Source organism: Anas platyrhynchos, chromosome Z (assembly GCF_047663525.1).
Source record: "Anas platyrhynchos isolate ZD024472 breed Pekin duck chromosome Z, IASCAAS_PekinDuck_T2T, whole genome shotgun sequence".
Taxonomy (NCBI): Eukaryota; Metazoa; Chordata; class Aves; order Anseriformes; family Anatidae; genus Anas; species Anas platyrhynchos.
The window spans coordinates 8,631,472-8,772,179 of record NC_092621.1 but is presented as its reverse complement, the minus strand read 5'-3'; the positions used below and the strand labels follow the sequence as shown (position 1 = coordinate 8,772,179).

The following is a 140,708-nucleotide window of genomic DNA, read 5'->3' as shown; positions in this document are numbered from 1 at the left end:
GAGGAGATTCCCGTCGTGCAGCCGTGTTGGCTGTGAGCAGTGAGTGTGTCGTGCCCGCGAGCGTGCCGTGCGCCTGGCCAGGCGCGAAGGCCACGTTGCTCCCTGGCCGTGTGGGTCGGGGTAGGAGAGCGGGCAGCGGGCTGTGGAGGGGCTTGTTGTCTGAGGAGCGGAGCGCTGGGTTTTGGGTGGTGTTGGTGAGGGCGTCAGTGGCGTGGCGGAGGGAGAGGTTTGCGGTGGCTGAAGCTGTGGAGGTTGTAGGAGAGGAGGAGAGCGAGAGCGAGCTGTGCCTGCTGTGCTGACGGAGGCTGGGAGAAGGAAAGGAGAGAGGTGCTGAGTGTGTGGGGGTGGTGGCTGCGAGGGCGTGGGGGGAGAGAGAGAGGGAGAGGGACTGTTGGCAGAGGTGTCCCGGGCTGGGCCGGGCCGGGAGAGGAGTGAGCGAGACGAGTGTGGTTGCTGGGGTTCTCCCGAGATGGTTGAGTGGAAGTGCCTGAGCACTTGAGGGCTAAGCAGAAGCGTAAGGCTGGAGCTGAGGGCATTGTCCAGATGCCCCCGGGCCAGAGAGAGGGCTGCCGTAGGACTGGGCAGGTTCTTAGAAAAGGTCTTTATTTGTTTTGCATAAATAGTTACTAATAAATAGATGAGAGGCATGGTTGAAATAAATAGTTAAATAAGGAGGGGGTGGGTGGTGGTGGCCACTGGGCTCCGGTCAGTTCTTGTCAGCGTCCCTGTGTGGTGGGCGAAGGGAGGCATGAGGGCAGAGGTGCGCGTGTGGGGCTCCTCTTAGCGCATGGTGCGGGTGAGGCGGTGGATGCGCTGGAAGCAGGCGTGAGCCTCGAGGCGGACGTGGTCCCATGCGCAGGGGCTGTAGGTGTGGTTCTGGAGGAAGTGTTGGATGCAGCCGAAGTACTTGTTGATGCTGAGGTGAAGGTTGCGGGGCCCTCGCCTGTGGAGGCGCGCGGCGTCGGCTGGGAAGCAGCGCTCGAGGTGGTGGATGTGGTGCTGAAGCTGGTTGAGGAGGTCGTGGCGTGCGGTGTGGAGCCAGTGCGCGGGGGTGCTGGGGCTGCTGAGGGTGTCGAAGAGGTGTTGGAGGAGGTGGAGGGCGGTGTGTGCGGCTTGCTGCGTGTCGTTGGTGTCCAGGAGGGTGTCCGGGAAGGAGCAAGGCGCGTGTTGCTGCGGGCAGGGCTGTGTGGGGCTGGGAGCCATGTTGCGGAGGAGCTGGAGGCTGTCCCAGGCGAAGGCGCTGTCGTGGAGGCGCAGGGGGCTGCAGGAGAAGGCGTTGGCGGGAGGCGTGAGGAGGAGCAGGAGGGCCAGGGCGCTGTAGATGGCTGGTGGTGGTGGGGCTGATGGCCCAGGCATGGTGGCTCTTGGGTTGTGCTGGGCAAGAGCCTGTTGGGGCTGGGTGGTGTTGGTGCTCGGGGTGCTGGCGTGTGTCGAGCTTTATGCAGTGCGGCATCTTCCTTTCCCTTCGTCGCTTTCAGGTCATGGAGGTGCTTTCGGCTGTGGTTTTCAGTTTGGGGTGGTTGCGGTTTGAGGGGAAGTGTGTTGTTGGGGTTGCCCCGAGCACGGTGTGCGAGCTGTAGGTCCTTGGCTCGTGTTGTGATGGATATTTTTTGGCATATTTGGAGGCGGGGGAGTGAAAGTGGTTTTGAGAACGTTTGGTGTGTATGGAAGTGTGTTGGTGAGTTTCCCCCGAGCCTGGGACAGGTTTTGGAGGTCCTTGGCTTAGTTTTGGTGTTTTTTTTTTTTTTTTTTTTTTTGACGAGGAGGTTATGGTTAATCTGTCCTTAGTGTTTGTGTGGGGGATGTGAAAGTGGTGGGGAGAGGTTGATCAGGGAGCTTTGTCTGAGAACTTTTTATGGCTTCCTTTTTTTTTTTTCCTGTGTGTTAGGTCTTTTTTCCGGTAAAGTTTCCCAACCATATCAAGTGTTTATTTTTTTCGTTTTTGAAATTGTGGTAGTTTTCGTGGTTTTTCTTTGAGTTTCATTTTTTGGCTCTTTTTTTGGTAGTAATTCATCATTGCGTTTTACATTTTGAAATATTTTGAAAATGATACTGGCAGCTTGCCTAGGCAGCCAGGAAGACCAATGGCATCCTGGCTTTTGTCAGGAATAGGATGGCCAGCATGACTAGGGAGGTGATCATCACCCTGTACTCGAGGTGCAGTCTCAACAGAACAGAGTACTTTGTTTAGCTTTGGGGCCCTCACTATAAGAAAGATATCAAGGCCCTGGAGCATGCCCAGAGAAGGGCTGCGAAGCTGGTGAAGGGCCTGGACCACAAGTGTTAATGAGGAGTGACTGAGGGAACTGGGGGTGTTTCTTCTCGAGAAGAGGAGGCTCAGGGCAGAGCTTATGGCTCTCTATAGCTACCTGAAAGGAAGTTGTGGGGAGCTGCAGGTTTGCCTCGTCCCATAGACAACTAGTGTTGGAAGAGGGAATAGCCTCAAGTTGTGCCAGGAAAGGTTTAGGTTGGAAATTCTGAGACTTTTCCTCTCTGAAATAGGTGTTGAACCGGGTTTCCCAGGGAGGTGGCATCATCACTGTCCCTGGGGGTGTTTAAGGAAAGGTTGGACGTGATGCTTAGGGTCAGGGTTTAGTGGGTGACATTGGGGACAGGGGGTTGGTTAGAGAGATGATCTTGGAGATCTCTTCTAGCCTTAATGATTCTGTGAATCTGTGGAGCTCTCGAACATGGCTTGTCCTGAAGGTAGTGGCTTTTGTTTGTAGGTTTGAATGAGTTTGACTGATGGAGTGCTTGCAGTGTTTTGTTTTGCCTTTCTTCTCTTTGAACGCTTTTAAACTTCCTGAGGAGTCTCTTTTGAGGTCTTTCATGTTCAGTGATGGAGTGTCAGACAAGAATATTTTAGTATAGTTTTGCTGCTTTTGTCAGTTGAGCAAATTTTCAGTAAAAGTGTCTCAGTGTGCTATGTGAAAGAAAGGTCTTATCATTAGCAATTGCATTTTTTCAATTTTAGGTTTTCTTGCCTGGTAAATACGTTTTCTTTGTAATCATCTTGTACTGTAGGAACTTCTCTGTTTCTCTGTTTCCGTGTTTTTTAATGACTCAGTGCATCATTTCATGTTTTGAAATTCTTGTATGATGTATTTTGGAATAAGTCTTTTCAGATGCTGAGGGTAGTTTCCCTCAGTTTCCCGAGGGAGTTATTGAACGAAACTTTTGAGCATCTCTAGGGATGGACATTCTGTGACCTCTCTGATCACTTTTTTGGTGTTTTATCACATTAATGATAAAGATAATACTTATCTTTCAGTTTTGGAAGTTTGAAATTCATTTGTGAATTTCCTGCGTTTCTCTCATGTTTTGTTCTTAAGAGGAGGGTTGCTCTCTGCAGCTACCTCACAAGACAGAGTCAGTCAGGCCCTCCTTTGTGGGATCGCAGGATTAGGAGTAACATGAGGAGGATTATGGTATGACCAGGAGCTGGAGGCTGCTGTGGGAGGGCTTGTGTTGTGTGCCTGAGTACATTTGTTCCTTCACTTCTCAGTTGCAAGCGACATCTGTTTCCTTTTGCCCAGAGCAGTATCTTTGCAGTAGTGATACATTGGAGGTGGTGTGACAGCATTGAGAACGGCCTCTTTCCCCTCTCCAGGAGGAGCTTGGAGGTACTGGGCATTGTTGTTTTCTTGCCCTAGCTTACTTGTTGGGGTAAAGCAGCTGGGGCAGTGTTTTTGGGATGGTGGTCAAGGTAAAGGAGCAGCTGGTGGTGTGTGGGATGCTGTGCTGTTCTGTGCTGACTGGGTTGGACTGTCACGGGTGGTGGTGTTGGAGGATTCTGCTGTTTGCTTACTAAGGTTGTGTTGGGATGAAGAAGTGCGAGACCGTGGTGGCTGTAGGAGAACAACGAGTAGTTCCTGAGCATCTGGTGTTTTTTTTTGTGTGTGTCTTTTTGATATTCCTGTGTGTTGTTGGTTAGCGCTGAGGTGCAGCTTTTTGCCCAGACCTCCACAGGTCTTGCTTGGTCCCCCCTCTCCTCTGTGACGTACGCTTTGTCCCTGCCTCCCTCTTTAGCCCCAAGCAGCCCCGTGGCATCGCCAGAAGGTTGGTCATGATGGGGTGTTGGTCTTGGGGTGCACATGAAGGTGGCTTTCACACCGTGGCAGTGGCAGAGGACTTGGAAGGGAGCAGGTGGGCGGTGGCAGACAAGGAGTGTGTGATGCAGGCGCCATGTTTCCAGGGCAGGCATGCACCATTAGGTCTGGTGTTGGTGGGAGATTGCCCATGGGCTTGGTGGGTTTGGGAGAGGCACTGCTCCCCGACAGCCCTGTGGTAGCAGTTAGCAGCCCAGAGCCCTCAACCAGTGACAGAGGCTGTCAGTGAGACAGGCTGCAGGAAGCAAGGCTCTGCTGGCCTCAGGGAGCCCGACTCTGCCTGTGGCGCCTGTGAGAGATGACCACCACTTCTTGTCTTTTTTATAAAATATAAAATCTTTATTTCCAGAAAAAGAGTGAATAAATACTAAGTGCAAATAAATAAGGATGAATAAATAAAAAAGGGGAATAAATAAACAAAGGCATGATAAATAAAGTTCTGCAATAAATAGTCATTGACACGTCCAAGTCCGCAAAAAGTGCCCATTGATGCCTTCCCCTTCCGTCAGGAGAGGCTGCAGTCCAGATAGGCAACACAGCCCCACAGGTAATAAATTCATGTATCCCCATCGCCTCACAGCCATCCCCTGGGTATGCAACATAGCTGTGTCTTCCCCCTCCCCTAGCAGTGAAGTGTCCATGGTGCACGCCACATGGCTGGATACACTGTCCCGCAGCCAGGACCAGGCCTGGCCTCAGCGCAGTCACGGCTGTTTCCCTCACGCCGTGGGCTTGTGGCTGGAGGAGGGCTGAGCAGTGCTGAGCCGACCCTGTCTGTGCTGCAGCTGGTGCCTCTTGCTCGGCATCCACTGGCGTTGGCTGGGGGCAGTCATAAGGTGCAGATGGCTTCCGAAGTGGCTGGGAGATGCTTGGCTCTTCATCCGCCGTATCAGCGTGTCCAGGCGCTGGAAGCAGGCATGAGCCTCGAGGCGGACGTGGTCCCACGCGCAGGGGCTGTAGTTGTGTTTCTGGAGGAAGTGTTGGATGCTCCTGAAGTACTTGTTGATGCTGAGGTGAAGGTTGCGGGGCCCTCGCCTGTGGAGGCGCGTGGCGTCGGCTGGGAAGCAGCGCTCGAGGTGGTAGATGTAGTGGTTGAGCTGGTTGAGGAGGTCGTGGCGTGCAGCGTCGAGCCAGTGCACAGGGATGCTTGGACTGCTGAGGATGTTGAAGAGGTGTTGGAGGAGGCGGAGGGCGGTGTGTGCGGCTTGCTCTGTGTTGTCGGTGTCCAAAAGGATGTCCGGGAAGGGAAAAAGTGCGCGTTGATGCAGGCAAGGCTCTGTAGAGCTGGGAGCCATCTTGCGGAGGAGCTGGAGGCTGTCCCAGACGAAGGCGTTGTCGTGGAGGCGCAGGGGGCTGCAGGAGAAGGCGTTGGCGGGAGGCGTGAGGAGGAGCAGGAGGGCCAGGAGGGCACTGTAGATGGCTGGTGGTGGTGGGGCTGATGGCCCAGGCATGGTGGCTCTTGGGTTGTGCTGAGCAGGAGCCTGTAGGGGCTATGTGGTGGTGCAGGTGTTTGTAATGGTCAGGGTGCTGCTGTGCGTCGAGCTTTATGCAGCACTGCATCTTTCCTTTCATCATCATCATCCAAAGAGAATTCCCCTGTTTCCGTTTTCAGTTTTGCTTTCTGTTTGCCCTTTTCCTTGTCTTCTGTGGAGCCAGGCGAGGTGTGCCCTCGTTCAGCAGGCAGGAGACAGCACACATCTTTCCCATCGCTTCTCTAGGGGTGTTGGGGTGCCCTGGTTGCAGGTCAGCCTGGCTGTGGGCCAGTGTGGCTGTGTGGGAGATATGAAAGTGCTGTTGCAGAGGCCGTTGAGGCAGCCGTGCTGCAGAAGTGTTTTAGGGTTCCCTTTTGTTGTTTTCATGGACTGTTTTGCTTGGGTTTTATTTTCAGGTTTCCTTGCCTACCCAAATCAATTTTGCTTATATAATGCTCTGATACTCTTTGTATTTCTGTTTATGTACATTTCCCTTTATTTGCATTGTGTTGTTTATGTTTTGTTTTTTTTTTTTTTTAAGGATTTCAAGAAGTCTTTTTTCCTGCTTTTTCTGTAACATCTTTGTTGATACAGAAGCTTTGTTGGTAAAACAGGTTTTCCTTTTGCAAAAATCTTGTTGAATATCCATGCTTGTGACCATCCTATGCCCCCCAGTGTTTGTTCTCAGTGTGTCAAACTTTCTGGATAAATGCCTGAGTATCACAAAGGTTTTGCTGTTGGTTGTTCATTTGTTCATTCCGGTTCTTCCATCTTTTTTGTATGTTGTGTTTTGAATTTGACACAGGATTTTGTACTAAGAATTTTATCAGAGTAGGTGGGAATGATGGTGTTTGAGGTGCCAGTCTGCCCACATCTAGAAAGTGAAAGTGGGCAGAAGTCCAGGAGCAGTTGTCGTCATGGTCTGGCAGCTTCTGGTAGCAAGAGGCACTGATCCTATGAGAATTGGGGTTTCCTTTTTTTTTTTTCTTTTTTTTCTTTTTGGGCATACTTTTAAAAATTTAAGTTCATTTCTTCATGTGTATGTTGGTACTGTAAATTCTGACTTCGTGTTATTTGGGTACGTCACCTTGTCTGCTGCTGCCTTGTAGCTTGCATGTGTGGTAGCGGTCTTGAGTGGTGGTGGGACTTGATCCTCAGCTGCTGCCTGTGTTGCCTTGTGTGCTGCTTGGTGAAGCTTAAACCTGTAACGCCAGGTCACTTCTTATTCTTCAGTCCTTTCACACCGTTTGAGTCTATTCCTGATATTTCCATTTTGATTTTGAGCGTGTTGTCCCATGCGCCTTCTGTAGGGCAGGAGATACTTATGTTTGAAGAACAGAGTATCTTTTCTGATTTTTTTTTTTGGGGGTAGGCATGAATTTCAAATGTAACCAGATTTTACTCCCATTTTTCTATGACTTCTGTGTATGTCTGCATGCATGGGTGGGATAGGCATTTGTGGCCCTGACAGGATGACTGCTGCGCTTCCCCCCATCAATGGGGCAGTGGGAATAAGTGCAACCCTTAGACCGTCGTCTTGTGTGAATTTGATTATACTTTGTGCAATGTATATAGGGAAAAATGCTAGCATGTCTGTTATTTGTGGCATTTTCCTTGGCAGGAGATGGAAGTGCTATTGATCTGCTAAGATTTCCAACAGGGAAGTGATTGTGTTTTGTTAAGAGACTCCTGCTGGAGTTGATGAGACAAAATTACTTGAGAAAGAAAGGGTCACACACAGAATTTCTAGGTTGGAAGAGACCTCAAGATCATCGAGTCCAACCTCTGACCTAACACTAACAGTCCCCACTAAACCATATCCCTAAGCTCTACATCTAAACGTCTTTTAAAGACTTCCAGGGATGGTGACTCCACCACTTCCCTGGGCAGCCTGTTCCAATGCCTAACAACTCTTTCGGTAAAGAAGTTCTTCCTAAGATCCAACCTAAACCTCCCCTGGCGCAACTTTAGCCCATTCCCCCTCGTCCTGTCACGAGGCACGTGGGAGAACAGACCAACCCCCACCTCACTACAGCCTCCTTTAAGGTACCTGTAGAGAGTGATAAGGTCGCCCCTGAGCCTCCTCTTCTCAAGGCTGAACAAGCCCAGCTCCTTCAGCCGCTCCTTGTAGGACTTGTTCTCCAGGCCCCTCACCAGCTTCGTTGCCCTTCTCTGGACCCGCTCAAGCACCTCGATGTCCTTCTTGTAGCGAGGGGCTCAAAACTGAACACAGTACTCAAGGTGCGGCCTCACCAGAGCCGAGTCCAGGGGGACGATCACCTCCCTAGCCCTGCTGGTCACACTGTTTCTGATACAAGCCAGGATGCCGTTGGCCTTCTTGGCCACCTGAGCACACTGCTGGCTCATATTCAGCCAACTATCAACCATCACTCCCAGGTCCTTCTCTGCCTGGCAGCTCTCCATGATGAAATGATGGAGATGGATGATGAAATACGGCGCGGTTTCGAGTTACACAAAGTCCCCACAATCTTAAGTCTTTGCCAGGTTATTTCATGTTGGGTGATGGAGGATGATGTGTAAAAAACAGGGCAGTGAGATGCAGAATTGCAGCAGGGTGGAAGGTGCAATTAAATCAGAGAAAGCATTTGAGGTGTCAGGGAATTTGCAGAGATGAGTGTGGAGGAGGAGGATACTTTTCAAGTGTTGGAGCATGTATGGAAATGTAGAAAGGAGTGGTGAAGGCATTAACTAGCTCTGGATAGTGAGGAGTAAGTGAACATCAGGAGAAAAACTGCTTGGTGGAATACCAGCCCCACAGGTGGAGCTCACCCAGAGAGGGAAGGGCAACTTCTTCACCCCAACAGAAAATGAAACGTTGCTTTGTTTTTGCTGGTGTGTTCTGTTACCTCAGAGTGCAAGGCTGCCAGGGTAAGGACCATCTTTCTGTAGAAGACCTAGAAGAACATAGTCTAAGGCAGTGTTCTCCACCTCTTTTGATCATGTACCCCTATCACTTTGGGAAGGGGGTGAGGGGTTGATCACCCAGCCCCTTCATTTTTTTATTTCATGTTATTAATGGTACCAAAAAAAATCTTCGTGCACCCCACTGGATTGTCTTGGGCACCACACTTTGCAGTCCACTGATCTATATGGTCTTCTGTGACATAGCTTAAATAATCTTCTCTGTCATCAGGTAGCAACTCTTTTGCCCCAGTTTTCTTTCAAGTTTGTTCCGTTTTTCTAGGTAATGTTTTTTATTTTAGAGAACAGGGCATGGTACAAGACCTTTAGACTACATCCACGTTATTTTCATGGCCCTGTCCTGACTCCAAGTCTCTGGCACCCTGCAGGGTCTGTTGTTCTTCCAGGTGCAGTCTTGCTGGAAGATGACAGCTCTAAGCTGAGGGTTGGGTGAGAAGAGCTTTTAGTCATATCCTTTGAGCAGAGTGGGAACTGACCTTCTTCTACACCCTTAGATGTATCAGCAGGCGAGGCAGAAGCTGCCATTACAACATAAAGTGATTGCAGACGATATTAAGGGTCCATAAAGTAGGTTTATTTTGAAATTGAGGATCCTGGTAAATCTTGAGCTCTGTTGGAAGCTTGGGCAGAAGCTGACCTTACTAGCTTCCCTTGTTCCTTACTTTTAAAATTCTTGTTTTTATAATTCAGGTATAAGAGCTGTTCAGCTCTGTTATGGTTACAACTGTTAATAAATGATGTCATCTATGTTTAAGGATTACTACGGAATTACATTCCCTGCTCCTGCAACCTTGACAGGCAGAGATGGGAGCCTTGCTAACAACCCATACTCAGGTGAGTGCTATTTAAAGACAAGGACAATAAGTGAGATGTGTTGGTTTCTAAAGGCAGGTCATCCTGCTGTTGCTGATAGAGAGAGCAGTCTTTTTTGCCCTTCTTTAGGCAATTTAAATCCACCAATCTGAAAATAAGTAAATAAAAACAAGCTTCTCCCTATCAACTTTTACATGAATTTTTATTCATGGTTTTGATTGGGAATTTATATATGACCTCTTCTGGGATAAAGCTGGATAGTCTTTGAGAACAAGCGTAAAATTGTTCAAAATGTAAATCTTAGTGTCATCTAGTGCTTTTCCCAAGCACATACAGGTGCTTAGAAAATAGCTGATAGTTTAATTGGTCTTTTCCTTGAAATTCACCTGGCTGGCTTTCCTTTTTGGCACTGGAATAAACCCTTTTAAGATCCTTTTAGAGCCCCTTCAGCAGCAACCCATGCTTGGTTACTGCTATTTTAGCACTTGTATGTTCCCACCAGGAGCTGCCTCTAGCAGGTTTTCCCCTGCCCTCCTCAGGTCTAATGGACTTCGCTCCCAAAAGCACGTGGTCTAAGAAACTCTTCCTCATTTTTGTTCTTCAGTTATCAATGTGCAAAGATGACAGTAATGCCATACAACATATTCAACAAAAGCTTTTCTTCCACTGCCATCTGATTACAGCTTAAAACTGTAGCCATAAATTATGATCCCTATAATGCAGTTACTGAATGTTGTCACTCCTCTTGGCAACCGACAAAGAGGAGAAGTACTGGTCAGGAATGAGATAGATGTGATGTGTTACCTCCTTTAAAATAAAGAAAAAAAAATCACATACGAACAAGCTGCTCTGTAGGCTGTCAGAAAAATGCAAGTGTTTTGGAGTTTTCTGCTTCATAGTCACTTCTCTTGGGAGGCTGATTTTGGGTTAATAACCAATTTCCCTTCCTACTTCTTCAATAAGGTGGTCCACGATGCAAGCCTTGCTTTCCTGGCCTTCAGCTACTGTCTCCAGAACTTTGGTGGTGTGAGGAACCGGACATCTAACTAGTCATGCTTCACAAATAAACAGACATTGACAAAAATATGCCCATCACCGCCTGTAAATCTTAACTTGCTCTCAGCCCATGAAGCTTGGCTAATCAGTTTAACCTCCAGGAGAGTCACATTTTAACCCAACAACCATTTGCACTTTGGCTAATTACCATAGTTCTGCTTTTAGCATATTTTATTGAAATGGTTTGATAGTAATCAATCTGCTTGGTGTGCATGAGATGGGTAAGTATCGGCGTCTCCATTCTGTCAATGGATTAGCCGTGGCACAGAGCTCTGTGCCATGAGCAATATCCCTGTGGCCGTCAAGAATAGAGACCAGGAGAGTTGTCACAAAAACCCGCAGCCTTCCAAGTGTAGGGTGTGCTCTTTGTTAGTTTACGTGTACTCAGGATCTTTATGGAGAAGCTTGGATCCCTTTCTGATCAGTCTTTTCCTTCCCAGGTGACGTCACAAAATTTGGCCGTGGGGATTCCGCCTCCCCTGCTCCTGCTACCACGCTCGCCCAACCGCAGCAGAACCAGACGCAGACTCACCACACGACTCAGCAGCCCTTCCTCAACCCGACCCTGCCGCCGGGATACAGCTACACCGGGCTCCCTTACTACGCCGGGGTGCCAGGCGTACCCAGCGCATTCCAGTACGGGCCAACCATGTTTGTAAGTGTGACAGCTTCAACTGTAACCCTTGCTTCATGCTCCTCTGATTTTGCTCTCTCCACAAAACCTGGCCTACTTCTTCCCCATCCTGCAGAGGATCTCATTGTGCAAGCCTGAGAAAATACCTCTGCTGTCCCTTCTGCAAGAGGGAAATGTGAAAGGCCAGAACTCATGGGCACAGGTTACTGTAAATGGACTGCAGCTCATGGATTTGTAGTGTTCCTGAAAACCCTTAGGAGCTTCTGCAGAGTCAAAGGGAGACCCAAAGCTGAGTTGGCAAGGTGACCCCAAGAAGCTGTAGAGCAGCACTGGTAGTCTCAGGAGGAAGTTATTTGGGAACAGGTGATGCTCCAGGCCAGAAGGGTAGATAAGTCTGTTTTAGGGCACTGTAGGGACTACGTTTTATGAAACAGCCTCAGGCAGGAGCTGATTTTGTTTGATTCTGGAGAGCACTGGGATTGCTTGGTTTTGGTTTAAGGCAAAGAACTTGCTTTCTGCAGTCAGTATGAAAGAAAAAGGCAGCCTGAGATGCGATTGCATTGCAGTGGAAAGAAAGGCCACATGAAAGGGCAGCTCGAGCAGGAAACCTGTGGCTTGCACAGAGCTGCTCCAGCAGTGAGTGCCACCTGCCCTGTGATCCCAGTGCTCCCAGCTCCCAGTTATTTCCCGTGTGAGCTGGAGGTGCCTTCCCCACTAGATGGCAGAGGGACCTTGCTTTTTGTGCGCTGCTCCCTGGCTAACAGTGGCTTTTGTTATCCATCCTCCTTTGTCCAGGTACCTCCGGCATCTGCTAAGCAGCACGGAGTCAATCTGAACACCGCGTCCACTCCTTTCCAGCAGGCGAGTGGCTACGGGCAGCACGGCTATGGAGCAGGTACGCTCGTCACTGTGCTTTTCACTGGAGTGCCTGCAGAGCTGCTTGCACACTGTAACACCTTGTCTTGTACACACCGGCAGGCTATGATGACTTAACGCAGGGAACGGCAGCTGGAGATTACAGCAAAGGAGGCTACAGTGGGTCATCTCAAGCACAAAACAAATCTGCTGGCACTGGACCTGGGAAAGGTAACACATGAGACTTGAGGTTTATTCCTGAGAGGGATTCAGCAGGGCAAACTCCCAGCATTGCCAGTGCTGTGCAGTCAACACAGCAGCCAGCTGTAAACAGGGTCAAGATCCAAGCTGTTTCTCCATCTCCCGTATACAAAATGCTTTTTTTAATGGCCCAAGTGTTCCCTCTAAACCTAACAGCTGAACATCGTGTAAGGGTTTGTGTGGCTGATGTGCAGTTTTGTCCTTGATTACACGTGGGAGAAGTAGTGAGCTGTTTTCCCTGCCAGAGTTGGCTTGGGTGAAGAGTAAGTGGGTCTTGAAGCAGTGGGACGCTACTGCCGAAATGGTCCTCTGCCAAACGCTGACTGGATTTTGAGTGGTAGGCCCCTGAGATAGCCGTGCATTCAGAGCGAGCAGGGCAGTTCGTGTGTCTCAGGGCTGTTGTTGCAGCTGCTGTCCCCACGCTCTGTAACTCGTGTTGGTTTGTGCCTGGAAATGTTTCCTCTGTGACTGTGAAGGCTAAGGAATGTACACGGCTCATGTGAAAGCTTTATTCTGCACATGCTGGTTAGACCTGAGAAATGTGTACCAAACTGCTTAGCACTAACTAGCTCATCCTTGGGCTTAAGCAAATACCAAGCATTTGTTGTGTGTTTGAAACGCCCCCTGGACAAGTCAGGATGTTAGTCTTCAACCAGGAGCTTATCATGCTCTCCTCTGTGGCCTGCAAAAAGGAGAGATCTCCTAGGAAGGATAAAATCGACTAGGAAGGGTACAGCCTTAGAGCAGTGCAAACCCAGTGAGTCCAGGCACCTGATTCAGTGGCCAAAGGAACCACTGCTTTTAACCTGATCCAAGTGTTCAGATCCAGTCCTTGTAAACCTACAAATGAGTGGCTAATTGAGAGTGCCTTTGCTGGTAAGTGGCTGTTCCTGGGCCTTTTGTGGCACCAGCTGATCCAGGTGGAAGCCAGCCTGAGCCAGCGATACCAATTCTGCAGGGGCGGAGGAGCAGTGCAGGCCTCACCCTGCTGCATGATGTGAAAGGACAAGGGCACAAGCATGTAGCAGCTGCTGAGGCTCATTGCTCAGCACACTACTGGAAAGCTCTTGAATGCTGTGATAAAGCCAAATGCATCCCTAATCCTGGGGGAAAGCTGGCTTTCTGCAAGCCTAAAGTGTTCAGCGCAGCCAGCTGCTGCCCAATGAGGTGCATTTGAATCCCAGCCGTAATCTGTGCAGAGTGGACATGGGTGATTTATCCCAGTGGGCTGGTTGCCTGCTCTGCAGCAGGAGCAGGGAGCTGAGCCCTTCTTCCTGCTCCTGGCTGGAGTGCTGTGGGTCTGAGAGCACCGAGCAGGAGGGCACATGGGACAGTGGCTGCAGGTGCCTCCACTGAGGCACCAGGAGCAAAGCAAGTGCAGGGTTCGATCTGGGTGCTGCTTGGCTTTCTCATTGTCAGTACTTTTTTGTTTTCCAGGTGTTTCTGTGACCTCAAGTAACACAGGTGTGCCTGATATCAGTGGCTCAGTCTATAACAAGACTCAGGTGAGGAACGCTGGACCCTCCTCCCTGGTGGCTCCCTGCTTATGGGTGGCTTGGTGGGACCCTGCCAGAGCCCTGGCAGCTGGGGACAGTTCCCAGGCAGCTTGGTCTCGGGGTCGGCAGGCTTTGGCATTTCTTACGCTGGCTCTGCTTGCTGGAGAGGACTCTCGCCCTCTGTCCTGCTGCCTCTGCCATGTCCACGCCTGGCCAAAGCTGCTGGCACAGACGCAGAGCTCCCTGCACTGTCACACGCTGCCTCACATGTGCTGTGGGTGCAAGTAAAACAGGATAGCACAGTCAAAATTGCCACCAAAGCAGACGAGTGAAGAGGATGTTAGCTTTTCTCAGAGACGTCAGCCAGCAGTGCCCACCCCTGTACCTGAGGGTCTCTCCCGTGGGTGCCAGCACCACTCTGCTCCACCTATGGCTCTTGCTCTGTGTACAGGTTCCCAGGGAGGGCAGGAAGCACTCGATGAGCTGTGCAGTGGGGTGACAGCCTGTTCCTTACCCCATCCTTGTATCCTCCCTCTGTCAGGGCAGTCAGACCCAGCGTGTGTCAGGCTGTGCCCCGTGCCCAGGAGTAGGACACCAGCCCTTGAATATGTGCGTAATATTAGGGGCAGAGCTTTGGTCAAGGGGAACAAAACCTTTTAGTGCAGCTTCTTCCTGCATTTTTGTTGGGGTGCCTGGAGTAGGTCAAACAATTCAGCCTGAACCCCTGAGAGGTCTGATGGACTGATTTCAGGCAGCTGCTGCCACCCTATGTCCCACTAAGCAAAAAGAGGTCAGAGGAAGAAAAAAAGAACACAGTAGCCACAGAAATTAAATTAAAAAGTCTCAGGCATTAGTGCAGAAACGAGGGTGAGGAGTTGAACTCAATCTGAAGTGCCTCCAGGTATTTGGTTTGACTTGGCTTGCTCACGGGGCTGATGAGAGAGGTGCAGGGATCTGTGTTCAGGCCACTCTTGTTCTTGTTTGGTCACCGTGGGGCTGCTCCTGCCAGCCTCTGACCCTGTCCCCGTTGCCTCCCGTGCAGACGTTTGACAAGCAGGGATTCCACGCTGGCACACCGCCTCCTTTCAGCCTGCCCTCTGCTCTCGGATCTACTGGGCCCCTGAACCCTGGTGCTGCCCCGGGTTATGCTCCAGCCCCTTTTCTCCACATCCTGCCTGCACATCAGCAGCCTCATTCCCAGATGCTGCATCACCATCTTCAGCAAGATGGGCAGGTGAGTCGGCCCCTGCCAAAACGTTCCCTGGAAAAGCAGCGTTCTGCTTTGGAGTCCAGAAATAGGCAATGACTGCTGCCTCTGAACGCTTGACATCCTTGGCTGCTGCAGTCTCCATTCACCTTGAGAATGCTCCTCCACTTCCCACGGCCCTGCTGTTCTCCTCGCGGCCTCCTGCCTTTGAGGTTTTACAGTGCAGAGACACTGATGCTGAGGGAGAGGAAACATTTTTGGGGGGGGCAGCTGGTGTTGTTGCTTCCCAGCTCTGTCACCTCCTCATGTTCCCACTCCAGCCCTCAGCTATCAGCCTCTGCAGTGAGGGGGTGACAGCATCGGGGTGGTGGCACCTGGCCGGGACTTTGAGGGCTGGGTGGGATGGATGGTGTGTGCCTGCGCTCCTGCTTCGTGTTGTGGTGGCTGTTGGGGTGCGAGCCGTGGAGATGTTGGGGCTCGGAGTTGTTGGGGCACAGCAGAAATGGATCCACTGAGCTGTGTCTGTGGGCTCCCCTCCAGGTGATGTACCCCTGGGGGCACGCGTGCACTGCTGACTGCTGTCTCCTCCTGTTTTGATTTCTAGGGTGGATCTGGTCAGCGCAACCAGCCCAGCACCATGCAGCAAAAGTCTCAGGCTACCAAAACCGCCTATGGCACTTCTCCATACTGGACAAACTAAATCCGAAACCGGGGAGGGGGGAGAGAATGAAAGGAGAGGAGAGAAAAAAAAAAAAGAAAAAGAAATAAAGAAAAACAGAAAAGCCGAAGCCCATTCCTGGAATTATTAGGAGAAGTAACTGCTCAGCCAAACGTCTGTGCGGGGAGAACTGCAGCCAGCCAGCCATCCTCTGTGTGACTCGCCCGCTTCCTCTTTGAGTTGCTGTTGTATGTAATATATTTATGTATGTATTTGTAAATGTAATAGAGCCTAAATGTGGTTTTCTGCATCTTGCAGCCTGTTTTATTTTCTTTGTAGGAAAACTAATTATTCATTTCCCATCTGTACCCGGGCATCCTTCCTTTTTTAAGCTCTATGGGCTTTATAACTCTGTCAAAGACAAACTGCGTCATTTTTTTTCGGAGCTAGAGCCCATTTATTTAACGCAGTTCTGAATTCAGGCAAAGAAGGAGGCCTAGCCCCCCCAGAAAGAATCAAGATGTCCTGATGGTTTGATTTCTGCCCCCACCCCCAGTATAGCTGTTACTTTAAAGGAAAAAAAAAAAAAAAGAAAAAATGTTTTGTGGGCCTTCCCCTTTCTTTCATCTCCCCCTCTCCCTCCTGCTGTGGAAGATGAACTCGTGGGCAGTTTGGTCAGTGTGGCCCTGAGCTGCAGCCTCACCTTTTTATTTTCCAATTTTTAAATAAATAATAAATAAAAAAAAACAGACAGGGTTTTTTTGTTTTGGTTTTGTTTCTCAAGGAAGAGACTGTGGATGGCTCAGTGTGTCCTGGAACCTCCTTTTGCATCATTAGAGGCAAAAAAAAACACAACTGTGTAGCGGTTTAAATAAAAATATAAGCTGTGTCTCGTACCTCTTTTTGTCCTGAGCCACCCTGCCCAGGATCGCCAGAGCTGACGGATGGAAACTTCACCTTTCCCTCCCCCCCTTTTTTTAAAACCAAGACCAGGGCGGCAACTCCTGGTTCTTCTCGTCCTCCACCAGTGCGGTGAATGTTTTAGGAGTTTCATTTCTTTTTAGCCCTTCCTCCACGTAATAAAGGTCTGAGCATATCACTGGTGTTTGTCTGCATTTTCAAAGGCTCCAGGAGCAGTTCTGCTTTTACAGCCTGTCCTTTTCCCCCTGCAGCGAAGGGAGCAAAGCTCACAGCGGGAGGCACTGAATAAGGCAGCGAGGGTGGGTGAGAAGGATCTGCGGCATGGGGTGGGTCAGGAGGGGGCACAGCTTTGCCCCGTGCTTTGCCTGTGAGGCAGAGCTGCTGCCGTGTGCGAGCACTGCAAGGTCAGGGCTGAGGGCTCCCGAGGGACAGCTCCTGCCCCCTGCTCGTCCTTCAGCGCCTGGCACGGTTCCTGGCAGCAGCACAGGCAGTGACTGCGAGGCTGTATTTGGCCACGGAGTGTTTTTGCACTGCTGCCCTGGCGATGGTTGAAGACAAACAAGGAAAAAAAAAACAAAACACTTTTCCTATGATAACCACTTTTCCTTCCTTAGAGCCACACTTTTGCCAGCTGCCAGGCCCTGCAGCAGCCTGTTATATTGGAAGCAGTCAGGTTGCACACCCAGCCCTTCACGTACTGCTAGCAGCGTGCCAAGAACGGCACGGGAAGCCTTCTGCCTGCCCTGGGCTTTACAACAGCGGCTTCCCCCTTGCCGCCTGCTGCTGCAAATGCTCCTGGGGACTGTGGCCTTGCTCTCAGCCTGGGCTCACCCCCACCACCTTCCACCAGTGGCACAGCCTTGCCTCCTTCACCTTACTGCATGGGTGGCACTGGTTTTCCTGTACCTACAGCCCTCCGTGACACTAGAGACCACCACAGAACAGCTCAGGAGCTGTTATTCGTAACTCCAAACAACCCAGGCAAATAAAACAGCTCCATTACCAGGGACATAACACTACAGGGATATTTTCATTTCACATTTTTTTTTTATTAGTAGACAGATGTGCAGAAAAGACAAAATATAACTACTGAAGGGGAAGACAACACAAAAAAAAATGCATCAGTTAATTCTTTCTGGTAAATTATACTGAAGAAAAAAGGAAAACATCTGGGATATTAGCTAAGAAAACTACTAAGAAATCTAGTGTACCCTGCTGGTTTCAGAATGGTTGAAAACTGCATTTGAAGGAGGCTGTAGTTGCAAATGTAAACGCTAATATTGGCTGAGAGAGTGGCGAGGGGGTTAAGAAAAACCAGAATACACAGATCAGGTAAACATTTTTTTTTTTCCTCAATCTCTTAAATAGTTTCAAAAACCTCAAACTTCAGTTTGTATCTCAGAAAAAGGAAACCAGCAAGTCAACAAGCAATGACACTGCAAGGAGCAGTGGGGAAGAGAAATTAGTCTGGTTAATGTAGGAGCTCTCAAAATAGGTCGCCTTTTTTTTTTTTTTTTTTTTTTTTCTTTTTTGTCTTTAGAAAAGGGTAACAGAAGAGTCATGATAACGCATCTTACAACACCAAGCTTGAAAATACAAGTCACTGGAGAGTATACAGTGAAAACGGTCAAAAGTACACGGGAGATCCTGAAAGATGCAGTATCCTCATTTCAAACCAGGTCATCAGCAGGGCCCTGGCCGCACCGCTCCCCATCCCGCACCGCCGGCTGCTTTCCCTGCAAGACGCAAGCAGCCAGGGCCGGGGGCAGCCCCCGGACCACCACGGTGCTGTCGGTGGGATGGGGAGGACGAGCAGTGTCCTCACTAAAGTATCCCCTAGCACGGAGCAGGAGCCACTGCCCCAGTAACACACAAGCAGGACACCCAGGGAGCACTAAGGGATGAGGAGCCACCACTGGGGCTGCATTTTGTCCCCCCAGCGGGGAGGGACGTGGAGCAGAGCCCACCCTGGAGGCACCCAGGTGCTGGTGGCCATCCTCCCCTCCCTGCTCGCTCTCAGCCTGCTCTGGGGCCACATCCCCAAATCCCACAGCCCCCAGGCCTCCGTTTCCTCCCTCCTCCCCCCTCCAGCTGGTGCCGTACCATGAAAACCCCTGAGATACACGAAGTGGGGGCACTATTAGGCGCCCGAGCCAGCAGCTCTCATCAGGGTGACTTCCTCTGTACCGCCGGGAGGGGAGGGCCTCACCCCGCAGGGCCAGCAGCTCCTGGCAGCCCCAGGGCTCAGCGGGCGAAGGCAGGGCTGGCTGCTGCTCGAGATCCCATCCTAAAGGTGAATTCAGGCCACTGCACCACAGCCAAACAAGAAGAGCACATTGCAAAGGGGTCAGGGTGGCGAGGAAGAGAGTTCTGCAGAAGAGAGCATGCAGGATGCCCCTGCCCGCGCGGGAGGGCTGCGAGCTCTGCCAAGAGCTCCCAAGAACATGCAGGTGCACTGGCTGAAGCATGCTGCTGAGAAGCCTGGCAAACCCTGGAGGATTTTTGCTGCACTCCTGGGGCTCCCAGGGAGGCAGGGGGGAGAGCCGTGCATCCCCAATTCCCCTCTGCCCACTGCCACAACCACAGCAGCCTCTGCAGGCACCAGGACAGCTTACCCACACCTGACCTACACAAGCACGAGAAAAAAAGCTCAGGCCAGCACTGGACTGGGGGCACAGGAAGCACAGGCTGCTCGCAAGCACTGGGGCAGGAGGCTATCAGTCTTTCCCCACACCAAAGACAAGTTTGGGATGAGCGCTGGCCGCAGCAGCTGGCCACGGGGGCAGCAGGACAGACGTCCGCCCTCCCTCTGGAGAGGGGCAGCTGTCAGCAGCTCTCAGCAGCACAGCTAACCTGGACTGCTTCAACCCCAACTTAGCCTGAAAAAAAAAAAAATAAATAGCAACCCAGGGCTCAGTTGCACAGACGTGAAGTGTTACGTGTTTATTTTAGGGTTCATATCACAAGCCTTTTTCAGAGACAAAGCTGATTGTGCCCGCTGGGGCTCCAGGGGCCAGCTATTTCCTAACTTGAGCAGGCTGAAAAGGAATACTGTACCTTTCAGTAACATCCCATCAAGCTCAACACACAGTAGCTTTACACTCTCCGCCCCACACCTTAAAAAGGAAAAGCCACCACCACAAGGCTAAACGAATGTACACACGCTATTATTGTAAATGGAGCAGCTAAACCTTGGCAATTTGCTTTGTGTGGATTTTTTTTTCTTCCCAGTAAATGCAGCACTTGAGCTCCCAAAAACCCAGCTTCCAATGGGTTTGTTCCAGCTTTAAATACATTAAACATCTCAATGCAAGACTGTATTGAATTCAAGAACCTAAACGCGAGCAAACCTGTTTCGCTGTGAGCGTTTCGTAGAGAAGTGAAAAGGGGAGTTTCTTTTTTAAAAAGAAATCATAATACAGTGATGAAAGGGTTAAGAATGCAAGAATTCAGACATTCTGTGGAGGGTCTCTAAGAGGTCCATAAAAAAGGAGCAAACAGATCCATACAACAGGAGACAGCAGGAGACAAAAGTTTTTTGATCCCCCCCCCACACTTTTTTTGCTGGACTGCTGCTAGGTTACCGCTGCTCCCTTCTGGCCTGAGTCGGCAGGGCAGTACAGGGGCATAGAGGGAGCAGGTCACGACTCCTCATTGCCAGAATCGTCGTCATCGTAACAGTCGGCGTCCTCCTCCTCCTCGTCTTCGTCGTCAATGTCGTCATCGTACAAGTCGTCATAAAGCAAATCCGAACTGTTGTCATTGGAAGGCACTTTAGTTTTGATGCAGTACTCTGCCAGCGTAGTGGGGACCTTCACGCCATCCTTCTCTGCCTCGGCTTTGGTAGCCAAAACCTGTTTCCTGCAGGAGGACAACAGAGCAGTGTGAGTGGGGCTCTCAGCCTCCCGAACCCCGCTCTCCCGGCAGCCCGGGGAGCTGTTTCAGCCACCGCCCGCGTCTGGCTGAAGCACCAGAAGCAGCACCAGCAACAGATTTAGTTCCCGTAGCCCCAGGTTTGGGAGTACTCCAAGTTTGTTTGTGGCATCCACGCTGCCAGCGACATACGAAGTCGGTTATTGCACCGGGCCCTGCCAGGGCTCAGAGCAGGGTTTGTTACGTGAACTGCACAGGGGCTGTTCAGGGATTTCCTACAGCAACCAAAGACCAGCCCGGCGTGCCCCAGGCTGGCATTGCCCCGAGCATCTGGCACTGCTCAGTGCCCCCAGGGGAGCAGGCAGAGCGGTAACCCCGCTGCTGCCTGGGGCCAAAGGGACATGAGCACTCCCCAGCACCCCAGGGTGGGCTGCAAGCTGCCTCCTGCTCTGCTTTGGAGCAAGGCCAGCTCTGCTGAAGCCAGCCGAGCTGCCAGGGACAGATAACCTCCAGCGAGGCTCTTTGCCCAGCTCAGGTCAGCAACCACCCCGCTCAGCTCCACCCATGGCTCTGCTCCACGTGCCCAGCCAGCCGAGTCAATGCAGATGTAGTTGTGTTTTTTTTTTTTGACAAGCGAGTGTGACGGCAGCCACTCTGAGGTGGAAGCTGCTCATTTGTGGTTCCAAGGCACCCTGGCTCAAGTTCATATCGTCTTCCAACAGTACCTGATGAACCATGAGCTTCTGAGCAAGGGACAGTCAAAACTGAGCAGTGCTCCCAGGTAATCAGACCCCAAGCTTTGCAAACGCTTGCCAAATCCTGCTGATATTCCTTCAAATTGGAGGGACAAGATTATGATTCATGAGTGCATTAAGCACGGAATTAGTAGGATGCAGTCAGTTTGAATCACATCCCAAGCAATGCAAGCAGTGCTCAAAGGCAAGTGGGGACTTCAAGTGGGATTTACTAGCTGCCAATAGGTTTTGTGGAGCATCGTGCCAGATCAGTCTGAGAAAAGAACAATTCAAAGACAGATCAGCCCGGCCCTTCTGCTCCAGAAGTCTGCACCAATTCTGTGCTGAAAAATCTAGAGACCAGAAACATGGACTTGGAATAAATCTGTGGGATTCATTTCTAAAGAAGCAACCAGAGTGAGAGGCTGGTTCCAGCAAGTTCTGCAAGCAGTCTGTTTTGCAGGATTCGGAGCAGGAGGCTGGTAGCACAGCCTCACACAGAACAGAACTTACCTTATGATTTCAGCATATTCCTTGTCTTTTCCTTTACTGTCCCTCCATTTCCTGAACATGACTGATGCATCCACATTGGCAGGAGAGAATGTGTTGGGCTCATTAAGCAGAGAGATTACACTCAGTAAGATAGTCCTGAAAAAGGTAACCACAACAGCAGGGTTAGGGCTAAAGCATTCATGGGTCCTGGATGCTGACAGCTTTTTTTTTTTTTTTTTATTATTAAGGCGAGGCATCAGAAAAGCATCACAGTGCATTGTTTAAAGTCAAAACCTAAGCTAAGCACAACTGACCAACATCTGGAGTGAAAGCAGGTATTTATGAACTTCAGTCCATGGCTGGCAGCGTGGGGAAGGTGATAGAGTACAAACCTCAGGGACCTGACTACAGACAGCAACGTGCTCCAGAAAATCTAGAGGGGAGAAGCTCCCTAGCACAAAGCAAGATATTCAGGTGGTCCCAGCACCTCCCCAGGCTGGGCTGTGGGACACTTCTGGCTTGGAAGTAGTTTTGCACCGATTCAGCACAGCCCAGAGAGTGCGCCAACTGCCTTGCCCAGGGGTTCCTTAGACTGAGCTGCAGAGGCCTTTCCTTTGCTGCCTGACACGTGAGCTTGTGTTCTAGCTAGAAAAGAGAACAAGTGTGGGGAGGGAACACAGAGCCAGCAGCCCTCTGGCACCTGGCCCACCACTGCTGCTCACGTCCCGGTGGCGGCGGTGGCCAGCAGAGCTCAGCTCAGACCGACTCAGCTCATCCACACCTCCTGGGGATGGTGCAGGGTTGGAAACATGCTGGTGAGCCTGCTCCTGCTGGCACGTGGCTCCCCAGCAGAAAGCTGGGCTCTTTGCCTGTCCTGCTGGGGAGCAAAGGGGACTGCAGCGACCCAAGGCCCTCTGATGCCCAGCAAGTGCAGAGGTTGGAGCTGTGGCCAGGTGTCACCTCTCCTCAGCTACCACAACAGCTGCACCCTCCTGGGGTGCAAAATGCTGGCAAAAGCTTTCAATGGGATTGGAAGGAAAGACCAGAGGCGAGTGATAGGTCCTGGAATACAGCCGTACACAGCCACTGCCCTGCAGAACTGATTAAAGGAGCCTACAGCCCCCTCTGCACTCACGTTGATTTAGAGGTGCACTCAGAGCGGTGTGTGCTGAGCACATCTGATCGCTTAACTGGGATACGGTGCCAGGAAATGCTCGGTCATTTGGATGCTTCGCTTCTTGAAAGGCTTTGAAATGAAATGCTTACGTCTGGCCAGCCTGCTCAGCACGGCTATCAGGAGAGCCTCCCACGATTCGTTTTCCAGAGGACATAATTCAGTAGGAAGAGAATGACAGCTCTGGAAAAAACTGCTTGGCCAGACTGGAATGATGGGCAGGAGAGTGCCCGTCTTCCACTTCATCTCAAGGATTTATTCAAAGGCCTTTGATTCTTCCCAGCCAGGCTGCGAAGCCAAAAAGTTAGCTCCAGCAGCGCTGCAGCGGTTTTGCTTAGAGCGAGCAAAACCTGGGGAAGGCCCAGGACAGGAATTAGTGGCTGGATTTAGCATCTGCTCTACCCATCTTACCTCTAACAAAGTGAGAAAAGGCAGATTTCTGCTGGAGCCCGGGACACTGCGAAGTCAGTAAAAAGCCACTTAAGCACACCACCAAGGCCAGCGGCCACGAGCAGTGAGGCAGCGCTGCTCATCCCCAGCTAGGGTGTTACATCAGCTCCGGGAGTTTTGGTACCCGTGGAACTGCACACTGCTTTGATTCAAACCCTGCTATTGGGGGTACACAAGGTGCACTAACAAGACGGGATCCCAGTGCACAGGACCCAACACCACCGGCAAGTGACTCATGGGGACTGAAAGCACCCTCAGCACCAGATGCAAACTGCACCATCCTGGGTACAGACTGACCTTCTGCAGTGTTCTTGGGGATCCGCTTCTCAGTCAGGCCAGGCTATATCCAAGCTGTTTGCATGAAGAGCAGGGATTTAAGCCTGCCTTGTGCTTTTGTGCATCCTTCCCTGCTCATTCTGGGAACAGCTACCTTGTCAGCCACTCCCTAGCAGCTGCCACACTACTTATTTCAGTGTTTACAGTGCCATTGCCTTCACAAAGCAAGACCTTCCAGATCCCTTTATCATCAGAGGAGATAAGCCAACAGGGCTGATTCCTTGAGCTTCTGCTAGGTGCCTTTTTCTCTTCATGAATCAACAGAAGGTTCAGAAACAGGTGAATTGCATCTAAACCCAAGCAGACAGCACACAGACTGGTTGGGAGCCCCAACCAGTGCATCCTGTTACATACCTTACATTGAAAAGATATTTTTTTTGTTCCAGCTGCTATCTACATTGCAGCTTCTCAAAGCCATTGTTAGAGGTAGGTAGAGATTTGTCCTAGCACATTTTTATTCTCCGATATCAAGGAAAAGGTTTACCATCAGTATAGCTGAAGTCAAATGTTAGACCTGAAGAGTTTCTGTCAGCCAACTCAATATACTGCCGGCAGCTGCAAGAGCCAGCAAAAGTCAGCATCCTCAGGAAGAAAAGCAGCAGTGAGGCCAGGCATCACCTCTCCTCACAAGGTATGGATGTAGCAGCACCTCAAACATTGTGCTGAGTGCACCTGCTGAATATCGCACACCTCAAAGGAGCCAGGGGAGATACGGAGAACAGCAGCCAAAATGATCAAAGATCCTCAGCTCCTAAGACCTGCCACCAGTTCCTCAGCTTTATGGCTCTGGGGACACAAGGATAAGCAGCATTCTCTGCCACACAGATCACAGACCATTCCTCCACATCTTGCTGGACGTTTGCCATACTTACTTGTGGCTGACTCATTGTGCTCCGAGTGACAAGAAAGTCCATGTTAAAAAAAATAAAAACAAGGATGCTTGACACCTTTAGAGGTGTAAGCACAGGCACTCTCCAAGCTGAATGATATCCCACCCTGCAGACACTTCAGCCATGGTCAGCTGCAGTGAATTGCCAATACTCAGCAGGAGTTACAAAATTCAGCAGCTGAAGAGGTTACACATGCAGCTCGTTACAACCATGCTCCCCTCATGCACTGTCAGTCCTGCTGCCTCCAATCTGACAAACTCTGGAGCCTTGCAAAGCCAGATGGGACCCCAGCAGGAAGCATTTCTATGAGACACTTAGCCCGATGGGTGGTGCTGGCAGTGGGCTAACATTTAAGGACAAGGTTTGTAGCCATTTGCCAACACATCCGAGGAATGTTTTCTCCCCAGATATCACCCCTAAGCTCAAAATGTTCCAGGAAAGTAAGCACCAAAAACTGCATCGTGGTAAGGAAAAGCAGCAACCATAGTTGGCAAGATGAGTTTCACATCAAGCTTTCAGTGCTGTGTACAATGAAACAGTCAGAATGTGAATGTGATCTAAGTAATTAATGACCTAAGCTGCTTCTAAACTGTTTAACTTGCTTGACATGTAGTCCTAACAACTGGAGGAGAAATATTGTTTTTTCATACATTTGATATGGTTAATAGCCACGTGAGCAGAAGGACAACTCAACACAGTTCAGAAGTACACAGTTTAAAATACTATTTAAGTTAATTAAAAAATTAAAAGCCAGTCTGGACTAGAACTTCAGAGAGCTTCATGCTCACTTCTGCTTGGGACAGATGGATTGGATAACATTTAGCTTAAGCTTTTAAGGTAAAACTCAACTCTCACCTTAACGTCACACAACTTTTATAACTTCACACAACTCAGACTGTTTCTCTTGAGCCTTTTTAACCTTGAAGTAGCATGCTCCAGGAGGGAACTTCAGTTATAATTTGCTGACTGCTACAAATCCTAGTTTGCTGCCACGTTAGTTCTAGTTCAGCACTTTGCAGTGTGTTACAATCCCATTCCAAGGGTCAAGAATCCAATAAAACCCCCTCGCTAGATCTTTGCTTTGACAAAGGCTTTTTGCAAATTAATTTCATGAAGCCAAGTTAGATAAAAGCAGAGTGAAACCATCAGACTACCCTCTTCATATCTCTACATTCCCTCATAGGGATTGAGATCCCTGGCTGGATCCACCCTGAATCTACCAGTGGAAAAGAGATTTAAACTAAGGAACCAGTATCTAATAAATCATTCTGAAAAAAACACATTTTTTATATGATGTGCTAAAAATATAAGATCAGTTATTTTAACTTTGTTTGCATAATGAATCACATTAAGTAGTTAGAACAGAAGTACCTGAGTTCAAGGTCCCTTCCCTATGTCACTCGTGCCGCACAGGTCAGTGATTTGCTATTTGATGTTTGTTTTTTGAGTTCTTTATTGGCAGCGTCTTGAAATTAGAATGAAATCCAGCTGATGTTTCAAAAATGGACATATCAGCCTTGAATGTCTCTGCTACTTAATGATTGTTTGGTTTTGGCAGCAAAAGAACTATGTAGCTAAGTGCTACACACCACACTACAGGGCAGGAGATAGGGACAAGTATTAGAAGGCAAACTGCAGGTAGCACTATGCATAACATTACTCCTATGGGACCTGAATACTCAGAGATATCCTTTTCCAATAGTTGGTATCTTTGAAAAGTTTGCATAACCAAAGTGTGGGGTAACATGGCTTGGGAAAGATTAAAACATCTGAGATTGCTTTAAGAACATGAAAACCTGTGAACACAGCAGAAGGCTCTACATCATTAACCCAGCATCAGGACACACAGCACACCCCAGCATCTTCAGACAGCTTGGTGAGTTCAGTTCCTACCTGACTCAAGCTCTAAAACCCCCTGAGGTCTTTAATTCCCTTCCAAACCTTTTCCCAACACAGGCTTTAGTCTAGGAGAGATGACAGGCCTCTGAGGTCAGCTTTGTACACCACTGGTTCACACTGTTACCTGACGTTTTGGGTAGGATTCCACCTCTCAGATGGCAGCTCTCCACTTTGCGGGTCATCTACAGGTGGGTGAAGAATTGAAATACATACATCTCCGTTCTGAAAGACAGAAAGCAGAGTTGAGAACAGCCCGGCTCAAGGTGAAGGTCTGAAGACTTAATTCCATCTCTGGCTATGTTTGAGCAGTTTTGCCTTGTTGGTATGAACACCCGTAAGTGCCAGTAAAAATGAACAAGAACTGGAAACAGTTCTCAGTCCTTCCTAGGTCTACCATATTAATATGTTCAAAAGGTTCCCTTAGTCTGCAAATTGATATAAAACAATCTCAGGCCAAGATATTTCAGAGAATGTAGCAAAGCAACCAACAATAGTAGTAAAGTCCCATAAAACTAAATCAGTCTCTAGACAGCACATACAGTCATTGTGACAGAGATGAGCTTTAGTCACACAAGACCTAAAGTAGGGTTAATTATTTTCTTCCCCAGTGGTAACTGAGTTAGCTACAAGAATCTCTAAATTCAGGGATTTAGCACTCTATCCTAGCTCAGGTATCAAAACAATGCTTCTCCTGGGATGCGCAGAGGTTGAACAGATGGTGCAAGGCAGGCTGAGGCTGCTCCCCGAAGACGTAGCTGTTTGAAATATCAGGTGAAAGAAGCAGGAGATGCTCCCTGAAGGTTTCACAGGAAGTCCCTTCCAGCATGCAAGGGAAAGAATATTTTGGCAGCATATGGAAGCCATACAGCTACATAATCCTCAAGCTGTGTTTTACTCACCAGCGTTATAGCCTGAATATAGATCCAAAGTTTCATAATGCCTACCATTTCTAAACACTGAGAATTGCTTTTACAGGTTTCTATCAGCAACAATACCCTGACACGATTACCCCATAGGGGTACTGTAGCAATGTTCACCACAGCTGATGTCCTCCAGCAAAGCAGACCCGAGGGGCTTGTGGGGTCCCAGTGCCACCACGCAGGATGGGGTGAATGACAAGGCTGTCACTCGTCACCTTGATCTAAGGTACGGGTTGCTCAGAAGAACAAGACAAACTGAGGATCAGCTTTGTAGGAAGGAGGCTGCAAACAGGCAGCTCCCCAAGCACTAGGTCTCAGCTACGTCCTGAGGACCCTCCAACACTCTCTGCCCCTGGCAGCTGGAGCACAAAGCAGCGCTGCTCTCAGCCACAGCATCCGTGCCTCTGAGCCCCAGGCAGCAATCCCAGCTACAGAGAGCAGCAGCTCACCTGAGGAGCCTCCCAAACGTTTCAGCTCACTTTGATTAACAATGACATTTGTTTTACAGTCAAATGAGATCCTACTTCAACGGTGGAGGCTTGTGATCGGTATCCAGAATTCGGCTATGCACTGAACCTGCCAGGTATGCTAATTTAGCAAGCCGATGTCATTTTGAAGCAGCTTTTTGTAAAGAACATAACTATGAAAAGCAAAGTAGCACCTGGAGCTGCTGAATACCCAGGCATATACTTCTGTTGCTGGAACAGTTTGTCATAACAAGGCAGTTTCTTTTTCAGGACTCCAAGAGACTTGCGCAATCCATAAATATTTTTAATATAATTTTAAGGTGAAATTAACCTTACTAGTGCTAAATTATGTCTATGGCCTATTCTGGATTTATTCACAATTTCCCCTAGCCTACACAGTTTCTCCATTACATGTCTCCCAGGAAAACCTAGTGCTGACCAAAAGAAAGCATTGTGGCACACTGGGGAAGTCCCTGGTGTCACGAAGAAAGCAGCACATAGACCAACAGATATTTTGTAATGTGAAAATGAAGAGGGAAGTGAGGATGTTAGGTTTCCTTTTTGCAACAATTAATGTTACATCATTGATAATTCCAATAGGGCAGCACTGTGTTAGTCTGGAAGAGCACAAGCATCATGGGGCTTAAGATCAGCATGAGATTTTAGGGATCGGTGCAGGCAAGGGGAGAGCTCATCCTACATACATTTTTTGAAAGATAAGAACAAGGAGGATGATGTATTTATCTGCCAGAGGAAGAAAAAGTGCAGGAACTAGCCCATACTTTATTATGACAGAACCAAAACGCCTGTTACCTCAACAATAAAAACCCCAGTACTAAATGCAGTGTTACCAAAATCCAGCCAGGTGACCCAAGCAAACTGGAGACAAGAAACACACAAGCTCCTCGAGTCTCTGCTCAGAACTGGAACGTCAGCCTCAACCTCTCCATCTGGTCTCACCAGCAGATTCTGCAAACTGCTACTTTCTTTCATCTTCATTACACTGAAAGATATTTTTTCCCTCCTGACAAACCCTCAAACCTCAAGCCCTTTGCTGATTTATTCTCAGTTTCATTTGGAGTTATCCCAGTGCCTCATCTTCAATGCTTAAGTGTTGTTTCCAAAACAGCCTGCAAGCTGCTTCAGATTCCCTCAGCTCCAAGAAATACTGCTATGAACACAAAGTACAAAGCTGAGAGCTGGAGTATTTGAACAGTAACCCCAAAATACACCCATCAGGTTTTGGGTTACTTTCTCCTCCTACCTTCAGTTGCTCCTAGAGCCAATTTTTCATCTTTCCACTGGGACTGGGCCTTTCCAAGATTCGGTTTGTACATACCACTTTGATAACCATTTCCCACTCACCTCCTGCATGAGAATTTCTGGATTCAGAAACAACCTCTACAGTGCGGATCTGCAGTAATATGCAGGTCCCGAGATTTTCTTTATTTATAGACCAAGCTCTCATGTAACTGAAAGAGAGCCTTGAAGAGAAACACCATCCTTGGCTACACGTTAGATTTGATGTCAAGTCCAAAACTCAAGCCAGGAGACTGTCAGATGGCTGATTTTAGGAAGTCCCTGGGCATAACAAGGCAATCCTCCCAAGCATCCAGTAATTAGAACAGATTACTACCCTGCTCTGCACTGAAGTTTGGACAGGCTTTTGGCCATTTCTGCCTAAAACATCAGTGCACTTTAGTGTGACACGAAGTGCACTCATTCTGGTTGGACACCCAGCAGCAGCAGCTTGTTAGAAAAGAGGCTGCAGAGCCCAAGGCATCAAGTGAAGCCACTACTTGTTCACAGTGAGGAAGTGACATTCCTGTTTTGAACTGGACCCAAAGGAAGCCTGCAGAAACTCAGAGACCTGTGACAAGGTGACAGAGCTGTACTAACAGGAACACTTGTGAAAAAATTTTTACCCTCTCAAACTACTCCAAGCAGCAGTCCTAGCAGGCTGACACGTAGTTAGAATATTCTGAAGTTTAACAGGAACTTGACCGGCCTCCACTAAAAGCTTAAGTCAAATTTTATTCCAAAACAGGCCTTCAACTTTCAAATACGACTCGTTGAAATTGGGTAGTTTTGAGCTGATTGCACTAAGGTTAGTAGCAACATCGCACCCACGAAACGAAACGCTCCTTCTTGCTGTCTTTGCACTGTTGAAGTCTGTCTCGAGCTGCTGCTCTGTAACACGACAGCTCAGCTCAGCCATGCTGACAAGCTAAAGATCACTTGATGCACAAAAGCCCAACAACAAAACACAGCCTAGCCAATTTGTGGCACACGCAGGGCCATTTTGCTATGCCCAGGCAGTGGCACAGGAGCACAGCTTGGCCCCACCAGCCCCCATGCTCACACAGTGCCAGGATGCACCAGGCGTCCTCAGCACGGCACCTCCCAGTGCTCTGCTCCACGCTGCCTTCACCCTGAGCCTCTCCAAGCAGCCTGTTCTCAGCATCAGAGACGATGTTTTCAAGCTAAGGAGTGCTGCTTTCTGAAGGGCATTTGTATACAAATGTTCCCCTTCAGGAGCTGCTACATACTGGTACCAGGATCCAATTACAGATGCAACAGCCCACAGGTGTTACCCTTTGAACATGACCCACACACACTGAACTAAGGGCTGCTCCAAGCTGGCCTGTGGACATTTAGCCCAGAGCTATCTGTTCAGTCTTCTCTGAAGAGCAACCAGGCTGCACAGGACTCCTGAAGCTGGACTCCAGCCCAGCTCTGGTTCTTCTGCAGTCAGAGTGCCCTGAGACCAAACCCTTTCATTTGCAGAAGATTGTTTCTTGTTTCCCTGTTATATCTTGTTGTATCACACAAAACAGTGGGATAAGCCTTGAACTGTGTACAAACAACCACCAGTTGCTTAAGTATCAGAGGAGGGTAAGACACCAAAGACCAAATCAGCTTTCATCCAAGAAGCCCTTAAAATTGCCAGCACTTGCAGTACTGTGCTTCAGCTGGGGCTGCAGGCTGCAATTGCAGGTAGGAGAAAGGCTCCATCCCTGCTTGCAAGAACAGCTTTTCCTACAGGTTTTAGGATTAACTGTTGCTGAAGCACAAATCTGACATTTAATACAAACAGCTTACCACTTTAGTTATGGCTAGAGATATTTAATACCATCTGTATTCCATAAATTTAAGGACCTAAAAAGCCTTCTCACACATCTAGGAAAACTTCTTTCAAAAGCCTTACCTCATAAATGTTGGGGTGCCACATTTTGGTCAGGAATCTGAAGGTAGGTGGTGAATATGGATAGTCAATAGGAAACTTAATGTGAGCCTGGAAAAAAAAATAAAAAAATTTAATTAGGAGACAGCACAACAGGAGATCAGCAAGCTACCATGACAATGAAAAAGTGGAAAATGCACATTCAAGTAAGGCCATTGAGCATTTCACATACCAGTGCCCATGTGGAGCCACAATATAACCCCACAGTTTCTTATAAGCAGAACAGTAACTAAACAAGAAAACAAAAACCTAAATACCTGAGCCTTTCCAGCCCAGGTCAGTCCTGAGAACAAGCCAAAACTTATTTTCCACATCCTGATTCATGCAGCACTATCCAGCAACTGTTGCTCAACAGGGCAAAACAGATGTGAAAAGACAAAGATATTGTTTGCTTGCTGGGTTCAGAAGGAGGCTAAAACCATTTGCCATGATGAAAAGCCCTGTTTTACGTGCGCCAGTGCAAAAATTTTAATTTAATCTTTCCAGAGGGAAGATTTGTTAAATGCTTGCTTAACTGACACCCAGGGCTTTTTGCCTTTCTTGTGAGAATAAAACTGGTCCATCTACCTGGGTTCTTAACATCACACTTCTTGCCACAACAAACATGCCCGAGTGCATTTTGTGTCTGTTTAATAAATCTGTGCAACCCGATGAACCAAACACCAATAGGACAGGATGGTGAGCGCTGCCCTTCCATACACACGAGATCGGCAGACAGCGGTGGGGCAAGACTGAACCAAATCAGTTGTGCAGAGGCTGCAGAGATCCCAGCGCTGGGTATGGCTGCTGTGCTGCCCTGCCACTTGCAGCAGCTGGAAACGCCAGCCAAGTAGGAAAAAAGGGCTGAAACTGGACAGGTTAAGAAGCACCCAGCCCAGGAGGTGGTCGCTGACCTTGCTCACAGGACGAGGTATGGGAAGGTTTTGTCCCAAGTCCCAGAAACGTAAGCAGGCAGGCAAACAAATTCAATCACGAGCAATTAAGCAGCTGGCTACAGTTTTACTTACAGACTGGCATACGCCTTTGCATTGTAACCCAGCTTTTATTGGGCCAAAGTGCCGGGGAGCCAAGAACAGAAGGTTTTCTGTTCAACTTTATGAAACAAGCTGAGCAGCTCACATGGCTTTACGTGCTGCACGTCTGCTGGTGCCACTGGCGGCACGTGGGTCTATTACGGCAGCATCAAGTCCTTCCACCACAGGAATTTGCCCCAGCATGCTCACAAGCAAACGATTCAGGATTTGCTTAAACAATCCTAGCCCTCGGTTTAAGGTCAGTTACGTGAATGGCACTGCTCCAAGAGAGCAGGCAAACGCCTGTTATCACCACACCACTGCAGAAATAAGCAGCTGCTGCAGTGAGACAATGCCTGGCTCCAAAACGTGCTGCCCAGGACTGGGAGCAGAGCAGCGATTTACCAAGGGCAGGGCAGATTTACTTCACCTCAAGAGCTGCATCTTGTAGCTGCAGACTTCTCGGGACCACTGGGGTTTTCCCAAGCCCATTCCTGTGCTTACATGCAATTTCAGGAGATCTGAGGCTTGAAACAGCCCAAGGACTGAGATTAAAAATACAAGAAACAACAAAACTCAGGATGGGGCTAGCTACAAGATCTCTTGGCAGGAGCTACATGCGTGTCTTCTACACAGGTATAGTAACTAGGCAGCTAAAAACCTTGCCAGCAGCTTATCAGCATCATCTTCACACCCCGTATACGCAGCTGGGGGCTCAGGAAGCAGGTCCCACCCCTCCCCACACAGCCCCTCTGCTCCCACATCCCACATCCTGGGATGAAGCCCTCAGGGCTGGGTGAAGACCACTGGGAAAGCTGAGCCATCCAGCACCCATGGGCTCTCTGCATGACGGCCATGCAGACATCATACGCCCTAGGAGATGGTTTCCAACTTCTAGATCCTGTTCTGTAGCCACAGCTCCGCAATAGACAAGGGCAATCTGCCCGCCTGCAACAGCAAATATTAGAGAACTAATGAAAGTTGGTGTTTTGCCATGGGAAGGATGCCTCCTGAGCTCTGGCACCAGAAAAATGCAACTGGAGAGAAATTAGAGGAGTCTTTTCTGCTCATGCAGAAGCAGCTGAGAGCCAAGCTTGCCTGTAGCCACTCGCATGTTTGGGGGACTCACAGGGGCACGCTGTCAGTGGCAGTAGCTAGCCTGTGTGTTTAGCACGTCAAGATGCTGTGCTGGAGCACAAAGCACACGGAGCCTCTGTACAAAGCCTGATTTCAGAGCCACAAGCCCCTGAACTCGGAAACCCCGCATTACAAGCAGGGATTTTCTAAAAAGCGCCACTTTCAGGTCCCTGCACTGAGATCATTCAGAAGCTGAAAAGTGAAACCAACAGCTTTCCCAGAGCATTATAAATAGGTCCCTGAGGTTTACTCTCCGTCTCTTCTGCAACACAGGCTATCACAGGAAATTACGTAGAGCTACTCCACACTCGCTGAATGCTGTTTGAGTTTCTGGAGGGTTAAGTTAGCCAAGAAATTCCAAAACAAGCTGCAAAACTGCTTGCTCAGACACAACAGCCACACTTACAAGTCAGGTTTCTCTCCCTCCCCCCCCCCCCCCCCCCCACACTAAAAGCCCAACTCTAAGAGGCAAAAAAGGAACTGAAGTAGGCAATAACCATTTTTTTTTTCTTTTTAATAAAGCAGTAGCAGTTTCACCAATCTAAAGCAAGTTCAGCTCCGAGCTGCTTCCCACAGCTGGCAAGCTCAGCCAGGGGCTGCCACACACCCAGTGTCAGAGCTGCAGGGCAGCTTGCTCCCAGCCTGCTTACAGCCAGGTGAATTTAGGACCCCAGATTTGTTGCCATCCACACACACCTTCAAGCACCCAGCCGTGACTGCATTTACCTGTTTGACTCCTCCAGCTGAGCATAAACTAGCCAGCGATAACCCTGATTTCAGCTGCCATCTCACCGTGGCTCTTTGACACCACAAAATGCATTTGATGTGGGGATGGTGGACTGATCACCCAACCCATTCCCCTTTCCCCAACTTATAACTGGTCACATGTATGGTCCCTAAAAAAAAAATAAGTTAGAAACCATTTTCCCAAGCTACCGCAATGAGAACTGCAACCCTCAAGTTGCAGCACACCACATTTTAAGGTTACTGGGACACCACACTCATTTCAGCTGTTTTCCTATTTCACTGCCTTGCTCCTTAGCATTGCCAATGGTGATCACACTTCAAATTTCAGTTTCCTTCAGTCTCCAGCTTTGGTAAGGCACAGCCACAGTGAAATCCATATATGCTGGAAAAATAAAATCCTACTTGATATCCATGTTATCAGCCTGAAAATGGAAACCTAGTGTTTCTGCCAACCACTGGATTAAGCCCTGATAGCCATTATGAATAATTATTGCAGTGATTCTGAGTTTCCAGAGGTCTTGCCACGTACTTGAAGCGACACTTACAAATTAATACCATCTCCCTCTTGGTGGGAAACACTAACACAAGCAGGATTCCTGCCTAAATTCAGCTGTCTAGAAATTCAGTATTTATTCCAGCTTACAAAATACAACATTTTGTAGTCTGACACGACTTATCCTACTCCTCTCATGCTGGAAAAACCCAGACGCCTTGTTTTTAAGGCAGCGATGGTAGGAACAGCGAATCCATCCTATCTGTCCTCTGCAGAAAGGTGACGGGAGGGGGATAAAACAGGGGGAGCACCCATTTCCTGGAAAGCCACCAGCGTCACAACAACTGACCTGATTTGGGGATATCAGGGGAACCAGCAGCTTGTTACAGCAGCCAATGGAAACTGCAGCTGCTCGATGTTTCTGACAGTGCCTGGCAAAGATAGTTTTTATTTTATAACATCGCCAGCTTAGCACAAGCCTTATGAACACACACAGCAGCAACAGAAGCGAGCGTCCACTGAAAAAACAACAAACTGAGATATAAAGGAAAAGTTGGATTTTTTTTTTTTGTGCTTTTTGGTAATGTTTTTGCGATGATCTGCTCCAGCCAGCCCAGAGCCTGCAGGCGGTGTGCAGCTCTCACCTCCTGCAGATCCCCCCCCGTGCCCAGGCAGGAGCTGCAGCCCTTGCAGGCAGCACAAGGTCTCCGTATTGTCCCTTGCCCACAGGCAGAGCCAGGCTCCTCGCTGCACACATCACGGCTTTCCGTAGCTGCACTCCTAATGAACATCTGCTGCCAGCACAGCACTACCCACACCGTGCATTTAACACAGGGGAAAGGCAGCATGAGCAGGAACTACAGACTGCTACTGGGTTAAGTGTTAATATCTAATCCCACAAAACGCCCTTTATTGCTCCTAGCACGTCGAGCGTTTATACAATTCATCTAATGGATTTGCTTCCTCCATATTAAGCCTGGATTACTGCATGCAGTATTAAATACCATGTGCCGGAAAACACGTTTAGTGGAGGTCAGCAGTAAGTCCCACCAGCCTGTTTCAAACATCAGTGAGGTTTCAAGCACCCCGCAATCGGTTCAGCTTCAGAACTGGAAAGGCAGCACTGACGCCAGCTGCATTACATGCTCAGTTATTTGACCAGGGAACAGTGACCGGAGGAGCAATGCTGCTATTTCAGCTCCAGATCCTGTGATTTAGGACCCAAGTAGTTCCCTGTGGTAGAGCCGGGTGCTACCCTGGTGCTTTAGTCCCTGTTGGCATGACTTCCCTGCAGTGCCATATTGCTGTGTTGACATTCATTGTGCTTTTAGAGAATTAGGACCACATCTCTGACCTAAGTTAGGAGGTCATAGACCAGGTGAATTAAGACTTTCAGTCCTGAAAGCTCCCTTGTTGCTGCAATGGCCATATGGACGTTAACAGCAGATACTTTATATTCTGTATTACCTGAACTGTTTCACAGGGAATTTAAAATGCAAAAGACCTGACTGTGAAGAGCGAGCTAGAGCTCACAAAAAGGACATTAAGCTCCTAAACAAACAAACAAACAAACAAAAATTAGAGCCACAAGTCAGTATACCAAAGATGAGTCGAAGTGAGGTTAACTCAGACAGGTTTGACAGGCAGAGGAGCCCATCCTTGTTTCATACAAGTCGTATCTTATATGTAGTTCCTAATGTAGTTATCTAAGGCATTACCAAGAGCTTTCAGTAAACGATTGCTCAGACACAAAACAGATTTCCTTTTACCAAAACTTCTTGTAACAGTAAAATGTTACTGATAAATCTTGTAGTTGCATCCTCATGAAGCTGAGACTGAGTCACACAACTCAGAGCAAAGCAGCCAGCCTGGCCCACGGTCCAAATAACAATCACACCTTTAAATAGGGGCTTTGAGCCACATATTGGTCTTTCACTCCTTGGACCTGAAACCAGAGGACTAACCATAGACATGATGCTGGGGTTGAGCTGAATGGCAGCAGGAGGGCTCCCCGCAGCCCTGTTCAGCTGTTTTACATCCAAGCTCTTGTGATCTCACACATCCACACTCTGCTGTCTGGGGCATCCCAAGGGACCTGAGTAAATAAAACTGCTCTAAACAATGAAGTCAGTCAGAACAAGCAGTGCCTGGAAAACAGACAGTTTTCTTCTAGCGTTACTCAAAAGACATAAAAGCTCCCCCCCCTCTTTTTTTTTTTTTTTTTTTAATGTTGTCTGTTTGATATCCTAGAAATTCAGCCTGGAGATTTTAGCCTCCATGGTGGTAACTCCTCCTGACAGCTGCTACTCATTCAGGGATTGAGTTAGCCTGCACAAGTCAGCTGCACTTAGGATCTCGAGCAGTTCAGAGAATATATTTCCTTCCTGCAGGAGTCAATACTGCAAGGATAGTCCACGATATTGCCCCGCTAATTGAGACAGCCACTTTGGCTCCTGCCAAAAAACACTCCTTGTCCTCCCGGGCTCGGGAACATCCAGCTGCAGACAGGGCAGCTGCTAGCACTCGCGTTCTGGAGAGCTTGCAGGGGGACAGAAAGGCAGGGCCGGGCTGAGAGCTGAATAACAGTTTCCCTTGGCAGCAGGCCACCCGCACGCTTGTGGAGCTGTCCCCCCGGTCACACAGCCTTGCCAGTGAGGGGACAGCAGGCCCACCACTGCCTGCATACAAGTCAGATCTGCCATGCCCCAGCTCTCAGGCAGAGAAGTTTTTCCTGCCCCAGCTCCCAGGCAGAGAAGTTTTTCCTGCCCCAGCTCCATGTCCCAGGAGAGTAATGGCCAAGCCAGTGTCTCAGAGCAAGACAGACTTCTGATCTCCTTGGTACAAGTGCCTAAGACTGTGTTACTTTGACATTTTTTGCCCCAAACTGCTGGCCATTTTCCCCAGAGCTCAGGCAAATGAGCAGGTACCAGCAGCAACCTAACAGCCAGGTGCCCTCCCATTACTGTTCTTGTCCTTTTGATTTCACATGGTGCTACAAAACCCACCAGGCTTTGTAGGTATCATCCAGAAGAGATGCTGAGTTGGAACAGAAGAACCATCAAAGTATTTCTCTAACCTGTCCATTTTCCACTTGGTTTTTGCATTTGTCTGCCAGCTCAGCACAGAAAAGGCAGCTACCAGCAGCTATATAGGACAAAAGCAAACAGAACAGCTCAGTCCTCTTCTGTACTGCTAGCTGCCAGCCCAACAGCTTTGCTGAACTTCCCCCACATAGCTGAGTGCTACAGCAATTTCGTATTCCCACCCGAGAAAGAGAATGCCATAATGAGGTTTCTGTATTTTCCTGGGAATTTCCGTGCTGAAATATTACTTCATTCTGCCTCTAATTCAGCCTTCACGACAGGAGCAGGACTGATTAAGAGTGACAAGACTGAAAAGATCAGAAATTCTGACGGGCCAGATGTGAAAGCTTTTGTGATGGCTGAAGTCCTCACGCTGAGACTCTGCTCCTGGGTCTGATGACTCCGCCACTTTCCCTGCAGACTGAACACAAGCTGCATGGCATGAAGTCAGGTTCACTGGGTGTGCATTATGCGGAGAGGCTGCACTGTGTGACTATTTTCTGGGCAGAAACGGTTGACTCAGTTCTTATTTATATCTGTACAAAAATACTGACTTCCCCATTAGGACAGGATAGGAAGAATAAATCCTAGTGTGTGAAGCTGGAGTCTCTCTCTGGTGTCTACGTCTCACTGAGGGATCTAAAGGTACTCGATGCTGCTGTACCTGTAGGGTGCTTCCTGTTGTACATCTCCACCTAGGTCTCTGCTTTAAAGAGAAGCTGTCCCTTGAAGGAGTCCTGCTGTAGGTGTACCTGGTACCTGACCTGCTCAGGGCTGACACTAGCTGAGCTGTTCTAGAAATGGTTTGTGTCCACTCCAGGGAAAAAGACAAACATCACCACAATTTTGTAACTCTATTAGCAGAAGTAATAGAGTTTTGCTGGAGCAGTGGCAGGAATATTTGAGGCTGCTTATTCAAAGTATCATGCTACGGTGCTGGCATCTCCGGCAGCATGTGTGGAAGCCCTTCAGTTAAGCGTGCATGAGGTTGACATTCTGGGCATCTGCCTCCCCTGGCCAGGCCTCAGGGCCCAGCAGATTGTCTCATTATGAGCTGCATTAGCCTACAACATATTCAGCATCCCGTTCAATCTCACGTTTTGAACTTCCATGATCTGGGTAAATAACTTCCTGTAAGCAGATTTATACACAGACACTCCGTGCACCCATGGAGTGGCTGAACAGGAGGCAGTATGATGTACTTGGGACTTACCCTGGCAACTGCTACAGCTTCGTTTGTTCATATTCAGGCGATCAGGAGCAAACCAGACTGCTCTCACAGCCTTTTGCATCAGGCTTGACAGAGTTTCTATGAGCTCAACTATTTGTTCCATTTTGGCAGCTCGCACGCTCACTAAAACGCAGCAGATTGCTTTATTCTTCCGTGAGGCAGGCCATACAGTTTGCTTCTGCTGAGCAAAAAGATGATGTCCAAACTAGCTTGATACACAAACACCATTTGCTCCAGCCTGTTTAACTATTTTTAGACAGTTCTTTAAACAAACACCAGCCTAACCATTCATGAGTCAGTCAGTGACTAATTGCCTTGATTCTCTTCATATGCAATCCAGGCTGCATGCGAGAGGAGAGCATTCCTCAAGGGAAACCAATCACATGCTCTGCTAAAAACTCAGGGCAGGCCTCGATGCAGTCACCTCTTTCATAAGCAGCAAGGGGAAGGGAATATTTATAGCATTGCAAGTGTAAACCAAAGCACGGTGCTGCAGTGTTACACAACTTCGCATTTCTCATCACGGCAGGCAGGCAGTTCTTCAAGAGGCTTCTCGAGCTGGCACACCAGCTTTTATTTAAACAAGAGAGATGTTTGTAACAACTGAACTAAGGAAATGCAGTCCTCTAAGAAACTTACCTATGCTGGCTGCCACACAGAAGCCAGCTAAGCACTCACGCAGCCATGCCTCTTGCCTTTCAGGTGCTGCACCGCCAGCTGTGAACCCTCCTGCTGGGAGCTGGTGCCAGGCAGCAAGTCCAGGCAGAGGCAGCTCGCTCTTACTCAGCAGCAGCAAGCACGTCTGCTGGGCTCTGCCGCTTCCAACCCAGAGCGCTAAGTACAGCAGCACCGTCTCCTAAAAAGGAGACATGGCCAGGATTGCATTAATGTAGATTTATAAGCCTGTATAAATGTAACTGTATGATGCACCTGCCTGTCAAGCATCCGCAATCTCCTCTGAGCCAGCAAGGTTTGATGCACCCCTGCAAACTGCCCCCTGCCCAGCGCCTCCCAGCTCCCTGCAGGAACTAGCGCCGTGTCAGGAGGCGTTCACCAGTGGGAAGCCTGTGTCCGAGATACGAAGGGGTATTTTCACATTATTGCATAATGATGTGCCTGTCACCTCCATTACCACAGGCTGCTTCAAGCAGATCAAGTTTAAGTTTAAGCTAAAATAAGTGCATTAGCTGATACATACCCGACCTTGCTTCCAGGCTATTGTCTCTAGGGTAACAGCGTGTCTTTTTTGTTAGTGAAGAGTCAAATTCAAGAAGCATTCAGTTTTGTGCCATTCTCTACCTCTTTTCACCCCTGCCTCATGTTTTCAGTGATTCGGAGCTCACAGCATAACAATCAGCGTGGCTTAACTCATTAGCAGCAATGACTTGGGCTTCCAGCAAACAGCACGGCAAGGGATGAGAATTAATGAGATGAACCCTCACATTTAGTCTTTTTTAAAAAAATAATAAAGAAACAAAACTCAAGTCCCAAAACGTTAAAGTGCATGCATCTTGATTTGAGCTTCAGCCTGCTAAGGAAAGGGAGAGCGGCTGGAATCATATTTAATTCATTTCATGATTTCAAAGCAGACACCCACCTTACGTCAATACCAAAACATGACTTGGCAGCTCACCGAGGCCTCACGGCAGAAAGCTGCTACTCCTCACTCTGAGCAGCAGTCCTGCCCCCAGCCCAAAGCACGGGCTGGACAGAAACCACCGTGGTACCAGCTCCTGCAAGCCTACATGCAACAACTGCCTTACAGCAGGCAGAGGACCCCCTTCCCCTCTTACACTGAACAAAAGCAGGTGCTGTGCTCACAACAAAACACTGCTGCTGTAGTCACAAGGACGAGGCATTCACCTGCTCTGGTGACTCTGAAGTACTTCTGTTATCTGAACCACATCTTGAGTGCTTTCTGCTCGGCACCATGCAGACCTCACACTTGCAGCGTGGGCCTAAGGAAATGGTTACCAAAGAGAAATCAGCTCACATGCAGTCCTCACCTTCTGCAGAGCACTGCAAGTCACCTTGCTGTTGTAATGATCACGCCTCATTTAAAATCTAATTACAAGTGGCTAGACAAAAAGGCATCTACAAAATGGTTGTTCTTATTAATAGATGAATGCTTGAAAAGACATCTTTCAGGCCAGATGGATATACAAGAGAACACACAATGAAGTGAGAGCTAGCATTGATACTCATACCTATGTTCCAACAAGTTACTGTGTAAATGACTAATATGACATCTAGATAGAGCCAGAATCCTCACTTCCCTGAAATAACTCCCAAAAGAGCCAGCAAAAAGGTGCAAAGCAGGTTGTTTCCTCTGCAGTGCAGTACAGACATTTAAGATACCCTTTATGCTTCTGACAAAAACAGAACTAGTACAAAGGAGTTGAGTTTGCAGACAGCCTTGAAATTCAGCTTGCGTGTAATCGTAAACATTCACAATAAACTGGAAGGCATACCTGGTAAGAGTAGCAGCCAGGAAGAACCACTTCAGACTACTGCAGGTCAAGAGGTGCTCAAGGTCACAACAGAGAAATGCAGGGGGATAGGCAAGACGAGAACACGGCAGGAGATCCGATCGTTTGGGCAGAGAAAGCTGGACTGCAGCAACAGAGCAAACTTCTGCAGTAGTGCAAGTAACAATGACTCTTAAATAGCTCTAGTAACACTACTGTCTACCAGTGCAGAGAAAGGAACTGGGGTGAAATTAAAAGTTAAACAATTTTTACATATCTAAGCATACGTCGTAGATATGATGCTTGATTTAAAGTGGCAGATTGAATTAACTTTGAAAGATGCTTGAGTGACAGATAAGCAATCATCCAGAAGTGTCATACCAGCATAGGGAAGGGAAGCTCTATCATAGATTGACAGTCTGCACTTGCACTTAGGAGTTTGGATGAAGAAAAGCCTTCAAACACTACCATGGAAAAAAAGAAAGAAAAAAAACCAACAACAACAAAAAAAAAAACAACCAAACAAAACAGAACAATCCAAGTTGAGCAGCAAGATTAAATGGCAGAGGTAGATTCACAGGAAGAGAGTTCTTGCAAGGGATGCTACAGCTATGGCTATGGACATTTGTAGGAACAGCTGATGCCTGAAGAAAAAGATTTTTAGAGAACTTAGAGCACGTTCTCTATTGTGAAATACTGCTTTATGTTTAGAGCCTTCCGGTGAAATCTCCAAGACTTTTTTCAGGTTCACACTTCCTTTAACGTTTTAAAGTTTAAGGACACTGACTGAATGCCAGAAGGACAGATGATAAAACCCAGCCTTCCCAGAAGGGAAGCCTCCCCAGAAACAAGTCACACTGCTTTCCTGCAAAGACTCCTCTGAACACTCTTCCATTGATTAAACACCATGACCAGCACACATAAATACCTGTGACTACATAGACCTCTGCAGCTTACTCCACAAGCGTGCACTCTGTCTTCAACAGCTGCAGTAAAGTGCTCCAGCACACTGCCACACTCAAAAGCTGTGGCATCCACGTGGACTGTTTGGGAATTTTAACACCTCTTCATTCAGAGGAAAGTTATACCTGCACACCTACAAAACCTGAGACCTGAGTGCAGGACTTGCTGGTTTGTACATGGAATAAACTGGGGATGTCAAAAACCAACAAAAGACAGTACAGAAAATTCACCCTTATTTATATGTTAGCCTTGAGTCCATGAGGATATTCTTCTCCAGCTTACAAGAGTATTTTTGTGAAAACATAGTCCCAATGTTGTTCAGCTGTTGGATCCAAGCCTGAACCTCAGCTATGTGGCACCTGAGTTGAGATGCCTGCATCCCACCAAATTACAATGCAGTGACAACCACTTTGCAGCAGAAGCTTAGTGATTTTAAGAACACAAGTATAAATACAGCCCTGTCACAGGAAACCTACCACAGACGTGCATGGAAGTGTCTGAATCCTAAAGTTACTCGTGTGGGTAATAACAGCCTCATCTATACTGGAATAAAATACGTTGATGTTAAATGAAAATTACTTACCCACACTCACATTACATATACTGTCACACTAGTTTCTAGTTAATAGTAAGCACTGCTCCAAGATTCTACTCAACATCACTTTAAAGTTCATGAGCAGTTAATGGTCTGTAAATATTTCAGATTGATGAGTCAGGTTCAGCTATACCATCAGAGTGAATGATTATTTTGATTAAAAATCAATTCATTGCTTGTGAAGAGGTGTTACGCTGACAGATTCAGACATCCGCATCCTACTTAAAGGATGAGGTGCTCCGTCACACAAACAAGTCCAAAGCAAGACTTGGAGGAGCCTCTAGTGGTGATAAAGCAGATGTGATTATGAATTAACAGATACTCGACTGTACGGGAACAACCTCGCTGACATCTGTGCTGGCCCACTGATGCGTTGCTTCTAGTCAGATTACCAGTAATCAGTGTCTGAAAGCCACAAAAACACGTGGTACCGAGCAAGTTGATTTAAATCTTGCTCTGTCTACTGATTTTACATTACCTTGATTACAGTAAGGAGGATTCTTGTCCTCCTTAGGCTGCAGATAGCATTTAGCATACAAACTGAATAAAGAATTCCAAAAGCTTTCTAGAACGCGGAGCGGTGTTCATACCTGATTTATGCAGTCCCACACTGACAGGCCAACTACTGTTTTTAATTAAATTGTGTCTATGCACAGAGAAAGTAAGGATATTTAAAATCTGCACTGCAGAAACAAATCCTCTGAGTGATTTTACACCAACTTTAGGGCAGTATGTTCCTTATGTGCCGAGACCATTCAACGCTTCGCTTTAGAAGACAACTTTTCCAGAGCATGCACTCTGTTGACAGGATCAACTGCAAGCTCTCCTGTTTGCACTCCATTTGGCAAGCCTGAGAACAGATCTCAGCGGCTACACAGCTTCTCAAGTCACAGAATCAGTAAGGATGGTAAAGACCTCCAGGATCACCTGCTCCAACCATCCCTCCCTCCCCAGTATCCCCCACTAGACCCTGTCCCTAAGCACCAAGTCCAATCTTTCCTTAAACACCCCCAGGGACGGTGATGCCACCACCTGCCTGGGCACCCCTTCCAATGCCTGACCACTCTTCTGCTCTTCCTGAGAAGAAACGTCTCCTCATTTCCAACCTGAATCTCTCCTGTCACAACTTGAGGCCATTCCCTCTTGTCCTGTCGCTAGTTATCTGCCAGAAGAGGCTGACCGCCAGCTCCCCATGACTCCTGCAGCCCAAGTGTGAAGGCATACTGATGTGCTGTATAGCAAAAAGTGGAGAGCTAGTTTCACTCCCTCAGGAAGTTTGGAAATGTTACACTTTTTGGTAATCACCAATACTGACATAATGTTTTCTTCAGCCTAGCACAAGAAGCCAAGTCCAAAATAATTTGGAGATCTGCTTGCATCCACCCACATGCCATGTAGTTTCCAGTAAGAGCCCTTAAAGAACTGGAGGACGTGCAGCATCAGCTGGCATCAGGCACTGAGCAAAGCAGCCAGCTTCTGCTAAAAGGTTCAGATGTCGAAAAGGTTAATGCTGTTTCAGCACTTTGCAATGGTAGCTACAAGCTGGGTGCTGTTAAAGTACTTCAGAGAGGTTTGGCTTTCAGCAGCTGAAAGATTTGTTTCACAAGAAGCTATAGATCTCTGTTTCATGACTGCGCTTGATATGCAAACTAAAATTTCTCTAAAAAATCATTAACGGAACTGAAGTTGAATTATTTTTCAGATAGTACCAGAAATTACACAGCTGCACGCAGACCAACTGAAAGCCCACATGATCAGCATGCTTACAGCAATTGCCACTTGACAGGGCTTGCTTTGGAAGACCTGGATATACTAAAACAGAAACTATGGGCCTCAAGGCATTCCCTGCATAATAAATAATATATAAAAAAGCCAAGCATCATCATATATTATTTAAATTATAAATATAATAAACCCTGCTGCTGTGTTAGATTTCTGGATGAGAATTACACTGCAAATTGACTGGAAGTCAAATACAATTTTTTTCCCCTTAAGTAGTCTGCAAAGCTGTAGTTTCAGCTAGTTATAATTATGTTCCTGTAAGAAATCTATTTCCTGAAAAAAAAAAAAACAAAAACACAACAGAATAACTGAGTTGCTACCATGGAGCATGCATGTAACAGCGTGCATTTACAGCTCTGTATGTCTTGGCAGAGTCAGGAGATCAGCACGCTATTTACTGGGATGGGAGAACCATGCAAAGTGACCAACAGTTGTGAACTCCTTTCCTCCAGCTGCTTTATTCTGTGTCTTCCTCAGTTGTGCTTTTGTACAGGAGCAGCCATGTGCTGGAAATTTTGGGCTAGGAAAAGCCTCGTGCTATACATATGGTTTTAGTTTAAGCAGCATCTAGCCATGCAAGGGCAGTCATGGAACACAGTCAGCTCACAAAACCACCTCTGACTATGCACTGCCGTATTGCAAAGAGTTTTGAGGAACAAGTGGTGGAAATACCTGCACTATAACAGCAGTAGCATGGGGGGCAGCTGCAGGAACTGCTTCCAAGCACTTTCCCCATTAGAAAAGCCACACACAATCAGCCTTGCTCCCTTTCTTGACAATTCAGCATTATTGACGATAACCACTGCCCAGTCTCTCCTACCCCACCTCGTCCCAGTTTTCGTGGCCTCCACAGAAAAGCATTTTGAGCCATGCAAAATGACTTCCATCAGAGGCAGCGACAGCAGTAACCTTGGCTGGCACTGAAGGCAGCCTGGGAAGCTGAGGATGAGATCCGAGAGCGCCTGTTCCTGCACCAAAAGGCGTAGCATTTCACAGATCAGCAGTCTGCCTCCACATCCCTCCTGCCCCGAATGGCCCTGTGAAATAAAGACGATGCATGTCCTAGGAACAGCCCCAGCAATACCCAAAGCGTATGCCAAGACAGGATTTTGGGTGACCGGTGCAAAAGATATTTGTGTATACTGCAGAGAAGGATCAAGTGCCAGGGAACCCGGCCATGCCAGCCTTCTCATTGTGCATCAGGCACACAAACAGCCCAACCAAGCATTACTCTGCCCCTAAGAACTGCCGCGTAGCTGATCCTTACAATTATTATCCATCCATGCGTTGTACTGATTCACATTCAGCAATGCTAGCTTTAATGCAATACAGCACATCACGCAGTACCTCCAGAACCTGGCCTTTGATTGTCTCACTGGAAACAAGTTTACACCAACAATCAAAACCTGAAAACACTTTTTTTTTTTAATTATGCCAAACAAATTGAACTCAACAACTCTCAGACTTTAAAGGACAAAGTGCTTCAACAAAATGGCACGTAGTAAGTTACCTCTTCCCCTGTGCACCAGGCTTATCGACAAGGATAGTCACAGAACTGTTAAGGTTGGAAAAGCCCTCCAAGATCATCTGGTCCAAACATCCCGCTACCACCAATGTCACCCACTAAACCATGTCCCTAAGCACCATGTCCACCCGTTCCTTAAGCATAAGAAAGTAAGGTCACTTGCATTGGTTTTAACATTCACACAAACACTGCCATCTTGAACTTGTTAATTTCAGAGACATTGGCACACTGCTGCTATCAATGGATACATTCACTTACCAAAAAAAAAAAAAGTAATTTCTTGGAAGCACAAGAGTAAAAACGCTATCTTCTTTTTTGTTTTTTAAACACCACATTTTGGTGCACCTGAACACACCCAGAGGCAATGCTTATACTTGAATATGAGCATCTCCTTACTACAAGATGCTTTGCAGTAACAGATGAGCTCTCCTCCCCTGCATGGCAATAGCTAAGCAATCACACAGAGATAAGAGAATCCCTTTTAACTCCCACTTTTCACCCACCTATTAGTACAGTCATGAATACTTACTCTAATAGGACTGCCTTCAGAGCTTTTTAGAAAGCTTAATTATCACCTTTGGCATCAATTAGGTCAGCAGAAGCTGGTGCTTTCTGAAAGCTGCTGGAGAGCAAGACAGCTCACTTACCACTGGTATGTGAATTTACGAGGGAATCAAAGCCATTACTATCACAGGAAGCAGTAGAAGTCACATACAGTATTGACAACATCCATTATATATGCTTTTGTTTCAAGTCAAATTTAGAACCTGCCAAAACGAAAAAAGATTTCTCAACAAGGACTTCCCCCTCCCAAACAGGGCACCTGCCTTCTCAGCTACAGATTTCTTGATGCTCAGTCTCCACATCTTGGCCACACTGCTGCTGATATGGACTTTAAAGTTAACAACAGACAGGAGTTAATACACATCACCAACATTCAATATACGTTCAAATCAAGCTAGGTTTTAGCAGTGGGGTAAGGATTAGTCTTTTTTTTTTTTTTTTTTAAAAGAGTCTAATTCAAGACACATCCAGTTTCAGATTAGCATGCTATGCTTTGAAGTTTGGAAAAGTTGTTACTCCCCTCCCCAGCCACCACAAATGGCAAGAGATTTCCCTACACATTCCTGCCTGGTTGCTTACAGCAAGTATCCCAGGTTCACTCTGAAGGTTATTGTGCAGTATCCACTATGTGAGAGGCTACAAAAAAAAAAAAAAAGGTCACTTTTCTTCAAGGGACCTTTTGATATTCCCAACATTTGGGGAAGTCAGGTCAAAGCTTGCTAGAAATCAGGTGTCAGTATTGAAGTAACAACAGCACACAACTCATTTGGATATCAAAAAAAAAAAATCAGAATCCTTGGGTAGTTAGTTACCCTATGTCATGCTAAGAGGGACATTTGCACTAATATCAGGAATTCTTAACCTTCCTCACAGGATACTTGGGGCTTACACAAGCCATAACCCACATCTACCACAGGAAATACAACAGGGGTAGAGATATCTGCCATCACCACATTTTAACCTCAGGTGCTAACAGAGTAAGTGGCACCTTATTGATTTGCCAGTTCTTTCCAAATACTGCACGCTTCAAACAGCCCTGCAATGTAAGTTGATTAGACAATAGTCGATGTGTCCAGCAGCACAAGGGGAACGACATTTCATCTGCTCACGGCTCCTGCTCCAGTATCCCAGGAAACCAGCTGCAGCTGCTTGGTTCGAGTTGTGTACTATGGCAAAAATGCCCGCAATTCAGCTCTAATAACCAGCATTTCTTCAACTGCTAAGCGGTGTTTATAAGGCAGAGCAGCAGCTCCTCCATAGAATCTGGAGCATGAGCTGTGCTGCAAACGCCCGGTATGTCTGTGAAGTCAGGGCACTCCCATCGCAGAAATATTTCAGCTAGGTCATCAGCTGAGTTGCACCAGACACTTATATGGCATTTGCAGGGGCATCGGTACAAAGCCTGATGAAGCATAGGAAGTGTAGGAGCTCGGGATGCCAGGCTGTCAGAAGCTAAACAGCCACCCAGCCTGCTTGCTTGGAATGGCCCCCTGTGACCCCTAACCTCAAGGAAATTTCCTTAACCTCACTGAACACCTTTAGCCCTCCTGCAACACGTAAGCAAAAAGCTCCCACTGGAAGGTTTTCTACCTGGCAACACTTAATCTGAAATTTCTGTGTACTAACAGCTCTGATCTCTTCCCACTGAAGTGCTAGGTCATTCGGTTCTGAAGTATTTTGAATACTCCATAATAGCCTAAAAATTAAAGTGATTCAAAAGTAGCATATGTGCCATTTTGGTCTGCCTCTTTCCAGCCTGTGTTTGCCTTGGATCTGCCCAGTACAGACAGGTAAATACCAGACGATGCACTCCAGAAGTCAGCATTTAGACTTTCAAATCCTTCTTTAGAAGATGCTTTCAGAAAGCCATTTTTAGTCCAGTATTATTTTCAGTGCATTACACAGTTCAAGTAGTGCTTACCAAACAGTTATAATGTGAAGTTAAAAAGCAGGTACACGGAAAAATTCAGATTTACAAGGTTAACAGAGATATTCAATGAATTATCCTTCTGCTAACTTGAAGGAGCAGGACTGGGTTGCGCTGTGCCATTCTCAATCAAAACACTTTGCAGAGAGCCCAAGTGAGCCTCAGGTGTCCATCTCTGGGGGAGAGGCTGCCATTCTACATATAAGCAGCAGATGCAGATGGGACATTTAAAAGTAGCTGCATACACAAATGCCTATAACCATTTACAAAAGGTGACCAAGCCATACTTAAAGCTATTTTTCCCCCCCATAAAAAAAAGTCTCTTTTGTTGCTTTGTTCCTCTTCACCAAAATATGCAACTAAATGCAAGCTTAGCTGCATTACATTTTAATAAACAGATGAGGCAATATCAGCAACAAGACAGTGGACTGAGCAGACATAAGCAATTTTGATTTATTGCATAAATCAGTATCTGGAAGGACAAAAATTAAAATGACGGCTTGATTCTAGTGTCAACTGTTTAGAAGAAACTGCATATTAGTGCCAAAAACAGATCGGGAGATTCTTTCAAGCTTACTTTCCATGCAGTCAGCTTCACTGTTCTGTAGCATGAAGAGCCTGTCAACAGCAAGGAGGCATTTTAAAATAACAGAAAGTGTTACAGTGAACTCATTAAAGCTCTCAGGAAACTCAAGGGGTAGTGGATGGTGAACGCAGATGGAAACTAGTTTTAGAAGGAGATAAATTCACATCTTTAATCTTTTCAGTTAAAGAGATCCCAGTTCTAAGAACGTATAGGAAAGAGAAACCAGTGTGCTTTTATTGTTAAAGCTGTCCAGAAGAAGTGGTGGCAGGAAGTCTACACACTACTATCTGATAATTACCTACTGAAATAAGGTCAAATTTTCTTTAGATGCCTGAACTTCTGTATATGTTTTCCCCATTAGCAACGACAGGTCCTCCTTCCCCATCTATCTTTGGGGAACATCACTACCATCTTGGTACCAAGCTTGCTCATATACCTTCTTTCCACCATGGTGGATGTTTAAAGCAGCTGTATGTGTAAACGTCGTAGTAGCTGCTGTGCTGGTGCACAAACAGCGTGCACACTGCTAGGGGGTAACGGCAGAGCACTGAAGCTACAATACCAAAACAGTCCTTGAACTTGTTTATCTTTACAGCTTTCAAATGAGTGAGGACTAACAGGTACCACAAGAGCAGCTGACCAGCTGGATGCTGAGCAGGACAGCTCAGGATCCCAGTCCAGCAACCAAGCAGCACGTTGTGTGTGGTTTGTCACACCAGGACACAAGCAGCAATCAGAATTACTACACCAAAACAGATTATTAGAAGCTGGATGGATAATGACATAGCATGGGTGGCATTAATTGGTACAGGCATGTGAACCCCCACCCATCCCAAACAGAAAGGCATAAACTGTTGTTTCCTGCTCCTCACACTGAGCTATGTGTTCTTGTAAATCCTCAGTAATATATCTTTAAAAAAATTGTTGTGTCCAAACACTGAGCCCTGAGCAAGAGTACAGTAAGTCAGCACAGGTCACAGCAGAGGTCCTTCCCCCCACCAGCACTGGCACTACTGTTTGTGCAGCCAGGTAACAAACCAGAAAGTCCCTCATTTTAATCTAATTGGTTTCTTTTGGAAAAAAAATGACCACTTACGGCTTTATTTCTCTAGTTAGGTGTCAAGACTTTTGGCAAGAGGACCAAGTGGACATTTTTTCTTTCCAGCAAATGTGGAACTGCACACACAGGAAGAGTCCAGCCTGGACTCTACCTACTATTGAAATCCTGCACAAATATTTGTTCTTTTCCCTGCTAGGAAACTCATGACATGGGACAGTTTTGTAAGCTGTCTTTTTAAAAAAAAGAAGTATTTTAGGCGTTACCAACACTCTGCAAGTTGTATTTGTACATGTATATTCTCTCTATTAGTACTTTTTTGCTCTGGGAAGAACAGGCATAGCCACGGACTTCCTTCTTCCATCCCAATGTACTACACCTACCGTGTACACCTACCTACAGGGGGGTGGCAGCAGGAAGAAGTAATTTACATTAGTGACCAGCTTGCTTATGTAATGCTAGATAGCCGGGCCAGCAATTTCGACCAGCTTCAGTGATCACCTCATTTACAATGTAGATTTTAAAATTATGGCTTCAGCAGCACATGTACCTCTATACAGCATGTCATTAACTTGCCACGTTTAACTTTTTGGAGGAGATGAAGTACTTGCCAGAAGCCAGCTCTTACATCGCCTAGTTATAGCAGAAAAATCACTTGTCACCACCCTTCAGAATAGGCTGGCTTTCAAAGAGCTCTAATTTAATTGTATTTGCATGCCACAAGCTGTGCAGCAACCATCATTTTCGCAGTTCATTACTAGCCACAAAGCCCTTACTGCATTGTGGGCTGGGATATTTAACGTCAGAGATTTGGGAGCACGCTGGACGAGACACAAACAGCAAAGCACATCTCACCCCTAAGATACACCAACTGCAACCACTGCCTCCTGTAACAGGAACAAATTTCAAAACACGCTTTGTTATGCAGAGAAGAGCCTTAGTAGCATGTAGTTTTCTGCTGACTGAAGTGCCAGAGTTACTCTGCAGTATTTTCAATTCAAATAATCCTATTGGGAAGAGGCTAAGTGAGCATCAATAGGTGAAAGCAAAATAAGAAGAATGATGCTGAAACTAACACAGGATCACTAGTTAAAGTCAGCTCCATACTTCTTAAAAAGAATGAAAAACAAAACCCACCAAACCAACAAAAACATAGAGTTAATTTGGGCTTTGTTCCTGAAAAAAATATCACTGGAATAGGACAAAGAGGCAGGAGTGTCAGCACTAACCTCATCGGATTTCTGTTGCACTTTCAGGCTGCAAAAAGAATAGTGCCTCTGGCACACTATCCCTATTTCTGCAATATACCTTTAGCCATGGCACGGTGGTAGCAGTAAGCTGCATGGCTCTTGGTGATAACCCCTGAACTGCAAGGCGTGATGCAATTTTTTCCTCGTAGGAAACTGCTGGCAAGATAGCTCGTGCTAAAGGCAAGTGTACTGGCAGCTTTTTTGCAGATCCAGAGTATTTTATGGCTTCAAAGTGTTTATCTCAAAACAAGTATCTGGAAGACATCTACATAATTAACTATTGTTTAGAGTAGCTCAGTGAAGGCACGTCATCTTCTCACGATAAAAGCCTGCAGAGATACAAAGGGTGAGCACAGTGGCTGTTTACAGCCCACAGTAACAGCAAGTGAAACGGCATTTTTAGGATCAACAGTCCAGATCTTCCTCAAAGGGAAAACCGAGGGGTCAGATGTTGGGGAAGTGACCTCAGGACTATCCAAGCAGTAGCATATGCACAACAAACTCCTTCGTGTTTGCTAGAACACTGCCCAGCCTTTGAGTAGCACATGTGTGGACAGCAGATTGTGGTTTGTGTAGGACCATGTTACTGGGCACAGCCAGCAGGATTAAAATGCTGTCACTCTGCTATCAGCAGAGGACAAAAAAAAATATCAGCAAATCCAAAGCAGGGTAACCCACACTGTTACCTAAGCTGTATGTGCTGTAGAGGTTGTATCTATTGTACATTCACTTCTTTCTGCACTGGACATTGCAGGCTGTATCCTAGGGTTTTTTTGTGCTGCTGTTATAATCTCCAAAATAAACATACAAGGCAGGATATCTAATTATACCTAAGGTAACACATAGCTCATTTGTTTTTTCACTGCAAACAGCTAGCTTTAAACACAGCTAGCACAACATCAGATTAATGATCATGGAAGTCTGCATCACTAGTTCATTGTCCTTACAGTTCAGTTGTTTAACACAGACACAACAACACGATTTTTAATGTGCAAATTAAACACTGACTGATCTGACATTCTTGTACATGTTATCACAGGACATTAAAGTTACTTCCAGTGAGAAAAGATTTCTTTTAAAGTTAGAACTTCAACCAACAGACAACCGACTGCAGCAAGCCAATGAGAAAATTTCATTGAAAAACCTAATGTGCAAAGTAGTCAGCCACAGGGAACATCCATAAGAGATAACAATAAAATTAGAAAAAAAAATCAATGTGTTTGTAAGGATATTTTTAAAGTCATCTTCCTTTTTTACCAGAAGATTTTTCCCCCGTGAATACATGACTAGGCACTGAGCACAGAACAGGAACTGGCTGAGGCTACTGCCTTACTCCATATGTAAGAAGTGCCCTGCAAAAAGATAAACACGGACATTTAAAGAGATAAAAAGGATGCTGTACTCTCCAAAAGAGACTATTAGTTAATAGCTGTTTACAAGTAGTTCATCCTTTGATTTTCTCAGTGTCAGAACAGGAGAGACACAACAAACATTGCAAAGATGAGCACTATGAGTCTGGAGCTTGTGAAGTGCATCTGAGGAGCAAGCACTGACCATACCAGGAAACTTCCTGCCTAAAATCAGGATTCTCTGCATATCCCTCCTCGGTAATGCTCAGTGAACTGCCCAATATCTGCAACAGAAAGGGAAATGCCTTAAAGCATCCTGAAGGCTGAACTCAGTGAACTTAATGCTGAACTCAAGGTTACCAGCAGGTATTTGTGCCGGGCTGACTCAGAGCCTGAAGTCCCGTACATGGCCAGCCTTACCACACATTCGGTTCAGATGATTGGCCTATTTCCTCAAAAAGAAAAAAGCTGCTAAATTGGGACACCTTATTCAGCCAGCTAGCACTGGGGCACCGGCCCAAATGTACTTTAACTTGCATCCTCCACCTTCTGGGTGGATGCCCTGCCCTGGAGGGCACCAAGCACAGTGCTCGCCAGCCTTCCCCTTGGCATCAGGCCACTGGCCAGGCAGGAACGTAGAAGTCCAAGCCAGAAGACAAGAGGAGTCTGCCTGCTCGGAGCACAGAGCTTGGAAAATGCTGTCAGGATTATAAATATTTCACACTGGAAAGTGAGCTGATGAACAGGAGCAATCCCTCCTTCCAGCTGAGCACCTTTGGCTGCAGAGGCACATCTCCTCCGTGCTGGCTTGGCTTCGGTTGCACCCCACTGTGAGCCAGGGCACAGAAGGTGAAGTTTCAACAAGGGGAAAGGGAATGAAGGATTTCATTCCTGCATCAACTAACAGCCTGATGGCTACATTACACATGCAGAAAACAAGAATGGGCTTAGTCTCTTCAAGATGAGGACAAAACTGAACCTCTCCCTAAGCAATAGCCCACTACTTTTGATGGAAAGACACTTACTAAATTCCTTGTGCAAACCAAAGCCATGAGGAGAGCAGGGTTGTCCCCAGACAAGTGATGACAAAACCCTTTCAAGTCCCACTGCAAAGCTGAACACTTAAAAAAGTGGGCTGGCCTTTACCATCATGTTCCAGTACTGAACTTGTTCACACTCCATGCACCTCTGTACAATTTTAGGTCTTTATCCTACTTACCAGAGATTGCTCTAAAAAGTGTGATAGAGTTGCAAGGAATAAAAATATTGCAACAAGCATAGCAGGGATTATGTAAAAGTTATTCCTTATCTTTAAGTAGGACTTTGACCCTGAACAACCCAACTTGCCTAGCAGCAAAAGCATTCATTTGAGAAAGGAAGAAGCAGGAATCAAGACCACAAAATGAAGACCAGTTCAATATCCTAGCAAAACCAAAGATCCTCCAGGTCAGACATACAGAGTGTCCAAATGCCAGCTACTATTCCTTCTTTGTCACAGCCATGAGTAAAAAGCATCCTTTGGCTTAACCTCAAAGTCAAACTGGAAGTAGCAGAACAGGATCCAGCTAGGCAGCTCACAAGTTTGCACAAAAATGGACGCAGATGCTTTGTGTTTCGTGCATCTGAAGCTTCTGCAAAACACTTCCTAGTTTAGGAAGGATGCTATCAAGCACTCCCGTGTCAAGTGGGAACACAACACAACAGCTTTGAAGACAAGCTTAAAGGATCCAAGCACAGGGCTGGCAATCAGGCTGATGTGAGCATCAGTCTGAACGTGTTACCCCTCATTGTTCAGCAGAGATAGTGAAATATTACCAACATAGGTGTAACAGGTCAGGACAAAAAAATTCGAAGCTTTGATCAACTGTTAAACACCACAAAGCACCTGTATTTTGCTAATTATTGCTAAGCAACATTAAGGCCAACAGTTTAGCAGAATTCAAAAGAGATTAGACATTATATGGGCAATAAGAACATCCACAATTACATTAGCTAGGATAAAACAGTTTATAGAAGGATTAAAGGAATACCAAGCTTTGTGGCATGAGTCAGCCACTATATCACTGTTAAATTGTTCTTTCTGATTGTTTTGCTTAGTGTAGAGCAGTAGAGACAGTGTTCATTGTTCTAGGAACTGTTTGTTAATCATACCAAGGATCAGCACACAAAAAACAGAAGCAAACTAGATGTCACTTGCTCAGGTTCAAACTTCTTTAGTGAGCTTTTTCAACTGCTTATCACTTTTGTCTTGGAATAAAAGCAATTCAGGCTAAACTTAACCTGATTTACATTCATGAATACTCGCAACAGAGCAAACTAGAGTTGAGACAGGCATTTAACTCACACAGGCTGACGGACTGACTCAAAGTCAGATCATCAGAAAACACCCAGACCATCACAATGAAACACTCAAGGAAGCAATTCTACGCTCATTTTGGTAACCAGATAATACTTGAATCTAGATGGGGGAAAAAAAAAAAAGATCTCTAAAAATGTTTGCCTTGTCCTGCCTTAAAACATCAGCTCCAGAATAGATGATCCTTCTCCATTCAGAAGGAAACTTATCACCAGCAGAACTACTCATTTCAGAAGAGTTCAAACACTTTGAACCCATACCTCAGGCTCCCAGCTTTCAGCCCAGTACAAGTCTGATGGAATAACTGAAGACATGCAGAAACCAAATATTTTTAGCAGCATGCCTCCCCTTGCATATACAAAGAGCAGCTTAATTTGCTGTTAGCCCCATGAAATGGCAAAGGAATTCTGACAAAGGAGCTATAATTACCAAGTCATCTCCAGCTGAAGTGTCAGCTACCATATGCTCTTTTCAGAAAACCCAGACTACTCATGTGCATAGTTTATCAAGCTCCCTATATCAAGCTTCGTTTTGACAAGAGGGTGGTTTTGATTGTACCAGGCCTTTTTGGAACCTTCAGCTGTTAAAATAGTCAAAGTAGACACAAAAAAGAATAGTGAATCCAAACAGCTGAGCAGCTCACTATTAGCGCAGAATTCAAAGAGTTCACATCAGGTTACCCAGATTTCATCCTGTACTCTGACAGTGATTTTATCCCTTAAATTATTCTTTGCCCACAATAGGGAATTTTTGGCAAATGCAGCACTATTTTCAGGGGTGATTTCTGAACCTTAATCATAGTGCAAGATGAAGTTTCAGACTCCTCAAGTCCTGTATCTGTTATTAGCACTTCTCCAGCGTAAGAACACCTTGAAGGGTCAGAGGAACATGTGAGAGAGGTTAAAAACTTATTCCCCCCCCTGTTTTGGCTTATAAGTGTTTTTGCCATTGCTCCTCAGCAAAAGTTACTCACAATTAAAAATCCTGCCATAATTATTTGCATTATGCCAGGGACTGGAATTTTTACTTTAAAATTTCAGTACTGCAGAAGCTGATGTCACTTGCCAAGGAAAACTTCCCTCTAATTTGGCAAGGATACAGAAGTCCAATCAACTATAAATTGTAACAGTGGCTTACATTGCTAGTAGAGAAAGTTAGAAGAGACTTGGCTACATTTTTAGCACAGTCAAAGCAGCAATAGCTGGTCAAATACTGGAAGCTTTGACTGAATTAACTGAAACACCAAGTGGGTGTGCATTACAGGAACCTGCCTAGTATCCTGAGCACAAATCAGTAGACACAGGTAGCTTTTAGACATATAGATAAAAATGCATATAAATGTGACTGTTCTTATTACTGTAAGCTAGGATTTTTCCCAGTAAAGAAAAAGAAAGGAAAAAAGGTGATAAGGAATTGATCCTACTACTAGTTTCCACCCCTTAGTACCCTTAGCTGTAAGTGTCAACTTCTGAGTTTCCATTTGCATTTGAAAGAAGTTTTTAACCATGACTTTTCACAAGTTACTACACCAAGAAGCTCAGAAAGCAGCTATTAGATGAGGCAGAAAATGTATACTTAGTCTTCTGTAACTTTTCCTAACACCTGGTGTTCTGCTTAAGTTTCAGTGCCTGTAGAAATACCTGTCATAGTTGGCAGTTACAAATACGCTTGTGGCAGCAGGAAACAATTGGCTCAAACCCTGCTCGTTTTATTCAGTCAGCCTTTCTCTGGGGTTTGTTTTTTGTGCCAATATAAAAGAGAATTAAGTGCTCCATAAGGAAAGGAAAAGATTAAAACTCACCAGTTCTACCTCCAGAACCACAAAACAGCATGTGCAATCACGATTAACAAAACATACATAAGATGTCTCAATTTCTCAAGACGATAAGCATTATGAAACCCTAAAACAATCCCTAACAGTTACAGCTTCTGCAATTTAACTCTGATAATAAAATACAATTCATGTCTTTTTTTTTTCCCCACACAGAGTTTGTCTTGCACCAGTTTCTGCTGCAGTATTTGTTCAACTATGTTGAACAGCGGGACTACAGAAAGAAGCACTCCAGTAGCAGCATAATTCCCACCACATCCATCTCCCATTATTATATGGGCATGAACGTATCTAGAGAAGTCTGTGTTCTTCCCCAAGGATCTTGCTTCACGCAGCAAGAGAGTAGCCAGACACACCATGGTTATACAGCAACCATCAGCATGGCATTGCTGTATGATCCCACTACTGAAAACAGCAACTTGCTATTGTAGTCAAGTTTATTCCTTCTGTAAATCTCAAGTTGCTCGTTGCTCTGGGTGCTTCCATCAACCATTGCCATTTCCCAATCTTAAATTTTGCTGGTTATTTTCCTAGAGATATTTAAGTGACTGCAGTTGCCAAGACAACTGCTTTATCAACACCAGCACCTCAGCTCATCTATCTTGGGCTTCCCTTCAGTTCACCATGACTTCTAGGAAATCAGCTGCCAGAAGCAGTTGTTTTGAAGTTTGTCTTTTTCTTTTTTAAGCTTTTATTAGCTTTTAAGATCTTCTGTCCTAAGAAACTCAACTTCCTTTAATAGGAACTTTTCCTCTTCTGTAGAAAGATTTGTTTCAATTACACCCTCAGAAGAAAGGCTTCCTTTAAAGCTCGAAGTCTGATACCTTAAATTCCAGGGCACTGAGGTGATGAAGGAGAAGATATGATCACAGAGGTACACATCCAAACCAAGTTTATGCATGCCTGTGCTGTCACTTCCAATAATTTACTTAAGTCTCATTCTATTTTGTTTTCTGTTACCATGAGAAGCAGAGAGTGACTCAATATTTGTTAGAATACTTATCAAACTCACCTAGGCCTTTGAATCCACACACCCATATATGTATATTTATACATAAACATCACAGAACTTCCACCGTGAAACTAATAAGGGAGTTACAGGCACATTTTAACGAGGAAAGGCCTACACAGTCACTGCCAGCCTCTGGTCCCCAGGTAACCACGGAAGACTTTGGCCAGGTCTGCTGAGCTCAGCCTGCAGCCAAGGCCTCAGGAGACACCGCTCACTTCCTAAAAGCTTCACAAAAGTAAAAGTAGGGAAATAAGACCCTGAAGTGCTCCGCTTCCCCCAGTTCATCTGTGTTAGACATGGGAAAGAAAGTATCACTGGGTCACTTGCAGTATCTTATATCAGAATGCGCATCTTGTAACTCCAAAAGGAGCAGCAGGAGCAGGTTAAGTTCTCCTGACAACAAACCCACCAGCACGTTGGTACCACCACCACTCAGAGCAATACTAGGCAGCCTCTCAGCTCTACAAGGCCATCGTTGCTGCAATTCACGTACAGATTTACAGCTGCAACTGAATGAGCCTCCCACCAGCGAGCCTGGACACCGGTGGCTGTTTAGCCATGGCAACGTGGGATTAGGCACGGGCTGCAAAACCAACTCATAAGCTGGGTCACTTCACAACTGGTATTAAATATCGAGCTGTCGCTACCAGACCACTGCGGTGCTTGAGACGGGTTGAATATGCCGTTGCTGCAATGCAGACGTACTTAAACGCTATAAAATGATCTCAACGGTTTAATACTGCAAGCCTTGGTTATTTGCCATGGTTGAAACAGTGTTAATGGAGAAAGCACCACGCTTTTCCTTTCACCTATTAATATAAAATTAACAAAATTAGAACAGGAAAGTACTTTATACTCTGCCCGAACCTCAAGCTCCACTGCAATCACATTAAGCTACAGTCAAACATTATTTTGGTGAATACGTGTAATAAGACAGCACTTATCAATACATTCAAAATTAAAGTGAAGAAGCCTTTAGCAGTTAGAAACACCAGCTTTCTTTATAAAAGGAAAGGTACCTACAGGTCAGTTGTGCTGTAGTTTTCTATTTAAAGTGCTTACTAAGTGTAGAATTTGGCTTTCTGCCCATGTGTTTTAAGCTCAGTGTTGTGGCATAGCCTGGGTAATTGCACTTTGGGTGACAAGCATAACAGAACTCAGAGGCATGTCAATAATACACTTTAAACCTTGTCTTAACTTACTAGAACCGAATCTTGCTCTGCAAACACACCAGGTCCACAAAGCAAAGCACCAGGCTGCTCCCCTGCCTGTGCTACAGAGCCGTGAGCTGCTTCACACTTCCACACTTGACACAAATCCTGCGTGCCGGTTTCACTATGCTGAGAGGCTTTATTTTGAACCTAATCTTCAAAGCACAGGAGAGAAGACCTGGGGTGCTTGTAGTAGAAGAGCACAGGAGCTGGAACAATTAAGACAGTACAAGACAGAAATCCCAGAGGTGGGAAATGAAAAAGCTGGGTAGCTCTGAAATCAGTGCAGATCCCTCTGACATTTGAAGCGACGAGGCAGCCAAGGCATAGCTGTGTCTCCTCCAACATTCAGAAGTTTACCCAGATTATCTCCCGATACACTGTTTCTGAGAATTATTTGTGAAGCCTGCATAGCATAAGTCTCCCCCAGCAAGCCTACATGCCCAGGCCTTGACGGCTTTCTCTTCAACACCAGGAATGTCCCCCTCCTCCCCCAGGTTAAGTTACACAACCCCAGCTTTATTTTTGCTCTTAGAGAATTGCTACAGCTGCCTCATGGACAAAGTCTGTGCAGAGGAGTGTGACTTGTCAGTACATCAGGATCTGTGCTGGGGCGCTTCAGAAAACTGCTCAGTTTTTTTTTTTTTTTTTTAATTCTTTTTTTAAACCAGGAATAAGTAGAAGTTCTTATTCCAAAAATCCCTTTGCTTTTGTGCTTAAGTAGCCTGAAAGCTATTTACTTGACAATTTCTTCAGCTATTCCAAATTTAAATACTGTACTTGTAAACATACAAGTTGAATTTGTTTTGGAAGAAAGCTTTCCCATGTGCTATTTATAAAAAGCAAAACGCTTTCTACCTACAGATTTAGTCAACTATGCTATTATAAGATATAACCATTTTATATAAAAATGCTAATTTACCCAGGATCATGCATACAAACCCATTACAGATAAGAGACTTGGTCCATATTCTATTCACTAAATTATACTGCCTCTTACTGTTGTCAAGGAACACTTTGGCCCTACCTTACAAAGCTATACAGAACCCCAACACTTCTACATAGCTCTTCCAGTCCTAGCCCCAGCCCCACAGCCTTCAGAAGAGCACTCCTTACAGTCCTCAACAGATCTAAACTAAGCATTGTATTGGCTCTTTCATCCTGTTTGTGCAGTACCCACAGACTGTTCTCGACAAGTGCCATGCTTCACCCACACAAAAGGCCTAACAGAGGATGAATTCTGGACTGTGCATCTCTTTCACCCAGTCCGACACCAGATTGTTGCCATTCACATTCAGAGTTAAGTGTGACACAGCAGTATTTAATAGCTGTACTAAAAAAAGGCTCCACACGACAGGTACTGAAGAAGGCCTGCTGGCTGCTACCTAGCAGAAGACAATGCTTGGATGGCCATAAGAGCATCTAGTAACAGACACAAAGCCTTCCCAAAAGGAAGCAGCTCATCTCCCACAACCTTTTTATTTCAAGTTGGCATCTAGTCATTAATATACCGAATTATGACCTAACCATGGATTAACAGTAGGCTTTAGGCTCCGCCTAAATTTTCTCGTCCTCAGTTTGACTGCATTACCACAGCTGCACAAGCAAGGTATTGCAACCAAGTAGTTTAACATAACTGAAGTCCTTTCCAATCATAGGGATTCTTCTTCCCAGTGCCATATTTATGCTCTTCATATATATATAATTTGTTTATATATATATATATATAAATACATACATATATATGTGTATATTTGTATTGAGAGGTAAGTTAAAATTACAAAAATAGACAAAAATGCTATCTACTCCGAGTTTGATCCAAGAAAGACACAGTTAACTATTGTTCTTTCTAGAGTACAGAAGGCATTGATTTATACTCAAGTAAAGGAAAGGAAGAAAAACTAAAACTTATCAATACTCCCACCTATAAAATAACTCCTGCTGAACAATACAGCTAGATCACAAATAAACCTGTGCATGCAGGAGTCTGAGATATAATCAATGCAGATTCTAACACCTGAAGAGTTTTGTCCTGTCCACCAACCTCCACTCAGAACTCTGCTAGACTTGCTGAAGTATTGCACACAGGTTCCCCCTAACATCACCAGCAAACTTGTTTTTGTTTTAATAGCAGAAATTAGCCACCTTTGAAGTCTTGATTAGAGTAGGCAGGTCAAAAATACTTCACTGCTCTCTTGGAAATAGGTGAAAGTCATCCACGTTCTTAAAGCTGATAGCTGCAGAGGGAAAGATGAAACAGAACAAGGCTAGGACACCAGGAGCTCTAATCAGGTCACACGTGGTGGCCTTATGTCAGCTCTCAGTCATGCCCCGAAGTTCAGCCAGCCCAGTACAGGGAATGAAATGAAGGAGGAGGGAGACAGTTGGGATAGGTCTGGATCCCCAAATACCTCAAGACAGATAAAAACCAGCCTGACAGCACCATAGTGGTAGGTCTTTTTTAGCCAAGCACACCCAGATGCCTCTGCCATTGAGCAGATCTGACATATTAACACAGCATTTCCTACCTGGACAGCAAGGAAGACTTCAAGCATATACCAAAAACTGTTGAGAAAATTATGTGGTGTTTCATTGCATCCCTGTCAGGCCTAAGAACAGACAATGCCATGCTCTGGGATGGTTACAAACAGCCCTGAGCCCAACCTGGCCTGCCCCACCGCTCAGCAACATGCCTGCACCGGCCAGCTTAGCTGCAGCCTCTGCATGGATGTTCCTATTAAGCAGCACAGCTTTGCTGACTGCCAGCATGCTACTGATTTATCCCTTGAAGGCCAAATATGGTCCCCAGTTGAAAAGCCCCAGCAGAAGCATATTGCTCACAACACAGAAATGAACTGAACATCTACATACTTAGTAGGCACCAGATAATTTTACAACTTGGACGAGAAGTTCAGTTTGAACAAGCTGAACATTAAGCAGGCTGCTTCAAATCAGTGAAATCCGAATATTACCTCTAACAGTACTAGAAGCCAGACTTATTCCATAACATCCAGGAGAAAGTGGCCAAGACCAGCAACCTATTGATCTCATCTCTCATCAGCAGTAGCCAATACAACTACAACCTCTTTCCAGCTGGAGAATAGCCATAGGTATACAGGTCCAAGACGCAAACTGTGCTGTTATTGACACTCGAAATGGAGCTCCAGAGTGACTTTCTGCAATGACCCCGAATAGGCTGGTGTTTAGCTCCTGACGAGCTTACCCATAATCCTCTGACAATCAAAACAAACTTTATTAATGAATTTTGAAAAATAATCCAGCCCATTTCATGGTGTAAAAGCCAGATGTTTGGTCTGAAGTCTATCTTACCTATCCAGTTTCCCCTAGTAGTGCCACTATCACCATAATTCAGGCCAAAGGCAGACAAGCTTCTTCCACAGAAATGGGAGGCTGCTCCCAGCAGGAAAAAAAAAAAAAAAAAAATCAGTTAAACTTCACAGAAAGCATATTAGTCAAATTTTGAAGCACATAAGCCTTCAGGTTTCTGGCAGTCATTGAAAAATGGAAATCATTCCATATGTTGGTCTCCAAGCTTTCATTTTTATATGCTTCATACAGCAATATAAAATGCCTAATTTCATTTAGAAGTTCACTAGTCTTTCATAAGGGAAGTGACAACAGGTCCTCTATAGAGGATTGTTTAAACATGACTGGGGTTGACTCAAGAAACAGCTACTTGACACTTACAGAATTATATAGGAGAAGAAATGTTACTGTCATTCACAGAATTTTAACACGTAAGCTTTCAAGAAGAGTTGAGCCTCAATGCCTTTTTTGCTTAGCATTTTGAATAACTTATGGCCACAATATGCATTACTGCCAGAAAGCCATAAAAAGGCAGATCCAACAAAAGTGGTAGAATCACAAAGAACAGACAAGACTTCCTAACTTCACTAAGCACCACCACGCATCTGAAACATTTGGGCATTTTGTTACTGCATGAATGAAAAATTAGAAGGGATTTAGATAATAGCTACAAGACACCTCAAAGGTCCAGAAGAGATGTTAACCTCTCAAGTTATACTGCTTAATGCCCTACTGAAAGGCATTCAGCTACTAAGTGGGGGTACGGTTACTATTCTGCAAGAGAAATAATCAGGAGCACCAGGATGAAATTCAGTTTCCTTCAATACACTCTGAGAAGCTTTTTCTTTTAATAAAAGGTGAGTGCTTTTAGAGATAGTTATTCTAGCCAAGATAAGCAAGCACTCACACACCAGTGTAGTTTACATCCATGAATTAGAAGCATAGGCCAGCGGACTTGACACAAGAACAAATGCATCTGCTCTGAACATGCTACGAGCGGCAGCTATGCCACTGCACGGCTCTGTTTTGACAAGGCCAAAGAGTGTGCTGCAGAAGAGAATCTCACTTCAGCCTCTGCCAGTTCTGATGGTGAAAGGCCTCCAGTTGTAGAAGAATATAAGAATAATTTAAAACCAAGAATCTTTGCATAGTGAGCATCTATCACAACAGAATTGACCCAACAGCCAGCTAAACACCGGTCTTTCCACTATTCCAATACCCTGCTGGCAAAGAGTTTTTCAGCTTAACCTTTCCAAAAATTTTGCTACAGTTACCATGAAAATGCACATTTTAAATTCTTTAACCAGGATATGTATCTTAGCTAGGATAAGAGTCACATGGTATCTCTCCACTGCTATGATTTCAAAGTTGCATCTCTACAGTAAGAGCCCTTCAGTTGAAGCTCTAAATGACCTGCATGATTTTAAGAGAACAAAATAAACCAGTGGGAATATCATGTCATGCTTTCAGTACTAACACCTTAAGGAGTAAGGCAGCCTGCCTGCCAGCTCTCTTTGTTAATCACAATGATATCTGAAAGCATGATTCACTTACAATAGCCCCTCATGATCCCCTTGTTCCCTGTGTGATATCCTCAACTAAAAAAAAAAAAAAAAAGAAGTAAGTTTCAGAAAGTCCTGGTTACATTACAACTCAAGCAGAGATCCCAAAGTATCCTACTCATAACCTAATTCAATAGCTTTACCATTTTCCTCCATTTTGGTCAAATTCAAATGCATTTCAATTATTTCAGAAAAATCATGCTTGTTATTGCTGCTACTGCTGCTTCAGGGGAAGGCACACAAGGCCACTGTTAGTACCACTGAAGTGGTCTGGTTGGACTGGACATTCTCAGTAAGCAGCTACTGCTAAAGCTTAGTGAGATTAACAGCAATTCCTCTGACTGATATTGCTGGACAAAAATGAAGTACTAGAACTGTGGAAGCAACAACCTAATTTTGTGAATACTCTTATGTCTGTGCATGTGTATCTGATCACACACAGCCCAAATTATACATAACAAAGCCTTTAGTCCATCCACAACGCCGTCCATCTGTAACTTGGTTATATTTCCAAGTGTAAGTCAGTCACATTCAAGTTCATCAGCAAGCCTCCACCATTTAGCCCACACCATTCATTATCATGACTACCTGAGGACAGCCAAAAGCCACAGAGCCAAACTGCATGTCAAAAACGCCTGAGCTAGGGTTCAACAAACAGTTTTTTCTGGCATTTCCTACTTTCCAGATAGGAAATGAGCATCATGCAGTAGACTTAAAATGCTACTAAGAAGGAGATAGTGCGAATCTATCTCCCTGTAAGATAGTGGGCAGTGTAAGCGTGACTTAGAAACAGCAAGGTAAGAACATGCTTGAGCTTCGGAGAGTTACAGAAGTTGTCTCACACTCAGACACCCATCACACAGTGCCACTGCATACTGGAGAACTTAAGAGGGTGTTCTTAATTTTTTGTTCAGCTATTAAACCCTTAACACTAAAAAAATCAAGAACTTCCACTAATTCCCAGAATATTAACCAAACCTAGAAGTACCTATATGCTTTTAATTACTCCCTTGAACAGACTGGCAAGAACTTTTCAGAGGCACAGTTCTTTGAACTGCTATCCAAGAAAAAGATCATGTTGTATTTTACCTTGTCTGAGGATCACTCTGTGCAAACTCATGGAAATAGAGCCAAACAATGGAAAAAAATTGCAAGCCAACAGTACTCAATCTTTCCAAGTGGAAAGCTTTCCATTTTCAGTCTAATGGCAGAGGTGGGCTGTGCCACAGCTTTTCCTCTTGCCATACAGCAGTGCCTAATTGCACGTATGCCTGTATTTTCAGGTAGCAACAGATTGGCAAATCATTATCTGCCTTCAGAGCATACACAAGAATCCCACCTGGCTGAGAGAAGCCCTAGGGGAAGAACTAGGAGCTGGCTGCCATCATTACCTTGCCTGCTGCCTCCTGAGGAGAGGCAGCTGCCCTGAAGAAAGTGGTCTGGAGGGGTCTGTGCAGCCCACAGGTGTAGCCTGCCAAAAATCTACATGCAACAGCACAGCAAGAGTCAGTCAGGCATTTCTTAGGCCTTTGAGCCAGAGATCATAACTGTGCTTAGTGTCAGTGAACCAGCATCAGGAGCAGCATCTTCCCTCCCTGTTTGCAGATGGCTTAGCTGTTCTTCCACTTCGGGGACCGCCAGCTCCACACGGGAGCTCTTGAGACCTGCAGCAGCAGTTCCACGTTCTGTTTGTAAGCAGTTCCTTGCCCCTTAGTTGCAAACCTCTGCTTATTAGCATCAATGATACCTAAAGGCAACAAAAATTGAAAATTAAGTACATGGCGAGAAATTCTCTAGGATCTTGCAATTCAGAGGCTTGTCGAAGTCAGCTTTTGTGCAGACAGTACCACACATTTTTTTCTTGGCATCAAGTAGTATTTTTGTGAAGTTAGAATTATGTAACTGGTAGAACATTTAAATGCTCAAGAAATTTCTATTTGCTTAATTCCAAGCTTTCTGGGCACTGGCCTACAGTACCAAATTTTTAAACATGGCACTCATTCTTGCTATCAGACAAGTGGGAGAAAGTTCTGTATTGATCTCCTGCTCTGAAAAAAAATATTTCCACATATTGCAAATTGCTTTGAATTCAAGCAAATCCCTTGGAAGAAGCTGAGATACAACAATACAGAACTCAGCGCATGGTGAAAGACTTACAAAAACCATGGAAAACAATGCCTCAGCCCCCAAATTACTTGCGAAAACTGAGCATAATGCTTGCTTTCCCCCCACACCAGCTTATGTGTCAAGACTTGCTCATTCAAGTAGCAAAAATACCTTCTGAAATAAATTGCCTTAAGAAAAGAACTATCAAACAGCAACTCTAACAATACAGCTAATTTTGCTTGTTTCCTTTCATGTGAGGTATACTCATTTTCATCTACCCAGCCCAAATCACCTCTGAAGGAGCTTTTAATATTGACTCTTGCTCTACATTAAACATGCCTCTCGACACAGCATACTTGGTCAAACTGTGCTTTTAGGCAGTGCTATGTGATTAATAGGAAATTTTACAAACAGAAACTTTGTTACCTGCACATTCACTGAGGGGTTTGCTCACGGCCTAAGCAGAATGCTATTCAACTATGAAATGAGAAAACTTGCATTTCTAAAAGACAAAAGTTGTGCTGCACAGGTACAACTGCAGCAAGTGTACAAAGCTTTAAGTAAGCCACCAGGAAGCATGTCCTAATAGTCCTGCTACTGTCCTGAGAGCATCACTTTATTAAAACACTCAGCAGTTTATCAGTCCCCAGGCTTTGAAGGCTCAAGCATTAAAGTATGACATTGATTTCAAAGCAGACTGAGGGACACACTACCCAGAGACCAACTGGCAACTGATATGGCAAAAGTTTCACCATACAAAAGCCTCAGCCACTGATATCTATCACAACTAGCACCTATCACCACCAGACTGCAGCTAATAGCCTCTGTTGTACTGCTTAAATGCAGCAGATGTGGAAAAAAGTGACTTGAGGTGGCACAAACAAACTGTTTACACTCAGTTCTGCGGACTACAGTGCAATCTGCTCCTCCACTACACAGTTATTGTCTGCAAAGCCAGAGGAACATATTCTCATAATTTCAAGAGCAATTCACATCTAGTGCATAGCTCAAGAGCCTGATACAGAGATCTGTTCCATCACACCACGTTCTCCCCAGCTGAAGAAACAACTCCATCTATGACCTGGCAGGAAACATTTTATTCTGAGAAGTCTTCCCTTTGTCATTCAAAAAAAATATCAACAGCTGAGTCAGCTGTGAGGAAATCATACCTTAAATACCCTAGGTCTACCCACCTCTCTCCTTTAAGCAAGTTCTGAATAAGTCAGGGACCAAAAATTAAGTTCACCTACTGCGATCAAATACCTGTAGCCCAATACAATCGACTTAGGCCAGAATGCTGGCAGATACTTTGGTCAGACAACTGACAGGCAACTCCTTGCTGACAGGAACTGCTGGACAGACATTTGTTCTCATCCTGGGACCTCTTTTTGCAGGACTTAACATCACTATGTGCTACTGTTGTCTCCCCAGCAGGGAACGAGAGGTAACCGGTGCATGAGACAGCTCAACTCCTTCCTCGAGGGTGGTCATCTGGAATTCAAGCAAAGGGTTGCCAAAAATGTTATTCCCAGTCAGTAGCCACAGAAAGTTACTAAATAAGCCAGAGAGTGATGAGGAGAAGATAGCCATGTAGACATGCCTGGATTCATGACAGCCTCTGCTGCAGATGTGCACCTTCAGCAAACTGCATAATGGGGACAAGAGGTTCAGGACTGCTCTGTCCCACCCCAAGCTCCATCTGAAACAGTCGTTTCCAAAAGCTCCTGCCCTATTCCTCCAGCTGAGAGGTCCTGAACTACAAAGATCTGCAGCAGAACCAAGCAGGATAGAGTAGTTGATGATATAAGCTTAGCAAAGATCAGTTGTTAAAGTTTTCAGAAGTCACTGGTTTTATTATGGCCTGCACTAAGGTACTGGTATTTTAAAAGCACTAAGCAGGGCATGTTTTCTGCTCAAATTTATCAAATGATACAGCTGCTGGATTAACAGCTGAAACCAGAGTCGGTTGAAATATTAGACCAGCTTTGAACAGCAGTGGCTTCTCTCAAAGAGGTGCAGAGAGAACACTTCGCTCATTTCAGTGTATTCAGCTAGTCCAACAATCCATCGAGAAAGGTCGTATTTCTCCAAGAATAAATGAGGTGCCAAAAGCTGATGTTACCAGTTCTGAAAGCTTCATAACCATGAATCAAGCATTTGTATTCCCAATCAAGCATCGCTAACACTTCCTTTATTAAAGTCACTTTAAACGCAGGTGTTCCTCAAAATATCTGCACTTAACCAAAATATTTTGTACTTTTCTTCCAGCCCCTGGCCTCGAACTACACCTCAAGCAAGTGGAAGAAAATTGTCAAACCCTCATTGCCATGGAATTCTGCACAATTACACAATGTAAGTTTTTATTTTTACTATTATTTCAAATTCTACTTACCTAATCTAAGAAAACTAAAAATGTAGAACAGGATAAAGTAAGATATTTAATTTATCAAGCCAAGAAGCCTTAAAGATAGATCAGATACTGATTTAAAGTAGCATTCACCTCAAATATATGAGTATGTCATGAAGTTAACCCTACCAAACAAAGTTTCAGACTTACCAGTCATATCTCTAAAATGTTCACTAAGCCAAGCCTAACATACCCTAATGTTTGCCTTAAAGGCTCAATACCAAGAAAAGTCAGGAACTTCACAATCAGGACAACAGGAGTCCTTCTGTCTTGGGAGAAAATTTGGGTCTAAGACTGCTTTTTGAGGAACTGAGAATTTAGGATGTTACCAAAACAAAACAACCAGGCATGGTTCCTCATAGAGAAGACATCAGGAACTGCATTGGACAGGCTCTGGTCACACTGCCTGAAAGGAATTCTCTGCCGCAGAGGGGATGGAGGCATCATGAGACCTCCCACTCTCAAGTAGGAGAATAATTTAGAGGAAGGGCCCTACATACAGATCAGGGACACCAAACAGCAAAAGAGCCATTGCAGTCACAGTTCTGGGGTAAGATAACACCGGCACTCATGCCAAGATCTGCACTTGCTAGAGGCACATCCTCAAGACATTTCACTGGCTGCTTCAGCTTTCTTTCCAAGAACAATTACAAACGCATGGACCAGGCGACTCCTAAACTAAATATTTTGACCCCTTCATGATGTCTCTGAAAAAAATGATGACTAATCCCAGTGCAGGAAGAGGTGGCCAGTCCATTCCGATGTAGAAATGGCCCAGTTACCAGTCCAGGACTGCAGGGACTTCCTGACAAAGTAATAATGGAGGTGAGTCTAAGAATATACATATCACACCTACATGAGTAAGCCAGCCAACTCATTACAAAAGGAAAGCCTCGTGCCAAAACCTTCCCTTCCTTCCAAACAATGAGGCCGAACTGAACGTGACTCAAATCCATTATTCCCCCAGCTACAGGTTATTTTGGTTTTGTGGGACAGAGTGCTTAAACCCTGGTCCAGAGAGGCCAAGAGGCACCGAAGATGCGCGTTAGCCAAGCAAAGAGATCCCCCGAGCTTTTGTTTGGTTTGACAGAAGCCAAAGGGCTGGCGGGCAGGACAGGGAAGATGTTAAAGGTACTGCTAAATCCTGGGAGATAGGACCTGAAGGTGACATGGTTTTGCCAGAGCCCAAGTGGCCACGAAGTGCAGAGGGATGCCCAGCACAACACATCCTCCGCTTCACCAAAGGCTTTTGTTTCTTTTAAGGAAAACGTGCCGGCCTCCTTTAACTCCTGCTCCTCTCGGGCGAGGAGGTGCCAGATTTCTCGCCTTCTGCATTTACAAGAGGGGAAATAACAACCACCAAAGTTTTTTTGGGCTAACAGGAAGGTCGAGAGGAATTGAAAGCGGTTATCTACCTTCACCCACGGAGCGCTGCCGTGGCCCTCCGAGGGCCGGCCTCTGAAGTTTGGGGAGGGAAGGGACAAAACCAGAGGGGACAAAACCTCCCCAAAACCCCAAGGCAGAGCGCTGCAGCCCCACCAAACCCCGACAACACCACCACAGCCCGGCACCCCCAGCCGACCGTGGTGACCATGGTGGTGGTGGTGGGGGGGTGGGGGGGGGGCTTTAAGTAAAAACACAGCGAGTGGGTTAAAAACATGGGGGTGAAAAAAAAAGCAGAAAATAAAGCAAAACAAGGCCGGGAGCTGCGGCTTCGCCCCAAAACCCCCCCCCCGGGGGCGAGGCCCCGGGCCCGGAGGGCTCCAAGCGACCGCCGGGGGGCGCGGCCCGGCGGGGGGAGGCCGGGACCCGCCGGCGGCGACAAAGAGGCCGGGGAGGGGTGGGGAGGGAGGGGAGGGACGGGGACAGGGGAGGGGGGCGGCGGTGCCCGAGGTGGCGGGGTCCGTCCGGGCGGCGTACCTTGAAGTACCCCCCCTCGTAGAGGGTGTTGGGCGGCCCGAAGATCGCCACCTCCCAGTTGTAGAGGTCGGACTCGTCCACCAGGGTGATGCGGAAGCCCTCGACCGGCTCCTCCTGCAGCGACTTCAGCTCCAGCATCAGCGCCTTCTGCGAGCTGCTCATCTGCTGCTGGGCCATGGCGCGGCCCCCGCCGCCTCCTCCTCCTCCTCCTCCTCCTCCTCTTCCTCCTCCTGCTGCTGCTGCTGCTGTTGCTGCTGCTGCTCTGCCTCCTGCTGCTGCTGCTCCTTCTCCTCCTGCTCTTGCTGCTGCCGCCCCTGCCCCCGCCGCCCCAGCCCCTGCCCCCGCCGCCCCAGCCCCTGCCCCCGCTGCTGCTGCTCCTGCCCCGCCGCTGCCGCCCCGCTGCCCCCCGCCCCGCCCCGCGCTGCCGGCCCCCGCCGCCGCCACTTCCTTTTGTGACGGCGCCCGCTCGGCGCTGACCTCAGCGCGCCGGGACACGCCCCCTGCCCCGCGTGGCCACGCCCCCTGCCCCTGTGGCCACGCCCACCCCTCCCCTACAGCCGCGCCGCGCTCCCCTCTAGCCACGCCCACCCCGCTCGCGTGGCCACGCCCACATCGCTTTAGCCACGCCCACTCCCCCGTGTAGCCACGCCCACCCCAGTGAGGCCACGCCCCCTCTCCTTATAGCCGCCCCTTCCCGCGGCGCTCACGCCCGCTCCCCGCGTAGCCCCGCCCCGCTCCTTTAACCACGCCCCCGACCTCGTTCTTAAAGGGATAGCACCTCCCTGCTCCTCTCGCCCCTGCCCCCCCTCTCCCTCCCCCAGCATGGCCGCCATGTTCTCGGTGGTGGCTGCTGGAGGGGGAGGGAGGAGCAGGAGCCGGGGAGGGGAGGGGAGGTGTTTACCTACAGAGGCTGGTGTGCACAGAGGTTGTTTTGGGAAGTGGCCAAGTCTGACCCAGCACCCCACAGCGATCCCCAAACACCCAACAGTGACATCAAAGCCATGCTCCCATAGACATCAGTGCTGTTTACACAAAACTCCACAGGTGCACGAGGTGCCACGGCCAAAAAGTAGCTGTGTTCCTTCCTCCCATCCTCCCCAGGAGCAAAGACACCCCCAGGGCCACAGCAGTGCCCACCACAGCTCCACACACGGTGCTGTGAACTCAAAATCAAGGCGAAGACCTCAGAGAGTGCCTGCAAGCTCGTGTTCCTCAGCAAACCTTTATGGAATCAGAGAACAAAGCGATGATCCAGAAGGAGGACAAGCAGCACAGCACAACTGCAGATGGCACGAGTCTGGGTCTCGCTTTTGGAAGCGTTAATGCACGCACCTGCCTGTCAGCATATGGGGCCACTCAGCTGCTTGCAGCGTGCCTGGCACGGGCGCACGTGTGAGCTGGAAGTCTTTCCCCGGCCAAGATGGGAGAAATAATGAGGAGGTAACACGGCACCGACAGGGAAAAGTTGATGTGTATTACCTGATACGGAATTAAAGTGGTTCTAACGAGGATAATTTTAATAGTCAAATGCTATAATGAGTTCTGAATTACTTGTAACGTCCCCCAAAACATCAGAGTTACTAGAAGGCTATTTCTGCTCTTTGTGTACTTGTGGTTAAATAAAAACTGTGGATGAAGGAACGTAAAAATCATATAATGCTTTGATGTAAATCTGTGGCATTGGATTACATGGAGTCTAGGAATTAAATGGTAAAGGACCTTGAGATGCTGCAATACAGAGAGAGATTGAGGAATGTTTACTTTAGAGATGAGATTAATTAAAAAGATCAAAGCAGTCACAGGAACCAAGAACAACAGGGCACTCAACAGGGACTGTCCAGAAAATGGGAACTGATAACAGGGAATAGTTAACTTCACTGGACTGTGGGACACTGTGCTGCAGGATGTTACTCTGTCCAGGACTCGGTCCTTAATCCATTTCTGCTAGGCATTGCTTTCATCATTCCGCACATGGCAGAGTTTCTTCACCTTGTGGTGGCCAAAGCTCCTTGGACAAACAGCCTGGAGAAGGTGTGCCTGACCACCCCTCCACCCCTGTGTAGCTTCACCCCCTCTGCCTTTCCTCCACCACCACTCGCTGCTATCCCACCCTGCGGACAGCCCTAGGGGTAACCATTAGACCTGTAGTCCACCTTTTCCAGACCCATGGACTTTCCTGAATGTGTGGGACAGCTGTCACGGATCTGGTGGTGATCTGGGGCAGCCTGTGCTGCAGGTGGACTCTGAAGTCCCCTCCTGGCACTGGGAGCTATGTCTCACTCCCCAGACTGTGGCCCTGGGAGAAGGCAGCGTGCTTGCCCCGTACACCAGCTGTTACCAGGACAAATTTGCCATTGTCCCTGTGGCAAGCACAGCTTGCTCCCTTCCCTCCTCCTGCCACTGCTCTCCTTGTACTCCACCACCTCTTCCAGCTCTCCCCAAGGAGGCCCCCATCACCTTCTCCAGAGATGCTCTGTAGCCAGCACTAGTGCCTGGTCCTGAGCCTGTGGCTGTAAAACACTGGCACAGGTTTGCAGAAAGCTGTTTAATTCTGTTCTCACGCCTTCAGCCTGTGGGCTGGACGTCTGGATCACGAACACTTCCACATTGCTTGCGTGGCTGAGAAGCTGTTTGTTGGAGGAACTCTGCAGAGGTCAGGCTGTGTCATGCTGGGAATATTTTTTGCCAGGAGCTCAGTCCCATATTATTTACATCTTGGGTTGATGGAGTTAATGTCTTGACGATACGGGATCAGGCTGACTGGCAGTACATGTGGGCCAGGAGCTGAGTGCTCCCTTGGTGGCAGGTGCTTCCATCACTGCTGGCTTTGGCCACCCTTCTTAGTGCCTCAACATCTGGGCCACATCTGGAAGGGCTGCAGGCACGGTGCTCTCAGCAGTGAGAGAAAGCATTTCAGCTCTGCCTGTCACGTCCCATCCATCTGCAACGAGTCTCTGGCTTCATCCCACTTCTTTCCAACCCAACAGCCCCCTCCCAGCTGCCTCATTACTGTTCCCTGCTCCTCAAACCCTACCAGCCCCATTTATGCCTCCATCCCTACCTCCCAAATGTCCAGGTTTAATGTTATGGACAATATCGTTCCCAAACGACTCAGCACCCATTTCCAGCCACCCCTCCACATGCTCTGCTCTCATTGTGGATGAGTCCAGGGAAGCACCCAACCCGGAGAGCCACACCGTGCCATTTCCCACTGATGTTACAGTGCAAGGATTTTCCTGCACTGCTTCGTTAACACCATGTCCCAGCTTCTGAAGAAATGTGGCTTTGCCCAGAGGACAATATAGGCATGATCTGAACAGCTGGAGCCAAACCCTTTTGGGATAGTGCTTGCCCCTATTTCTGTGGTAATTGAAAGAGATTTCCTTGCAGCCAGCCTCCAATGCAGGCTGAACCAGCCCAATGGTGGGAAGGATGGGAGAAGCAGAGTTTGTCACCATTCAGGACTTATCTCCTCCTGCTGCCTGTCTCGAATGTTAACGAAAGAGGTAATCATGCAAGGCAGAAAGTAAAGAAAACCCTGGTGTATTCAATAGGGCAGGCTGAAAAATTTCCATCAGGCCTGCTTTTAGAGGGAATACTGATTTTTTCCTCCCTTTTTTTTTTTTCTCTTTTACAAAAACATCCACTTATCACAGAAAATAGAACCGATCGAAGAAACGGAGTGTTGGGAAGCCTGGGCACTGCTCTCCCACAGACAGGCACTGCATGCCAGCACATGGGGTTCTCTGTGTGGTATGCTCTGCCTCAAACTTGTTCTCTCTCCATTATTTATTTATTTATTTATTTTTTTTTGAAGGAACAGCTTTGCTTTTTGGCCTCAGAAAAGGTGAAATAGGGTTTGGTATAGGGATATGTGGCTCCAGGAAGGAAGCCTCAGCAGCAGAGGAGAAGGCTACACGTGCCATTAATCCAGCTCCCAGACGAAGAGCTGGTCTCTGTAAACTGGACCTCGGATGCCACTGGTGCCTTAAGTAAATCTGAGATGAAAACTTCTCTTCAAGCCCTTTCTGCTTTGTTCTCATCATCTATATTTAATATCTCTCTTCCTCTTCTCTTTCCTCCTTCCTGAGCACCGCATTCATGAACAACGACAAACTGAGAGTTAACTCCTCTGCTTAGCAACAGCAGAAGTCTGCCACGGGAGCTTTGGGAAGGTGAATGCTGCCTCGGTGTCACACTGGGGGTTACTGCCCTGTGAGCTGGCAGAGAGAGGGCACAAGAGGTGGGAAAAGAGGGCAGGCCCCACCTACGCTGCTCAGATCCCAGGGCTCAATCAACTTGCATGATTTTCTACAGAGCTTTATCCAGTTTATTTCCTGAGTGGCTCTGAGGATGAGACATCTGCGCCTTCCTCCGGGGAACAGGACCAGACTACGCTAAAACACGAAGCCATCTCCTCTCCTGCTGCTTTCTCCCTGCTCTGCTCCTCTGCTCTGGCGAGGCACTGGCAGGGACCCAACTTGGGCTTGAATGCTGTCAGATGGATGCTGTTGTGATAGAGAAGGTCAGGCAGGGGTAGGAGCTCTGCTCAGCTGCCCTAAGAACCATTTGTAGCCCCTTTGTACCTCAAAACAAGGACTTGAGGACTGTGGGACTTGGAAACAGTGCAGGATGCGTGGAGGTCCACCTTGTTGCCTTCCTGCACCACGGCAGTATCCGCTTGTCCTAAGCGGGCCCAGACCAGTGCTTCCAACCTGTGCTTCCTATTTGCTCAACCTGCTCCTGAGGGTCAGCTTGCTTCTAGGCTTGCCTCACCTCCCAGTTAGCTTTCTTGCTTTGTTTCTTGTTGTTTTTAGGTCTCCCTTACCTCAACTCGTACCTTGGTTCTTCCAGGCCACTGTGAGTACAAAGAAGACAGTGTAGGGACTGGTTTATTTCTTCCATCTCTTTCCTGAAGTGCTGTCAGCTGGTGCAGGTCTCCAGCCATGCTTTGCAGACTGGATTCTCTGTCAAGGAGAAATCGGTGATGGAGGAATATGGGCATTTCTTCTGTTGTTTGCACCTGAAGCCTTGGTCCCAGACCAGAGGGCAGTCCAGCACCATGGTACGGAGCTCAGGCCAGGCAGCAAAGCCCCATTGCCAAGAAAATTTTTCCCCATTAACTCCCCAAGCATCTTGTGAGAGGAATCAATGTGCAATCCTCACTTACATATGGCCTGGATTCAGAGAACAGGCCCAAGTGCTCAGGGGAAGCGACTGTGAATCTCTGAGGATAAAAGTCTGTCCACAATTCACCTTTTAGCTCTGTTTCACCTAAAAATGGGGCAAACGCATCCTCAGGCAGAACTCATCACAGAGATGAAGAGATGTTTTCAATAGGCAGTCAGCGGCATCTGGGTTAACAGGAGCCTCATGCATCAAAGTAGCCACCAGCAGAGAAGTGCAAAGTTTGAAAGATTCAGAACAAAGCAAAGGAAAAATGAAGTGAAGAGAAGGTCTTCAGTATTTTTTTTTTATCCTATTTGATTTGCCCTTTCTCCTGCTTGTTTAAATTTGAATGGAATAAAGTTGTCTTTTTTTTTTTTTTTTTTTTTTTTTCTTTTTTTTTTTTTTTTCCCCCCTTTCAGGTCTAGTTTGTTCTTTTAAAATGGATGAAGTCCATCACAGGGGTTTGATAAAAGAGTGCCATGAAAATGCCTGCTGCTGCTCTCATTCAGCTGATGAATAAATTATAAGCACATTACAATGCTATTTCAGCTGTGATTCCCGGGCCCGGGGGTGGGTGCGTGTGTGACGGCTGTGACCTTATGCCTGTCAGACAGTGGTTTGCATTTCCAAAGAGTTTGTGTAACCCACTGTTCGGGTCATCTTACACCTCCTGTTCTGGGCTCGGTGTGCAGAAATAACTGAGTCTGCTGGACCTGCTGGCTGTGGGGACAGTCCTCCAGCTGTGCTGGCAAGTGTTGTGGTCCACAGAGTTCCCTGATATGGTTTCTGCTCTCCCAAGCAGCCATGTGAGGGGTGTGACACTTTGTTGATGGGAATGTAACTGAGGTGTCCATGCGGTTCAGTTTCTGTGCTGGGGGCTGGACTTTTAGGTTCCTTGAGGAAGGACTGACCTTTCCTCCAAGGCGGGTAGCCATCAGACCTGGCTATCCCTGGTCCTGGGGATAAGTGATCTGGGCTGGGAGCGAAGGGAGAGAGGCCCGAGCCCATGGGGTGGCTGCTTGGTGGGCTCCTGAGTCTGTCAGACCCGACTTCCACCTTCAGGACAGCATCAGTCCCATGCCTGTGCTGCAGCACAGCAATGCACCCAGTACCCCACAAGTTACAGTAAGGTGTGGGCAGAATCCACTCTCCGAGCAGAACAGCAGGTCACAGTCCAGTGCTGGACTTCCCTGCAGTTAATGACCTCTGGTTTTCTTTGCATATATTGTAGCTTTTGCTTGGCCATCCACACTTTGTCAGATGGAGAGCTTGAAGCAAATGGCAGCTGCAGAAGCAGGAGGTGAGAGGGGTGGGTGTGAAGGCACAGAGGGGAAGATGGGGTCATCTTCTGCCAATAGCTCCATGAAAATGCAATGCTAGTCAGGCTTAGCTGAGGATGCACAGCTCAGGTCCTGCCCAGGACCTTTTGGCCTTTTCGTGACCGTTGTCACAATAAATATGAACAGATTCAGAAGAAGGAAAGCAAACTGCAGCATAAGCAAGAAGCCCCAGGCACAAGCAGCAGTCTTGGGTGGCCAAATGTCTGAGAGACTCCCTTGGGCAAGAAGGTCCAGAGACTAGTCAGGAGGTGTTCCCTTAGAGACTCCACCTCCTAATTCCTAAAATGAGAGGTTTCTCTAAAAAGTGTTTGCAGGGCTCATATGGCAGATGCAATATCTCACTGGTCTGCACCCATGAGCACACTGTGAGCTCTGGAAAACACTCTGGGGGGTGTGAAGTCCTGCTCAGAAGCATTGGGCTGGACATAGAGGAGGATCATTGCAATGGCCCTGCACGCTGCTCCATGCATCCATGCATGGCTGGGAGGAGGCTGAACATTCCCGCAAGAGCCTGAATCACCACCAAGGTAATTAATGCAAATTTCCCAAACAAGCGAACAAGTCTGGAGAAGCCTTGCTGCCTGGCCTGAACGCGCTGAACGGTGCAGTCATCTTCACCCCAGGGCCTGCAGTCCCTTGCAAATTTGGGAAAAACTTCTAAGGGGTCTGGAAAATAAATCAACCAGAAAAACACTGGTGTGATCTCACGTGGCCTAAACCCTCCAGTGCTGTCCACTTGGGAGAGCAATGCTCATGCAGCCTGATGAGAAGGCCATGAAGGGATAGGGGCCTGATCACAAGCTTGCAAGGACAAGGGCTCAGGAGGCAACAGCTGGAGGTTGAACCCCTGGCCTCACCATCTCCCTTGCACCCCATGTGCCCTACAACCACCTGTCACTGGTGGCTGGGATATGAGGTGTCTGCCCAACTTTCTCCACCAGCACCTTGGGCTCTTGCAGACCTTGGGGACACCCCTGTGATGTCCCTGCCCTGTTTGTCTGGATGTGGCTGGGATGCTGAGTCCTACTAAGGACTGAGGACCTTCCCTAAGAGGGTCCTTGGGGGAGCAGTGTGTGGAGCAGAAGGTGGCTCTGCCCTGTAAGTGCATTGCTACCTCACTCCCCATCTACAGCTACCCCCAGGGGCAGGTAAATCTCCTCCAGACTTTTTTTCCTGCCAGGACATTTCCATGAATTACCACCATGGTTCTCCATCCTGCAGGAAGCTGTTTGGCTGCACCAACTCCAAGCTCTGGGTGCAGAGTGGGTTTTGCACATCCCATGTCCTTGGCCCACCTAGCACCTCTCAGCATCCTCAGGGTCCCCTGCCTGGCCTGCAGGATGAGTTCTTCTCCGTCTCTGAACCTCTGCTGTGGATTCAAGGGCTGGCAGAGTGTGGAAGGAACCAGTGCCAGGATGCATGCCCAATCTGGGTGCTCACCAGGGCCGGTTCCCTCCACGGAAGGCAGAGAAGGCTCCGGTGCTGCCAAAACTATCAGGCTGAGGATTTTATCTCAGACAGCTTTGCTTTTATCTTTGCATGGGTGTCCCAAGGGTGCGGAGGAGGGAGCCAACCCAAGACTTTGCATCCAGACCCTCATTTCCGCAGCCCAGCTGCTGCAAGCCCCAGTGCCCTTGTTCTTGCCTCTGACGGAGGCTGGGAAGCAGGTGAGAGAGGCCGATGTGTTCCCTCACGCCGCAGGGGAGGCGTTCAGCTGGCTGAGCTGGCTGCAGCCCAGCCCTGGCTGGTCCGCGCTGTCCTTGTCTCTGAGAGCATCGAGGGGCCTCTCCTTGCTCTCGCCCTGGGGAAAATAAAACACCTCTGAATGTACTTGCTGGCTGGCGGGAGGGACCCAAAAAAAGGCAAGCAAACCGAGCCGGGGGGGAAACTGCATCAAGCAGGGGCTGCAAAGAGGGAACCGCGCGGAGCAGTGAGCATCCTGCAGGGACCGAATCCCTCCTGTTGAAAAGAAGCAGCAAAAACACTGCAAAGGGCACACAACTCGGATAAAAGCCTTTCTCCTTCTCAAATGTGCTCTTCTCTTGGCATCCATTTTTAATAGAGCTCCCTCTCTCTCTCTCTTTTTTTTTTTTTTTCTTCTTCTTTCTAAGTGCAATGCTGGTGAGCATTGCCAGGGCACTCAGTTCCTTCCCTTGGCAGCACAACACGTGCTCAGCTTCAGAAAAGCAGAGATTTCCCTAGAGTGAGGCATATTTTAATTTACCTGATCAATTATGAGCAACAGAAATTAGAAGGGAGAGTTTGGTAACATCATGCCTCACTTGTCCTTTAATGGGATAAAGCTGTTTCTTCCAGAGCCACCCCCAGCTGGGCTTGACGTGGTTATAAGGCATTTTGCTCTTTTTGTCTTCATATATGTGAAAATATTGTCCCATTCATTCTCCTGTTTGCTTCTGCTGCCTACCCTCCATTTCATTTACCCTCATCAACATCACGTCTTTCCTATAGTATAAAATATGTATACGTACATGCTTCCCTCATATCCACTTGCTGGCTGAAAATTTGTGGTAGCTGTCAAAGCGTCTGATACAAAGGCACAATGAAAATACCTTCCTATTACTCTTAATATTCTAATGATTAATAAATAATAGTAGTAAGAGGCATTTGGATTATACCCTCGTCTCCAGGCTTCGACTTTTGCTTAGCCCTCAAGTGCTTGGGCACCTGCACTCAGCTGCTTTGGTAGGTCCCTGCCAACTGAGCTATTCGATTCGTTTCGATTCATTTCGATTCATTTCGATGTGATTCTATCTTGTTCTGCAGCAGAGGAATGAGAGGGGAGATTTGGAAATTCCCACTGCCAGATCTCGGGCAGGTCTCCTTTTGCTCTCGCCTTATCTCACAGCCTTCAGGCTCGGTGTGTCAGCAGCTGGTGCTCTATCAAGGTCCTGCACCGTGTGAGTTCCCCCCCTTCCCCTATCTCCAGAGCCTGCCCAAGTGGCTCCCACTGGCGCTATCTCCTCTCCCCACCCTTCGGGAGATGCTTGCAGACCTCTGCAGCCAGATCATGTCCTGGGCCACCCTATGGTCCTAGCCCTACTGCTGGGGCTTTGCTGGTGCATGAGAGAGTCCTTCATCCCTCAGCATCACTTTGCTCTTCCAGCTCTTCACCCCTTACAGAGCATCTCTCTGTCCGTGTGCTCTGTCTATTTGGAAAGGCTTCCCTTGGTCATCCCCATGGGCTCTGTGCCCCATCCAGCCATGCTGGGCTAGGCTCCAGGGCCAGATTCATGAAAGTGGATAACAAACTTATCAGGACCGACGTGGTGTTTCAGTATTGGGCAACTGGGACCGCTTCACTGCCTGCGGTTACCTGATCCCAGCTCCTCTTACAGTACAAGGAGGCATTTGCAATGGCAAGCGGGGAGAGATGAGAATCACAACCAGCCCCGAAAAAAATCACCTTCATTTTCTTGGCTATAGAAATGATCCATCAAAACCAGTACCTCTCATCATGTTCACCTTTGGACAACCATGGAAGGATGTCAGAAGGTGCGATACTTCCCCAGAATAGTTCCCTGACCTCCGACAATTTTTGGTGACTCAGAGTCCCTGAGTCAGTGGTGTCTTTGTATGTAATAGTCTTCAGCAGATTTTTCTCCTGTGAATTTATTTGGTTATTTTTGAAGTTGAGTGAATTTTAAGCATTTGCAACATCCTGTGGCACACAGCTTCCCAGTCTAATGGACTGTTTGGGTGCAAAGTCATTTCCTTTGGCTTGCTTTGATCCTGCCTCCTACTAGGTTTTTTGATGCCCTTATCCTCATGTTGGAGGAGGTGATGAGCAATTCTTTCCTACCCAAGTGCTTTCTGCCTTTCATTATTTTGCAGGCTCTACCATAACGTTTCCCATGCACGTTTCTGGGGGACAGGAGAGTCCCATCCTGCACAGCCGTCCCTTCAATGGATGCTGAGACCTTAAGCTATTAGGATCACCTGAAGACGGCTTCCCTTTGGTCTCCATCCCTTTCATGACAAGCACCATGAGTCTCAGGTGCACCTCCACAGATTGTCTAAAAGACAAATCAAAAGAAAATGACCCAAAATGAGATGTCACCACTAAGGTGACTTCAAATTGTCCCCTGTCTGTGCTTTATCCCTTGGGTGCTAGTGCTGTCCTAAACTAGACTGCAGGACTGGGGGAACCCATCTCTGTGTGTTTGCTCACACACACAGGGGGCACAAAAAACCCTTGAGTGATAGCAGAGCACACAGAACAGTGGCACTTGCTGTTCCGGGGGCTTTAGGGTTTCTGTGGGGAACAAGAACCCATGACAAGAGCCTCCACACCCGCAGGACTGCTGCCAGCTGTTTCTGCAGAGGCAGAGCTTTCACGCCTGCTGTCTGCTAGCACCTCCTTGTGTGGACCCTCCAGTGGCTAGTAATGAGTTTGGTCCAACTTAGGTCCTTCTCCCAGCTGAGCTGCCTGATCCCACAGAGCACCTTTGAAAGGCCAGCATCTGGGGGTGAAGCTGTCTCCGTGGGTTCAAAGGAACAAAGAGGGATCTGGCAGGGACAGGCAGCGTGGTTGCATCATCTCTGTTTCCGTGGGAAGCGAGAGCAGAATGGGAACTGCGAAGGAGCTGCCTGACTGCCCGTGGCAGCCCTGGCTCAGCTCTCCTGCGCCCTGGCAAACCCTGCCACTGCTCTGCCTCAGTTTCCCCATGGGGTGAGCGAGGAGGATGGGGCACAGTGGTCTTGAAGGGCCATTGGGAGCTGGGACAAAGACAAAAAGAAATAGACTGGTTCAGTCTGAGCTAGTTACCATCATCATCATCACCCTCACCCTGCCAATGTTTTCCCTTCTTGCCCAGGTGGTCCCTTTGCCCTGGCACTGTTCACTCCAGCTCAGCTCTGTTTGCACTTCCCAGCCCCATGACAGCCAGTGCCACTTGAAATGAGGGAAGGATGGAGGGACAGAGGGGGCACCGAGTGCCTTGGCACTGGGAGGTTTAAGCCATGGGTAAATAAATGCCACATTTGCATGTTCCTGGCTCTCTCCACTACATCCAGTCTCAGGAGCTGCCTTGGAGATTGATTTTTTTTTTTTTAATGGAACAATATTCCACTGAAGGGAGATTGCTGAGGGCTGTTTTTGTGGGATCAAAAAAAAACATCACTGACAACGCATTGCACTAATGTGAGAGGTCTGAGCTTCACGGGTCCTTCCCCTCCCTTGGTGTCCCTGTTGTGATTTTTGGAGGCTGCAGGTTGTTTCTTAGGACCAGAAAAAAAAAAAAAAAAAAAAGGAAAAAAAGAAAAAAAAAAAAAGGAAAGGTTTCTCCTCCCTGTTGCTATGTGTAAAGCCCACAGCAACAGCAGGGAAATCAGGCAGACTTGCTCTCTAGCCTGTCACAGAAAGCAAGCCAAAAGCAAGCAGAAAATAAAAACAAGGACGCAAAACCATCTATGCAAAAAGCAAACAGGCAATTTAAAAGGAGGCAGATGCTGCTAGTATGCTATGAAACATGTGAGCTTGCCATCAGCTCTCTTTGTGCAATTCAGGTCACCCAAGTTTTGCGATAAAGCTGTCGGAGCTGCTGGCTTCGGGCAGTCACCACCAGTACATATGGATTATTTAAGTCACAACCAGTATGTATGGATTATTTAAGTCCTCTCTAATTTTATGACCTTTTGGGTATTTTTTTTTTCTGTTTGTAAGTGGAGCATGTAACACACTCTCTGAGAGCACAACCCACTTGTGAGGGCTCTGGATGTTGTGGGATCCTGAACCCCGGTGCTGGGGACCTCGCACAGCTCCTGCACTGCTGTTGCTGAGATTTGCAGTGTGTGCTCCAGCAGAGCGGGCAGGTGAGGCTTCCCGAAGCAGGTCACCATCCTGCCATGTCATGTGTGACAGGGGTGCTGGTGAGACGCAGCAGGGGACCAACAGCCCGTCCTCCCTATAGAGACCTGAGCCCTTCAGCCTGTCACTGTAGGGGGACTCAGGGCTGGGCACTTGAAATGACTTTAAAAAGGAACTAGAAATGACTTTAGAAAGAAGAGAGGCCTGTTTAATCCCACAGTGAACTGCAGCTTCTGTGGGGAGAAAACAGTCCCCACCTCTCTCAGGAGAGGAAGCAAGGTCCTTGGGTGGCCAGACCATGGCTTTCTGTGGCCATGGTGTGGCCAAAGGGGTCAGGGGCTGGATGCAAAGTTCTGGTAGGGAGTGCTCCGGGCAGGAGATGGCTTTGCCTGTGGGAAGTGTGGGACATCTGTGGGTGATGCTGCGGGACCCCCATGTCCCAGCCCATCTGGTTTTGGTTGGGGGCCCTGTCCCCTTCCTCAGTGTCACCTCTATGTACGTGCATGCTGGTGGCACAAAAAGGTGGGCACATGGGTCCCCTTAAAAAACCAAAACCAAAATCAAAACTAAAACCAAAACCATAAACAACCTTAGGAATGATGGCCACAAATGAGCACCAGGCTTTTTGTTTTGCAAAACATAATGGTATGGTGGGCAACACCAGCCCCCTTTAATCTCCTGCAAATCCCAATTTTTGGACACCAGAGATCCCTGTTGTGGTTTGGTGCTGCCACTGTCCTCTTCACACCCCAGGGGAAAAGACACCTTGAGAGGACAGCCCTGCTCCACCAGCATGGGTGAACCCAGCGAGAAACAGGCACAAACAGAAATAACCCAAATAGGCAGGGGAGGAAACTCAGCCCTAGTTATTGGCCCCACCAGCACTGTTATTTCACGGGAGATATTTCTGGTACCTCCTGCTTATCCTGGCGTGTGGCAGGAGGCTGTGTGCCCCTGTGCAGTTTCTATCTGGGTGGAACAAAGAGATGGGCTGTGGTTGCCCTGGGAAGGGCTGGTGGCCACAGACCTCCTGGGATTTGGGGTAGGACACAGCGTCAGGTATTTGGGTGACTTGGCCGAGAACAGCTGATGATAGCCAGGGGCTGTGTCATGGCTTCTTTAGTGCAATTTAGCTGTTTTTAAGGAAGTATGCATGTTGTTTGGGGGAGTTCTGTCATTTGTAAGATGCCATGCTGACTGCGGTGTCCGGACAGCTGCTGGTGATGAAGGATTTCCCCAGGGGCATGCTGATGCCGGCTCTCCCTCCACCTGCACCTCCTAGGAAAGGATCAGCTCAGGGACACCACACCAAGGAAACTGCTAGGCTCCAGGGGATGGAGCCAGGGGACAGATCCCTCCCATTCCCGGGTGTGGGGCCAGGGCACGGCCAGACAGAAGATCCTGTGGCTTTTTGGGCAAGTGGGAGGTTGTGGTGGAAGGCGAGCAGCGCCTGTGAGGGCGGGCACAGGGAGTGGCATGCTGTGAAGTAATTTTTGATGATGATTATTAGTATTAGCATTTAAGAATGGGGCGTAATTAATGACTCGCCAGGTGCTGAAATACCTTGTTAAATAGCCTCTTGCAGGAAAGGCGTCACCTGCACTGCTGCAGGGCTGGCCGGGCCGCCCCGGGACAGCACGTGTGTATGTATACGTAAGTGTATATGCTCTGTGTGTACGTGTGTGCTACCAAAGGGAGTTTGTTTTGGGGTGGGGGTTACAAGGGAATGCCGTGGCACTTCCACTGGTGACACCAGTGGGCATCCCAGCCACCCACCCAGAGCTGCAGCTCGCTCCCTGGTGGCACAGTCCATCGTCCCCTGTCACTCTCAAGCAGCACAGGGACATGACCTTGTGGGCAATGATGATTAAACGAGTTTTACCAGCCCTCCTAAAAATGCCAAGCAGGGCTGTAATTACCCCCACCCTGAATCAGAGGGGGCCCGACCCCACAGGTATGCCCACAGCAGCCAGAGGTGTCAGGCAGTGAATCGTGGGGTCAGGACACAGGGAAATGGAAATCTGGGAGAGGAGCGGAGCTGAACCATGGGATCCTGGCACATCAGTGATGGGAGGGAAGGGGAGGAAGGAGCACTCCTCCAGATCTGTTTCTTTCAGAAGCACAGAGGATGAATTCCTGCTGAGGTAGGAGCTGACACCGTAATTCACGCTCAGCAGAGTCACGGGGCCAGTCCACAAGAATTACTTGCAAAACTGGCTGGGAGTTAGGCATCCGTGCTAGCTGGAAGTCATTCTTTGCAGGTGATGTCGGGATCCGAGGGAGTGCGGGGGAGCACGTGCACATGGATGCACAAACAATGTTTGTGTACCCACCAGCAGGGCAAACCCAGGGGACCTGACCTGGGCTGATGAGATGGAGGAAGAAGTGATTTGGTGTAATAATAAACAAAAAATGTCTCTGACAATGGGTATGTGAGGGATGCAGCCCTTTTACTAAAAGGAAATGATGCCCTGCTCCAGGCATGGACTCAGCACTGGGGTTTGCTGGGCAGAGATGCCATGTGGTGGTGGCAGGAGGAAGCAGGGCTCAGCAAGGCAAAAAACAGGCACTGGTGGATGCCTGATTCCCAAATCTGTGACCTCCCACTAGGGGACGCATATGGGATGGGCCTTCAAATACCCTGACAACCCAAATCTAGCTGGACCCAAGGTTTGGAGCTGTTTCTGCAAAGGCACCATCTTAAAGGGAATATTTCTCCTGCTCCAGTAACCCACTTGTAGGCTGCAGCCAGCCCAGCCTCGCTGCCCTTGCTTGCCTAGCCTTGCAGGAGTTTCCCCATGCAAGCTGGGCTCTGCAGTTTTGCCTTGTGCTCTCTGCAGATTACATGTGGGATGCCCACCCTGACAAACTGTGAAGTAGTGCACCCCTGGCTGCTCTGAGCTCATCCTTCCCAGGAGTATACTGGCAATGCTGCCTGTGGCCTGACTCCTTTGGGAAACAAAGCTATTTTCTGTGTGTGTGGAAAACTTCAGGTGTAGTATTTTTGCAGTAACTGTTTGGTCAGAAATCCTCGCGCCAGAAGCCACGCTCAGCTCCTGCTGAACTACCTGAGGCACCACTTGGTAGGACAGGGCTGTTACACCCAGCCCGTCCATGTGGTCAGAGCAAAACCACCTCTGCTGTCTGCCAGGCAGATCAGAGCGGGACCTGGGTCACCCCTCGTCCTTGATTTTGGGGTTGTTTGGGGACCAAGCTGCTCAGGTGCAAGTGTTACGGTGCCTCCTGCTCCAGGCTGGGTTGAAAATCACTGTGGGATGATTTTTGTGAGGAAGGGTTGGCTGTTCTGCCTGGAAATTAGGAACCAGCAGAGAGCTGCAAACACCAGCCTGAGCACTTCAACAGGATGAACTAGGAGCAACACACTAATTATGTGAGGAAAAACACCCAAAACCCTGCTCTGGGAGAACTTTGGAGATGGACAAAGCTGAAGGAGACAAACGGAGAGCTGGAGCCAAGCTGAGGGTGCCCCATGGTGCTGGGACTGTGGCAGTGATGCAGCTGTGGGTGGTTTGTTGCAAACTTTATGTAAGTTCATGAAAACTTTAGGGTGCGTAGGGGCATTAAAGGTTTTTATTTAAAGGCTGGATGTGGTGCCTGGGGACTAGTGGGTGACATTGGGGGTCAGGCACGGTTGGAGGACACCATTCTGGGGCCAGCCTTGGTCTTGGGGAACACCTTTAGTGACTCTGTGCCTGTATGGTTTGACGTCTGAGGGGCCAGACCAGACCACAACATCCCCACAGCGCTGCCCTCAGCCCCATCAAACCCCCCAAAAACCCAAAAAACCCCAAACTGCCCCATTTTGCCCCCCCCCCAGCACGACCCGCCGCAAAGCGACGACGAGCCGCCCCTCCCTCTCACACAAACTTAGCGGGGGGGCGGGACGGGAGGAGGAGTCGACCAATCAGAAGCCCGAAACGGTGGGCACGGACCAATGGGAGGGCGGCGGGAGGGCACTAGCGGGGTGCGCTGCGCCACGCGGGGCGCTGAGGGGAAGGAGGCGGCGGCCATGATGGCGGTGAGGGGGCGGCCTGAGGGGGGCTGGGGGCGGCATGAGGGGGGCTGAGGGGGCCGAGGGCGGCCGGCGGGGCCGGGATCAGCGCCCCGAGCCCCGGGACCATGCTGGGTTCTCCCCGCAGGGCTTCAAGGAGCCGGCAGAAGCAGCGGAGGCGGAGCAGGGCTCGCAGCCCCCCGGGAGAGGCGCTGCCCGCGGTAGGAAGAGGCCGGCCCCGGCCCCGGCCCCGGCCCCGTCAGGGCGGCTGAGCAGGGCCGAGCTGTACGAGCCGCCCAGCAGCGAGGAGCTGAACCGCCTGAAGGAGACGGAGGATCTGTTCCACTCCAGCCTGCTGCGCCTGCAGGTGAGATCTGCCTCTCCTGAGGGCTCCGGGGGGGTTTTGAGGGGTTTTGGGGGGATTTTGGAGGGTTTTGGGGGCAGTGCCAGGCTGTGAGCAGGCTGCGGAGCTCTCCTGGCCTGTCCCCTGCAGGAGCTGGGCTGGGGAACAGCGGGCATGGGGCAGGGACAAAGCCTAAGCTTCATGAGACTTCCAACATATTCTTGGGATCTCGGTTCTTGTTGCCACCCCACCCTCGGCTTTTTGCTTCATTTATTGCTTTAAAGCTGAACGTTTCCAGCAGGTGGTTGCAGTGTGTTGGGAGCATGAGTTCCACATCTTGCAGTGCGGTGACTTGTCAGGGAGTAACACTGCCACGTGCACCCGTCTGCTGCAAGACTTTTGAATGGGACAGGAGGGTTTTTTGTGTTCCAGGAAAACAAACAGCTTGTGTGAGGAGGGGGTGTTACATAAATAGTGCCTGGTGGCCCTCACACCTTTGGTTTTTATAAGGGGCACCCCCTATTTCATGATTGCTTGTTAATTTTGGTAGCAGGATCTCTAGGACCTCATTCACGATGTGAACTTGTAGGGTTGCTTCTTGGAGCTGGCACTTTGTCATGCAAAAACTTTTCTGAGAGTAAAGCCCGTGACTGTCATTCCAGCTTTTCATGGCAGGGCCTCACATAGAAGTAGGTGGAATGGAGCTGACTTCCATTTGGCACTTCACAGGAGAGGGCAGGAGCTTCTGCCTGTGAGCTGACTGTTCTCCCAGCTCTGAGATGAGTTTTTGCAGAGACCCAGGCGTTGTCCAGCACAACTTGCTACCTTCTTTGCCTTTTTACCATCAGTGGTGCAGTTCTAGTGTTGCAGCTGCTTTTCACAGTCCCCTTTCCCCTGCAGATTGAAGAACTTCTGAAGGAGGTTACACTGAAGGAGACGAAGAAGAAGAAGATTGATGCCTTCCTCCATGAAATTAACAGCCTGCTGAGTGCCATCCCGGAGACCTCGGAAAGTGATGTAGGTCCCAGGGGGCTGGGGGAGGCAGCGAGGCCCCTGTGTGGAGCAGGCTCTGCTGAGGACAGAACCAGTTCCCCATGAGAAGTTTAGGGACAGAAAAAATACTGCCTTGCTTTACGTTGGCAGGGTCTTCAAGTTCTGGGTGCTGGTGCCTGCCAGCTCAGGGCAGCGCTGTGTGGGAGGAGGGGTCTTGCTCTGTGCCCATCTGCTCTCGGTGATGCTTACAGCCTTTATTTCTCTTGCCTGTCCCCAGCTCACTGACCAGTCGTGGCTCCCCGGGGACGTGAAGGTGCCGTTCCTGCAGGTGCCTTTTGACGTGAAGGGCAAGTTCCGCTTCCTGCCCCCAGCCCAGCTGAGCGTGGTGGGCAGCTACCTGCTGGGCACCTGCATCAAGCCCGAGATCAACGTGGACGTGGCTGTCACCATGCCACGGGTGAGTCTGGCTGTGCCTGAGCTGAGCCCCATCTCCTCCTGTCCCCTGTGGTCCTGTCCTTGTGATTCCTGACACGGACACACAGCTTGGCAGCTTCTGTGAGGATCTGGGGAGTGAGGCTTCAATGCTCACGCTGTTCAGAGTTTCAGTGGCTTTGGATTTAGCTCCTCATGATGATCTTCATGCCCTCTGCCTGGGCTGAACTTCTCCCATGTTGCTGGGGAAGTAGGATATTCTCTGGCTTTCAGTGCCATTGCACTTCTGCCCCTGGTGCCAAGTCTGTGTTAGAGGGAGCCTCTTGTTTGCAGGCTCTTATCGGTCTAGAGCTGCCTCCTCTTGCTGTCCAGTGTGGCTCTGATGGGCTTTGAGAAGATGCAAAGCGCTGTTAGGCTGCACAGCTCCTCTCTGTGATCCTACAGCCTGATGAACCAGCAACAAGGCAGCGTTCCTCACTGACCTGGAGCTCTCTCAGGCCATAGCTGTGTGTCAGAGATATGGGGAGTTGTGGATGTGGTACCTTGGGCTTAATTGGGCTCTGCGTGCAGGAGGGCTGAGATTTTCCTGTCCCTCCCCTTGCAGGAAGTCTTCCAGGACAAAGACAACCTGAACCAGCGCTACCACCGCAAGAGAGCTCTGTACCTGTCCCACATTGCCCACCACTTCTCCAAGGAGAAGCTCTTTGGCAGCGTGAAGTTTGCCTACATGAACAGCAGCCATCTCAAGCCCATCCTGCTCCTCAGGCCCCAAGGTAGAGCCTTCACCTTCCTCCAGCAGAGGGATCCTTGCAGTTGGTGATACATTTCTCAGCTTTGCTCCCAGTTCTCCCTCCTCTCTTCCATCACCCATCCTCATCCTGTGAGGTCTCTTCCCTTCCTATGGTTCCTGAGCCTCTTCCCCAGCCTTGCTGGCTTGCCCACCCTCAGAGAGCAAAGCAGACCCTACATAAACACAGCTCTGTCTGGCACTGTCCTTCCTGTCCGGTTTCCTCACCCCTGCTCCCTGTTACCTTCGCCCTCCTTCGGTGCTTACAGGCAAGGATGAGAAGCTGGTTACTGTGCGACTTCACGCCTGTCCTGCCCTGGGTTTCTTCAAGCTGAGCCGCTTCCACCCTAGCAAGAACAACGTCCGGACAGCCTGGTTCATGGAGCAGAGCGCCCCCAAAGAAGGTAGGACCTGGGCTGGGGGAGCACGAGGCTGCTCGTTGCACCTGGAGCTGGGCTTGCTGCAGCCCTTCTCTGCGAGTAGGAGGCTTTTGGTTGGATCCAACATGTTACCATCTCCTTGCACAGGAGCCCCTGAGCCACCCACCCCACACTACAACAACTCCATCCTCTGCGACACGGTGCTGCTGTCCCACCTGCAGTTCTTGTCCGCCGCCGCCACCGACTTCCCGGGCATGAAGGATGGCATCGCCCTTCTCAAAGTGTGGCTGAACCAGAGGCAGCTCAACAAGGTGAGGGCTGGGCTGGGCTCTGTTCATGTGGCCAACGTGCCCTTGGCCTCTTCTCCCTTCCTGGGGTGGAAGGGGGATGGTTTGGCCCCACTGGGTGGTTTGCTCGGCTTTTAGTGCCTCACTGAGCTCTTGCTGACTTGTTTCCACAGGGCTTGGGATGCTTCAGCGGCTTCCTTGTCTCCATGCTGGTTGGGTACCTGCTGATGAAACGCAAGATTGTCAGGGTGATGAGCGGGTACCAGGTGCTGAGAAACGTCCTGCAGTTTCTGGGTGAGTTTCCAGGGGCCTCTGAGGGCAGGGGCAGCTCGGTGTCAGCAGAGTCTCTGCACGAAGCCTGAGCAGTGGAGGAGGGGAGGGGGTTATAGCTCTTCTCCTTCTGCTGAGCCCCTGTGGGTGGGATGGACAGGAGGGGATGTGACAGGAGGGGATGCAGATGGCAGCGTGACTTGTTCCTTCCCCTTTGCCCACAGCCACCACTGACCTGAGCGTGACGGGGATCAGCCTTGCGAAGGACACAGATGACTCCCTGGTGAGCAACTGGCTGTGCTGCTGGCGCTGCTGGGCAGGGACGTGCCCTGTGTGGGGCTGTGGGATGGCAGTGAGGTGGTGGTTGGTGCTCTGGTGTCTGTGCTGTGGCTCTGAACGCTTTCTCTGCTCTTCCAGCCTGCCCTGGCTGACTTCCACCAGGCGTTTGAAGTGGTCTTTGTGGATCCCTCCGGGCTGGTGAACCTCTGTGCGGATATGACTGCTAGCAAATACCACCAGGTACCTGCAGGTCATCAGGGCATCTTAGGAGAGAGCTGAGGCACACAGAGTGGTTGGGTGTCTCAGAGAGGGCCGTTGGATGCGGGGAGGGCGTTCAGATCTGCATTTCTAGCTTTTAACACCTCTCCTCGGCTCTGAAGCTTAGGAGTGAATTTTAAGATCTGGATTTATTGCTTTTAAGATCTGGATTTATTGCTCCATGTGTGGGCACCTTCAGATGAAGCCAAACAACTGTTCAGCAGGGAAAAATTGTTTTGGAGCAGAAAAACCCACTTTTATGGCAGGGACATCAAGGAGGGGTGTCTAGCCAGCAGCATAGTGTGCAGTCAGGTGAACAGCAGATAAGGATGGAGGCCGTCTAGCCTTGGGGTCTGCTGGGGACCACAGAGCTGGGGAGGCTGTGGCTTACTGGGGGGCACTGGTCACAGCTGTTGGAGGGATTTGGTTTCCTCTTCCCCTCCTATTCACTCCTGCTTTGTCTCCTTGCTCAGGTTCAGCTGGAAGCCAAGCGCTCCATGGAAATTCTGGATGACAGGATGGTGGATGGCTTCCAGGCGCTGCTCATGACCCCAAAGCCCATGCTCAGAACCTTTGACCACGTCTTCCAGTGAGTCTCCTCGTGCTGCTGGGGTGGTGCTGAGGGAGCCTCTTCAGGGAGGAATGGGCTGCTTCTAGTTTCTGACCAGGGTGTGGATTTGGACCTGTCAGGTGGGAGATGGCCCTGGTAGCTCTGGGATAGATGTTGGTGCCTCTTCTGTTTGTTCTTTCCACTTTTATTGCCTAGGTAGCTTCCCAGGAGGAGGGTGGGAATGCTTTGGCCTGAGATGCCAAAGCACAGTGCTTCTTGTAGCCCCTGTCCTGTTCTGGGACCCTCTGCTCCTTCACTTTACCCATCCTTTAGCATCTCTCTCTCTCTCAGAAGGGATTTGGTGGAGGAGGCAGAGGTGTGTGACTGGCTTTTCTCTTCCTCTAGCCTGAAGCACGTCTCCAAGCTGCAAAGTGCCTGCAAGAAGATGGAGCTGCTGAACGAGCTGATGGATCGTGGTGGGAACTACGTGGCCGCAGCCCTTCCCTTCGTCGTCTCACTGCTGGCCCGTGGGCTGGCTGGAAGAGCTCTGCTCGTGGCGCACTCCTTGCCTCAGACCCCTGAGGTAACACAGTGGGCAGTGACACTCAATCCTTTGCTGCTCGTGGGGTCTTGTACATCCCTCGTGGCACTGCTGGGTGCAGGGAGAGGGTTTTTACTCACAGGGGAGGAGGTGGGCCTGTCCCCTTTGTGTGGGAACGTAGGACCTGGGGCACGAGGTGCAGCTGGGATGTTTGGTCTAGGTAGAAGTTGTGGCCCAGCAGTAGGTCAAGGTGAAGGCAGCCGGCTTTCTCACTGGGAAGCCTGTTAAGACCTTCCCTGTCTGTGCCCGTCTGGGCACCTGAGAGCATGTCCTGTGTGGCAGGGGGTTTATCTACCCTGGCAGACACTGCTCCAGCAAGGCCATCTCTCCACGTGCTTCATGTTCCCTGTTTCCTCTCAGTGGCCGATCGATGCTGAACCCCCAAAGCACAAGGATGTCGGGCCCCTGACATTTGGGCTCCTGTTTCTTCCGGAGTTTGCTACCAGCACACTGGAGAAGGGACCGCAAGCTGATCGCCCTGAGGTGAGGGGAGTTCTCCCTGTGTGGGGTGGTGGTGGGTGGGGGGCATTGGTGGTTTTGGGGATGCCATGTGTGATGCTGTGTGCCTGCTATGGACAAACCATTGTGGGTCAAGGATGAGAGCACTGCTGAGCTGCTGGTGCTGGCTGTGAGATGTCAGTGACGTGACATGACGGCCTCTTGGTGTGTGAAGGGTAATGGTCGAGCAGGGATGAGTGGGAAGGGAGTGTGGGATGTCGAAGAAGCAGTGGGAGACCCGAGCTTGTTCCACCCATCCTGGGGCTTCCATTTGGTTAAAGGAAACGAGGAGTGGAGCAGAGCTGGCGCCCTGCTGTGGCTGCAGGTGGTGCTGGCAGTCAGGGCACCACTTGGACCAGTCCCAGCAGTGGCCCATACCCGTGGCCTGCCTTGGCCAATGTCTCCCTTCAGGCCGTGGACTTCCGGACCTTCTGGGGGGAGAAGTCTGAGCTGCGGCGGTTCCAGGATGGCACCATATGCGAGGCAGTGGTGTGGGAGGCCAGCACTGTCTGTCAGAAACGCCTCATCCCTGAGCAGATTGTCAGGCACCTGCTGAAGCTGTAAGTAGCACCGAGTGGTAGCAGGGGCTGGGTGAAGTGTGGCTGTGCGGGGGGCTGCTGCTGTTCTCCCTGTTCTCTGCCGTGACTGTGGTAATCCTGCCGTCATACTTGTGCTTTGGGGAGGCTGTGGGTCACCTCAGCTCAGTGAAATGTGGAAGTCATTTCAGCATTGTGGTCTGGATACTGCTGGCTGCTTCCTAGGAGAAGATGCAAGGAGACATTGATGTCCTGCCTTCGTGTCCCAGCATCCCCCTGACTATTTATTGTTGGCAGAGCTGCAAGGTCTCAATGGCTTCTCCTCCCAGGATATTTCATGGAATTGGCTGACACCTTGTGGTAGTTAACGAGGTTTGCTCTCCCAAGAGCACATGCAGTAGAATTTCAGACCTGCTAAAAACAAGACCTTCTTGCATAGGGGAAAACAAAGGTTGCCTGGTCCTCTTATTCTGACTCAAGTTGGGGTTCTGTGAGGAAAGACTGTGTTAGCAGCATTAGCTTTGAATCCTGTGAGGCTGCGCATGTTGCCGTGCTGCTTTGAGTTGCTAATTTGGGCACAGGAGGAACACAAAAATACAGGTCTCTTCACTGTGGCCTTTCTGTGCGGAGGGATTGGACTGACCCTTACCTGCACAGCCAGCAGTGTCAGGGTGGATGGGGTGAGGAGCCCCGGCTCTAATGCTCTGTTGTCCCTCTTCATACAGGCACGCTGATATTCCTGAGTCGTCCATCTGCTACACAGGAGCACTGCTGGACTCTGTGATCAAGATTGGGAAAGAGGTAGAGTTGCTCCCCAAATGCAGGGAGTGTTTCCTTGTCTCAGGGAAGGGAAGTATGGGAAGAGCTGTAGGGAGGTCATCTCTGCTGCGTGGACCTGAGGTACCTGGGTGCTTCCCAGGGTGCTTGTGTGCACTACATCTGCATCATCTAAGGATACACTGTGGTCCCACTGTGCTCTGGCTGCACCTTTTCACCTCCCGCATCCTTCAGGGCACTGGCCAGGCTCTCCTTTGCCTTCATCCTGCAGATCCACCTGGGAAACCCAGGAGAAAGATCTTTCCTGTCTTGGTGCAAAGTCCTGATCATGCACACCTAGCGCTCCCTAGTGCTGCAGCTGATTGTGCACTTGAAACAAAGAATGTCACTTTGAGACAGAAAAAGATGGGTCATGTAGGCTGGGAAATGTCTCCATCTGTGCGTCTTTCCAGCTTCTGGAAACTTAAAGCCTGGAGATGAGCTGTGGGCAATTTGGCACCACTTTGCTGGTGTTTGGTAAAACCAGGGACTTTTACCTGGTTCTTAAATGGGGGAGGAAACTTTTCTTTCTCCTTAAGAGTTAAGGGGAACAGACATTACCAAAAGAGTTTCTTGCATGGGGACCATTCTGAAGTCCAGCTTGGCCATGTGAATTTAGCCTCAGCTGCAGTCTGGGCAGAGCCACTTGTCAGATTTTGGACAAAATGCTAATTTGTACAGCTTGCTGTGTGGTGAGGCAGCAAAATCTCTGCACCATGTCCCTGCAGGCTAGCCTGGGTTGAGCAGGGGCGATAAATCCGTTGGTGAGAGGATGCACTTTTCAGGTCCTGAGGGCCTTTTAGGAGTCTGATTGTAACCAGTCCTTGTGGAATGAAGTAGAAATCTGCTCTTGCATGCAGGGCTCTGGGCAGGGGCATCTCTGCTCTTCCAGCTGCTCATGTGCAGGCATCCTGGGGTTCTGGGGTGGTGGAGGGATGTGGTGGATGAGGGGAGATGGGTGGTGCAGCTAGCTCTAGGGATAGGCAGCCTCCCCTGGGCCAGAGTTTGTCATTTGTGGTGTGCCCTGCAGAGGGTGCTGCTGCTCTGCTGTAAAGCTTGGGCAGGTCAAATGCACACAACTTGATTCGTCTGTCTGAACTGAGCTGTTCAGCATCAGTGATGTCTCTTCCTCATTTCAAGCTTTTCTCGTGTGATTCAGGGTGGTGGAAGCTGCAAGGGCAGCAGCAGTTCTTCTTTTAGTGCTCCTTAAACATGCTCCCCAGGGTTCCTGAGATGATCTGGATATTTTCTGCCCTTGCTTTTGCCATGCTTTGCATCTCTGCCTTGGCTAAGAGCGTAGTCAGAGCAGCTTTTTGTTAATTGTTGCCTCTGCTGATGCTCCAATAACCAGATGAGATGCAGCAGCAGAGCTCTTGCCTTGTCAATTTGTGATCTCTTTACCCCAAATCACTCCCAGCTTCTCCTTTTCTAGGCAGAAAGTTGGCAGTAGAGGTCTTGTGCAAGACACTAAGGCAGCAACAGGAAATCATTTCACTTCTGTCTTGAAATGCATCTAGGATGCCTGCAGCTGCTGGGGAGCTGCAGACAGATTTGTTTTGGTCTTCCCTCTCTCATTTACCTTCCTGTCTTTCTGAGCACCTCTGTCAGGTGCTGCTCTTGGACAAAAGTCCTAGCTCTTTGACCTCAATGCTAGCTGCAGGTGAGGCAGGGTGGGCACCTGTGCTACAGAATTGGGAGAGGCAACTGCAGAGGTGCTCTCTGTGTGTCCGCAGGATTCGGGGACCGGCGAGGAGGCCATGGTCAGCATCGTCTGCTCCTACGATGACCTGAGCCGCAAGCTGTGGAACCTGGAGGGGCTGCCGCTGACGGTGACGGCTGTGCAGGGTGTCCACCCGGCCCTCCGCTACACTGACGTGAGTGTCCCTGGGCACAGCCCCCGTGGGGGTGGTTTGTAAGGGGTTTGGGGTAGCCTCTGGCCCTGTTTGGGTTTTGGGAAAGAATCAGTGGTTCTTCCGTAGCCACTGAGAGCCCTTGGGGTGGTGCAGTGTCTCCTCTCTGCTGTCCCACCCCTAGGGCTGAGTACACAAGTTTCTAAGCTCTTTGTGTTGGGGGCTGGGGTGTGCAGTGCTGTGGGGTTTCTGCTCCCTGTTCTCAGTGCCCTGGTGGCTGCTGTCTCGCAGGTCTTCCCTCCTATTCCCATGAAGCCGATTTATTCCTTCCATAAGCAAATCAGGACCAAGCGCTTGCTGCTTCCTTCGGAGGAGAAGCCCTGCCCAGCCTACATTGCTCCTATGAAAAGTAAGTGAGGAGATACGTGAGCAGGAGAAGATTTGGGGGGGGGAAGCGGAGGGAAGCAACGATGCTGACACCGTCACCCCTGCATTTGTGTCCTGTAGGCGGGACCAGAGCTCCAGCTCCTCTTGCTCCCCCGCCATAACCTCTAAGTCCCAGCCACCCCCAGCGAGCACCCTGTCCCTGCGTGGGGCTCACTGGCCTCCTGTTGTCCCTTTGCATCCAGTCATCTGTCACATGGAAGGCAGCGGCCGCTGGCCGCAGGACAAGGAAGCCATCAAGCGCATCAAGGCAGCTTTCCACCTCCAGCTGGCCGAGCTCCTCCAGCAGCAGCACCAGCTGATCTGCAGGCCTGCGGTCACCCACACGGACGTGTACAAGGTAGGGGCACGTGGGAGCTTCCTCCAGAGCTGTGGGCTGAGGGTGTTGTGGTACCGGGGGATATGCAGGGGGTTATGGAGGTGATCACAACCAGGATTCAGGTGCAAGGCCCACCAGGAAGAATGGGAAGACTGGACTGATGTGTTCACGGACCACAGCAGCCTGGTTGTATTGCCACCAAGCCTGACCTGTGCTTCCCTCCCCATCCCAGGATGGCTATGTTTTCCGTCTCCAAGTTGCCTACCACCGAGAGCCCCTGATTCTCAAGGAAGTGGTTACCCCAGAAGGGATGGTGAAGTACGAGGACACAGAGGAGTCTCAGCAGCTGGAGCTGGAGACGTTGCATCGGCCCTATCTAACCAGCTCCCTGCACGGGTACGTGAGGCAGAGGGCATGGGGCAGGCAGAAAGGGGCCAGGAGCCCCTGTGGAGATGCCCTTTGATGATGGAGGGTGGTGGTGTGGTGAGGAGCTTGCTGTGGGAAGTAGTTTTTCAGCTTGCCTTGTGAGCTGGTGAGGGAGGAGAGAGGAGAGCTGGTTGTCCCTGTTGTCACATCAAAGGTCACCAACGTGGGGAGACAAACACCAAAGAGCAGTATGATTAGAGGGGAACGTGTAGCAGCATTTCCACTTTGTTCCCTCTAAAATCTCAGCACCCACAGAATGCTCTGTGCTTGTGGTGCTGGACACGTGTTTCCAGCAGGTGTTTATCCTTCTCTTCCCTCCTGCTGAATGCAGAAAGGGTGTTTTGGGTCGTGGGATGTGTCTGTTGAACACTCACAGGTATTTGTCTGCCTTCTTGCAGGCTCCAGCAGCAGCACCCCGTCTTTGGCAGCTCCTGCCGGCTTGCCAAGCGCTGGGTCAGCGCTCAGCTCCTGAGTGACAGCATCTCTGAGGAGTGTGTGGACCTTCTTGTGGCCTCTCTCTTCCTCCATCCAGCCCCTTTCACACCGCCCAGGTGAGGATGAGGAGCATGAGCTGGCCTGGTGGGAACTTGGAGCCTTTTTCTTTACCTGGGATGAAGGAGGCATGGGGTGGCCTCTGGGTGCTGGTGGTACAGCTGCTGTGTTTAATTTTTCTTGAGGATTGGCAGGGCTCTTTATCCCAGGGCTGACAGTGGGGGAATTGGGGTGAGGGCCAGCACGCTGGCCCTCCTGGGTTCCCTGGGAGGGATGTTACAGCAGTGCTGGTGGCTGCAGCTCGTGTTTGTCCTGGAAGGAACTCCCGAGGGAAGGGCAGAAGGTCAGCTACTGAAAGCTGAACGGAGCTGTGTGTTGGTAAATAATCCCTGGGGATCAATTGCTTACTGGCCTCTGGCAGGTGGGCTGGATACAGCTCGGAGGGAGTGAAATGAAGTTAAAGGCTGTCTTTGTGCTCCGTGTGGAGCCAAAAGGTTACGCTAACCTGTGCTCAGGATCCGGCTTCCTTCCCCAAAACAGGAGGAGTAATTGCCTGATGCCTGGAAAGCTTTACTTGTCTCCTAAAATAGCCTGCTAGCAAGAGCCCTACCTTCCCAGATGTCTCGTTTTGCGAGCACGTTGTGCTGCAGCGAGGCAGGCACAGTGCAAGCTTGGCCAGCATCGTACAGAGCTGCCCTGGAGATGGGAGCAGCCCTGCCTCTGGTTCACCCTTGCTCCATTCCCACCTGTCCATGTTTTGGGAGATGCAGGGACAGTGTCTCAACTTCTGATGGTTTCTTCTGTGTGGAGAGGGAGGAACAAAGGGGAAAGACTTTCCTCAGGGCCCTGGAGAAGGGGAAGCACCTCATACTCTCACCTTGAGCATCCCTTCCCGGGCTGCGTATGGCCTGGGCACCACTAAATCACTCCCAAACCCTGTTCCTGCCAAGCTGCCAGGCCGGGGGAGCAAATGCCAGTGTTGAACTGTTTTTTGTCTTGTCTGCAGCTCTCCCCAGGTCGGGTTCCTGCGCTTCCTCAACCTGCTGGTGACCTTTGACTGGAACAACAACCCCCTCATCGTCAACCTGAATGCCGGCCTCACAGGTGAGCAGGCAGCACGTGGGCCGGGGCTGTGGGAGAGCTGTGGTGTGAGGGTGCTGAGCCCTCCTTTGAGCAGCCCCTGGGTTTTTGGATATGTGAGGACTCCCAGGTTTCTGCATGGAACATGGAGATTTTCTATCCATTTCCTCTTCTGCTGGGTTTAACCTGGCTTTGGAGTTGGGTTGTGGCTTTGAGAGCCCCACTGAGCAGCCTACATCACAGGGGCTATATGCTGGTTCCCATTTGTGAGACACACAGGGAAAAAGGGCTACAGTCCTCTACTGTTTGTTATCTCTTGAGCTTTGAGGATTTCCTGGTAAATGTCTCTGGTTTCCAAAGGAACATTCTGGCACATCCAAGTGGACCTATGCCCTACGCTCTTATTATTTTGTCTGTTGATCATCTTTTAGGTACCAGCTGTCTCTTCCTGCGAGCCAGAAGAGACCATGGGATTGCCTTAGCTTTGTTGGGGTGCCAGGGTGGGTGGATAGCAACAGTTAGTGTTTAAAGCTGATTTATAAGAGAAGGAAAAGCTGCTTGGGAGTGTGGGCAGGCTCATGGAGGGAGCAGCTGTTTCTGTGGGTTTCAGCACTCCTCCAGTTTTCTCTTTTTTGGGAGAATGGGTTTTCAAAACTGATATTTTTCTGCACTCCGGCTTCTTTTAATGAACAAAATGGGAAGTGTTTTTGGCCAAAGAGCTGTTTCTTCCATTTAGAAACAAAGCAGAAGACTCTTCAGGTGCAAACTCTCTCATTAGCTTATAACGTGAGCTCCAGCGACTGCAACTTGAGCTGTGTCTGGGCCCACGTGAGAGCGCCTGGGTGAATTCAGAGCTAAGGTCCACCCAGCCATGTGTCCTGTCTCCAAAATTCCTTGTTGGCAGATGCAAAGCGAAGCACAAGATCAGAGCAAGTGCAGAGCTGATGCTCCCCTTGCTTCTCTCCCAGCCGCTGGCAGTGTTTTTTGGTGCTTGTTTCTCTGCTGTGGAGGTCTGTCCTCTGTCCTGGAGGGCTTGGTGAGAGCCACCCACTGCTTTCCATGCAGAACCACTGGTGTGGCTCAGCCCCAGGATCATCTGGCTCTATATGGCAGCAGAGCAGGGCTGAGGCACGGTGGGAAGGGACAGAAGACAGCTGCACTGCTGGGCTCAACACCTTCAAACCTTCCTGGGCTGCAGCCACCCTCATAGCACGCCCTGGTTTTACATGTGGAGGGATTATGTGCCCCACAGCCTCTGGCCAGCAGTGTGCTGAGAGTTGGGATGCACCCAGTTGGGTGTCGGCACACTTTCTGTTTAGCTGATGAGAAAAAAGAGGAAATATCCTGCCCCTAGTTTAAAATGTGCTGGGAAGTACCCAGGCTGGGCTTGCAAGGAAAAAAAGGCTCATTGAAAACTAAAAAAATCTGTCTGGTAGTGGGGCTGTGGGGGAAGAAAGGTGACCTAGAGAATTCTTCTCTTCAGTGGCCTCCTGTCTCTATGTAAATGGCTGTAATTTTTCCCTCGTGCTTCTACACACTCTCCACGGTCAGCAGCACATTCCTCTGCAGCTCGTTTTGCAAAGTCTGCAGGGCACTGAGGTCTGGAGTTCGGATCAGAGGGCAGGAAAAGTTAAAAGCATCTTGCACCACCCTTTTCTGGACTGTGACACATGGGCACAGAGGCTGGTGGAGGGCTGTGGGTGCAGCAGAGCATCTCACCCAGCTGCCTGCCCTCTGCAGATGCTGACTGCACAGAGATCAGGAACAAGTTCATGGCCGCTCGCTCTCGCCTCCCCGTCATGTTCATCGCCACCCCCAAAGACCAGTGGAGCTCGGTGTGGACACGAGAGCAACCCTCAGCACAGGTGAGCTGGGGCTCCAGATCCGTGCCTTGTGGTGTCTGGGGCATGTCCCTACTCCCGGTGTTGGGGGGAGCTCCGACAGCCCTGTGGGTGGCTGGTGTTCCCCCTCCATCCATGTGTTTCACCCTGAAGCTCTTTTTCCTCCCCAGATCCTGCAGCGCCTTCTCGTGCTGGCCGCAGAGTCTCTCCGGACCCTGGAGGAGCAGCTCATGGACCCGCTCGGCAGCCAGGACGTAAAGGTAATCCTTTGGGGCCCCACACGAAGGTTTTTGGGTTCTGGCAAAGCAGATGGGAGAGGAGTTTGACATGGAGAAGCTCCAGCCATCGCCATGTGGGCTGGAGGCTGCCCCCTCCAGTCCTGCCCCTGTGTGCAGGCATGTGTGCATAACCTGAGCTCCCAACCTCTCCCCAACTCCTGCAGTGGGGGAACGGCTCATCCTGGCTCCTAACATGCCCTGGGGCTTTGCAAAACATCATTTGCTTCTTCCCAGCCTTGACCCTTCTGGTTTAACCTTAGCAGAGCTCGGCAGCAGGCACTGTTGCAGGACTTCTTCTGATGGCATTTAGGTTTGGGTGAGCTTGCTGGTGTCTTGACAATGGGAGAGGAGTTGGAATCAAGCTGGTCTGAGCTGTTGGGGTGAAGAATAGGAAGTGCTGGGAGGGAAGAGCTCTGGGAAAATCCACCTTGCAGCATTTCACACTGTCTCAGTGTGGGGTTTTACTGCCATTTGGAAAAGATTAGGGAGTGAAGGGGAGGAAAAGTTAGGCTCCTCTGTGTACCTGGACTGTGGTCCTTCAGCAGCAATGAAATCCAAGTCATTGCATCTTCTCTGCGTAGGGAGCAAGCTGAGATGTGGAAATCGTGTTTTCTTCTACTCCTTTCAGGTGTATTAGTGCCCTCATCTATAAAACAGGAGCCCTTGATTTTTGCCTGTAAAGCTGCAGAGGAGCACAGCTGAGGTGTGAAGGGCTGCTGGGCCAAGTGCTGCTGATTTTGGCAGCGCTGTGCTGTGTTTAAGGGTGGCAGGTGCTGGCCAAGAACCATGAATGGCTTCGCTTGTTTTACCTCCTCCCCTGGCTGCCGGTGCTGTTGCAGTTGGGCCCTTCCCCGTGGTGATGGCAGTGACACGAGGAGGCGGCTGGTCGGAGGAGACCCTTGTGTGGCAGTTAGGGGCAGGGCTCAGAGCTGCATCCTGCTCCTTTCCACATCCTTTTTTGCTGCTGACCCTGCTGGGCATTTGGGATGTTCTGGGAGCCCTTTTCATTGAACCCAACAGGTCAGGAGAGATGATGGCATAAAGGGACAAGGGCAGAAGAGCAGAGGCTTGCTTCAGGGTACAGCTACGTTCCTTGCATCCAAGGGATGCGCTGCTTTCTAGTGATGAGCTGCGCAGAGCCTTTCCACACTCCCTGAGCCACGTAACTGCGCCATCTGCTCTTTTTGGGAGCCCATTGTGGGACGGAGGAAGAGGAAGATGATAACAGGCAGAACAGGCGGTAACTACTCTTCCTTTCCGTGTCAGGGCCAGGCCAAATCCAGCTTGAAAAGGATCCAGGATGTTGTGTGATATGGTGATTATTGCCTGTCCTCAGCGTGAATCCGCAGCTGCCTGCCACTTTGCTCCCGGGTGGGATGGGTGGGACCTCCTGCTCCTACACAGCAGGGACAGGGACCTCGGGATGCTGTCTGTCTGTCTATCCCGGGGGAGACAGCCTGTACCTGAGCTGGAGGCTGAGAAGGGTCAGGGCTGAGGCTGCGGGGTTGGGGTGCAGCCTTAGTGGGGATGTTTCCCGTAGTGATTGAGAGGGGAAGCTGCAGGGCTGGTTTATTTCAGGCTTGTGTTCATCCTTATGCTGCTTTCCACCTAGATTTGCCTGGACTGTCTTGTTGTTCCTCTGTGTTCCCTCTCTGGAATTAGCATTATGGCCAGCTGTGATATTTTGGCAGCCTTTGTGTATCTTTATGGGATCTAATGTCCATTTTGGTCACGTTCCCAGGACAGGGGTGGGTGTCTCTGAGCAGCCCCTTGGGGGGAAGCCCGTGCTAGTAGCTTCTTGTTCCTTGCGTTATTATTTATTACTGAAGGAAACAAACCTGCTGGCTCCCAGTGCCTTTGAAAAGATGGGTTTATCTGCAGCACTCCCTGTACTATGGAAAACGTGGTGTGTGAGTGATGTTAAATGAGGGAAGAAAAGAGGTTTTGGCCTGGCTGGAAAGTGGACTTGTCCAGTGTAGTGTTTCCCGTTCAACAGTGAGTATGATGCCACTGATGATGCTGTGGCCCTTCTCCAGCCACAAGAGTGACACTTTATTTTCTTGCATGTAGGATGTCAGCAGGGTGTCCTGAACCCCCATGTATGTAGGGACTTGCTTTGGGCCCAGGTTGGGTTACCAGCTCCTGAGGAGAGCAGAGGGGCTTGAGGGAAAAGGTTTTTATGGGGGCTGAGAGCTGGAGTGGCTTAAAGTCAGTCCCTGGCTCTGCCACTGGCTTGTGCTTTCACTGTGGCCACATCACTTAATCCCACTATGAGGGGAGGCTGCTCACTCTCTTCTTGAGCTGCAAACTGTCTGTTTGATGTGAATTGAATGACAAACCCCACAAAGCTTCCTCCCTCCTTCACCTGCCAGCTTGGCTGTACGGGAGTGTGCTGGGAAGCACAGGCACATTTATTCCATCTTCCTCCCCCTCCTAGCTGCAGCCCCTGCGTATAGAGTTCCTTATTCCAAACACTGGGCTTTTAACATCAGGCTTTGTGCCTGGTTAAGCTGCTCAGGGTAAAATACGCAGCTTCTCTGAGAGTCAAGTGCTGTTGGGGATGGAGGGAGCTGCAGCCCTTCCAGCTCCCTCTGTAGATCCTCTGTAGCTGCTGGGCCCTCTGTGCCAGGGAAGGGGGCTGGCCTGTGGTGAGCAGAGCTTCAGCCATAGTCTGTGAAGAAGGAAATAAACTTGCTATTTAAAAAAAAAAAAAAAGGCAGAAATTCCTGGTCTTCCAGTGACATCCAGCAGCACCTCTAGGAGGCTTTGGCTTCTACACTTGAGTCTGACTGACCCCAGGGTGGTGAAGATTTTGGTAGGACACCAGCAGCTGCTTCAGGAAGGCTTTGTTTTAATTTGAGTGGAGGAGAAAGGCCATACACTTCTTATCCTGCTTCATTTTCTGTGTTTTTGCTTGTTAGGTTAAAACATCATTTACTTAAATGGATGAGGGGGGATCCAGGCACACTTACCTGCCCTTTTAAGGGAGGTATGTCGGCCTCTGAGGGGAGCTTGTTTTGGCGTGCCAAGTCCTAGCTTAGGCAGCTGAAGCAGAGAGGACTTGAAAAGCCAAGCCGTGGTTAGTTATGACAGAGTCACATTCTGGAGGGGCTTTTTTTTCATGTTCAGGCAGTGAAAAAGACTTTTTGACGTGGCTTTCACTTCTGCTGTGTTTTTTGCTGGAAGTATTACAGAGGTGAGATCTGCTTGCATGGGGACAGTGCCCGCTACAGGGCTGTAAAATGATTTTGTCTTTGCTCATCTCATTGCTTTGTTGTGTGAATGCTCCCAGGCCAGCTGAAAACAGCGGGTGTGTTCAGGCAGCCCTTACCTGGGGAGTCATGTGTGGTGAAACAAAGCAGTGCTGCCATTTGGATGGCATTGTTTGCTTGGAGGCTGGGAAGTGGACCTGGGAGAAATCTCAGGGGAATGCTGCTTCCCTGGCTCAGACTCACCCCAGCCACCTGCTGCTTGTCAGTTGTCCTGGGGTGAAGCAAGTTGAGAAATAAAAACAACCCAGAGGTAAGGAGAGGTGTCCCTGCAGCCTCTGGTCAGGCCCAAAGCCTTATTTTGGGTGGCAGCTTGGCCAAGTTTACCTTAGGCTGGCGTTAGGCTTTGCTGGGGTGGGTCTGAGCTGCCCTGGGGCTGGGCTTGGCTTGGGGCTGGATGTCTGAGCCCTGGTGTGATGGGGTGAGGAGGAGGAGGAGGAGGCTGTATGGGTGAGAAGTGGCTGGTGTGCTGCAGTTGCAATAGGGACCTGTGATCAAAACTGCAGGTTTGAGGTGAGCCAGAGGGCTGTAGCTCCCCAAAGAAGCTGTTGCATGTCCATAGCATCCTCCTAATCCTTCAATTCGACCTCTCTGGTCCTCCTTCCCACCCAGTTCTTCTTGTTTGTTGCAGCAAAATTATTTCTCCTCCCTCTGGCCTGTACAGCTGTCCTTCATTTTCCTTAGGGATAAATTTGTGACAGTGTTTCCAGAGCTGCTAACCTTTTTGTAAACAAAATGTGGGGCTGGGAGGAGGGGAGAAAACTTGCTGAGGCAACTTGGAGTTGCTTCTCACATGTCTACCAGTGGGCTTTTTTTTTTTAATTTGCTTTTATATTTGGGTCACTTGGGGATGTGCCTCTTCTCCTGTGGATGCAGAGATGGGTTTGTGAGCTCTGTGTCTGTGCTCTCACAGGGATACAATAAGCCACAGGCGTCATCTGGGTGGAAAGGCAGCTCTGAGTGGATTAGGGCTGGGATTTGATGCTGGTCACTGGTGTTGTTCGTGTGTGTTCCTTGGCCTGGCTATAAGCCAGCCCGAAGCAGTGGGTTTTCTGACAGTGCTGTGCTGAGCAGTGTCCAGTGGCTCTGTTTGTGTCCCCATGTCACTTACTCCACAAAAATGTACAGGCAGGTTTAAGTTTTCCATTTGAATACAATTGCATCCAGAGTGCCTGATGCCTCCTGCCCAAATATTTGTGTCTGGGATTGTTCTCTTCCATTAATGGGGTCTGTTCTCATCCTCTGCTCGTTGGAAGATGCTGCTGCCCTTTGGGACAACCTCCTGGACAGACGGGACTGTCCTGCTGTCCTGCAGCTCCTTGTGTCCCCTGGTTTTTTTTTGACTCACTCCTTCCCAGGGTCTGTGATTGTATCTGGAGGGAACCACCTTGCCCCCTGGAAAGCTCTTCTCTAGGGACTGTCCCTTAGTCACAGGGACACCGGTTAGCTTTTTCTGCAGACCTGGGAACCCAGTGGGGTAGAAAAGGCAGCCCTGCAGGCTGGGCATCTGCTGTGGGTAGGGAGCAGCTCCCTTGGCAGGGGGCTTAGCTCGCTGGACACTTGGGCTGCAGCAGTCAGGTGCATCCTTCCTGCTGCAGGGAGCACGTAGCCTGTCCACCAGGAGATGGCCACAGGTGCTGCCACCTTGCTCGTGACAACATCCTGGTTACAGCTTTGATTTTGCTGCTTTAAGGAGAAGGGGATGAAATACAAATGTTAACTTGGGAAATCTTTTACATCTCCTGCTTGCCTGTGCCCTACGTTTGGTATTTTTTTCTTCCATGCAGATCGCCTTCCGCCCTCCCTTGGATCTCTACGATGTCCTCATCCACCTGAACTCCAACCAGATCCCTCGGCACCTGGAGGGCGTGGACCGGCCGGTGAAGTCGTTCTCCCGGGGGGTGGTGAAGAACAGTGCGGGAGTGAATGTCCTCTTTCCTGTGGTGGATTACGACCCTGTACAGTGCTACCTCCAGGAGCTGAGGGTAAGCATGGTCCTTTGGGGAGCTGCAGGGGGTTGTCTGTCATTAATTCAGGTCATTAAGTGCCTGCTGTTGCAGGTGAGGGTAGATTTAGATTTTTAGGAAGAAATTCTTTACTCAGGGGTTGGTGAGGCAGTGGCACTGGCTGCCCAGTGAAGCTGCTGCCAACAGCTGCATGCAACATTGAGGGCAAATGCCGGTCACGGATTTGTTTCTCTGGGGCTGGTCCTCATGTGATGGCTGGGAAAGTTTAGTAAAGTGGGTAAACAGAGAACCCGGGTATCCAAAAGTCACCAGCCCAGTGCTCTTCCACCATCTGGTTGTGCCAAAGTCTCAGCAAGCTGGGGTGAAACACCAGGAGCTGGGTGGCAGTGGGATCCATGTGACATCTGGGCAGCAGATGTGCAGCCTCTGCCTTTCTGGGGCTTTCTGGCTGTGCTTGCAGTAGCTGAATAAATTTATGTGTGGAGATGAGGGGCAGAGATACCCTTTCATCAAAAACTGGCTTGACTCTCAAGTGATCTCCTTCTCGCAGAGGTGTTGTGAGCAGTACTAGGAAGCAGTATTAGAACACAGGAACCATGAACTTGCTTTATAAAGAAGGTACTGTGCAGACCTCTGGTCCTGTTTCCCCCTTGGAGCTGATGCAGCTTGGACATTAGAGGAGGCTGTGTAGAGCCTCGTCCTGTTGAATGCTGGTATCTCCAGGGATGGAGATTTTCTACATCCTTGTGCTTTTGTCTCAATGTTTGATCATTGCTATAGTGAAAGTTTATTTCCTAATACCTGAATGGCATTTACCCTGTTGCAATGTGTGTTGATTCCTTGGTCCACCATGGCAACTGTGCTAGGAGCAGCTTGCTGGAAGGCAGGTCCTCGAGTAAGATATCAAAATCCCCCCCCCGTTCTCCTGTAAGTGGCACTGCTTGTTTGCCTGGAAGGATGGGGAGGAGAGTGAAAGGAGGTGCCCAGTGCTGGGTGGGGGGTCTCCTGCTTCTGGGAAGGAAAGTGGTTGAGAAGCTGCAAGTCCCCCAGGCAGATCGCAGAGACCACTGGGAGACTTGTTGGGGTCCAGGACGTGTGAGATGGAGGGGGAGGAATACCCTGCATGAGAAAGCCCAATGACTGGGAACAACTTAGCATTTCAGTCTCTCTGCTGGTGTCTGGATCTGAGATGGAATCTCAGGGCAGGCTCCTCTTCGTTCTCTAAACGACTAGGGTTTGACCTGCCAGTATGAAAGCTGGAAACAAGGCATATCCCTGGGTAGGAAACTGAGTTAAAGCCTGAAATCTTTCTCCAGCCCATGCTGGAAGGGAGGATTAGAGCTGAATGGAGTCTTTCAGCAGCTGCCAAGATGCTGGAGATGCCTGTGTGCATGGGGCCAGAGCTGCTGCATCTCCAGAGAGGTCAGGTCTAAGTGACTCTTGTGGACACCTGGCAAGAGGCTGACTTCTTACTCGAAGGGGAGTTGGAGACCCCTGGAAGAGCCAGTGGGGAAAGCAGGTTCCCTGGGGAGGCTGTCAACAGACCTGCAGCAAATCTGGCAGTGTAATGAGGCACTTGTCAGGAAACTCATCAGGGTGTGTTGCAGTAAAAGCACTTTCTTGTGCTTCTGCTCAAGTTGCTGTCTTCAAAGAGATGACAGCAATGACTTTAGAAGAGAAGAGTGCAGATCTTTCCTGGAAAGCAGTTTTAATTATCCTAAGGAATTGACCTAATTGATCCACTCAATTACGACATCCAAACTGTCTGAATTTCTACTGCCTGTTTTCTCTACTACAGATAGCAATAGACTTGGAATAAGGTTTGGTTTGGGTTACAAATTACAGCCAGCCCTAAATCCAGTATACCAACAGTCCAGTGAAGAAATGTGTGTACATGCAAAGGTCACCTTGCCTTGTTGGAAGCAGTGTAATGCTCCCAAAGAGGAGCATGCAGTCAGTATCTCTTTCTTTTTTTGGCCTGAGGGTGCCTGGGAGGGAGCAGAGCAGGAGCTGGTCACAGGTTTCTCAAAAGAGCAAGCTTGGGAGTAGAGAGCCTGGAATCTGCCTTGGCAGACTTTTCTGGGGGACATTTCCTGCTGTTGAAGGCTCTAAGGTAGGTATGGCTGTGTTTCCCCTGTGGGCATCATGTGGGAGGTGTCCTGCAGTACCAGCACACTTGGCTCTTGTAGCTTCCAGGTCAGTAACAGGCAGATCTGAAAGGGCTGATGAATATCTCTGGGTAAACAAGTATTTTTCCTGGAAAAATCAGAGGTAACAGCTGCATGTGAAGGAGTTGCTTCTGGGCACCTTTGCTCACGGATTGCTCAGCCATGTCAGAAGGCCTCAAAAGCAGACTTTGCACCTCATGGACATCACCAAGCAGGTGATGCAGAGCTGTCGGTAAAATTTGCCCCACCAGTAACCATCCAGCCCCGTGTCTTGGGGTCCTGATGCAAGGCCTTTGCTGTGCTTTCACCTAGTTGCAGTTGGTAGCCTCTCCAGCATCCTTGTGTTCTCCCTCCCCTGTTTTGTACTGCTCAAAGCAGCATTCAGCTCCTTGTCCTGCAGGCTGGGAGCCCTGGGGCAGATCCAAATGCAGTAAGATGTTGGTACTGGAAGGGAGTGTGGCAGCAGCTCAGTGGCAGCAGCAAATCCTTACAGAAGATTTTTGGATGAGAATGCCTTTGGACACAGAAGTGGCTGGCTTTGACTCAGAGTAATTTGCTCTGCCTTAATAGCATAAACCACAGAATTGAGCAACAGGGTTGTAGCCGTGGTGGTTTTACAGCAACAGAGGGAGACATCTGCCATGCAGCGATGCTGTGGGATTTTGTTTTCTTTTTATGGGCGGAAAAGAAATACCTTTTATTGTGGCAAGCTCCGAAAAGGTCAGATTTTTAAGCGTCTGGGCATACTATTGAGCTGAGAGGGACAGGGAGTACCCAGTGACCTTGGCTCAGTAACCAGGGCACCCACTTCTGTCCTGCCCAACTTGTTTGCATTGAGAGATGCCCTGTTGTTCTCAAATCAAAGGGGTAGGCAAGGCAGGAGTGCTCTGGAGCTGGAGGATTGCTGCACGCCTTCCCCCAGTAGGAGAAAATAAAAGAATAAAAGGAGGGGAGGTGCTAAGTCCTGACTACTTTAATTTTTCCTCCTTCAAGGAGATGTGCTACAGGAACTGGTCTGATTGAGTTGATCTGATGCCTGAGAGGCTCTGGGTAAAGATGAAAGGCTGGTCATGGCATTCAGACAGTGAATCCTTAAATTCCAGGACAGATCTGATGGAAAAGGCCTGTTCTGGGAGTTGGTCCAGATGAAAAGGCTTTGCAGACAGATGCTTTTGAAGGAAAGCAGGTGCCAGACATTCCACAAAGAGGGCTTCCCTTGCGCCTCAGCCTGGAACCAGACTCCCCAGTGCCAACTGTCCCAAGCACCTCGGTGAACAATCCCTGGGTCAGGTCCTCGGGGATTCTCCAGCAAGACTAAATCAACTTGAAGTGACTCAGCCGAGGTTCCCCATCACGACTGCAGGTTTGGGTCGTGGCTACCATCAAGCAGTGGGTGCAGTTCTGCTCCCTTTGCTGGGAATGTGGCGTAGCTGTGTCACTCCAGGGTGGCTTGAGTCTCTGTTCCTCAAGGGAAGGTCTTCCTGCCTGCATCCAGTGAACCCAGTGGCGATGCTTATGTCCATCTGCATCCATTCTGCAGCTCATGAAGCCTGAAGATCTCTCGTGTCCTGAAGCCACAAAGCTCTGATTGGCTTGCAAAGGTCTAGAGATGTTCTTTCATGGAAGGGAAAGTTGAAGGAGCCTGCCTGAGCCTTGTCAGTCTGTGTGTCTGTAATGGCTATTAAGACTTTTTTACAAGGTCTTTGGTCTCACTGGATATAAACCACTCTCTCTTTGAGATTTAGCTTTCCCTGGTTGCATATACCTGTTAAAGAGCTCATTTCATCTTCTACAGAGGAGATCTTTCCTGTTTGGACAAGCACGAGTCTGTTTCCTGCTTTCCAAAAAAAAAAAACCTTCCTCTAAAGCAGGTACTTCCTCTAAATGTTTTGTACTGCACCTTTGGACAAGACCTACCTGGAAGACTTACAGGCCTTTCCTTGCTTTTGTCCTGCAGTGTAGGAATGTGTGTCTTGCTAGTGCATGCTGAGAAGGAATTAATGATACTGAAAGTTCTTGTCTCTTACAGCATGCAAGTTGTGGTTATGGGATGTAGCTGGAACTGGGGAAATGTTTTCAGGTCAGACGGCTCCCTTCCTGCTTTGACTGACTGGCCTAACTCCTGCAGCATCTTTCAGAAGACAAAATGGAAAAGCTTTGTTTTTTTGTGGCACAGAGGAAGCATTCCTGTCTGGATCTCTGCAGAAGTGGCAGGAAATTCTCTGCCTTTACACCTGCAGAGCAGCTTTGTGACCCTTACCACAGTGCCCAGAGTCAGGGTGCGTGTGTGCACACCGCTGTGTATCAAAACATCTGTTCCTTGTGCTGCTTGGCTGAGCTCAGAGGCTGCCTTTGGTTGGATTTCTTCTGTGTTGGGAATGCTTTCCTCCTCCCATAGGAAGGGACTTTTGCTTGGTGGACCAGTGGGTGAGGCAAGTTCACTAATACAGCCAGGAGACTGTGGGTGTAGGGTTTTGGTGACAATATGTTTTTTTTTTTTTTTCCCCCTCCCCACTTGCCATACGTACTTGCCACTAACCTGAACCCCCAGGAGGGCGATGCTCACGTGGCTCTGGTGAGGTGCTAGGAGGTGGAACAGTGCGGATGGGCTAAAAAACATTTTACTGTGGAAATCCCAAACCTAACACTCACTTTTCTTTTCTCTTTTAAAACTCCTCTGATACAGAAACAACCCCATCCTGTGTGTTTTTTTTTTTTTCTTTTCACAGTACTCCTTGCCTTGTTTGTGTGTGGGGGCTGGCTCCATCTGTATCATACTGTGGGTATTGGGGCCGGGTGTGTCAGCATGACAAAGGCTTTAAAGCATTAACCACACCTGTAGTTTGTTGGAAGTAAGTAGCTTTTAATAGAGTTTTATACTGTCAGGTCCCTCACTGAGAGCACTGAAATACTTCTAACCACTGAGTAAATGTTCAAATGGCAAATGCATTCATCATCTGCATTGTACCAGGAAAAGCTGCCAGGCCTATTTCAGAGACCTCCCCAAATTTTGTTGCAGAAGTGGTGCAATGGGAGCCCGATCTCCAGGTGTAAGCAAGCACAGTGGAAAAGTGGGTGGATAAATGATTAGGCAAAAAACCCACCCCTAAACAACAATAAAGTAGTTGCTTAACTAGCAAGTGCTTACCTCATAGTGAAATCCGTGCTTCAGCCCCAGCTGCTTAATCCAGTAATCCCATTTCAGAGGAGGGTATTGTTTTACTTGCTGCCTTTCTGCATCCCTTTGGTTCTCCTACCCAGGTGGCTCCCTACAGACCTTGGGGTGATCTTCTCCCAGGCACTTTGCCCAAGTAACGAGGCCCCTCTCGGTCACAAAATACAGATCCCTGGTACAAACTGGGAACCAGGTGCAAGGTTTGCTGGTGGTCAGGATCCTTCTGATCAGGGAAAGCTTTCCTTGGGCCTTTAAAGCTGACTTGTGACCAAAGATATGGCAGCTTGGGAAGGGAGCAGGGGTTCAGATGTGGTCCCCACCTTTATCCATTTTCTCACAAACTTTCCCTTGCGGGAGGTGTTGGCAAGCTGAGGCAAGCCCAGTGGCACTGGGCATAGAGTATGGGATGTGGAAAGGGAGGTGAACTCTGTTTGCTTTTACTTCCCAAGCCTCTGTACAAACAGAATCGCGGTGACTAATGCACCAGACCCTTTTAATGCTGCAGTTTCCCAAGAGCTGGACGTGCATCTCTGCAGCTTGGGGAATCCGGCCTGAAGCACTGTCACGTGGGCCTTGCTGGGAGCAGCACAGGAGCAGAAGCTCGCCCTTCGCTGGGGTTTTGAATTGGATGCTGTGGTTTTCATCTCAGCCCTCTGCTCCCTCCTGGGTGTATAAAAGGTGCTGGGTATCAGTCAGAGCAGTGGTTTTATGGGGAAATGAGCTGAGCCTGGGGGGGATTCCTTTCCTGCAAATGCTCCTGGTTCCTGTCCGAAGTAAAAATACCTTTCTCCTAGGGAGCATCACGTGGCACTGAAGACCTCCCCCTGCAGACTAACGGGGCTTTTTCAGGTTGTAACACACTCTTGTCCCCTTTGATTCAGAGAGCTGTGCATCGGCAGTCATCGTGCCATGTGCTTTGCCCTTTGCTGAGCTTTCCTTCCCTCCTGCTGTTTGCCTTCTGGCACAACTGGGAGTCTTCCTTGGTGACAGGGCTCTGAGCATTGCCCATCGCTCTCAGCTGAGAAGCACCTGGGCAGGTTGCCTCTTCCTCAGTGTATTTTTAGAAAGTGGCCAAACCATCTTGAAAAAACAGGTAATGCCATGACCAGCCTTGCTCCCTTGAAGGTCCGGTGCAGTGGGGTGAGCTGGCAGGTCCCTGGACCTTCCCTGCTTGCTGGCCTAATCGTGTCGCCCTCTGTTTGTGCTGCTTCAAGTCCGAACTCATAAATCTGGTTGTGAAGGTTGCAGACAACACTGCCCCTCCCTGCTTATCGGCTCCTTACACTTAGAGTGCCACCCCACCCTCTGGGATCAGTGGTAATACCAACTCAATCCACCTTTTCCCTCCTCCTACTGCAATCCTGCTATGTCCATAGATGGTGCCTTCCAAACTTGCCTTTGATGTTGTTTTTTTTTTTCCCCCATGCGTATCATCATAAAAACCTCATGATACAATGATGCCAGAGGAGACCTTTCTTTGTAAGAGCGTGACAGAGATGAAGCTGGGGAAACTAGGGAAATGCAGTTGCCGTGGTCCTGTTGACCATCAGAAGAAAGAAGAGGGAGCAGAGGGACTGCATTTCTTGCAGTAGGTTGCTCCAAAACGAGCAAGGCTATATGCAGAAACTTGCCATGCACTAGTTTTGCAGGGGTGTCTTTGCTCAGCCCCTTAAGCACGTGCATTGCCTGGTACAAGTCTCTACCGTGATGAGCAGGTATCAGGGAGCAGCTTGTTGGCTGCTTGCTCAGCTGCCCTTGGGATGTGTATCTCTAGGTACCAGCGTGTTGGGTGCTGAGCTCTTGGGACAGACCTTTGGGTTTGGAGCTGCTTGCATGCAGTGTTGTTTACTCCTGCAGTGCTCATCCCCTGCCTCCCTGCAGCGCTGGGAATCCAGCTCAGGTGGGCTTGGGGGAAGCCAGGCTGTGGGCTTCAGTCAGTTCTTCTTGCAAGCTCCTTTTGAGCTCTCCTGCCCAACACCATCAAAAGAGGTTACTCATTGACACAGCTGCTGAAACGTAGCGGCAAGGAGAGCAAATTCCTTCAGTGCCTCCATCAGACATTTATTTGCACCAATCAAGGCTTTGTGTAACTTAAGATTTTTGCTAAGTGTCCTTTTGGGATGCTGGGTGTTGACAGCTCATGTGGTGTTTGTCCTGGGGAGAGGAGCTTTGATGCTCTGGTTGCACAAGATTGCAGAGCTCTAGATGCTGACCTTTAGGAAGGCCTTTGACTGGGATTTGTCTTTGCTGTCTTGTAGTGAAACTTTCTGTGGCAGGATTGCCTGCTGGGCAGGACCAGCAGGTCCTTGACATCTGATGCACTGTGAGGTATGGAATGTGCTGGGCCCTGGGCTTGAAGGTGCCAGGTCCATCCAGCTGCTAATGTGACCATGGTGAAGAACACCCTTGGTGGGTTTCCACCCAAGGGATCCAACTTCCTAGAGCTGGTTGTATTCTCTGGGTGCTCTTGCAGGCCTGTGGGAGGTGATGATTTATTTTTCTCCTCTCTGGGGCAGCCAGAGGTAGCTAGCAATCAGATCTGCGTGCGGAACTGAGGCTCTGCACATCGAGGCAGCAGGAGGCACTCAGGACTTGTCCTTATGCTGCTTTCCTTCTTGGAAATGCACTGGACGTGTTGCAGGTTTGGTCCGTGCTTGTGCAGAGCTACTGTGTGTCACTGGGAGGGATGGGCTCTGGTGCTGCCTCTGGGCTGTCTGGCACAACCTCTTTGTTTTCTCCCCAGGATGCCTTCGGTGATCTCGCCTTGTTCTTCTATGACAAGCATGGTGGGGAAGTGATTGCAGTGTTGTGGAAACCTTTGAGCTTTCAGCCTCAGCCTTTTAAGGTGAGTTTTTGACTCTGCTAAAGGCGTGTTGACTTTATAACCTGAAAGCTTGGAGGGCTTTTTCCTGTAATTGTTGTGTCTAACTCTCATCTGCCCAAAGCCCTTTGAGAAGTGGAACTAATACTTCTGTCCCAGTCTTAGAAGGGTGAAACCAGGACAGGGATGTGGCTACAGTCCTGCCCCCCTCCAAGTCATCAGCAGAGCTGAGAAGGGAATGTGCTGTTGGACAAACCTAGCACCATGCTCGCTAGGTCAAAACAAAGCAAAACAAAACAAAACAAACAAAAAAAAAAACCCTCCACCTCAGGTTCTGTTACCTGGTCCCCTCCTGGGAGATGGGCAGTACATTTCTGCTGGAGATGTTTGGTATGTGCAGCAGGCTGTCCAATTCCTCTGGGTGTCTCTTAACAGAAACACCTGGTCTGCTAGGAGCTGGGGTGGCAAGCCCAGGTTTGAGGTGCTCAAGTCCCGTTGTTGTACAGGGAAGTACTCCAGCTACAGTGTGTGGGTTGGCGAACTCTAGAGGGTGGTTAAACGAAGTGTGAGGCACACTGGAGTGATTCATGCTGCTTTCTATGAAGGAAAGACGCAGAGAAACTGGTGACTCACAGCTCAGAGTTGGCAGCCCAGGCTTTTCTGCTGTCAGTCTCTGAGTGATTTATCTCCCCTCTCTTCATGGCCAGGGGGCATTGGCCATTCAGCCTAGCTGCAGTTGTGAAACCCAGTTATTCATGGTGGTGAAACGAGAGGAGGAGATGCTGGCATCTGAGTTGAGCGTGGCTTGATTAAACATGAGGTGTATTTCTTCTTTTTTTTCCCATCCTGGTGGAACCAAAGATCTCTTCTGTCTCGAGGTCCTGACACTCTGCAACAGAGCAGAGCACAGCCAGCTCTTAATCCAGGGTCATGCGGTGGTGCCTGGTGTTTTTGCATACTGTCTGCTCTGTTTGCACCGGCTCCATGTGTCTATGTGCTCTTTTCCCATCTCCACCGTACCCTGGCAGTTATTTCTTGTCCTCCCTTACAGTCTTTGGACTGTGGCTACAGAATATACCCTAAAAAGGACAGGAAGGGCCGCTTGTGCACTTCATTATCGCTAATAATAAGAGGTGGTGGTGGCAAGAAGCAGTGTAGTGGTGTGACAGGGGTTGCATGTGATGGCAGGAGGGAGATTTACGTCTCTTACTTGGGGCTTACAAAGGTTGCAAAGCAGCTCCAAGCAGGTGCTGCCATTTGTACAATGTTTGTGTCCTGCAGGTCTCCAACATGAAAGGAAGGATGGTGTCAACCATGAACAACGAGCTGGTCTGCGTTCCCAACGTGGAGGCAATTCTAGAGGACTTTGAGGTTTTGGGAGAAGGCCTGGTCAAAAGAGTGGAAGCTCGAACAGAGAAATGGACTATCTGAGACCACTGCGAGGTGTAAGAAGGACCTGTCCTGAAGCAGTTTGTTCGCTCCAGGACCGTTCCACTTTAGAAATCGGCCCTTTTAGGAAAGGGCTTAGGCTTTTTACATTTCAGAACTGTGCATCTGACTCTATTTATCTTTGTATGGCTTGTTCAGAAAAGTGATGGGACCTATTGTTTTTAAGAATGCAGATGTCTTTTTATTTTGAAAAAAATATAAAACTGGGTTAAATTTTTTTTAAGTGTTCCTGTTCATTATAGGAAACAAAGTAGTGTTCACGTGAAAACTTCAAGGCCTGAAAAATCTGTCTGGAGCGTGTGTTAGGAAGGCAGTTTCCTGGTTCGTAGCAGCTTCTTTTACAGTCATGGCTGGGAAAACCAACACACTGAGCCGTCTAAAAATGAGCAGATACTCCCTTTCTACTTGGCTTTGGTGAGACACATCTGGAGCCTATGTCCAGTGCTGGGCTTCCCAGTAAAAGAGATGGGGACACTGGAGTGAGTTCAGGGAAGGACAATGAGGATAACAAAGGGGTTGAAGCATCTCCTGTAGGAGGAAAGGCTGCAAGAGCTGGGACTAATAAGCCTGGAGAAGAGAAGGCTCAGGAGGCTCTTACCAGTGTGTACAAATACCTGATGAGGGAGGAAAGAAGCTGGGGCCAGTCAGTGGTGCCCTGTGACAGAATGAGAGGCATGAGCTGAAATGCAGGTAATTCTATTTAAAACTTGTTGAAACCATGAGGGTGATTGAATACTGGAACACGTTGCCCAGAGAGGTGGTGAAGATTCCATCCCTGGAAATAACTCAAAACCCAACTGGATGTGGTCCTGGGCAGCCTGCTCTGGGTGACCCTACTCTGAGAAGCAGGAGTTGTTGGATTCAATCTCCAGAGGTGCCTTCCAGCCTCTTGTCTGAAAAGTTCTCTTTTTGAGAAGTAAGAGAATGCACTAGTCCCATTCCCCTCTTCCGACCAAGGCAGTGCACATCCTGGCAGCAAACTGCAAGGAAATCGTGTGTGGGGTGAAAGAAATCAACCTGCTGACAGCAGATATTGCTGAAACCAAAAATAGATCAAGCTTGCAAAGACAAATGGATGTCTAGGCAGTCTGATAACTGTAGACAGTTGTTGCTTGATAAAGGACCGTTTTGGATGGGTTGCCAAATCTATTGCTTCAAGACCTATCAGCCTCTCCAGCTATGAGAAGTGAGGATTTGTGGAGGAGAGCTTTTTTTTCTTTTTTTTTTTTTTTTTCTTTTACAAATGCTTTCTCTGAAGTATTTGAAACCAGGCTATGCCAGAGACAGGGCACTGGGCTGGTGTTACATAGCCAGTGTCCATTTATCTGTGTGTGGAGGCACAATGTGTCATACAGGACATAGACACCTCTGTCTAGCATCCTCAGTTTTGGGGTGTGGGTATATATGCTCCATTAAAATCACAAAAAGCAGTTTTTGCTCTTTGTGCCAGTGGTTGAGGGAGGCTGTACGTCATGACCTTTGCCCGTCTATTGCTTGCAAGGTCTTTTTTTTTTTTTTTTTTTTTTTGAGAACACCTAAACTAAAAACTTCTAAAGCACTTAGCAAGCATCAAACCCGAGAACAAAGCAGCACTTTCTATTGCTGCTGTGACCCCTGAAGATGCTGACAAGTCCATTAGTAAACATGATGCAGGCAGTGATTTCAACAGCTTGCAGAAAGTAGTTAATTAGGGATTATTGTTTAAAGCTGCTTTTTGCTTTATCATCCTCTAGATATTTGAATTGCCTGATCTGCCTTCAGCGATGGCTGTAATCTTCCGGGGTACCCAGATTATTTCTGCTTTTTGCCCCTATCTGCCTTCATTCCGAACGTGCAGCCTGACATGGATCCTGTAAATCTGCCAACAAAACTGTTGGAGAACCCTGGAGTGGCTGCACTGGTTGTGTGTTCGCTTCCTCTGCTGATCTCTCCACACCCCATCCTGCCCTTGCTTTCCCCGTTGCTGTGTGCTTCAGATGTGCATGGTTTGGGCTGGGGCACCCTTGCTGCATCTCTCTCCATGCTTTTCCCCAAGGCCAGGGGCGTGCACCGAAACTGATGCTCACTTGCAGAGGAGCAGAGCTCCTCCAAACCCGCTGCTCTGCCAGGTGGCTGGAAGCTCCTGCTCCCCACTTCCCTGGGGCAGTCAGAGGATGGGGCACGAGGGAGTGCTGCCCCTCGCTGGCTCATTCCCTGGCCAGGAATATTTATGGAGAGTGGTCTTTTGCTTTTACAGCTGCTAGTGGTCTTCCCTGCCCTGTCCTCCCCAGTAGGGCAACTCAAGGGACTTGTGAAGGATGTAACCTGCAGGGGAAGCCCTGCAGCACTGCTGCTTTTATCTGCTTCTCTCCACACATCACACATTGCACTGCTATTTCCTTTCTCTTAGAAAGATGTAAAGCTATGTGTATAGGACTACATGCACCAGGTATTGGATTCCCTCTCTGCTCCTCCATCCTTTGGCAGCACTGCCATGTGCTTTCTCCTCTCTGTTTTTGGGGAGAACACTGCTGTTTGCAAAGGGCCAGGAAGTGCCCAGGCTGGCCTCCTATGAAAATAACGATGCCAAGTTACCTGATGAGAAATCAACTCACTTGTAACCAATCCCTCGTGCAAGTACCAACCTGCTGGTGTTTCACAAGCTTATGCCAGGGCTCAGCAGCCAGCTGTAAGCTTAGGTCAGGCCTGTGCTGATGGATTTTCACCACCACCAAAGCTTTGTAGGTACAGCCCTGGTGCAAAAGACAAGACGTGTGCTGCATCCCCCTCAGCTGGAGGGATGGAGCTGAGGAGAAGAACATTTTGGGGACAAGGGGAGAATGAGGGACTGCTTGCAAGGGCAGCAGCCTTTCTTGCTTGCTTGAAGTGATGAATAAGGCTTAAACTTGACAAAACCAGCTCTGAAGTTTTGGGAAACCTCATTGTTATCTACAGGAGCTGCCCTGACAGGGACCCAGTGAAGCGAAATGGTCTTGCTGCCATGGTGTGGTCATCTGCAGTGCTTTTAGGGACTGGATGTTGGTGTGCTCTCATTTTTTTGGGCAACAGGTAAATAACAGAGGACAAATGAGGTCTCTCCTGCAAACTTTATCTCCTGTTGCCTGACTAACAGGAGTCCTGTTGACTCCTGGTGTACCGTGACAAATTTCCATTGTGAAAGCTTGGGGCAGGGCCCGGATTATTCAGAGCAGGCTTATTTAACAAACTGTTCTTGGTTTCCGCTTCCAGGGAAGTGAGTGGGCACTTGGTTGCTTGCAGGATTGCTTCTTTGCTTAGCTGTGGTCCATCCACAAACAAGAGCTGCACGAACACGGGGCTGCCCTGGGGAGCCTTGGGGTGTCGCAAGAGGCAGGACGGGGGGAGCTCGGGGCGATACCAGTGGGTTTTGACGTGTTGCCACCACGGGATGCGTAGGCGTTGCTGCCACGGTGATTTTGCAGAGCGATAGGAGGCCTTTGAAGCTCTTTATGGAGGGCCTGTTGTGCATGAAGGGTGAGCACAAAAGGGGAGGTGTTCCCAAATATGAGGTTGGGCTGTGACGGGGATGCACTTAGTGAGTGGGTGGGTCAGCTGAGACAGGACTCAGTGGTATCTGCTTTCCTGCAGACCATCCCCAAACCTGCTGCGTCTTCCTGGGCCTTTATCTGAGCCACCCGGTGGGCAGCTTTCTCCTGAAAAGAGAAAAACTTGTACAAGAGAAGTGGTTGTTGGGAGGCAGCTGGTGTTGGCTCTGCAGAGAGGACGATGGACGGAGCCTTCCTCCTCACACCAGACCCCAGTTTGCCAGGTGCCCATCGTAGCTCTGGGCAGCAATCACGGGGTTTTTGGGATGAAGCTGGGGAAACAAGTTGGTGAGGCACAGCTGGGAGGGGGGCGGGTGATTTGAGAGGTGATGGGATGATCAGAGCAGTTTGATTTGCCAGCCTGCTGAGTCTGGGCAGCTGAGATATCGAAGGTGTTTTGGGTTGCTGTGGCTCTCAGACTTTGGGATGACCTCCTGAAAGGGAGAAACCTGTGTTTTCTTGAAATAAAGGCACACTCAAAGAACATCCTGCTTGGGCACCCAAAAATCACTGGTTGTTTTTGAAAACCTTTAGCCTAAATTTCCATGGCTACCTGAAGAAGGAGCAGATGTCTTGTTTTCAGCACAGAAAGGAAATAACCTCCTTTAGGTTGCTGCACATCTCCCAGACCTGTTCCTACAGCAGCCGTGCTGTTTGGGTCAGGGCTGGCTTGTTTATCAGGGTTTAATTTCTCAGGAAAACGCTCTGAACCTGAAGCATTTTTCCTGGCCAAGGCTGCTCCTTTCTGGAAGTGCTGCTGCTGACAAAGCAGCTCTGGCATAACACGGCTTAGGAAGCGTGTGGGTCTGCATGGAAAGGCAGCGTGATGCTGTGCAAGGGGTGAGAAGCACTTTGAGCAAGTGTAGGGTGCTCCCCGGGGAAGGAAAAATCAAAGGGTTGGTGGTGGTGGGGATTGAAAAATGGGAGAAATGTGGTCCGGAAAGGAAAATAACTGATTTTGGCTTTCATTAAAAAAAGTTTTGCTGAAAAAGTGGGAAAATGTTTTCTGTAGCTCTCCGATTAGCTTTCCAAAAGGCTCAGCCAGGTGGAATAATGGGCAACCCTACCCCTGCTCCCTCCCACCCCAACGTGGGGCTCCAGCAGGGCAGCCTCCTCCCAGGGCTTGCAGGTGGTGGCATTGGGCTTGGTGCCATCATCCATGGACCTTTCCTTCCTCAGAGCACAGGGGCTGCTGCTCTCCTGTCCTGCGCCTCCTGCCTTTGTCCCAGCCAAAAACAATCCTCCCCGTGAGTAATGCTTGCAGCTCCTGCCCGGGATGGTGTTGCTTTTCACCAGTTGTTGAGATTTGTTTAGCAGCAGTGCAACTGGATATGTTCCTGCCCTGAAGTGCAGGTGGGTGGAGGTGAGATGTGATGGGGCATCCAGGGAGCGACAGGGTGGCACATCACAGCTGTGGTGGGAAGCCCTGGAATGACCCCAAAGTGGGGGAGAGCTGTGGAGATGGATTTTGCTTTGTGCAAGTGTGCAAACATGTATTTTCCCAGCTTACCCCGCTGCTGAGTTGTCCATCCTGTGGGCTTGTGGCACTGACACCATGCTGGGGAGGGAGAAGCCTTTTCCCAGCCTGTGCTCCTTGCCAGGGTTGCACTGAGGCAAACCCAGCAGCTTCCCTGCACAGCTGTGCTCTTTGCCACCTGTGTGTGACAAACACCATAAAAACACCGTGCGATGGGGAGCTGGCAGTGCTGGGACACGGCTGCCTTTATCTTCCCCTCTCAGGCGGTGCTGCAAGGCTGGGGGACGCAGCCACGGGGCGAGTCCCTGCGAGGGACGTCCCAGCAGGGACACGGCTCACACCACTTTCACCCCCTCTTGAAAAGGTCCTGGAGCTGCCTAAAGGGTTTGGGAAAAGCAGCATGGCATCTCAAAAGCAGCCTGCTCCCTGGCATGGCAATATTTTACGTAGTGTCACTGCTGCTGTACCTGCAGCATGCTGCTTGCAGCTGCCCAGAGGGTTTTGTTCTGGGCGTGCGGATTGCTGCTGCTCTGGAGCTCCCTGAGATAAACTATCAGCTGCTAACACGTGGGGCCCTCCTGCCCCTCCGTGCGCTGTCCTGTCCCTGCTGGGGCAGATCCATGCAAATAAATGGGGCTTCACACTACCCCACTACCACCTGCAGTACCCCACGCCACCCTTCCCAGTGCTGGGGAATGGCTGTGCTGTGGGACGGGGCTGAGAAGACAAATTAGGAAGGTGTAAAACCCTAAAGGGCAAAACGCAGGGAGTCAGTGGGTTTGTGGAGGGGACACCCCAGGGCGCCACGGGGACTCACTAGTGGTGCTTGGCCAGCACAGGATTTTTGGGCCCTTTTTCAAGGTGGAGAGCGTGCTAGCGCCCAGCTGAGGAGCTCCTGGCTATCTTTTCTCTGCTTGCGTTGGCCAATAAATAATTGCTTTATGCTTTCAAGGCCAAGCCCATTTTCTGCTCTTGGCAGGTGTGATTCTCCCAGCCCCCTTCTAAGCCAGCTGAAGTCACAGCGTCCCAATGCTCCTTTGCTCTTCCCTGTCCCTGAGCATCTTGTGCATACTGGGGACCCTGCTGGGGGTATGGGAGCCTGCATGGGGTGGAGAGGAGGTACCCCAGCACGTGCTGGACCCCCATGTTAGCTGGCTGCTCATGTCACAGCAACCCTGCCCAGCGCTGCTGCGGGTGGCACAGCCTTTCTGGCAAGAGCTGGTGGTGGTCTGACACCAAGACCCTCTCCGCCAAGCAGGAAGGACAGGCTCGGGGTGGGGAATGCTGGGCGTGGAGCTCTTTGGTCTGGGTGATGCTGGAGGTCAGCCTGGATGGTTATGGTCCATCTGCCTCGCAGATCTTCAGATGACAGCATTTGCCCCACAGGGGTCAATGGCAATAATGCCAGGAATGGGACCTCACTGAGGCCTGGATAAGGAATCTGACCCTAGAGCAGGTTTTCTTGCTCATGTCTTGTGCTGCCCACATCATTGCTTCATCTGGCTGCCTCATTGCCTCACTGCTTCTCCTTGAATGATCCTAAAGATGTCATTTTCTTTAGCAATGCAGTGGAAGTGAGGCATGAGACCTCCAACTTCACTCAGCACCTTCTCCATCTTGGTTCTTCCTATGGGGGCTTCAGGTGGCTCCCCGTGGCTCAGCTTCCCCAGGGTAAAAAAATAAAATAAAGAGTAGGTGGAACTGGTTGTGAACAGAGTTATGGTGCTTTGAGAGCCCTGAAACCCTACAGAGGTTATTCCCCCACCATTGTACTTGTGTTTAAGGAACAGAGCCCTTTCGTGATGTGAACCCCAAGAGATGTTCCCAAGGTGATGTTTGGGTCAGCTGTAGGATGAAATCCATGAACTGGTCCTGCACAGGACTGAATCCCTGGCTTGCTCACAGGGATCCAGCTCTCCCCTTCCATATGCAGGAATGTGACAAGATAAAAATGCACGTTCCTCCCTGTTTCTCCCTGAAGTGCTCCCTGATGTGCTGCTGTTCTCCCTAATTTGAGGGTTTCCCATGGCCCATGGGAGATCTGGGCTGTGCATGATGAGGCAGTAGATAGCAGTGCTCACACCCAGGTGTGCAGGGGGTGGTTTTGGCCAGGGCAATCTGTTGGGTATGAGTAGGCTCAGCCCTTGGAAGAGGATCTCTGTCGACTCCTGCTTGCAGGCTACAAGACGCTCCCTGGATGACTAGGTGGTGTTTGGACTTGGTCTGACAAGCTGATCTTTCTCAAGTTACTTGATTTATCCCTGCATTTATCCCTGCCAACGTGAGAAGGAGCCAGCCCCACATGAGGAGAGAGGAGGGTGCACAGCAAGATGAATGTGCAAGGAGTGCCTGGTTGACCTGAAGAAGGGGAGGTGAGTGCTCCCATGTTACATCCATGATTTGTCTGCTCTGTCCATGGCTGCCTCTGTCTGATGCCTCCAAGAAGAAGTCAGCTTCCCTTGCCTCATAACACTTCATTGACTTTGGCCAAAGAAGCTGTAAAGAGGAAGACAAGGAGGTGGCTGGGCCATAAATGATGTCTGAAAGCTCTAGCAGATGATGAGACATAGATTAAAAAAATGTAAAAGGTTGAAAAAGAAGACAAAGAAGAGACCTTCTGTTCTCTGAAGAATTTCCATGCCTGGCTCACGTCCCGTGGCTGAGCATTGACAGGCTTGCTGAGCAGTGCTCCTTGCCTGGGCTTGGTGGTGGCTGCTGCTGCTTTGGTCAGACCCAGACACACTACTTCATTTTGCTTAGAGTGTCTGCCAGGCAGTGGGTCCCTAAAAAAACATGATTTCTGAGCACCAGGAGTGGCTGTAAAACCAGATGTCTGTTGGATGAGTTGGACCAGGCAGCCAAACTCTTGCCTGGTATGGATCCCACAGAAGGAATCTCTCCCTTCTCATGGTGAGGACCATTTCCACCACGGCTTTACAGGGTGCATGAGGTAGTGCATGTAGATCAGAGCTCCCAAAGTGCTTTAACATTTGTGGTAACTAATAAAGACAATGGAAAAATGCTGGCACATAGTGTGGCAAGCTGTACACAATGATGTCCATATAATTACGTTAATTGGTAACCATTAGAGTGCACATCCCTGTTATGTCTCCCAAAGCATATACATGTGTCACTGTTCATTGCCATGCCTTGGCCGGACAGTGGATCCCAGAAACACGGGGAAGAAAAAAAAATTTATTCTGGTAGGGGCTTCTAGTGGGGGCAGGTGGTCCCATGCAGAGTGAGATTTTGGACTCTCAGCACAAGTCCAAGATCTTCCCATAGCTCACCCTGGCTCCCATGGGCAGCTTGAGCCAGAGCTGTTTGTGCAGGGCCGTGGGTGATTCCAGTGTTGCCATTCCTGTGCCTTGCAGCTGTGTGGGACCCCTGCACACCCTGTGGTACTGCAGTGCCATCCTGGAGATGTCCTCTGAGTCTTGGAGAGCCTGTGCCAGGCTCCCATGGGACACCTCGGGAAAGGGCCCGCTGTGGGACAGGGCCTTCTCCAACCCCGCTGGCCTCCTCCATCCAGGATACATGGCATTAACTGCCCCAGCCTGTGTACAGCACACAGCAAATCCCTCCCCACCTGCACAGACCCAAACCCAAGTCCCTCAGGAAAGCTTAGGTGGACCTGAGAGGGTGCCAAGCTGAAGGGCTGCCCCCAGCTGTCCTGCTGAAGGCCCTGTGCCACCTTGCTGGTGGAGGTGACCTGAGCTTTCTCTTTCAGCCGCTGAACTATTTCATGCAAAGTGTGAAATGAGAACATCTCACCTGGGGCTCTGACACTCAGGGTGGCTGTTAGCATTGGGGCTGATCTTTTCACTTTGGAGCCTGATTTCTTCAGGGAGAGAAGGGGTTTGAGTCTGGATCCCCCTGACCACCAGGTGAGGACCACTGGGTGGCACAGGTCAGTGCTGGCTCTCCCTCTGAGAGCTCCTCTGTGATTGCGTGCTGCCCATGGTGACAAAAAGCCCCGCAAGGCATCAGCTTGTGTTTCAGGCAGGGAATCTGGATTACTAAATGCTCACTAAGGCTTGCCAGGACCAGCTTTGAGACCATTTTGCCAAAATCTGCCTTCTTATGTTTGACTTTGATGGGAGCTTTGTGGTAGCAAGAGATTCAATGACTGATTTTAGGGAAGGACACTTTATCAGGGAATGTAGTGATAGAAGAAGCGGTAACGGCTTTAAGCTGAAAGAGGGGAGATTTAGATTAGATATAAAGAAGAAATTCTTCCCTCAGAAGGTGGTGAGGCCCTGGCCCAAGCTGCCCAGAGGAGCTGTGGCTGCCCCATCCCTGGCAGTGCTCAAGGCCAGGCTGGATGGGGCTTTGGGCAGCCTGGGCTGGGGGGAGGTGTCCCTGCCCATGGCAGGGGGTGGAATTAGGTGGTCTTTGAGGCCCCTTCCAACCCAAACCTTTCTGTGTTTCTATAATTCTGTGATCTTAACGAGAATAGCATGACCTCCTCTTCTGCAGGTCCCAGAGCACAGTCTGCGCTGCTAATAAGTAAAGCTCTCCCGAATGCAGAATGTGTGGCTGGTAAAACTGACATTTTGGGGAAAGCATAAGTAGAACTGGCTGTTCAATACCATTTCACACAAAGGGAGGATTTGGTTCAAGCACTGCAGCAGCCAGGTTTCCATGGTCCCACCTCAGAGCCAGTTTGCTAGACAGAGGAGCAGGAGGATGCCAACAAGAGCATCCCGTGAGCTGGCATCTCATCTCTCCCTGGGGAATTTCACTTCGAGTACAAAACCCGTCAGCTTTCTGCCAGTCATCATCGGGAAGCGAGCGCCTTGTGCAAGTTGTGCAAGAGCTCACAGCTCCCTCCTTATCTCCTGGTGGCACAGGTTTGCTTTCCATCCAATGACTCAGTGAACTAACCTTGGCCCAGAAAACCCTTTGTGTGCTGAATAACCCCTAGATAATACCCTTCTGGGAAGAAAGGGAAGATGGAGGGGGTGGAAACCCAATCGCAATTCCAGCAGGCACCGAGTTCAGGCAGGCAGCAAGTGCTGGGGTTTTGCCTGGTGCCACAGCCAGGCTTTGGCAGGTGGACGTGTCTGTGGTACCTCTACTCCTGGGGCCTGCTTGGCCCAGCCCAAGAAGACTTGCTGTAAAAAGGCTGAGTTATTCTCACTGTTCCCATGGCCCAAGGAGGAAAGCCATCTCCTTGCCCGCGCACATCTGCGTGCCGTGTCATGCCTGTGGCAACCCCTTGACTCATTCACTCCTGCAGGAGACACCAGTGGGAACTCCCTCCCCAGGATGGGCAGGATTGGCTGCAGGGAATGGGGAAAACACGCCAGCTTGTGCTGTGAGTCCCTTTCCAGCTCTCACAATTTCCCTTTTACAGTGCTGGGCAGTTTTTTTTTTTTTTTTTTTTTTTTGTTTGTTTGTTTTTTTTCACCCCAGATCTGTTGCCAGCTGTGTTGGGAGGTACCACAAGAGGTACAACTTCCCTCCAGATGGTTTTGGCCATCTTGGTGTTCCCATGTTGAAATCTGGTGTTTCTGGGACCAAAGGGAAATGTGGCAGTGCATGAAATCCCAGCCTCCCTAATGGTCTTTCTCCTGGAAAGAACTATTAGAAATCATCTGCCTTCAAGGCTTAGGAATCCTCTGCATAACCCTTGGTATTTCCTACAATTCTATCTCTTTCCAGAACACCACCTTCTGTTTAAAAGCTGAGCCCAGCATCAAAACCAGTCCTTAGAGAGGGCATTTCTTATCTCCTTGCAGCTTTCAGTCTCCCCATTGGCACAAGGAGCTTCTCCTCTGCAGATCTGACACAATGGACCAAGCAGTTCCCAGCTTTTCTTTGCCTCTGGGCCTTTCCATCATACTTCAAAGCACAGCTGAAACCTCACTGTTTATTTTCAGTGTATCATCTCCCCTATAGATTTATTGCTTTTCCTTTGTAATGTACTGTATTATCACTAAAAACAACAGCAACAAATTAACTTCACTGAGATCCCTACTGATTCAGTCTGGTCCTGCTGGGCACGATGGAAGCTTTTGCAGGCATTTCCTGCGTTGAAGTGCTTGCATAGTCCCATCCAAGACCTGTCAAACCTGACTGAAAGAGTAGTGCTAAAACCACAAGCAGTTTTGGGGATCTCCGTGAGTGAAGTTTTCCAAGAGATGGAGAGAGTTCCTCATGCCATCCCTGTAGTGGATTGACTGGAAATTCCAGGTCCTATTTAATGAAGTTATTTGGCTTTAAAATCTGTGGATCCCAAATACATTTTTTTTTTCTGGAAAAAAATAATAATAATAAAAAAATGGGGCACAGAAAGGTTATTTGGCCTTTGTTACACATCTTGGGTACACCTCTCGCACCAGACTGAGTAGAGCATTGCCACATGGTTTTGGTTTCCACCTGCTTGTACAAAATTTGCTCTATTGCTCTCAAAATTCACATGTTCCGATTTGAAATCAGGAATTTTCAGAAAAGCAAACTGGGCCTTTCTGAACAAAGCATTCCTGAGAAGTTTCTCATGTCTCCCCTCCAAGACATGTTACAGCAGTGGATGGACACCCTCTGCCTCTGGGCTACCTGGTCGATGAGGCTGACGGCGAGATAGCAGTGACTGTGGGTCCGTGTTTTGCAGGACACACAACCCTCCCTCCATTTTCTGGCATTCTTTGGGCAGGCTCAGAGCCAAAAGGTAAGGGTTTGGCTGAGAAGTGCTCTTCTAGGGCACTTGGTGGGCCTATTTGCCATGCATATGCCAAATGCCTGCTTTGTAGGAGGAGCATCCTCCTCCTCCTCCATTTCCCTTCCTTGCTGCTCCTCAAATTACTTTTTCTTAATGTAATGGAGCTGGCTGATTGGGACATGACCTGAGCTTTATATAACACATTGTGCAATGCACTTTATGTAATCAGGGTTTTCTTATGTAATTTATTTGCAGGGCATTTGCCGAATCAAAGACCAGGCCTGACTGGTCATATATGGGAGAGGGCTAAGTGGCGGGCCACACACAGGTTTACCATGTCTGGTCTGCTCACTGCCCAAGCGAATACAGATGTACAGGACTAGGAAAGCATGCAGCTGTGGGTTTGGTGGCTTTGGCCCACATCCATCTCCAGAAAGTTCTCCCTGGGATGCAGCAAACCTCTTTTCAAGGATGTGGAGCAGGGTGCCAGGCCAGGAGGTGTAACCCATGCTGCCACTGCTGCTGGTGTGCACTCCCTTCTCCTTAAGAAGAAAGACAGCAGGCCTTGGGTTCACCCTTCTGAGGGCCAGGTCTAGAGGAGGCTCAGCTGCCCCCATTTTTGTGCTGATTACAGTGGGAGCCCCAGGCACGGCTTTCCTCTTGCATGACCCTGTGAGGCCTTTGGAGTTAGCCCTCACCGTTCCCCCTTTGAGAGGGCTGCTTTGTGCTAGAAGCAGGTCAGGAATGTGAGGTGGGTGAAGGAGGATGTGATTCAGGCCGTGAGCTGAGGGTATGACCCCCTGTGGAATGAGATTAAACCCTGGTTCCTCCTGGCAGCTGTAGCCTGAGCACACAAATCATGTCTGCTGTTCATGTTGCCCACTGAGGTGGTTAATCCATGAATGGGGCCTCATCCTAGCCTGAGGAGGGGAAGAATCCACACCCATACCGTGGCAGAACAACTAATGGGCTGGAAAGAGCAAATACAGATGCCAAATGGAAAAAAAAATAACTATGGGGCCCTTGAGCTCCTCTCACGAAACATGCTCTGGCTCCCCATACAGATGTGTGTGAGTTGTCCTGGGGCAGAAGAAGGGGTCGGATGGGGCAATGCAGCATCTCAGAGCTTCCTCTTTACCATTTTTAGTGCTCTTCAGCCTTCCTCCCCTCTGGTGAAAGAGGTCAGGTCCCTAGTGAGACCACTGGAGAAGTGTTAAGAGCATGGCCTTGGGGTGGTATAGCTCACACAGCCCAGTGAGGTTGGGCTGCCTTGTCCCTGGCGTGGGGTGCCAGGGCCTTTGTAACACCCTTTGCTGTTGCAGAAGCTGCATGTGGAGGAAAACTGAGCGTTTTATGTTCTTTTGTATTTCTTTAAGTTAGAAGTATTTCACAATGGCATAGAAGGCGAACCTGATACCTGGCCGTACATGAGCTGGGAGGCTGATGGGATCGTCAGGCATGAGAACAATGTCCTGCATGAGAAACTGCAGTGTGGAGGGCTGCAGGGCTTCTGAGTGCTAAAGAACTTGTCCCACAGTCAGCTGAAGTCTAATTAGTAAGGGACATTCTGGTTATTATGGGAAGCTGAGAGAGCAAAGAATATAGGCAATTTGATGCACCTTTGCTTTGCCTTAATCTGTGACCTGAACTAGCTGAGAAGCTTGATGAAAGCTAAAATGTTCTTCAGCATGAAGAGAAATAAAAGAGGGAAATTTATTGAAATGGGCATTACCAGATCCTTCATGGATCTTCCTGGCCTGTCCTCACCGCCTCTGCGGTACTCTGGTCTCACCACGGGGCATATTGTGTGCAGGACACCCCACTTGAGACACCACACATAACTTTTGTCTACAGGCATTTCAGAGTAAAGATACTCAACCAGAAGTCTCTGGACTTAATTCTTTTGATAAAGCTGAGAAATATCCTGAGGTTTCCCCTTCATCCATCCTCTTTTTCTTGAGAATCTTTTGTTTGGAATTTCAGCTTTTGCAGAAGCATGTGTGAAGTACCAGGATGACCCTGTGTGGTTCTCCTGGTCACTCTTCCTGAGGCACCATCACTTGTTTTGCCCACTTATGAAGCAGCCGAGGTATAGAGCCTCAGGATGGTTGTTAAGGCTCCACCCTACCTGGAGCTCACAGGGTCACTACCCTTTTATGGGTGACACATTAGGTGAAAATGAAAGTTGAGTCTAGATCAGATTTTTGCAGTGAGTTCTGCCATGATGCAGGTTGTGCTGGGTAATGGCTCAGGCATTAGGAAAGCTATTTGTTTATTTTCTGCTTCTGGGAATGTCTGTGTGAACTTGAGTTCCCTGAAGATAACCTGAGCGGTGTGGTGCCAACATCACAAACACACACTTGTTTGTACAGGTTGTTGTGAAACATGGGCACTTTGGGCTTCATCTTCCAAAGATGAAGGAGTCAGGAGGTGTTGAGAGAATTTCCCACTTGGAAGTAAAAATGTAAAGAAAAAAGAAATGATGTGACTCACTGCAGATGGAATAGAGGTTGTCAGCGAGCCGCCTGCTGTGGTGGTCAGGTCCCTCTGTGGAGTGGTGTAAGTAAGCAATATTTTAAATAATTCCAATGCATTTTTTTTTCCTCATAGATGTCATTACGGATTTCTAGCTGCCTTTCTAAGAGAAGTGACCATTGTACAGGTGCCATACCTAGCCTTGTCAGCTCTTGGCTCACCATTTCCATTTGCTCTGACTGGAGAGAAGGAATACAATTTGAGGAGGATGGTGCAGGGTTCAGTACGGATGCAAGAACCATTTTCTGAATAAACAAGGGAGAGGCAGACAAACAATTGGGAAGACTGCAGCTGTATAGAGAAGGCTTTGCAGGTGGCTATGGCAGTTATCAGCTGACCATAAGTCAACAGAGTCATGGTGTTGCAGAAAAGAAAGGAAAAGTTAAACATCCCTGGGATATATAAACAGCAGCATTGTTTGTAGGACACCTGAAATAGTTCCAACAATCTGTTCTTGTAGACAATGCCTACGCTGTAGTAATGTGACCAGCTCTGGGCACTGCCCTGCAGGAAAGTTATGTACCAGTGGGAGAGTGTCCAGGGGAATGCAACTGAAGTGACTGGAGGGTAGGAAACATGATGCATGGAGAAGAACTGAAGAAACAGGTTGTTTAGTCTAGAGCAGAGATTTTTTGATCTCTGTTCTGTTGTCTTCTGGTCTATTTTTAAAGGTTCTGGGAGAGGTGACTAAGAAAAGCACATTGCTATGTGCTATACAGCTGCCTGCAGATATAACGTCTCCAAAAAGGTCTGCACTTGCAGAAGAACTTATTTAGGGTCCAACTCTGAAGTGAGAGACAGCAGAGAAGACTGAAAGGGTACCAGTGCCAGTTTTTGAATGCATGAATTATGATTGAAGGAAGTTCTCTCAGCTGGAGGTGCAGAAAGTTAGGAGAGTGCACTATAGCAATGGAGATGTAGGGAGCAAAATCTTAAAGACAGTAGGATTGCGAAGTGCTGGAATGCATTATTTGGTCAGGCTGGAGATTCCCAGTATGGGAATCTCAAATAACAGGATGGATAAACATCAGTCTGTAGTCACAAGAATAGGGCTGACCCCTCTTGGCTCCCTCAAGGTCACCTTGCACCCCTGTCCTCTATGTTTTATAAGTAGTGGTAATTTATGGTCTCTGTTATTCAATATACTCATAAACACTCTTGAGAAGGAAGTGAGCAATGATCCAGTTGTCACCTAACTGCTTACTTCCTTTTCTGGATTAGCAAAAATATGTTGAGCAACACTAATCCACTAATTCAACCCCTAGTATCAACAAATTGCTAGGCAGATCTCCCCATGTCTATTTTTTTTTTTTTTAATTTTATTTTTTATAATTTTGTATCACAAGACTGACATGTTAGTTATGAGAAAATCTGGCTTCAGAAAATATTTTTTATAGTCTCAGATCCAAGGCTAACTTTTCACAGTGCTGACAAACAAACATTTTGAACATCATCCACCTCTCCTCTGATCCATGCTGTCTTGAATTTTACCTGGTAGACGTCAGACAAAATGTGATTCCAAAAAGGGCAGGCAGAAACTTTGGCTGTGATGTTGTTTGCCAAAGACCCAGTTCCCCGAAAAATACACCTGCCATGGCTTGAAGAAAGCAAAAGATGCAGTTATTAACATTATCTCTATTTGCTAGTGAGGAGAGCAATTTGAAAGCCAGTAAAAGCCTTTTTGCACATGTAGCTATGTTACAGAGGCAACAGCTCTTGCAACTGACTTTACCAAGAGGCAGGAGAAAGAGAGGAAAAGCTGATGGATCTGAAAGGTGGCTTGAGGACAAGAGTATTGAATGGGGATGAGACAGGTGAGGTGAGACACTTGCACTTCACAAGGGCAGATTCAAGACCTCTGTACTTGCAGTGCAAGGGCGGGAGCTTGTTTTCTTTGCTCTTTTGATTCTATTCCAGTACCATTCACTGCAGTTCATTCGTGGCTTTAAAAGCTTCTTGTCTCTCCAGTCCTTGACTGCTGTGTCTGAAAGGCTTTGAGAAGCTGAAGCACAATTTAGAAATGGGGTGGTCATTATGTCTCCAGCATGTGATAACTTATTGCCCTCCATTAACTTCACAGCACTGGTGCAAGTGGATCTCACCTCAATGTGGACACCACCTGAGGCACTTCCACGTGCAGACTGTTTTTTCTTAACAGACTCTCTTTTCTGATTCGTGGAGATGGGATTTCCACTCCAAAGAGTTTCGTGACTATCATTGCCCAAGACTTATGGGGCACATGATCAAAGGTAAAGTTATTTTGTAGGGTGATTTATTGTTAAAGTAGACAGAAAGCAAACAGTGTTTCCTGCTAGCTGCAATCTCTTTGGAGTGGCTCTCTGCAGAAAGGCTCTGCAGGGATTAAAGCTCTGAGCAGGCTCACCTTTTTGCCCAAATTAGTAGAAGAGCTGCTGCATGGTGTCATCTATAAGGGTTCACAAACAGCAGTAACATTTCCTTGTCAGAGAATCCTTGTGGGCATGTCAAGGATAACAAACTCTTAGGTTCAATGAACAAGCACAAGTGCTATAAATCAACCCTATGAAATCAAAGAAGTTCTCTTATCCTATTATTGAGAAAAAGTTATCTAAAGTCTTGTCTTGTGATAATAAATCTCAGTAACAAGCCAAAGCAGTCAAATCCTACTAGTTTTCTTTCTCATTGAAATTCTGTTTATGTTTCACATCCAGGAAAACATGTCCCAAACAATCAGGAACTTAACAAGAATATACTGAATTAACTGGAATGTCTAAAAAACACATTATCATATAGAAAGGTGTCAGTGTGATTCTTGGGCAGTGGCTTAAAAGCTTTGCCCCACCTATACTGCAGAAGTCTCTGATATGTCATTTTGCTGAAACTTTGCTGAGTCTGACAATTGTGCTATGAGATAAACTCTTTTATTTCTGTTGTTTCTCCTGCCAGGGTTGTTTGCAGAGGGTGTGATGAGTGCTGAGGGATGAGGTTAGAAGACACATTTCTATGCTCAGTTCAGAGTGTTTTTTTTTTTTTTTTTTGTTTGTTTGTTTTTTGTTTTTACGATCACTTCTTTCCAAAGACTCATAGAAGAAAGAAAATACAATTCTTTTATAGCTGTCTGGATTTGAAGCAAGCTGGTATGTTCCCTCGGTGTCTCCACAAGGATCCAGTGTTCCCATGGTTGAAAAACTTGTTGAAATTTTCTAATTGTGGTTTTGCAGACTCTTTCATTTACAGAAACAATCTTCGTTTCTATTTCTTCTTAAGTAGAGAAATTACTTGAATGGATTTCAATTTGGTGACATGTCGTTCTAGTCTTTTTAGGGTCATACAGGGGTGGATATTTTACACCAGATAAATTGGTTGAATATTATTATTTGTGTAGAATTTCTCCAGCAAGCATATTGTCTTTTTAATGTCATTAATTCTTGAATAAAATATCAACACTAAATTCCTTCTTAAAAATTTCACCATCTTTCCTTCCTAACATCCTTCCGATCTTTCTGAATTTTCTAAGGAAGATGTCTACGTGCTGCCAGACAAATAATTTCCCGATTCACACAAATACTTTGTATTCTGGCAGTGATCATGCTAACAATTGTTTTTGTAGGGAGTTTGCCATATGCAGCATAAACACTCCCAGATTTAGATAACCTAGCAATGAAAGGCTAATTATATTAAGGTATTTGTATCAGGTGAAAAAAAAAATCCACACTAAAGTTCTTCAAAGAGTTTTGTTGTCACAATCAGTTAAGGAATAACCAAAGCTAGTTAGAGTATTGAATCAGAAAGATAATCAACATCTATAGAGAATTTTCCAGTCACTTATAGGTTGAGATATTTGGGTGCTATAAAGTGCCTCCAGAGGAACATAGTTTTCATACAAAATCACAGTGCCTTTTTCCTTAGTTAAATTAGTGTCTTTATCCAACTAGTGTCTTTCTCAAGGAGAACGTGGGCTTGTGTTTTTCTGACACAGCTAATGGCTCTAATAACAACCTCCCACATCTTCGCTCCCAGCCAACAAGCCATATAATATTTCTTGCACAATAGGATCTCATTGAAAAACATAAATATCTTACAAAGCTTGCTTTCCGTATGTAGATGTTGTGTCTATATTAAATCTGATGTCTTGTATGTGTAGGTGTTGCCTTCCCATAAGTAGACGTTAATAGTTTCCTTGTCTTTTGGACCAAAGGGTGCCTGGTTTTAAAACCTGCTATGAAAAGTAGCTTTATACGTTGCATGTAAAGATAATTTTTTTTGGCTTGTGACCAAATACAGGTGAGTGTCTTGATCTTTCTTTGCTTTCGCATGCAAATTAATACACGTTCCAGCTCCACGTCTCAGCTAGGAGGTGGCAGTTAATTGAGTGAGAGTTCCCTAAACCACATCGCAAGCCACCTGTGGTCATTTGGATTTCTTTCTCCACCCTGGCACAAAGTAGCTTGAATTTCTCATGATTTCCAAAATACCCCACCAATACAAAAGCAGTGGAATTTTAAGCCTCTCCCAGATGTACCCTGGTTTGCACACACCTCTGAGCTGTGTTTAAGACTGGTCTCAGGAGGCTCAGCACCAGGGAACCAGTGAGTGTCAGGTCCTGGTGGACCCAATGCTATGGAGCTGGGAGGTCTCAGGGAACCTCACTGAGCCATGCGTGGTTGGATGGAGCTGGAAACAAGGCTGCCCCAGGAGGCAGGAACAATGGCAGATACTCCCTGTTGGAGGAACTGAGATGAGCTTTTCTTTAAGCAGCTTGCTGGTTGTCACTGGGGCTGGCAGCACTAAGTCCTGCCACTATGTGGGACAAGGAGAAGGAGGTTGAACTGAGCATGAAGATCTACTACGACAAAGGTGGAAGTGGCCCAGGTCAGCTTGTTCCTTGGCAGAAATTCCAGCAGCCCAGCTAGCTGGGTAGGTAAGGATGAAGTTTCTCTTCCAGCTAAAGACCAAAACCATCTACTTTTGGAAGAAGAGAGAGGAAGAAGTATCCAAATCCAGGAACAAGGAGCTGTGGAGCTGATGTGAAGGATGTCCTACATATTCTACATGCAAATTTAGGGAAATATGGGGGTAATTGTGTAAACAGAGATACAGCAAGCCATGCAGCTTTGTGCTGAGAGGCCTGTTGTGGCTGAGGGGCTTTGTCTGAAAGATGGGCCCATCCCAAAGAACACTGCTCCAGCAAAGCTGTTCCTTTGCTCCATGAACCTATTCCTGGGGACCATGCCCATCTGTTGGGTAGGTCTCCTTCCTGAGCCCCTTCAGACTATTACAGGAGCAGCCTGACATGACTGCTCAGCAGTCCCAGCCTGGGGAGATGTTCTTCAGCCCTACAAGTACCCATATCTTCCCCGAGTGTCCTGGCTTATCCAACCCAATGTCAACTGCGGAGACGACAGCACTAAAAAACATTAATTGTGAAAGTAAAACCCAACTTCCCTTTCTCCCAGCTGCTGATGAATAACGCTCTTGCATCATGAGCTGGCAGGGGCCTTTTTACGTGAGGTGGCTGAGGAGAAGGAAAGATGGAGCAGTGTTGGTGAGGGAATGGTGGTGTGGAGGCTGGGCCTGGCAGGGATGAGGGGGATGTGGGCCCTGTGGGGGTCTCAAGCAGAAGGGTGATGCTTCCAGCCTGCAAGAGCAGCCCCGTCCTCCTCGCTGAATCACCTGTGTTGTGTCACCCGGGCATTAGTCAGGAACAGGACTGACAGGGTGGTGGTGATTCCTTGCTCCTTCCTTCAACGTGATTCCCTCTCTCTTGCAGGCTTTGTCAGCCCCCTGCATGGCCTCTGCTGGACGCAGGCTGCTGAACGTGTGCAGCTCTCTGGTTCCCAGTCAGGGTCTCATGCCCTTGGTTTTATACAGGGAGAAAGGTCTGTGTTTTAACAGAGTGGTGGAAACCACCGTGTCTGTGTCTGAGCAAAGGTAACACCTCTCCCATACAAAGCACTTGAATGCACAGTGCTCTTTACCCCTAAATCTGCAGCAACTTGCAAATCCCTTGCTTGCAAAAGTGATGCCAGCATGTGCTGGAGCTGGGAGAGCACAAATGCTGGCACCAGCACCTTACTGGTGACTTCAGATCCTCACTTGCCCCCTCTTGTGTGGGTGCCCCAGCCCTGCCTGCACATCCACTGCTGTGATCCTCCTGCTGGGCTCTGGGCAGCTGGAAGCTGGGCCCCAGGCAGGCTGCACATCCCACCAAACCTCTCCCTTTGAAACCTTCAGCCCTTCTTGTTGATCTGTCCTCGACTCCTCCAGGCTTGTCTGTGCATTTTTGGAGCTGTAGCCATGCTGTTGGACACCACACTCCAACCCCAGCTTCATCAGCCCCAGGTATAGCAAAATAATTACTCCCTGCGCCCTAGATCTGTCTCTCCTGACCACATAATCTGCACAATAGTTACCCTTTTTTACCTGGGGACCATAGCCTTTAAGTTTGTGAGCAAGCCCACCCTGTCTCCAGACCCTCCTTTTGTTGTTTTGCATCTGAGTCCTCCTCTCTGACAGTAGAAATTTGATTTTCCTGAATTTCATTTGGTTTCCTAAAGTCATTTATATTTTACCTGAACCTTTTCTCCAAAGCTCTCCCAGACTCTGTTGTTAGCATCCTATTTTTCTGCCTGTAAATTAAAACAAAACAAAACAAAACAAAACAAACAAAACAAAACAAACAAACAAACAAACAACAACAACAACAAAAGGCTAGCCCCTCTGGGCCAGTCATTGCATTCTTTAGAGATGCTCCCAGATTTGAGAGTGTGTTGCACAACAATATTTCTGAGTGCATATTTATTTGTTTTTTAACCAGAACTTCAGCTGTGGTCTGTTGATTTTATATTAGGATTTCATGCAGGACAGTGCCAAGAGTGGTATCTCATCTGATTCCTCACAGAGCATGGGGTAATCTGCCAGGAAACAGGTTTGATTTGACGTGGTTTCTTCTCAACAAACCCATCTTGATGCAGCTGTCACCTCACTGCATTCCCAGCACTTACAAATGGAGCGGTGAACAGAGCAGCTTCCCGGGTACAGAAGGTGGCTCGATGGAGCTGGGGCTCCTGATGTCCTCCCGGGCCTGTTTTTTAAAGATAGATATTGTGTTTACCTTGCAGCAGTCCTATGGGAACAACAAGAGATCTCAGAGATAATTACTAATGGGTCCGAACTGTCTCCAGCTGCTTCCTTAAGTATCCCTGGTTTATTAGACTCTGCACACTGGCTGACCTGTGTTTTTCCTATTCTGGACCTTTCTCCCACCCCTTATTAACAATTTCTGTAGCTGGTGGCTTGTCTCAGTTAACCTTTTCCTAGGTCTGGAGCACAGCATGGGCTATACCAGCTTTCACTTAGTTACTTGTTATTAGCTGTTTTGTTGTTGTTGTTGTTGCTGTTGCTGTTGTTGTTGTTTGCTTGTTTGTTTTTGTTAAATAGTAGGTCTTCAGCATTTATTCGTCTTCTGCTTATTCCAGTGTAATTTTATAACCCTGTATATCTCAGTAGTTTATAGCCCTTTTCATGTACTTTAACCTATCTGAGTTAATCCTTGCCCACCTGGGCTTTTCCTTCATGTTCATCATTACTTGTATGACAGCATTTCCACTTGTACAACTCCTTTCTGACTCCCAGATCACCGAATGGCGTCTGACGCAGTCACTGTAATCTCTTACTGTACTTCCTCTCCTCTCTGCATCAGGACACTTTGCCTTTGTGCTTAACTAAAGGCATGCTCATGTGATTGCAAGAGAATTAAGCCAACACATCAGAAGAAATTATTACCTGTCAGCTGAAATATAGTAAGTGACTCTCTCCTTGTGTTGAAGCCTGTTCTGGTTGTGAAATTACACAGAGTAGTTCAAGTACCTCCATGTCTGGCTTAAGCAAACCCATTTAATTTAATTTGCAATTGTCTAGTCTTTTGCATATAGTCAATTGTCACATCAGCTTATTGGCAGTAATGACTTCTGATGAACTAATTGATCACTTGTGATGATGTAAAACCATCCGTAATGTCTTTATGTTAGCACATAACATAACAGTGCTCTCTTGCACCTGTGTTATTGACTTAGGGTTTTTTCTTTTTCTTTCCTTCCTCGTCTCCCTAAGGTAAATTCCCAAAGTTTGCTCATTGCTCCTTTTAAAAAAGCTATTATCCATATGTAAATCCTCTCTTTGGAGCTGTCTGTCCTTATTCTGCTACCGGCACACAAGCTCCAACAGTACAAGTGATACAGGAAGGTTGGCAGAGGACAGTTTAATTTGAATTGACATATGCATGGAGAAAAACAAAGACCACGTTGTCTTTTCTGCCATTGCAACCTCCAGCCTGCAGAACTTGCAGAGGACTCTCTACCTGACACCCCTGGCTGTCCGTCCTGTCTGTTTTGACAGAGGCATCTTCCAGTGTGAAGTCACTGGTCACAGCCAGAAGAAATCTCACAGAGGAGGAAGTTGTGGGATCTGATAGATGGTGGAAGATGAGGATTCAGTGGCCTCATCTTAACAAGGCAGTGTTGGTACTTTCTTCTTTCCTCCACTTGGCATGCATTTACTTCCTAACTTTCACCATGTCAAGAAACCCAGCTAGAGCAGAGATACGTGCTGTGAGTAGTTCAGCTATGTGCATGCTCCCAAGGGTCTAGGACAATTTGTAGGTGTCATTTGTTAAAATAAGGCACGGTCTGGCCTTCCCACATAAGCAGATCTGGGTCAGGGAGCCCAGAAATTCTAAAAGGAGGTCCACTGCTATGACTGAAGCACTGCTGAGACCTTGTTTCTGGTGGGATCCCTGTACTAGGGGTGGTGGGGTGTCCTAGCTTGTCTGCAGTGAAGTAAGGTCAGCTGTTTGGCAAACGTAGAGATGGGGAACGAGATAAGGTGGAATGGGGGCTGTGAGAGAGTGTAAAAGTAGGGAGTATGGGAGCCGGGACAAATGAGACAATAGATGCAGACGGGGTGGAGTTGTTCAGATGGAAATCTACCTCCTCTTAGCTGAGGAAGCATAAACAGGAAGATGCTGTGACTCATCATTTATTTATTGTTGCTTCTTGTTGGACAGTAAGAGACAGATTTGATGTCAGCAATATACTTTTTGATTCTGCATTCATTGGGGGACTGGGCAAGTTGTCTCTTTAATGATCTCTAATGTAATCTCAAGATCCACACCCTGGAGTCAGAAGTGTTTATGGCCACTGGTCTGTCTCCTCTGAGGACCCCCAGGCAGAACAGACAGAAGATCAGACTCCAGGCCTAGAGTTGGGCATAACACCTACCTTTTAATCCATTTATTTCTATTTAGCACTGTTTAATCCTATTTATACTGAAGTCATTAAAGTTGTTGTCCTACATTTCATGATTGAGCTAGTGTTATAATGTGGACACGAACCAGATTTATTCACACCTTCAAAACAGATCTTGCAAGAGGCTATAAGAATAAATTCTGCTTATTAAGACAGATTTTCAGTCAAGGCACACAGGATGAAGGTAAGCATATGGTTTCCATAAGAAGACAGCCTAATAAATGTTGGTCCTTTTAGGGGTCTGGGCCCAGACATGTTTGGAAAGCCTTAAAAGTAATTTCTTTGATATGTTTTGGAAAATATGGTTCCAAGAGCTTTTGAGGGATGGGAAAAGAAAGGGTTGTAGCCATGTAAAGTAATATCCCTAAAAAATCAAGCCGTCTTTAAATTGTTTGTTCTCTCCAAATGATTGAGCTCATTCCAAACATTCAATGGGATCCTGAGAGTGCAAGAGACTCAACAGAGTCTCAAGGGGATGATGGAGGATCAGTAGCCACAAAGTCACAAGGAAGAGTATTGCTCCTAAAAGCAATGTTGCAACTAACGACAAATAGTGATCCTGAAAGCACCAAGGTCACCAACAGAACATCTACTTAAACATCTGCGATGCTCAGGCTGCACAAGCTGACTCTGAAATAGCCAAGAGTGACTGGGAAGCCCTTTATGAAGAGAAGAATGTACACAATGACTCAAAAGGTATCAGCGTGGTGGTTCAGGTGCCAGACAAAAGACATCTGAGTGACTGACTCTGACTAGCTTTGGGCAAATGCTCTGAACTTTCGTCTGCACCAGAAGAAGGAGACTTCCCCCTCAGACTGGGGCCTTCCAGACTGATCATATCACACAGACACCCTGAGGCTTAAGGATATTTCCTTAGGGTAGACCTCTTTGTTGGAGACGGGGATAGAATCAGGAGCTAGATCCCGACACAAGGATCTGAGAGGAGATGTTATTATGTCACTGCGTCTCATAGAACACATTTGTTTGCTCTACATTTCTGCTGGGGAGCTAGCAGGATTTAAAAAAAAAAAAAAAAAAGGGTTTGCAGAGTGCTCCGATGACAGCTGTGTCACCATCTCTCCAGGTGACAACACATGGGCTCTAAGGTGTTCTCTGGCCTCGTTCTGCAGATGGTACTATGTGCAGGACATTGGATCACTGCATTTTTTAGGTTGGGTTTGATCGCTTTTGGGGTTTGGAAGGAAGAGAGGAAACTGCTTGAGGGCCACATGGGCCCTCGGCCATAAGCCAACTCGGGACATGCTGATACTTCTCCATGAGGAATGCTGTTAGCTGTTGCCATTATCTTCTCCACAGTCCTTATCTGCATCTGGTTTCATGTCACTTCAGCTGCCCCAACTTTCGCATTACAGAGTAGCATCATCTTGAGTAATTCCCTTGGACTAGTGTGCTATAGTTGCTTGTATTAACTAAAGACCCCAACAAGCAAACGAGTTTGTGCTTGTGGATCCTCCTCTTGTAGGTCAGATCCATTTCTGTTCTCCTAAGGATCTCTTCAGAGAAGGTTATCTGTCTGCCTCATGCACTTCCCTGGGTATGTAAGTATTAGGCTGCAAAGGCTGTGTGCAATACATGCACCTGCTCTGAAAAGACCAGTAGAGAAAGTCCCCATAGCTCAGAGGCACCCGGTGCTCTGCAAGTGGCTGGGCAGGAGCCACAGCCACAGGCTTCCAGGTTACACTTTCATGTCCTCACAGGGAAGGTAATTTTACACCAGTGTAAATGCTAGGGTGCACATTGAGGTGTTTAGGGATGCTAAAACATGTAAGTGATTTGGTAGGTCCTCTGAGGTCAGATAGCA

General features: G+C 48.5%; 5 protein-coding genes across 27 annotated transcripts in view; 2 read left to right on the top strand and 3 right to left on the bottom strand.

Annotated features, from left to right (window-relative positions):
- Positions 1 to 16,600, top strand: part of UBAP2 (ubiquitin associated protein 2) — a 160,937-nt gene extending 144,337 nt beyond the window's left edge. For 14 of the 23 annotated variants that reach the window (XM_038169813.2, XM_038169808.2, XM_072030806.1 and 11 more), the window contains 7 exons: positions 9,280 to 9,358; positions 10,834 to 11,048; positions 11,823 to 11,922; positions 12,006 to 12,113; positions 13,581 to 13,648; positions 14,682 to 14,873; positions 15,451 to 16,600. In XM_038169813.2, coding sequence (XP_038025741.1) covers positions 9,280 to 9,358; positions 10,834 to 11,048; positions 11,823 to 11,922; positions 12,006 to 12,113; positions 13,581 to 13,648; positions 14,682 to 14,873; positions 15,451 to 15,546 — 858 coding nt within the window. In that variant the 3' untranslated portion in view covers positions 15,547 to 16,600. Of the gene's footprint in view, positions 1 to 9,279; positions 9,359 to 10,300; positions 10,364 to 10,833; positions 11,049 to 11,822; positions 11,923 to 12,005; positions 12,114 to 13,580; positions 13,649 to 14,681; positions 14,874 to 15,450 lie in introns of all 23 variants that reach the window. The other 9 variants (XM_072030794.1, XM_072030795.1, XM_072030792.1 and 6 more) reach the window with 5 other exon arrangements.
- LOC113840166 (interferon-like) lies at positions 659 to 1,405 on the bottom strand. The gene has a single exon (XM_038169814.2). It carries the CDS (start codon positions 1,354 to 1,356, stop codon positions 781 to 783), a length of 576 nt encoding a protein of 191 aa, XP_038025742.1. The 5' UTR covers positions 1,357 to 1,405; the 3' UTR covers positions 659 to 780.
- Positions 4,513 to 5,618, bottom strand: LOC101796052 (interferon-like). Its single transcript, NM_001310827.2, is given in 1 exon segment — positions 4,513 to 5,618. A coding segment is annotated over 1 exon segment (732 nt). The 5' UTR covers positions 5,561 to 5,618; the 3' UTR covers positions 4,513 to 4,828.
- Positions 16,601 to 19,353: 2,753 nt separating the features above from the next.
- On the bottom strand, positions 19,354 to 70,745 carry UBE2R2 (ubiquitin conjugating enzyme E2 R2). The gene is made up of 5 exons (XM_027446478.3): positions 70,407 to 70,745; positions 30,869 to 30,955; positions 26,398 to 26,495; positions 21,546 to 21,680; positions 19,354 to 20,286 (listed from the first exon to the last, which is right to left on the bottom strand). The coding sequence occupies exons 1-5, from the start codon at positions 70,581 to 70,583 to the stop codon at positions 20,067 to 20,069; spliced, it is 717 nt and encodes a 238-aa protein (XP_027302279.1). The 5' UTR covers positions 70,584 to 70,745; the 3' UTR covers positions 19,354 to 20,066.
- A 16,020-nt stretch (positions 70,746 to 86,765) lies between these two features.
- Positions 86,766 to 115,581, top strand: NOL6 (nucleolar protein 6). The gene is made up of 26 exons (XM_038170938.2): positions 86,766 to 86,781; positions 86,903 to 87,121; positions 87,998 to 88,114; positions 88,368 to 88,547; positions 89,127 to 89,295; positions 89,579 to 89,713; positions 89,837 to 90,000; positions 90,150 to 90,270; positions 90,471 to 90,529; positions 90,664 to 90,765; positions 91,257 to 91,372; positions 91,739 to 91,916; positions 92,295 to 92,417; positions 92,844 to 92,992; positions 93,694 to 93,769; positions 95,518 to 95,658; positions 95,926 to 96,043; positions 96,264 to 96,418; positions 96,630 to 96,793; positions 97,222 to 97,374; positions 98,322 to 98,419; positions 100,136 to 100,260; positions 100,407 to 100,496; positions 105,571 to 105,768; positions 113,837 to 113,938; positions 115,196 to 115,581. Exons 1-26 carry the CDS (start codon positions 86,773 to 86,775, stop codon positions 115,343 to 115,345), a joined length of 3,411 nt encoding a protein of 1,136 aa, XP_038026866.1. The 5' UTR covers positions 86,766 to 86,772; the 3' UTR covers positions 115,346 to 115,581.
- The last annotated feature ends 25,127 nt before the right edge of the window (positions 115,582 to 140,708 follow it).

What these genes read in the sequence shown, in the direction of transcription:
- LOC113840166 (XM_038169814.2), bottom strand. Translation starts at nt 1,356, where the DNA reads ATGCCTGGGCCATCAGCCCCACCACCACCAGCCATCTACAGCGCCCTG.
- UBE2R2 (XM_027446478.3), bottom strand. Translation starts at nt 70,583, where the DNA reads ATGGCCCAGCAGCAGATGAGCAGCTCGCAGAAGGCGCTGATGCTGGAG. An exon ending in ACGAGGGGGGGTACTTCAAG is followed by an intron (nt 30,956 to 70,406) that starts GTACGCCGCCCG and finishes TTTTTTTTCCAG; the next exon opens with GCTCACATTAAGTTTCCTAT. An exon ending in AATCCTACCCAAAACGTCAG is followed by an intron (nt 21,681 to 26,397) that starts GTAACAGTGTGA and finishes TACCTTTTTCAG; the next exon opens with GACTATCTTACTGAGTGTAA.
- NOL6 (XM_038170938.2), top strand. An exon ending in AAACGTCCTGCAGTTTCTGG is followed by an intron (nt 90,271 to 90,470) that starts GTGAGTTTCCAG and finishes CTTTGCCCACAG; the next exon opens with CCACCACTGACCTGAGCGTG. An exon ending in CCCACACGGACGTGTACAAG is followed by an intron (nt 96,419 to 96,629) that starts GTAGGGGCACGT and finishes TCCCCATCCCAG; the next exon opens with GATGGCTATGTTTTCCGTCT.